A 144,179-nucleotide genomic window follows, 5' to 3' on the forward strand; every position below is an offset into this window, starting at 1 on the left:
TATGAAATATTCCCAATTTTGTGTATTTTTTGTTTGTTTCTTACAAAAAATCTGTAACTTAACATTTTGACAATAAATTTATTAGATATCAAGATACAAGTTTTTAAAAAAGTATTGCTAAATGGAGAAGATTTGACACATTTTCTACTTAAAAGCTTTTTCGTTATCAGTTCGCCCTTATGTCCACGTAAGCTACCCTTACCACAGAAATATATATTCGAAAAATGTCCATTACATAATTTGTTTTGGGTCTGTATTTGTATTTTTTTATATTCATTCAAGCATGATTATTTTAACCGAAATATGTATAAGTAAATATAGATATAATCGTATTTTAACAATATTTATTGCCACATCAGATTAAAACGAATTTATATTTAGTTTCTATAATTTCGAATATTTGGCCAAATGAGATTTAGGTCATTCCGGAGCGTCATGCTATGGAAACGATAATTAGAAAAATACAATACATTTTAGGAATCGAACAACTTGTTGAACAATGTAAAAACCCTTTTAGTCATCCTTATCATGTAATTAGTAGGCGTTTTACGACGACAGTTTCGTACTAGATTAATGAAACAGGTTGAATAATTTCTTTAATCTAGTACGAAACTGTCGTTGTCGTAAAACGACTACGCCTTACATGATAAGGCTGAGTATGTACTTTTTTAAAAATTAAACATAATTAATAGGCTAAAATATGTATATTTAAACTTAAATATATTTCTTTAAAAAAGAAACGTTTTAAATTAAATTATAAAATATTCATTAATTTATTTCCAATTTTAATTGGGTTAATTTTTCATTTAGTACCGTGTCTTCCTGGTCCTCAGCTTTGAACATTTCCTATGTAAAAAGTTATAATAATATAGTATTATAATCATAAAAATCAATAGCACAGTTAAACACATGATGTACTTACTGGATCATAAATAACTTTTACGATTAAAGAACAACTGGGACAGATAGCTACTTCTTCGCCTTCTATTAGCTCTTCCTAAATTTATTACAATAGAATTATTAATAATAAACAATTCATGTTTTTGAAGTTCATTTTATATGTAGTACATACTTTGGAAATCTGAAACCTGTCGCCGCATGGGCACGGATAGTAATACATCTCCTCTTCCTCGTCATATTCAAAGTCTTCAATTTCAACTTCGTCGTGATATACACTCATTTTATATAATCATGATATTATAAACTAAGATCTACTATTATTTATTACATTAATTAGTGTAATGTTCTTAAAATATATAAAGTATATAAATCAAAACAATATTGTAAACACGTTGTTCTTGCAGAATGATAATCAAAACAAAACATGAATCACAACTATCAAAACATAAAATACAATTAAGGCGACTGGCTGCTTGCTAAACAGTCGATAAAAGTATATTTTATTTTTTAGTTTTTGTTGTAAAAATTAAAAAAAAATCCTTTTTCTTAACAATAAATCTATCAAAACAATATTATATATTTTTTACAAAATAGCAAAAGTTGACTATTCAAAAATTTTGCAATTCTTCTGGCTTGTAGCTTGTCGCTACAATTGCAATTTCAAAACATTCTCTTTTTGACGTTTACTTTTGCTTATTTTCTTAAAAAATATGTTTTTGTATAATATCGTTTACAGAGCATAAGACCAAATTTTGGTACCTACAAATAGTACCAGTTTCTAATGAATTATTTCTTTAATTAATTTTTCAACCATGTGATTTAATCCACTTAATATGTATATGAAATTAAATACATACAAGACATAGTTTTTTAACTGCAATAAAAAAGGTTTGGGTATTTTATGAACATTTTGTGACATTAACATTTCATTTGGTACTTTACGATTGTTCATCACAGTTTAATGTTGAAAACCCATCACTGTGGATTCTATAAGAACTGTCAAAACTATCAAACGAGTACTTGCGTTCAAAGAAAACAGTACAAACAAATATAAAAATAAACAAATAAATAAACAGAAATAAAAAGATATGACATCTAAAAAATATAGCGATGTAAACTTTTATGCTATTTTGGGTGTAGAAATTGAAGCTGATGAAACTGCTATTAGAAAAGCGTACCGCAAGAAGGCTTTGGAGTGCCATCCTGATAAAAATCCCGATAATCCTAAAGCAGCAGAATTGTTCCATGAGCTTTCTAAGGCTTTGGAAATACTTACGGATAAGGCGGCGAGAACCGCATATGATAATGTTTGGAAAGCAAAGAAGGCCGCTGAACTACGCAATAAGCAATTGGACAGCAAGCGACAAAAACTTAAAGCGGATTTGGAAAAGAGAGAACGAGAAGTTCAAAATACCTTACAACAAACAGGTAGAACATTCAGAACAGTTTATAAATCCGATGAGGATGTATTGCAAGAACAGATTGAAAGGATAAGAAGAGAAGGATCACGCCTTTTGGAGGAAGAACAGGCGATGCTAAGAGAACAATTACAAAAAACATTAGTTGAGCATATGAATCAGCAAACAAGAAATGATTCAACATATCGTCTGAAAATTAAGTGGAAAGCTGAAAAAAAGGATCCATTGAATGGGGGATATAACAATGAAAATCTCATAACATATTTAAAAAAATATGGAGATATTGTGGCTTTAGTGATGAGTAAGAAATGTGGCAGTGCTCTGGTTGAGTTTAAAACAGTAGAATCTGCAGAGATGGCTCTCTCTTACGAAAAGGGTTTAGTGGAAAACCCATTAAATTTTGAATGGATTGTACCACCATCTGACACAACAAATCAAAGAAAGGCTACGGTTACCTCAACGGATTATGAGGACTTGGTTATGCGAAAATTAAGACAAGCTGAAGAACGCAAAAAATTAATAGAACAATTACAAAAGGAAGATTTATAAAGTATTACTACTTACAATAATTTTTTTTAATAAATTTACAAATTGCTATCTAGTTCAAATACGAAATATAAACTGGGTGTTATAGTGTTGTTGGATTCATAAAGAAAATCTTTCGAATCAAATTACACAATAACCACTCGATTTCAAAATTTGTTTGTTGTACATTATACATATGTAGGTATATTTATTCATTTATTTCTGTAATATTAAGCCTAAATGGCCAAAATAACAATATTACATATTAATAACACCTGAGGTGAAACAATAATATAAAAGTATATTACAATTCATGACAATACAAATTAATTGTAAAATATTATTTAAATATAAATTAATATATGTATATTTACCCCTATTTTCTCAATATCTGGTTATTTTTTATCGTGACGATAAACTGAACAGTTCTTATACAAAAAAAATGTTAATTGGAGGTTTATCGTTACGAAAAACGATAACCAGATATTGAGAATAATGTAATGTATAAAATTTTAATGTATAAAATTAAAGATTTCTGGCTCATATAAATTGGAAAATCAAAATAATCCTAAATAGGTCTCATCTAGAGTATCCAAAACCGAACCGAAAACCGGCAAACCGGATTTTTCATCTTTGTAAACTCCACCGGTTTCGGTTTTTTGACAAACAGGTTTTTGTAAGACGGTTAACCGGTTTTAATGCAATATATTTTCTAAAGCTCATTCAAACATATTTATGAAAAACTTTGTACCATTTTTAAAAATATTGTTTTATTTTATAGAAAATTGTAGCCATAGGGTAACATAGAGACGAGACGGAGTTGTCAAAAACCTAAGTCTGTTGTCAAAAACCTATCTCTTGCAACAACAAAATACATGCTAGACAATGTATTTTGTTGTTGTATCAGAAATATTATTTGTCGTATTTTTGTTTGACAAATCGGAGTGTCTCGTCTCTATGTATAATTCTCTATGATTGTAGCATTTGACACCATTTCGGTTAAACCGGAAACCGGTTTTTTAAATTTGGCGGTTTTTTGGACACTAGTCTCATCAGTGGTAAACTGTCAGTGTACTTAAAATAGCGAGTAAATCACCAATGAGTATATATGGTATATGGACTCTGTAATCAAAAATAATTTTGTATCACATGTGAACCTGTTAATATTTTAATGAAAATATTTCAAATTTCTTAAAGTTTATGTATTGTATGAATTGCAGTAATTTCCGAGATATAGGCACAAATATTTTCATATAGGAAGGCCCAAAAAACAAAAAAGAACTGACGATTTTATAACATTGATTAACATATAGCATTTAAATAAGAAATTCACCATGGAATAAATACATAAGGTGATGTACAAGGCGACTTCATACAAAGTGGTGGCAAAAACAACAATTGGTCTTAACAAATGCCAGAAAACAAATATGTATTAAAACTTAATTATACCCTTCACCATCGTGAGAAGGGTATATATAAGTTTGTCATTCCGTTTGTAATTTCTACATTTTTCATTTCCGACCCTATAAAGTATATATATTCTGGATCCTTATAGATAGTGGAGTCGATTAAGCCATGTCCGTCTGTCTGTTGAAATCAATTTTCTGAAGACCCCAGATATCTTCGGGATGCAAATCTTCAATAATTCTGTCAGACATGCTTTCGAGAAGTTTGCTATTTAAAATCATCAAAATCGGTCCATAAATAACGGAGATATGAGCAAAAAACCGGGACAACCTCGATTTTTGACCTATTTTTGATCTATATCTGATTACTAACTCATTAATAGAGACAATATGGATATCTAATGATAGATATTTCAAAGTCCATTGCAACGATGTAGATAAGGCTATAGTAAGTTGGACCTACAATGATTAAAAATCCGGAAAAATATTTTTTAACCCGAATTTTTTTTCATCAACAAATTTTTTTGTCATACATTTTTTTTCCAAAAAAAAAAATTGCAAAAAAATTTTTTAAAAAAAATTAAAAAATTAAATTTTGTTTACCTAAAAATATTAAAAAAAAATTAATTTTAAAGTATAATTTGGTGAAGGGTATATAAGATTCGGCACAGCCGAATATAGCTCTCTTACTTGTTTAGTGTAGATAATTGAATAGTGGGGGCTTTACTTATTTATGTAAAAAATAAATATTTTGTTAATAAGATTAGAATATGTAGATATTTAACTATAAAAACAAGCTTTGACAAGTGTTAGAACCAAAAAGCAAAAAAAAGTAATCAGCTGTTTGACTGACTCCACCTTGTATAAACTCGCCTTGGTGTAGGTTATACAAAAACAAAAACTGGCATTAGCAAATGTCAGAAAACAGCAGATTGGTTTTAAAAAATTAAAGAAAAGTGTTTTAATACACTTTTAAAAGTTATTTATGTAAAAATTAAGTAGTTTGTTTAAAAGCATAGAATATGGTGTTTAGAGATTTTATTATTATTTACTTAGTTTTAATATATAGTATATAAATAAATAAAATACATACTAAAATATTATTTGACAGCAGCTAGGGCCAAACAACCGAAAAAAGTTGTTTGGTTAATTCCACCCAAGGCGAATTTATACAAGGTGGAGTCAGTCAAACAGCTGATAATTTTTTTTTTCGCTTTTTATACCCTTCAGCTTCGTGAGAAGGGTATATATAAGTTTGTCATTCCGTTTGTAATTTCTACATTTTTCATTTCCGACCCTATAAAGTATATATATTCTGGATCCTTATAGATAGCGGAGTCGATTAAGCCATGTCCGTCCGTCTGTCTGTCTGTCTGTCTGTCTGTCTGTCTGTCTGTCTGTCTGTCTGTCTGTCTGTCTGTCTGTCTGTCTGTCTGTCTGTCTGTCTGTCTGTCTGTCTGTCTGTCTGTCTGTCTGTCTGTCTGTCTGTCTGTCTGTCTGTCTGTCTGTCTGTCTGTATGTCTGTCTGTCTGTCTGTCTGTCCGTCTGTCTGTCTGTCTGTCTGTTGAAATCAATTTTCTGAAGGCCCCAGATATCTCCGGGATCCAAATCTTCAACAATTCTGTCAGACATACTTTCGAGAATTTTGCTATTTAAAATCAGCAAAATCCGTCCATAAATAACGGAGATATGAGCAAAAATCCGAGACAACCTCTGAAAATTTGACAAAAAAGCAACAAAACGTATGGTTGGATGTGCAGCTTTTCGTATTTTGTTTTTTTTTGTGTTTTGTTTCTTTTGGCGTTGTTGTTGTTTTTTATACAACTAAACTTTTGTTTGGTTGTGTGTTGGTTTTTTTGACAAAAAATCAACAAATCGTATGTTTGAATGTGCATGCTTTGCGTATTTTGTTTTTCTTTTGGCGTTGTTGTTGTTTTTTTTTCAATTAAACGTATGTCAAAGTAAATTAATAAAGTAGACTCAGTAGAACAGCTGACTATTTTTTTTACTTTGGTCTGAACCAAAGTAAATTAATAAAGTAGCGACAGTACTACAACAAATACAACATTTACAAAAACCACAAGCAATTTTGTTTTTGGTTTAAGGTCTGAGCTGTCAAAGTTGCCTGTTGTTGTTTTTGCTGTTGGGCTTGTTGTATTTTTCGCCACAACAACCACAAGTAAATTGACAGTTCAGACCAAAGTAAAAAAAATAGTCAGCTGTTCTACTGAGTCTACTTTATTAATTTACTTTGGTCTGAACTGTCAATTCACTTGTGGTTGTTGTGGCGAAAAATACAACAAGCCCAAAAGCAAAAACAACAACAGGCAACTTTGACAGCTCAGACCTTAAACCAAAAACAAAATTGCTTGTGGTTATTGTAAATGTTGTATTTGTTGTAGTACTGTCGCTACTTTATTAATTTACTTTGACGTATGTCTTGCTTATTTTGTTTTTTCTTTCGGTGTTCTGTTTCGTTTGCCGTTGTTGTTGTTTTTTGTGTTCTTGATAAATTTAGGATGCTGTACGCTGAAAGTGGGCAATGTACATACATAACTATATACTAATTATAAAAAATAATGCATCCACAACAAAGGTGAAGGGTATATAAGATTCGGCATAGCCGAATATAGCACTCTTACTTGTTGGTTCTAACAACTGTCATAGCTTGTTTTTATATTTAAATATCTACATATTCTAAGCTTATTAACAAAATATTTATTGTTTACATAAATAAGTAAAGCCCTCACTATTGAATTATCTACACTATATTAAGTTAAAATACTTATTTGTTTAATTTTTCATTTTGGTTTTTTGACATTTGTTAAGACCAATCGTTGTTTTTGTAGAACTGACACCACCTTGTATGAATTCGCCTTGATTCCACCTTATATGAATCCTCCATGATATGGTTATAATAAATGTGTGTTGGGGTGTGTATTTAATTGAGAAAAAATCAATTTTAATTATCTGTCATTTTGCTTGCATTTTTTCTTAAGTAATGATGCCAGGTTACACGAACTTTTATTTAACATTGGTACAATGGAATTTAACTACTACATTAACAGAGTATTGAGAATATGCAATCTTTAAAAATAAAATATTAATTTCTGATTCAAATAATTGATATAAAGCGCGATTTTGCATGATTTGTTGTATTTTTTCTTTAAAATATAACTGAATTAATGATATAAATTAAGAACAGCTTGTATGTATTTAATAATTTTTTTATATTAAAAATTGTATACAGTAAATAGCTCTTTAAGCTATAATTATTTTTGCTTGCTCCCATAAGTTAAGAAGTTATGTGACTTTAACTTTAATATCGTTATCTTAATATAGAAAGGCCCTAACTAGTGTTTCTTCTTTGTAAGTGCTGACCATTTATCGTTTATTTCGATAAATGGTCAGCTCATATATCATATTTAGCCAAAAAATCTAAACACGAGTTAGAGCCTTTCTATATGTATAATATATATATATATATATATATATATATATATATATATATATATATATATATATATATATATATATATATATATATATATAAAGTAATAAATGATTATTGGAAAAATATAAACTGTTTCGAGGATCTCGAGGATCTTGATTTGTTTCCTGATCCGAAATTATAGTGAACTATTTAAAGTATAAAATTAATAAATATAACATTACAAATTTAAAGACACAGTTGTTGTTAAAAATATCCATCTAAACAATTACCTAAACAATCGGTGGAAATTCAACCACAATTGAAAAAATGAGCAATTGAATGCAGTAAGTTCCAAATCTGTTTAAATTTGACAGATGTTAATCATACCAATATGGCAGCACATTTTTTCTATTTCTTTTTGTTAATTTTTTCTGTATGAATTTTCAACTCATAAAAGTTGACAGTTTTTTCATTGTAATTTTTTTTTCTTCGCTGTTTGTGTGAAAATCCGTAAAAATAGTTTTTGTTGTTCGTAGATTTATTAAATTAATCAAATATTTCTTAATAAAATATTGGAAGAACAATTCTGGTTTAGAATTACAAAATAAATTCCTACGTGTACTAATTGATAATTTAAAGATTTTTAATAATAACTATAAACTATTTTGTATATGTATGTAGTGGATAGTGAGTAAAAAACATTGTAATGAAAAAGTGGATATTGTGGAAATATTTGTTAAAGTAGCCTCTGCATACATATACATTACTGGACAAATAAATGTGCATAAAATTAAATTTACTGATTAGCAGAGTCTCAATAGGGTAAACGCCCCAAAAAACATGAATGGTGATTTGATGCAGCAATTGTAAATTTGTATGTATATTTATTTTGCTTTAATTATGAAAAACTTTTATAAGTTATTTCCAATTATGTCACTAGAAAAATATATGATAATGTAGCATGTATGTACTTATAGTAGTTAACATAATAAAGCAGTGAAAAAATAGTTCCTATTATGGCAGTTGCGTGCAATTGTGGATGTTATATCATTTCTGTTTAAGTCTAGAGGTCAAATTTATCGCGAACGTAAGCGCAATTAATTAACTTGTTTTATCAAAATCTCTTTTTTTTTGTTTTTGACGATGGCTAGCAATGAAAAAATTGATTGACGCCGGGCTAATTTTCTGTATACATACAAACAAAATTGATTTAAAAGAATTTAATAATGCAGTGGCGAATCGAAGAAATATCAACAAAGGGTTTCCCTAAAAATATTGATAAGCTGCTTAAGATAAATTTTATTTATTTTTCTTTTAATTTTTAGAGAGAGCTAGGTTTTATTATCGTGCAGAGTTGCCACTGTATCAAAATTAATGCTACACAATTTTCGTCAAGAATACATAGATTTGAAATAAATACTAAAATCTACAATATATTATTGGACTTTTACGGATTCTGCCAAAAACCAGTATTCGGTCAAAATTTGGCGGAATACAAATATGTAGAACTAAAATTAAAATAATTTTTAAAAAAGTTTCGGTTTAGGAGGAAGAAATTTTATTTGTCCGAACATTAGGTTTTGTTTCGGCCTAAAAAAATAGTTTCGGTCGGACTCTAAAATCTAAATTTGTATATGAATGAATTTTTATAGTATACAGTAAGTAGCTCAATTCTATGTAATATGAATTTTTGTATGGCCTTTTTGGCTCTGTATTACATGAGTGAATAATTAAATATATAATTAAATTTCTTTCATTGAATTCTGTATTTGTAAGTTAGAAGTAATAAAATATATTTGTTATAAAAATAAATTCTTACTAAAAAAAAAATTATATTATTTAAGTCGGGTTTAGCAACATTACCTATCATGTCCAAAATTTCGCTGTTATTAGAATTATTGATTCTTATTCAAATAACTTAAATTTTAAAAGCCCCGCCCACCCAAAAGTAGGCGTGACCGATAATAAATTGTTCGTTATTATATTAGGAAACATACAATTATTAACTCGCTCAAAGCTCATAAATTATAGAGGAGTTCCCAGCTGTTAGCCTTGGACTCTTTAAATAACAATCAAATTGTTTTAAAAATATAATTGTTTTTCTAAGAAAACGAGGCATATAATACTCACATAAACATCATGTGACAGATTAGAAAATCATCGAAATATTGAAGTAGAAAGTAGAATCCAATAAAATATTTTCAAATTATGTCGAAAGAAGTTAGTAGTTCGTCAAAAACCGTATAATAAAAAAATAATAATTTTATTAAAAATTTTATAACAAATATTTGCCATTTTACAGCAAACTGTGTGATTCGGATAAATAATTTGTCTACATCCCTAATTTATAATTTCGTTTGCAATTTCGACAAATTTTTGTTTGCGACTACATTAAGTATGTATTGTGGATCCTTATAGATAACGAATATAAATGATACATAAATATACCTGGTATAGTAATAAATCGGTATATGAAATTAAAAAAACAAAACAAATGTAGAACATGTTTAAAAAATATGCCAAATTGGTAATATTTCATAATTTTTTTATCAACACAAATCGTTCTCTATATAAGGTAGTTAATGTTATTATGTTACTTCTTATTGAAATGAAATAAAAATTTTATAAGCGGATTTTCGTTATACCGGCCTTTTACATACTATATACCATATTTCACCCGGTGATCTGGCATTTAATTATAATTTTACATACAACAGCACCTTTATTATTATAACCTTTAAAATTAAATTTTATATTTACAAACAAATGAGTTATAGATTTAAAAAATTACAAAATGTCGTTAATTTAAATTAATGTGCAACAGTCGTTTCATAAATGTAATTAGCACTCTTAATACAGATTTCATATGTGTAGTACATACATACAACAAGATTTGTATGAACGATAGCAATTATAAAAACTAAACTGTTGGATGATGTCGACTATATAAAATAATAAAATTATTTTGTTAAATGAAATGCTTGTGAATGAATGGTTCAGGTACCTTTTCAAAGGAAAAACCAATAATATACCAATCTAATCCAATTTATATGTTTAATTTCAGAATGAGAAAAACGAAATTTGAATTAATTTCATAAAATCCTTAAATAATTTATCTTACAATTCTCAATTAAATTTATTTAATGAATTCTCACACAAATACATATTACAAATTTTTCAGATTATTTACTATTTACTTTTAACTATACATATATATATTTACTATATTTAACAAGATATAAATCTAAAATTTAATCGCATGTGCGTGTAATCAGGTAATGTGGTGGTAGTGAGTAGTTAAATTGAATGCAACTAAACCAATCCCATAACATAAGTAAAAATTAAATAGCAAAAATAAATATATTCAAATATGATTTATTCTGTGTCGAATATGTACTATATGCCGACCCAGAATATCCATAAGTATCCATTTGCAGGGGATATATACATACGTTTTTTTTTATTTAGCAGCAACATAAATAAAATTTAACTCAAGCTGCCATCCACATTATCCTAATACTAGTACTTAATCAAACATGTATAGAAGAAGAAAAAAACAATCACCATATTATAAAGTTTAAATATGAATATAATGTTTAAAATATAGAGTGCATTATACGATTAAAATGAAACAATACTCACTGCTGCCACCTTATCCAGTTCACAAGCGCTTTTCGCTACATTGAGAGAAGTAATCGCAACATTTTTTCTTCTTTCTTTTTTACTTTGCCATAGACTAGTAAAACTATACATACATTGAACATGTCTTCAGAGAATCTTGAATTAGCGGCTGCTCTCATAGCCGAAATGCCAGAAATGCAAAAGGAAATTCAAGCAGAACTGGGATCTATTTCACCTGATGACGATGATGGTTCATCTAAGAAAATCGATTTAAACGAGTTGAAAAACTTTCGTATACAACGTAAACGAGAACATGAGGAGGAACAAACTGAAGATAATGTTGAACTCATATCTAACTTACCAAAACAAGTTCGTTTGGAAACGCAGACAACCGAAAGGAAATCCATCATTGAAATTCACATTGCTAATACGGATGCTAAGAAAAAAATTGACAACTTAAAAGAAGAAACTTTAAGCCAGTTAAAAGATAATACCCAAGAAAAACTAGCGGAAGTCTTAGATGAAAATATCAAAGAAATAAATATTATTATCCGCAGTGAAAGTCTTGATAGATTAAATAGTTCAGTTTCTATATCAGATCAAAAATCTGAAATACAAGTAGATGATGAAAATATAAAGAGGAATGAAAATATTTCTGACATTGAAACACCACAAGTCGACATTATTGTGGAACAATTGAATAAGGATTCCATCAATGCAACTGTAAGCAAGGTACCGACTACTGGAAATCATGATGAAATAAGTAATAATTCTCAAAATGACGAAGATGTTCCACAAAATTTGGAAAAACTTACACCAGAGGAAGAAGAAAAAGATAAAGAATATCGTAAAAGTTGCAAACCATTTCTACAACATTTGCCATGTTTCAAGTTACAATGTAACACTTTATCCGCTGTTGCTTCAGACACCAATGCGGCGACAAATGTAAACGCCACGAAAATACACAAATGCAGAGAATGCCGAAGACGAACACCGCAACAGGGATCAAATGATGTTTATTGTCGTTTCTATGAGTTTCGTTGTCTTCAATATACTGACAATGGTCAGCTCCTAATTGCCGGTTTCCCTAATCCATATATTGATCCCACTCAGGAAGAGATAAACATATGGAGGCCAGACGAGACAACTGAGCCAACAGCTGGTAACATGGATATACAAGTGTGTCGTTATATATTGTTGCATGTGGGAGATCAGTTTTGTTACCTTTGGCGTCAGGAAGCTGAGGCATTGAAACTTCACGAAAACACTAATAGTACGATCGCATGGAAGAAAGTAGTTCAGGGCATACGAGAGATCTGTGACGTTTGCGATACTACACTCTTTAACTTTCATTGGACTTGTGAAAAGTGCGGATTTGGTGTTTGTTTAGACTGCTTCAAAGATCGCAAAGGAAACAAGACAGTTCGCAAAATGCAAGCCGGCGAAAAACCGCCAAAAGGAAGAGATGATTTCTATTGGTTATTGTGTTCTGGAGGTGTAACACATCATGCGAAAGAGCTAATTTTGACTCAAATCATAGCTGGAGATTCCCTGAATATTTTAGGTAGGCTTTTACATGATGTCAGAACCCTTTGGGAAATTCCCCAACTTTGCGGTTGTTTATTGAGCAAACAAAAAATGCCAAATGGTGATTTGAAGAATCTAATACAGGACATGATTAAAGAATCTCAATTAAAGCAGCAGACGAGTGCTTCCTCTCTGGCCACACAAGAAACTCTAAGGAAGCAAGCACGTTTGGAGCAAATTCATTCTAAAGCTCTGGAATTTGCTCGTGCTAAAGGTATTGATTACGTGCCGGGCCGAATATTTACCAAACAAACATTAGGCAAAGACCCCATCACAACGGCATTCGATAATTTTAAACACATTAATTTCCTTCGCAAAGGTCTGGCAGGGTATAGACGATTTTTGCCACCAAGAGCAATGATATTGACAAATTCAACTTTGATAGCGCCAGGTGTTCCGCATGAATGGCTGTGCGATGGAAAACTTTTACGTTTAACAAATGCAAATCACCCTGATAATCGCATACTTTTCCAAGAAGTTTGGAAATGCGGTCAACCGGTTATGATATCGGAGGTAGCTAAATCTTTAAATTTAGACCTTTGGCGACCAGAAGCTTTTTTAAAGGATTTTGGCGAGAAGCCTAACGATCTTATCAATTGTCTTAATGGAAATCTCGTACCCAACCAGCCAATGCGTCATTTTTGGGAGGGATTTCAATGTATGAAAAAAAGACTTCTAGATTCTAATGGGAAACCGATGTTACTTAAACTGAAGGATTGGCCGCCAGGCGATGATTTTGCCGAAATACTACCAACAAGATATAAGGACCTAATGAAAGGCCTTCCCATGCCAGAATACACACTACGCACTGGAAATCTTAATATAGCCAGTTGTTTGCCGAAACGGTTTGTTCCTCCAGATCTGGGGCCAAAGATGTACAATGCCTACGGTTCGGCTTTCCATCCCGATAAGGGAACAACAAATTTACATTTAGATATATCTGACGCAGTCAATATAATGGTCTATGTTGGAATACCAGAAGACTCTGACAGCAAGTCTCAAATATCGGCATCCTGTAAAGCGATTGCAATGGGTGGCTGCGAATTTTTAACTAGAGCAAGAGTTCAAAAGAAAAATGTTTTACCTGGAGCATTATGGCACATTTTTCCAGCTAGAGATGCCGATAAAATACGTGATCTATTAAACAGGGTCACACTGGAAAAAGGTTTCCGTCTAGAACCTGATCATGATCCTATACACGATCAAAATTGGTATTTGGATGACAAATTGCGAGCTAGGCTTTTCAACGAATATGGCGTAGAAGGTTATCCCATTGTACAGTGTCTGGGTGATGCCGTTTTCATTCCGGCTGGCGCTCCACATCAAGTGCAAAACCTTCACAACTGCATAAAGGTGGCTGAGGATTTTGTCTCGCCCGAAAATATCACACACTGTTTCCATTTGACCCATGAGTTTCGACGTCTCTCGCATTCTCACACAAATCATGAAGACAAATTGCAAATAAAGAACATAGTCTACCATGCCATCAAAGACTGTTGCACCATCTTAACCAGAGCCTTAGAAAGACGTCTCGATCAGGAAGTTGAACGCGCAGAGGAGATTAAAGCTAAACTGCAAATGAGAGCTGATGACTCTGCCTAGTATTCATTTATTTTTATTTTTTTATAATTTCAATCTTTTATTGTTCTTAAACTTACAAAATACATATAAATTATTTGAGAAAATAATATGAACGGCTTATTATTTTATGGAATTATTAAGGTGTAAGTAATAAATTACAACATATTTATTAAACAAAATTTAATTTAATTTTCAAATATTTTCTTCATTTGCGTCACAGAACCTTCATAATTAGCAACAAATTATTTCCGTGTAAAATGGCTTGAAATATTTTAAGCCATGATAGCGCGGCTTTGTGGGCAGTTAATAATGCTATATTTTTAAATACCCCCATTAAAAACTAGACTTACACAAACACAACTTGCAAACATTCGGTGCATTTTATTGTAGAGTGTTGAGCTTGTCTAAAAATTTCACTGGTTCACTTACAACTCTAAGACGAACCAAATTTTCAAACTTTTTTCTACGTAATTTGATAGAAGAGATGTAAAATAGTTTTTGATGGAGCAAACTTTTAAATGATATAGAGAATTGATGCAAATAAACACTATTTTTGATCTTCTAAAAAGTTAAAAAAACACATATGTATCTGTTTTTGTATGTTAAATTATAAGATTTTCGTGATGTAGTTATGTAATTCAAACACCTTTCCAACGGCGTATAAACGCCATCAAAATTCGAACCGAGAATGGGTCAAAACGGGAAAAATATTTTTTAACTCGAATTTTTTACACCAACAAAATTAGTTTTCATTCTTTATCTTAAAGCAGGGAAGCGCAAAAATAGAAATTGTGTTTTGTGTGCATGTATGGGTTAAAAATAAAAAATCTGCAACAACATCAAGCAACAGAATGAAATATTTGTATTTTTACGCTTTAGTGTTTGCAACTAAATGATTTATTTGTATTTTTTACGCTCTTGCTGTGTGTTTTGTTTACTTTCAATATGAACGCCTACCAATGTCTTAAAGTATAATTTGGTGAAGAGTATATACGATTTGGCACAGTATAATATAGCTCTCTTACTTGTTAGAATCTATATTACAAAACCGTTAAATAAATTAAATTATTTAGTTTTTATAAATATTTTTATTTGTCTCCATCACGACAATCAACAATAGCTTATCCGACACAGTGCGGCCGATCGGAAGAAAAGTTTAATAAATCTGTATATTCTAAAATATTGGTGCGTTAGATTTAGAATTAAAATAAACAAGTAAGAGTGCTACATTCGGCTGTGCCGAATCTTATATACCCTTCACCAAATTATACTTAAAAATTTTAAGTATTTTTAGGTAAACAAAATTTAATTTTTTGGAAAAAAAAAATTTTCGATTGTTATTTTAAATTTTTTTTTTTTTAAATTTTAAAAAAAAATGTTCCATTTTTTTTAATTTCTTGGAAAAAAAATATTTTCGATTGTTATTTAAAATTTTTTTTTTTTAAATTTAAAATTTTTTTTTTTTAAATTTTAAAAAAAAAATATTTTTTTTAAGTTTTAAAAATTTTTTTTTTGTTTTTTAAATTTTTTTTTTTGAAAAAAAATTCGGGTTAAAAATTTGTTTCCCTATTTTGACCCATTGTAGGTCCAACTTACTATGGTCTTATATACGTCGTTGCAAATGTCTTTGAAATATCTATCATTAGATATCCATATTGTCTATATTAATGTCTTAGTAATCCAGATATAGGTAAAAAATAGGTCAAAAATCGAGGTTGTCTTGGTTTTTTCCTCATATCTCAGCCATTTGTGGACCGATTTTGCTGATTTTAAATAGCAAAATTCTCGAAAGCATGTCTGACAGAATTATTGAAGATTTGGATCCCGAAGATATCTGGGGTCTTCAGAAAACTGATTTCAACAGACAGACAGACAGACGGACAGACAGACAGACGGACATGGCTTAATCGACTCCGCTATCTATAAGGATCCAGAATATATATACTTTATAGGGTCGGAAATGAAAATTGTAGAAATTACAAACGGAATGACAAACTTATATATACCCTTCTCACGAAGGTGAAGGGTATAAAAATGGCTAGAAATAGCTAAAACCGAAAATAACTGAATACAAAATTCATAAAATTGACTTTTTATTTAGTGAGATCGACTTCGAAAATATTACATTTCTTTCACATAATTTCTGGGCACTTATAAACAAAATTGGATTCATTAAAGAATGTCAAAATTGATTTCTGAATATGTCTGACGTGTTTGTTAGCTCTGGAAACAATTGTGCAGACTGTTTTCATAAAAAAATAATATTCCCATAAAATCATCTACAGGCGAATAGATAAGAAATTTTTGATAAAAAATATTGTTTCATTTTTAAAAAATTCCAAAAATGTCCAAGAAAAGTTTAAAATAAAATAGGCTAGGACAAAATAAAATGGCTAGATCCCCCTGGCTAGATGAAATCTATCCATTTTTAAGGCTAAATGAAAATAAAATCGCTAGATCTCGCCGGAAAATGGCTAAATTTGCAACATTGAGGAGGACATAAGCTTTCATTTTGAAAAAATTAAACTTATTTTTTTTTAAATTTTCTCAAAGATTAAAAAAAATGTAATATTGATAAAAACCAGAGACATAACTGTTATAAGAAATATCTAAAAAAAATTTAGCCATAACTGTTATATTGTAGAAATAAATTTTTGTTTCTTTAAATAATAGTTATTCTCAATGAAAATAAGTTTTGCTTTTCAATAAGTGTTATTCATAATAAATATTTTTTTTCGTTGCTCATAACTTTTATTTTTGATTTTTATGTTTTTACGTTGCCTTATAAGAGTTATTCATAATAAATATTTTTTTACGTTACTCATAACTTTTATTTTCGATTTATATTTTTTACGTTGCCTAATAAGAGTTATTAATAAATATTTTTTTTCGTTACTCATAACTTTTATTTTCGATTTAACTTCACCTGAAGTATCTACACTTCAACCAATATCCGATTTTCTGATTGACGAATCGACGAATCTAAATACGTCATCGTTGTTCGGAACATCAATTAGAGAACTTGAAGTGGATTTATCTTCAGAAGATGACAAAGGCAATACATCGCGAGAGTTATTAGCAGCTATAGCTGAAATAGAGAGCTTTAAACCTATGAGACTGGACGTAGAAGCCGATTTGTTGCAATATTAGGAAGAGAAAAAGGATACTTTTGCAATTTTTAAATAAATTGGTTCATATTGTCTATGCACTGCCGGCTAAACGGTTTTCTGTTGAAAGAGCATTTTCTGCTTTGCGTATTTTGTTGACTGCGAAAAGGTGCAACTTGGCGGACAATGCGTTTGCTAAAACATTGATTGTGAAACAAAATTCTTCATAATTAAAAAACACACAATAAAAAACATCAATCTCATACCAAGCTTATTTTTTGCGACTTTAAAGGTTAAATTCAATGTATGTACTAATAAAATGCAACCAAGGTGGCGAAAGAAACTTCTTTTGAGTTAGGAGCAACGAAAAAAATATATTCTTTAGAATACCTCTTATTAGGCAACTTAAAAACATACAAATTGAAAAAAAAGCAACGTAAAAAAATATAAATCGAAAATAAAAGTTATGAGCAACGTAAAAATATATGAATAACACTTATTAGGCAACGTAAAAAAATATAAATCGAACATAAAAGTTATGAGCAACGAAAAAAAATATTTATTATGAATAACTCTTATTTGAAAACGTAAAAATTATTCATTTATTTATGCCTAACTTTGGCAATCTCAAAAAATTTAATAACAGTTATTTTTGGTCTCTGATAAAAACCAGTTAAAAAAATTAATATTTATAAAATCGATATAAACGTGCATCATAATTTAGGTAATGTTTAACACAAAACAAATGTAGCATCGATTGTTTGAAGTTTGTTCACATATTTTAATAAATACTGTTACGAATTTGCAATAGCTATTTGAATTTAACAGTTTGTAGCGACTGTCTGCAACATTCATCTTGTTTATATACATGTCCATCAGTAGAAGCTTCTACTTATCATCAATGTTGATAGCAAGGGGTTGATTAGCATTGTTTTAAGTATGGCTACACTATATGTTTAAGCTGCTTACATTAACATCGAAAGCTCTAGAATTCGAATATACTAGTTTTGACCGTTAAGAACAATCTAGTCTACTCAGATGCAGATGGCAGAGTGTATTAATAGTGCGTGCAGTTGCAGTAGTGAGGTTATTATAGGCGCGGTTAGAGTTAACATCAACTGTCTTCTTTGTGCATTATAAGTGTGCGTGTGTGTATAAAAACACTGAGTGGCATTTAAATTGTTGTTGTGTAAAGTTAAATTAATAAAAAGTTGTTACAATTTTAAACTACTAAACTGCTTTTATTTGCAATAAAAAGTATCCGGTTTTTTTTAAGGAAATAAACTACGTTTTTAAAAGGTAAAAAACGTGACAATACATTTATTGGGATAGTTCTGTCATTTAGCAGTGGATCAGATTTTGTAAAAATAATAAAATTGTTAGTAGCATTTTATTCAAATGCATAAAAATTATATTATATATCTTTTTTTAAATTTCAAAAATATGAGCTTTCAAACACAAACAATAAATGAGGGTAGATAAAAAATAAATCATATTTTTCTTAAAATTGTGACGTACTTTAGTACCTAGCCTATCTTAAAAAGTTATGTTTCATATATACCGTGTTTTAGCGATAACGGCATTTGCGTCTGTTTTATTATATTATTGTAGTAAAAGTTACAATAATTTAAAATAAGTTGACAAAGGGTGTTTTATTATTATTACATGTGTACTTCTGCAGATTACAATAAACTCAATTACTGAAAATATGTGTTCTTTCATAATTTAGAATTATAGTAGAATGGTAATAAACCTTGGTTTAAACACAACTAATACTGTAAATTTCTATAACTTTTTAGAATTTTATAATCATTTTGATTTTTTTTTTTTTTGTTTAATTTAAGATTAAAAATGAAAGTCAAGTTCTTACTAAATAAAGTCAATTATAATTTTTGATTGGATATCATCAACATTTTCAAACGAGTTCTGACACTGAAGATAAATAACGAAATATTTCAAAATGACTGTCGATTTTAACGATTATTTTTGGGTTTGTATATTTCCTGATTTATTTGGATTGTTTGCACAAGATTTTTATGAAAAACTAATTTACTTTTAGGGGGAGAAAAACAATGGCTTTGATGTTTTATATCACAATATGAAATTTGGTTTACAAGCCAGCAAAGAACTTTCGGAATTTTTTCGAGAGAAATCGAGCATTGAGGAGCAAAATTCGAAATTAATGTCAAAACTGGCTCACAAAGCCAGCACTGGAACATTAAATAGCACATTCTCTCCAGTATGGACTATTCTAAGGAATTCGGCCGAAAAATTGTCGACTCTACACATGCAAATGGTGCAAAAACTTACAGAATTGGTTAAGGATGTAACAAAATACACGGATGAATTGCATAAAAAGCACAAGACTGTCAAAGAAGATGAGGCACAAACGTTGGAGTGTGTGAAAGCGGTACAAACATCTACAGCGGATGTTCAAAAAGCGCGTGATATGTATAGCAGTAAAGCACAAGAATTAGAAAAACTTCGAAAAGACAATTCATCCCAAAAAGATATAGATAAATTGGAAACGAAATTGCGCAAACTGCAAGACGACTATAAAGTATTATTGGATAAACACAACCCTATTAAGAACGAATTTGAACGTCGTATGACACAGACATGCAAGGTACGTGTTGATATTGATATTTATTCCCAATATATAATAACATTGTATCTATGTTACGAAATATCTTTGTTTTTCTTATAGCGTTTTCAAGAAATTGAGGAAATGCATTTGCGTCAAATGAAAGAATTTCTTTCTACGTATTTGGAATTGTTGCAAAATAACCATGACATGGTTGGACAGGTAATATTAGTTTATAGACGATCACATTTAAATTAATTATAGACAATCACATCTTATATATAAATAGGCCACACGTTTTTTTGTGGTACACTTTTAAGTATGTTATTGTCCACCAATATTGATGAAACATATATAGTTTAAATGGTTTTTTTTTCTCTAGATGTGCACAATATAAAAAAAAATATTTAAAAATTCTTTCTATAAAAGTGGTAAAAAGCATTTTAAAAGTGATAGAATTTTGGCCACCAGGCGATCCTAGTTTAAATTAATAGATGTATTGTATTGTAGATATTAATAGTTTCATTTTCGTAATGAAACTATTTTTATCTAATAATTTAATTCATCTTTTCACTAATTTTTCACAAATTATAAGTTTAAAACGACGTTGTTTCGAAAACTAAGAGAGAAAGGACGAAATAGAACAAATTCGGATCACAGGCTCTTTGGGTCCAATTTTTTAACCTAAAAAATTAAAAAAAACTTGGCTTATTTTCGAATAAAAATATTTTTTTTTTTGAAAACTGGGTAACTCCATTTTTTCGTAAAAAACGGGTAAATTAACGTGTTGAGTCAAATTGTTAATTTTTTTTTTACAAATGATTACTAAAGTTGCCTTAATTACGTAAAATATAAAAATAAATTGAAAAAAAAAGTTTTTTTGGATAAAATAGGTTACTCCATTTTTCGAAAAAACAAGGATAACAATGAGTTCAATGGAACTATGCGCATGCATATTAACATAAATTCATATTAAATAATTAGTTTAAATTGTTTAAAATGTTAAGTGTGCTTTTCTCTTGTTATCAAAAAACGGAGTTACCTAGTTTTTCCAAACGACCACATGTTTTAAAAAAAGATTTTTTTTGTCGCTCAGAGAAAATAATACTGTAACTTAAATAAATAACTTATAAAGAAATTCAAGATATTTTCTCGCAAATTTAAAAAAAAAAAATATTCGCTGGAAATTTTTCCCGATTAGGAATCCTACAAGGATGTATTAAATCAAAATAAACTGCAAAGTGACCCATCATTCAATTGCACTTCAGGATTGTATAATAAATATAAAAAAAAAAATAATATGAAATGTGTATTATCTAAAATATCATGTAAATATATTTTTAGGTACATTCCGATTTTAAGCGACAATTTTTAGACATGACTGTTGACAAATTGCTGGAACAATTTGTATTAAATAAGTATACAGGCTTGGAGAAACCAGGTAATAATCATTAACTTTTGGTTTTAAAATTAAGTTTTTTACTTATTATTTTTATTATTGTATCCACATTTCAGAAATGCCAGAACTTGAATTCATTCCATTATCTATAAATCAACAAATATCAGCAACTTCAAATATTCGATTGAATCAACCTTCAGTTGCTTCAAATTCAAATTCTGCCACTAGTATCAATCGTGGTGGGAACGTTTCGATGGATTTACGCGGCACCGAAGCTGTATCAGTTGGTAGTGTTGCAAGTGGCAGTGGTAGTATTATAAATGCTGACGATTCTGCTTTGGATGTTAATAGCACAAAAACTACCACATCACGGCCCACATCGCCTGAAATAACAGCTATACCAAATGCAACAGCAACCACCAGCACCGTCAAAAGTAATTTCCGCAGTTGGTTCTCGTCAAATAATCCCAGCAAACAACCGTTACAACAACAAAATACCGGAATATCTACATCTGCCACTAGCGGTAGTGGAAATTTCGGTATGGATAGTAATTGTATCACAAGTTCACTATCAGTCAATATAAATGCTACAAATAACACTACTAGTACCACCACCACCTCTGGCACAACTACCACAACCATCAACAAAAATTCCCTTAACTCTGAGCTTCAATCACTACAGGATAACAACCAAGGTTCATTTTTGACAACTGCTTAAACACTATTTCTCTATCTTCTCTCTCTCTCTCTCCCGTCCTTCTAACGCCTTAAAGACCACTTATAAGAACAATTACTGTTTATATCTTTCCTTCTCTTTTCTTCTACTACTACATACGTACTATAAATTGTTAAATTCTATTAAAAAAATTTAAAATATAGTTTTGAAATAAAACCCATATTATACGAAATATTGTAGATTTACCAACGACAACAGATTGACAGAAAAATCTGCTAGCTTTTATTAAATCCATTCTAAAAATCCGTTAAATAAATATGTACTTATTATGTAAATGCATCCAAGACAACATTTAATATAGTTTTAAATGTATGGAATTGTTTGTTCTCCTTTCAAAATTGTGTGGATGAACGAAAATGGATATGAAAATGAAAATCTGGCAGATTGATTACATGTAGTAAATGCCTATGAAACTAGAAGTTTATTGCTTATATACATAATTAATACCTATAATTTTTTTTTGTTTATATCTATATTCGTAGTAAATACTTACTTACTTACACACTCAAAACACCAACTTTATGTAACAAATTTATATTTATTTTTTATTTGTACATTTCTTTTGTCAATTTAAATGCTACATACATGCAAATTGTTATTTCTGTAATATTTATCTGTTTTTTGGTTTCAAATGGTATATTGGCACAAATCTAATTATAAATTCCAAAACTACACGTTATTCACACAAACCAAAAAAAGAAAAAAAAACTCATGAAAATATTCACACTACTTTTTCGTAACTAATAATTGTATCAATAATAATTCGATTAAACAACTTACTTTCATCCGTACTTGTGAATAGCACTGAACTCACAAATAGACCGTGATATTTTAACAACAAACCTTAGAGACACCATTACGGCCACATCACCAAATATATCAGCTCCCGTGTTAAGCACTAAAAAGTTCTCAGATCGTTCAGGAACTTCTACTACTACAAATCATCATCAACTTTTCTCACCACAAAATACAACAAACAACAATTCTTATTCATCAACACCTGCCACGACATTGGGAACAAGTCAGAGACGCACTACATCCCTATTAAATATTTTCTCTTCAAATTCTCAGGGTATGATCTTGTGTTGATTGAAACTCAGTTAATTAATGTATTGAAATGAAACGGTTAAAACATGGAACTTCTTTTTGGTGCTTTAATTTTGAAAAAAAAAAAATACATTTCTTCTTATTTTTTCCCCTTAATATCGTAGAAAACTTATTTTTTATTTTCAATTCGAAGTAGTATGTATTTATAGGATTCTGTATTTTGAGTTGGTGTTTGAGTTTCAACTATGTACATATATATTATTTAATATCTCTAATTATGCATTTATTATTTAACTAAGTTAAGTTTAAGTATATTTGAACTAACTTTTGGAGAAATTAGTTTTTAACAGCTAAAACAATATTATTTGAATTATCTCTATAGTGTCGGGCATATTGAGAAGTCGGCGTGACAAAACGAAAACTAAGAAATCAAAGAAAAAGAAAGATGGTGAAATGGCGGATAATATTAAGGAAGAACGCACTCAAAGGTGAGTTTTAGTATTGTTAAATATTAAAAAAACAAAAAACCGTAAAATTTTGGCCGAAATTCGAAACTTATTAAGGAGAAACATAGATAGGTCGGACTTTAGTAATTATAAATTATCACAATAAATATTTAAAAACTTGTCCTTTTTAGTGTCGACAGAGGAGGTAATAGCTCTATGGAATTAGATGATCAAGGCAAAATAAAACAACAAAATTCGAGTACAACCAATTCTGGATTATTAGCCATAACTTCAAAACTGGTAGGAACTGGAGCGGATGCAGGTGGCGCCTCTTCTTCCGGGGTGTCAATACCTGATGCGTCTGCGACATCAGGCTTAGTTGATAGTAATACCAGTGGAACCGGTGACTCAAATCATACGAATAAAAACAGTAACGCAACCTCAACAGCTGGACAACAGTTTAGTACTAATGAAGTTGACGAAGATGGCTATAGTCTCCAGCCACCCAAAGAGGTTGCTTGGGATGAGAGCAAAGAAAATGGTAAATGGTTGTTGGAATGCCTGTAAAAGTATTAGGTTTTTATTTATTTTATTATTTTTTCAGCTGGTAGTTTCTATTCTGATTCTGACTCGGATTCAGATAATGATAGACCTGAGAAACGAATACATGTTAAAATAAAACCATTGAATAATGGCCAGGCGCCCATGTCAGCTAGTGTGGATGAATTAAGGGCCACTGTTGAAAACATTTCATTATCACCAACAGGAGTATTTTCGGTATGTGTTTATTCTATCTCATATAAATTCGAAAATCTTCTTATTCAATATGGATTTAAATTATTAAATTAATTTTATAATACAATTTATTCATTAATTGCTTTTAAAGCAGCACAGTCAGCAGTTGCAACAACAGTCCAGGCTAACATCACGTCAACAATCACCGGAAATTTCAAATGCTTCCACGCCAACGGCAGCAGTGCATCCATATGCACCTTTACAAAGTCCCACATTGTCTATGACGAATAATTCAAGGTATAATTAAAACGTACAGTATACAACATGATTTAGACTATGTCTTTATATATACCTCGGTTTTTTGTATAGATATGCTGATCTAGGTGATATATTTTCTGAATTGGGCGACGTTAGCTCATCAGCTCCTGCCTCAGCCAATCTTACAAAGAGTCAAGGCCGACAAATACCAACACCAACATCGGGAACAGGTAGTAGTATTGCCATACCAAGACCGCCTTCAAGGCGATCCGAAATGTTGGCTGGTGCTAGAGGTCGTATAAGTCCGGCACCGATTAATACTATTAATCGAGCCGATAGTATAGGATCATTGGAATTCCGAACAGCTATCGGTGGTATTAGCTCTTCTAGAGGGCCTTCTCCCTTAACCATTGGAATCTCCGACACCATACCGCTGGCGGTAGCATTTCATGAAATTATTCATGCTTATTTCAGGTGAGAACAAAATTTGTTGAATTGATAAAAACTGTATTGGCTAATGTCATAATTTGTACATCATTAGAGGCAGCGATGAATCGCGTTGTCAAGTAAAAATATCTGGAGATATGATGTTATCATTCCCTGCCGGGATTGCTGGTCTACTGGCCAATAATCCAAATCCAGCTAAATTGGGCTTTCGCATTAAAAATGTACAAAATTTAGAACATTTTATACCAAATAGTAAATTAGTGCAAACGTAAGTACATATAATAATCTTTCATTATCATACTATGTTACATCAAAAATATGCAGGGGTTCTCATATAGCAATTATTATTTTCTCAGTCTCTGGTTATCGTTTTTCGTAACGATATACTTCCAATTAATATAATTTTTGTATGAGAACTGTCAGTATATTGTTACGATAAAAAATAACCAGATATTGAGAAAAGGGAATGTAAATTCCTGAGTAATATTGTACTTAAACAAATTTTTTACCAAATTTTTTTTCCAAACTATGAAATTTACAAAATTTACATACACAGAACCATAGGGTAACATAGAGACTAGACGGAATTCAGAAATATTCACCCTTATCGTGGTTGGCGTTAACGTCATACGCCTACGACAGTTTCGTACTAGATTAAAGAAACAGTTTGCATTTTATCTTTAATCTAGTACGAAACAGTCGTAAGACTTTTACGCCAACCACGATAAGGGTGATTATTTTTTTTTATATATTTATTTATTTTCAACAACATAGCCCCTTATTGGCTATGCACAGAACGTTTTAAGCTCTACTGAAAAATGTAATTTTAGACGATACGCTGGTATTTAGATATAGATACCATAATCGAATGTTGACACCTGGTATAATGAAACTATTTGTACTTTTTTAGGGATAAAAATCAATCCAGTTCATTTAGTACTATGCTAGAATTTAATATGCCAGCGTTAACTGCATTGTTAAGACGTCAGGCGGAGCAGAATCCCACAGCATCATATTTCAACGTAGATATTCTAAAATATCAAGTACGCACCAAACCCGGGGCTAGTTCGTGTCCGTTTCAACTGGTTAGTTATTGGAAATGTGAACCCACCTTTACAGCTCTCAAGGTTGATTACAAATATAACAATCATGCTATGAGTGCGGCATGTCCACTTTTGAACGTAACACTGCTCGTGCCAGTAAATGGTTCAGTTCGAAATGTACAATCTAAACCTCACTCGGCGTGGTAAGATTTAAATGGAAATATATTTACGTACTTATTAGAAAATTAGGATTAATTTCGCAATTCCTTCAGGTTGGGTGAATCGAACCGCTTGGTGTGGAACTTTACCGATATATCCCAAAATTCACAAGACGGCGGAGTAGGTACGCTGAGAGCTCGTTTGGAGTTAAGTGATGGACCTTCAACGCCAGCTTTATTAACGACACAATTCAATTGTGAAGGTACCACATTGTCTGGCATAGAATTTGAATTGCATGGTCATGGCTATCGAGTGTCATTGGTAAAGAAGAGATTTGTATCAGGTAAGAATTATAAATTGAAAAAATTACATGAATTAGAAACTTTACTAAAACAATAAATATATTATTCAAAGGTAAATACGTCTGTGAAGGAGATGGGGTACGTAGTGCTGCCACACCAACACCACCCTCTGTCGGTTCATCTAGTCCATTTTCGGGAAAATCAAACTGAAATAATTTTTTAAAAAAATATTAACTAGAAACGGATGCCTCAATTAATTGTTTGTTACTAAATATAATAATAAAAAAGAACAAAACCTTTTTTATATATATAAAAAAACCAACATACAAATCATACAAATTCGAATTACTCCAAGGTTTTTCTACAATTTTTACTGACTTGTGAATTATGCATATAAAAATGTAATTCACACAACAATAACAAGATCGACCATATTTCTTTTTTCTTATTACTATTATATTTTTATTTAATGCTGTTTCATGTTATTATTAAAGATATTATTAATCTATATACTTATATACATATTTATATACATACATATATATTATTGTTACACACATTCATACATACATATATTAGTTTTTCTTTATTTGCAAATAACACAATCGAAAATGTGTAAATTATAATTTTTTTTTTTAAATATACATACAATATACACAGTTCAAAAGAAAAATAAAAAAATATCAATATTCAAAAATATTTTATCTTTATCACCTCCCTTAAATAATTTCGGCTATCTATCTTATCAACACCTACCCGTACCAATGTTCTTCAATAATTACGCTATAGCTAAATCAGCATAATCGGTCCACAAATGTCTGAGATTTAAGCAAAAAAAAACACACCTAGATTTTTTACATATTTTCCACAAAGTGTTTACATCACATAAAACTGGATTTCAATATCAAAGTATACTCTGGTGATTGATATATAAGATTCGGCAAGAGATTATTCCAACCTTATCGGCTTAATTAATATAGAATTTAATAAATAAATGTTTGTAATTAAATTTTCCGTCCCATAGACATTTTAATAAATACAATTTTTAGTAATTCATACAGGTGTATGTATGCTTTTAAAACCCTAAAGCAAAATAACAACTTTTAATGCATAATATCGACTTAAGCAACAACATAACAAGCCTATACTTATAATGAAATGTTTAAAAACAAAATTTGGCTCGAAATTTTACTGTGAAGTCATGCCAGGTACTCTATAAAGAAACTCCCCATCGTCATCATAGTAACAATCATTTGCACGGTATGTAGCTCCTTTCTTCCACAACTTTCGTGGTATATGAATACGTCTTAAAAGAGAAAATAAAATTGAAGCAATGAATGTTTACAGGAGTTAAAATAACTATTTCCATAGTTCAAATGTGATTTACTAAATACTAATGCCTATGAATTATTTTATGCTTACTCTTTTGTTGCACACATTCCATAACGCTTTTTATCAACTTCGCTAATAACAACTTCGTTCGATACAAATTTTTCAGTATAGTCTATAGCAGCAATTGCATTGGACGGGCATTTATTCTTTTCTCGAACAATTCCGGTACCACTAATATTTGTGAGTTTTTGTGCTGCCAGTTGATCCAATGATTTATTTATATTCGCCGAATTTTCAGAATTGTCTTCCCCGTGTTTTGCCTTTACCTCATGAATTGTCATTGGCTTTTTATTTTTAATTTCACCTAGGAGGTATGTGTCATTGTCAGCATTATTGGTACCTACTGATTTTTCCTTTGGTTTACCATCCGACAATGTTGTCATATTTCTGGTGTCATTGGTTTTTGGGCGTAACGACGATATAATTGATGAAAATTCATTGCTCTTTGGCTTCTGCCATTGTTTTCTTTGGAACGTTTGTGTGGGATCTTGTAAGATATTTATATCTTTCGTGTCTCTATCAAAAAACTTCTTTAAATGTTCGTACAATTCTGTACTTATTTTTGCGCTATATTCTCCATTTTTAAATCGTTGCCAATTTCTTAAGACACCGGCATCATGAGAAAGTATTCTTTTGGGAGACATTGGATTCCAATGTGCCTTTAAAATTTTACATATTGTTTCAGCGCTGGCTGGAAAACTTTCTGCAAGTTTTTCAACCGTCCATTCTTCATTGTCACTCGAGTGCAAAAATTTGATTTGCTCCTTTTCAGCGTATGTCAGTAGGTTTGGAAGCGGATCCTTGTTAAAATATTTCCTTTTTATTATATATTGCCTTAATTTTTCTTTTTGATGCTGCAAATTCAATTCGTGTTGTTTGTGAGATTTGTGCGCATTGAATAAATCACTCTCCAAACCTTCGAAACCTTCTGGGTCACTTTGCATAACTTTGGCCGCATCTTCTATAGCAGTTATTTGATAACCCAAACCTGGATTTGACCGTTTAGCCAAACGTCTTAGCATTAAAAACGATGTGGTGCAAAATTTTCTGGATATTTGTAATGAAAATGCCATTTTTTTTTTAAATTTTGTATTTATTTATTATAAAAGTAGAGCACTGAACCAAAAATACATGTACACTGAAAGAAAATTGAAGTAAACTCGTATGATAAATGTGCAAAAAAAATTAAAAATGATAAAAAGAATAAAAATATCAGAGCTGGGTTTGGGAGTTTGATTGATAGCTAAAGATTTTCCCCCATATGCATAAACAGTTTATAAATTTATCAAAGGTTTATAAAACAAAATTTCCATACAAAATCTGTTTCATAAACCTTTGATAAATTTATAAACTGTTTAAGGTATTTATAGACGGCAATACTGAGTATTAATATTTGTCAAAAATTCAAGTATCATAATAAAATTTCATCGTCTAAACAAAAATTGTATTGATTTTCAAAAAATGAATTACAGTCGGTATTCCAAAATGTATTAAAACAATTCAAAAACTTTTTATTTTCATATGTATCTGGTATGTATTTATAAATACAAATAAGGAAAACAAAAATGTGAAGAAAATATAAAATACAAATAAAGTTAGCAGAAAAGTATCAATCAACAAACAAATAAAATATTTGTAATACTATCGTGTATCCAAGAATTGTATTTTTCGAAACGATTTTATGAAATACCGAATGATTTCAATAATATTTTAAATTTGAAAAGTGTTAATACTCAGTATTGACGTCTATTAATACCTTTATGCATATGGGGGTTTATTATTACTAGTATGCATTTATTTAATCATTTATTATTACTAGTATGCATTTAATCAGTTTTGTTTTTTTAATTTTAGAAATTCTGGATTAAATAATTATACTTATATTATTTTTTCTAAGTGTAAGGATTACAGCTATTGAGCCAAGGTGCATTTAATAAGGTGCCATCGGCAGCACAGCTGATTATAGAAATAGCACGCACAAATGTCAAACTACATATATACAAAATATGCATTAAACACATTCAAGACAGCAGGCTACCAACTTCAATCTGTCAAAAATAAAATGCACACGTTTATATGGAGACGATTATATTAACGACAGCACAGCTACACGGCCACACGATTGCTTTTGCCGCTGTAGCCGAATTAAACTAATTTCTATTTCTGTCAACTACAAAGCAGAAATAGTGTTGCTAATATAATAAAAAATGTAAATCAAATGAGTGCTTAAAAAAAATATATTTTTTTTACTTAATTAAGAGAAGTTTTTGATAACCATATTGATGTAAATTAATAACAGGTACATAATTATTTATAACCATATATATATTTTTACTCAAAATAATTGTTTCAATCTTAATTACTTTGGAATTTTGTACGGTTATTTTTTTATTAAACTGGCACCACTGAATTATAAATCAGCTGTTTTCTTTGTAGCTGTCGTCTTTAAAATAATTCAGTAGCTGCCACACGACTACAACTGTAACCAGCAGAATTTGTGTTCGTGTAGTCGTGTAGCCTGCTGTCTTGAATGTGTTTAATGCAATATTCGCCCGTATTTCAAACTCTATATCAAGGTGCATTTAATAAGGTGCCATCGGCAGCACAGCTGATTATAGAATTAGCACGCACAAATGTCAAACTACATATATAAAAAATATTCGCCCGTACGTCCGTATATCAAACTCTATATACGGGCGAATATTTTTTATATATGAAGTTTGACATTTGTGCGTGCTATTTCTATAATCAGCTGTGCTGCCGATGGCACCTTATTAAATGCACCTTGGTTTGACATTTACAAAATGTAAACCAAGGTGCATTTAATTCGCCACTGCTGTCACCTTGTTAAATACGCCTTGATGTAAACAAAGTTTGACATTGATTCTGCACCACGGCGAAAAATGAACATATGGAGTTTGACATAATGGCATTCCGGCGAATATTTTTTATATATGTACTTTGACATTATCGCGTGCTAGGTCTGTAATCAGCTGTGCTCCCGATGGCACCTTATTAAATGCATCTTGGCTCAGCTGTTAAGTTTCAAATTTTTTTTTGTGTTTTTGTTATTATTCATCATACATATTGTATATCAATTAGTTTAAACTAATTATGTGGCAATAATAAAAAATATATAAATATCCTAAAAATGGAAAGAAGAACTGATTTAGAATCGGTAATTAATTCGCAGAAGGAGCAACTTTCTCGCTATGAAAAAAGGTTGAAAGGTAAGTTAGGAATCTAACATCTTTGTATGCTTTCATATACTTTACAGATTAATTTTATTTATTTCCAATTAAGACATTATAACAGCTTACAAGGGGCTACTTAAAGAAAAAGAAGCGCTCGAAGCCAGCTTAACAGCCATACTAAACAAAAAAGATGATAAAAATCTGGAGCCATTGTCATCTGGCAATTCAAGAGATGCCACTGAAGGGCAAACTAAAAGTTCAGAGGCCTCAAAAACAGATGTCGACTTAGAATCTGATGATCAATTTTCCCTGCAGGGCCAAATAGCGACACTTATGAATTCTTTGGCCACTTTGTCTGCTGAAAAATCTCGGATGGAAGCGTCGTTTCAAGCCGACAAAAAAGTATTGCGTGCCCATCTTCAACAAAAGGAACAAACGATAAATGAATTGCAGGCTACAATAATGAAAAATGAAGAGATGGCAAGAGCTGATGTCGATGAATTCAAGGCCAAGTTAATAATTGAGCGACAGGAACGAGAAAAAGAAACCAACAACCAAATGCTAATGATACGAGAGCTTCAAAAGCTGTATGCCGATGAGAGACATCTTAAGGAGAGCATAGAGATGCAGTTGAACAACTTTAAAATGCAATTTGCTAGCAATGAAGCTGAAAATAAGCGAATAACAGAACTACAATCCCAATTGAAAGAAGCTAGAACCCAACTCAAACAGTTGAATGACCAGAAAAGTGGCGTAGACCATTCTTCATCAGTCAGCCAAAACAGTTCAGTATTATTGAAACAACTTCAAAGGGAAATGCAACAATTGAAAGAACATCATGCAATTGCAATTAAAAACGAACAACACCGAGTTCAACTGGCAGAAGAACAATCACGAAAACTTGCTGTCTTACACGAGAACCGTGTAGCGAATCTTGAGTCTAGATTGGCGGAATTAAGTACATCCGTAGGAACATACGATCGCTTAAGACAACAGGACCAAGAATCTATACAACTATTGAAGACGCAAATACACGATTTAGAAAAGATGACTTCTGAACATTCCAACAAGACACAATTAGAAGGACCGCCCTATGAAATTTATTACAACGATAAAAGACTCAAAAGAGCAAAACCGACTAATAACGATATAGCAAACATAGTTGAAAATATTATGCATTTGAAGAAAATCCTCTTACAGGCGAATAGCCACTCAACAAATCCGATTGATTTGACAAACATTTTCTCGGTTGGCACCGACCATTCTCAATGCGAAGAGGAAATTGCAAGAGCTTCACAACAACTCGAAGCTTCAAAAATTCAAGTCTCCGAATTTGAAAAGAAATTGAAGCAGCAAAAAGACCATATAACCACATTGCAGGAAAAGGTCAAGGACTTAAATCGCAACATAGACGAACAAGATTTAGAGTTGAAAAATTATAACGAGAAATTACGAGTGGCAGTAAAAGAAGAGCGTACCAAATGGCAAACCTTACATGCTGACACGGAAAATGATTATCGTTGCAAGCTGAACGACTTGGAGCAGCAGTTGCAAAAACAAAGGCAACGCTCTCTACAACTACTCGATGAAAAGGAGCAGGAGATTAAAGCTTTACAAACATCTTTCGAAATCTTCCATTCCAGCAGCCAGCCCAATATCAGCACGGCTACGTCGAATGTCTCTAAAAACGATACCAACAACGCGACATCATCTGATGGAGAAACATTTGATGATGTAGTGCAAGACCACCAAACAACTTACAAAAAATCATCAAACATCAAGGCCAAAAAACTATCAGTGGGCGATAGTTGTCATATGTTACATTATGCCAATGAAATCGCACGCAAAGACATTGAGATAGCAAATTTAAGAAAATCTAAATATCAAGCAGAAACTTCGATGCGTAAAGCTATACATGAAAAAGTCACCGCCCAAGAAGAACTTAACAATAAAATTGAAATACTTGAAGAGCAAGTCGATAGGTAAGATTAATGTAATTTTTTTTTTAATTCTACTCAATTTAAAATGTTTTATCTACTAGACTTGAGCGATGTAAGTCACGGGAAGGTGCGAATTTGGAGTATTTGAAAAATGTTATTATCAGTTACATTGTGTCCAAAGACACTGATGGAAAACGGCATATGATGAATGCTATAAGTGCTGTACTACAGTTTACACCCCAAGAGACAAAAATCATCAACGAAGCGTTTAACAAGAAATAACATTAATTATTTAATTTCATCGATTTTTAAAATCTTATTGTAAAATAAATTTAAATGTATCTAATACACACATGTAAGATTCTGACTACTGGAAACCATTTACAGGAAACTTTTGTAAGTGATCTTTTAATACAGCCGGAAACATGGAGAAGAATTTAAATCTGGATCCCATCTTCTCTGGTTGTGTGAGCATCTCGTATGCTGACTTAATTGTAGTTTGATTTTCAGGCAAAGCATTTTTCAATAGGCGCTAAATTAAAAAATATATATTTAATATAACTATTATCAGTAATATGTATGTAAATACCTCTAGGCGCACTTCTCCCTCCATACGTTGCAGAAAAAGTCCTTGTTCAACAGGCCCGAGACATAAAACCTTATTATCTCTTTCAGCAACTCGCTTCATTTGCCTAAAGTCGACGTCGACTGTTATATCGGCTGTACCTGGTGATTTCAAGGGATTAAATAGTTCGTGCCTTTTAAAAGCCTGGAAACATTAAATATGTTAATGAATGTTTGTATATGGTGAAGAATTGAATTAGCTTTACTCTTAATGTATCCGATTTTTCACCAAAATGACCATAATCAATTATCAATCCAATGCCACCATTTGCTTCGAAACGACCAGCCAATAAACTTATTAAGCGATCCGATTCTATTGAATATTCAAGGCATTGTCTTGTCTCTCCGGCTATAGGTTCAAATATTTTTGAAATAGGCGTTTGATTCTTTGACAGAACAAATCTAAAATCTGTTTCATCAGTCTGCTTGTCGGCTATATCTACTAGTACTTCCTTCCATAATCCATCCTCCATTTGAAGTTTATGTACTGGCAAAGCATCAAAGAACTCATGAGCCAATACAATGGAAAATCCGGCAGGTACATCCTCCAGTCGAGAATACCAATAAACTTGTATGCCTGAGGCAGTCACTCCTTTCTGGTAATAACCTTCCGTATTGCTGTCGGCTGCTTCGTGTTTATAGCACAAAAGTTGAGCTTGTAACGTGCTTAGATGTGGACTTATCTCAACCAGATGCATAGAAAAGTTGCTTCCAAGTTTGAATTGAGACAACACTTTCAGGACATCACGTGCCAGAGTACCCCTTCCCGGACCAAGTTCCACTAGCTGAAATGGGGGTCCGCCTATTTTTTGCCATTCACTTAAAACCCAAATAGCAACAAGCTTACAAATAGTTATTTCAATACAAGAACTTTTTTACCATCTCTTTCACTTACTTCTCCAAAAATTTGCGATATTTCCGGTGAGGTTATGAAATCTCCCTCGCGACCAAAAACGTCCCGGTTCATATAATAACCCGACTGTGGATTTATTAAAACTTCTTGCATATATTCAGCGATAGTTATCGGCCCAGTTGCTAAAATTTTGGCTTGCAGTTGTTTTGTAAGATCTACATTTTCCTTAGGTCGGACTTCCTTGCCAACTGGATGCGACACAACTTTCGATATTGCCGTGAAGTCAGGACGCTTAACGGATTTATAGCTATAATATCTGCAGGCCTTTTGGAATAACTGTTCGAAAATTGATCTTTGCATGTCGATGCAGTTTCAAAAAATAAATTTAACCAACTATTACACAATGCTACGAGAAATCTTCAATCCGGAATAATTTAACGAAATTCGTATTTGCCAAAACAAGAAGTAAACAAATAACATATGCCAAAAACAGTGCTTGCAAAGAATAAAATCATGAATTTAATTCCGGCGATTTATATTCAACGTTTAAAAAGTCGCCTGGGTTAATAATATTGTTAAAAATAATTACAAACGTAATACAGTGTATTAGTACTTTTCAAATTTAACATATTAATAACTCCATAAATACATATCTTGTTTACAAGGTAGTATTCGAAATATTTTTATATCCACCACCAAAAAGATGGTGCTTTGTCCCTCCGTCTGCCTGTTGAAGGCATAATACGGCCTACAGGGAAAGACTTAGGGGTTGACAATTTCCCAAATATTCTATGGTGATCAGAAATGTCAAGTAAAACCAGAGTTATGGACCAACATGTAAGACAAATTACAAAAAAGTTGATATTTTTCAAAACTTGTTTGCAATTTTTTTTAATATATAAGAATCAATTATCTTCCCGGAATATGCCTCTATGATACATAAATGTCTATAGAATGACCATAGGCAAAATCTGATAAAAATAAATATTTTTATACATATGTACATAAAACCTTATTTATATTTTTTAAGTTTTAAAACATTTATAAATACCTACTAAGTTTTTGACAAATATTAATACAATACTGCGTTGTTTGTAAATATATTTGATATATATGATCGATCAAGTTTTTCTTGATAGTCTTTTACATATACTGTTTGTCAAAATTTATAAAAATTGAAAGCGGTGACGTAGGCAGCACGCAACTTGAAAACAATTTTAGTACAAATTGGACATAAAAATGTAATCAGCTGTTTTCTTGAATGAAAAATTGAACACCAACTTGAATGTGAAATTGAATGCAAGTTCGTTTCAATTCTTAAAAGTGTGAGTGAAAGGCAAAGCTTGATCGTGTAACCCCCAAGTTAATATATATTAGTATTCAAACATTATTTTGAGTTCAAAAATGCTCCGGAGAATAAAATAACGTAGTCATCACTGTTTTCTGCAGAGAAAAGAATTGTGTTATCATTTCATAGATGTATTAATTTACCTTTTATTAGTAGAAGAAGCATTAAAGTTTTGCGAAATTTTTGGTTTATTTTATTTACATTAAAAATGTCTTTCCATTTGAGCACAAAGGAGCGTTTGCTTCTTTTAATAGATGACATGGAGTTAATATCAAAGTATGTAAGCGGTAAAATATAAAATGTCCCAACAATAATAATATTAGCATATTTTTCTATTTAGGGAACTAATAGATAATCTATCGCCAAAACATCAAAAAATGTCAACTGCTGAGCATACCGCATTGGTTGACCTTTTAGTAGCAAAGGATGAAGAGTTTCGCAAAATGTTAGATTTGGCTGATGAGCAGGCAAAATTGGAACAAAAAATGGATGACTTGAAAGCAAAAGTAGATGTGCAGGTTAGACAATTAAAATTTACTGAATGTTGGTCAAAAATTCTAATGACAACACATAATTTGCAGGATCGTGAAATACAAAAATTGCAAAAGTCTCTCAAAGAGGCTGAACATATTTTATCCACAGCAATATTTCAAGCCCGTCGGAAACTAGCCAGTATTAATCAAGCCAATAAAAGACCTGTATCGTCAGAGGAGTTGATCAAGTATGCACACCGTATAAGTTCGGCAAATGCGGTTAGCGCACCTTTGACATGGTGTATCGGCGATGTTCGTCGTCCGTATCCAACAGATATTGAGATGCGAAATGGATTCCTGGGAAAATCGGATCTTAATATCAATGGAGGCGGTGTCGCGCATCAGAATAGCATGACTGATAATCAACGTAATATGAATGAAGTACCAAATGCTTTTCAAAATCAATTCAATTGGACAAATATGGGTGAATTACACATGTCCATGGGTTCTTCGGGTAATTCGGTCGCATTAGAAACGCGATCACATAAAGAGGCCTCACAAGATGATGTAGAAGTCATGTCTACGGACAGTTCTAGTTCAAGTTCTAGTGATTCTCAGTAATTTTAAGAAAATATATTATTATAATACAATTTATTGAATTTAATTAACTTTTATATTAAAGACCTACAAACAATTAAAATCATACCGTTTTAAATTGATTTAAATAGTAACTGCTATTTATATTCAGGTAAAATGGAACATGAGATTATATGTATTAATGGAATGCATCGTTCAGGAGCAAAATATGTGGACAACGCTAAACGAAAAGTGGCGTTGATATAAATCATATGAACATTAATTACTTTTATGTATTTTTAGCAGGCATTCAGCCGATCGCAGTTACTTTCTACAGTGGGTTTTGTCGAACACCAGCTTCGCCCAATAAACCTTTTCTGGATATCAACAGTCTTTCAAGTCCATACTTATATAGAAAATTACACTTTAAAGAGACAAAGCTCTTACATTAAGAGGGAGCACGTAAAAATTTTAAATTTAAAAAATGGTGAAAAAATATCGAAAAAAGTATTTAAAATCCAGATAATCGTGGTTTTTAGCTTATATCTCAACCATTTATGGTCCGATTTTCTCGATATTAAAAACCTAAGTTCGACTATAGCGGAAACATTGATGTATCAAGTGTACATAATCTTGATTTAAGAGGTCCATATTTAATAATAAAATACAATTAACCGAGCGATAATTGTAAAATAACAAATCGAATGCAATCGAAAATCTTAAAAATATTCTAGAATCTTAAATACAGGTTGAATTACGGAAACAAATTTTTGTTAATGTTCTTCGGTTTGGGAACAACATGTGTTTTAATTTTTTTGAAGTGGCGGTCTTTTTGTATTAAAATTACACTTGATGTTAGACAAAATTGTGTGAACAATTGTTCGGACAACGTTGTTCGAAGAAGAACATAACATCGACATGAGTTGTCCACATGAGATAAATTCATGCGCGGAAAATAACACGATCGCTGTGTGAGCAAATTAATGTCTTGTCTTATGACGGGGGTTACTACATGATACTATAATTGAAAAATTTTGACTTTTTTCGATTTCTAAAAAGATTAGACTATTCGAACAATTGACTTGTGAACCCTACAAGATAAATATTTTTGAAAAAAGAATGTAAATACCTAATTTACTCCTGCATTTATACTTGTATACTACTTGTAATAATTTGTATTTATAGTAGTCTTTAAATAATTTGTAAATTTAATTTTTTATTTTCAAATTCAGTCTGTTCAATAAATTTTTCACAAGGCGAATTCATACAAGGTGGTGTCAGTTCTACAAAAACAACGATTGTTCTTAACAAATGTCAAAAAACCAAAATGAAAAATTAAACAAATAAGTATTTAAACTTAATATGGTGAAGATAATTTAATAGTGATGGCTTTACTTATTTATGTAAACCATAAATATTTTGTTAATAAGCATAGAATATGTAGATATTTAAATATAAAAACATGCCTTGACAGTTGTTAGACCCAAAAAGAGAAAAAAATCATCAGCTGTTCGACTGATTCCACCTTGTATAAATTCGCCTAGACTGTGTCTGACAAGAAAAAAACGAACCATTCAGAGTGAGTGAATTTTACTTTTTTTTGGGTAAAACAAATTTGGCGCGTGTAAACAAAAGTTGTGAAGCTAATTGGAAAAAGTAAAAATTATGTTTAATAAGGTGCATATTTTATCTGTGGGATATTCACGAAGTGATCCATTGGATTCAAATGTTATGCTTGCAAATTGTACCTCGACTTTAATCAAAACACGTTGCGGAAAAAATATAATTGTTGATACGATGACTGCTTGGGATGGCGAGGTTATTGTAAAGGCCCTAAAACAACATTCCCTGGAACCTAAAGATATAAATTACGTTGTTTGCACTCATGGCCACTCAGATCATATTGGATGTAATTATCTTTTTACAAATGCCGACTTGCATTTTGTGGCTTCGTGTATGTCTTACCGGGATAAGTATCCCAACTACGACTGGGTGCAACCATATTCGTTGATTGTTGGTGAAGTCGAAATAATTCGTACTCCAGGCCATACTTCAGATTGTGTTAGTTTGCTAGTTAACAACACCGATCTGGGTGGCACTGTTGGTGTATGTGGCGATTTATTTGAAAATGGCCAAGATGTATGGGATTCTCAAATATGGACAAATGCTGGATCGGAAAACCAAAAACTGCAGAAAGAAAATCGTTTAATGTTGGCTAAATTATGTTCATATATAATTCCGGGACATGGAAATGGTTTTATTGTTACAGATGATATTAGAAATAAGCTTCAACAAGATTTCAATGAAATTTAAATCAAAATAAAGAACATACAAGAATTCCATAATGAGGTAAGTTCAGATTTTGTTTTAATTTTTATTTTCTATACCGACTTAGAATCGGCATAAGGTTTTTACATTTGCGAACTTTTGCATAAACAACAATTAGTATTATAAAAGTATGTCAGGTTTGAAAATTGTTACGTGAATACATTTAGCAAATGAAGTCTGAAAATTAATTAATTTTTTTTTTATTTTATTTATTTATTTCATTAGTAATACATGTGGCCTATTGGCCAATAAAAATAATATTACCATATGAAAAACTTAAAATATTTGTTCACATATCAAAAAGAGATCAATATAATAACATCTAAAACATTTTAACGACTCCAATACACATATGAAAATATAATCCAAATAAGACAAATTAAAATATTGTCCAATTAATTATTGACTACAGTACATATTGTAAAATTGAAAAAATCAGTAAGTCTTCGCTTAAACGTTGCCAAAGACATAGCAAAAGAACGTAAACTTATTGGAAAGCAATTCCACAATCGTGCGGCGCGTACAACAAGAGAATGTTAATATGGTATGTTATGAATACGATATATTATCTAAGGATTTCTGAGTGATTTAGTAAAGGATATCATCTGCATAAAATGCAGAGGCCTTTGATATTTAACAATATTAAATAGGTAAATTAATAAACGAAACTTTAAAAAATCCTCAAATGCAAGGTTAAAAACATCTTTTAAGTGATTAGAAACGTGGGCCCTTAGGCTAAGTCCATAAACAAATCTCACAATTTTATGAACAATAGCCTTGATTTTTTTTCTGTTTCCTGCGTTGCAACCCGAATAAACCTCAATACAATAGTTTATTTGTGACATTAGCAACGCATGAGACAAAGATTTTTTAACATGCAAAGGCGGAAACATGTTTAGATGATACAATCTAATCAGGTAGCCTCTCGGCAACATGATTTTCAATGTCAAAATCAGGTATTTCACATCAAAGAATAACTTTCATCTGAAAAATTTAAAAAAACATACAAACACTGTTGTTATTTTGGTCATACATTGGTTTTTCACAAGATTAAATCTCACAGCTAATCACCCGAATTTATTTATGTATTTTACTTGGCAAAATTATTTGTTCAAAACTAAATTTGGTAAAATTTTGAGTTTTTTTTAATGACAACAAAAAATATACCCTTATGTAGAGTTTTACGACTAATGATCGGTTTTTATCTGACGACTGAACGACTGAAGTCCAGCTTTTTTAAAAAAGCATCGACATAAAATTCATAACCTTTTTGATACATATTTTTTCATTCTACGCTAATTTATTTGGAATTTCTAGGACTTCTCTTACAATTTTACACCTTAATATTTCATCAAACTTTAATGGACATCCTGTTCGTAACAAACTTTCATATCTCTCTAGATTTTGACAAACTAACGATTTCCCCCACATTTGCCGTAAATTTTCCTTTATTTGACAACTTGACAACTAATGTTCCGAAGTCGGCGGTTATTTCCTCTATTTTCGCCATTTTGAGATTCATTGTATTACAATTAATAAAAAATTAGCACCAAATCTCACACACGCAGCTACTATAAATTTAAATCAACTGATCAATTGTGAAATTAACGGCTTTATCATAACAATGTTGTATAGAAGTAAAAGACGTATGTAGACTTTTGCAAAGCTTCATATGTTGAATATTGCAACAATTTCAATATTAACAAACAGTGAGCATAGTTTTTTTTTGATAAAATTTATTGCAGTGATGTAAAATGTACCCTGATAAATATTTACAAGTGGTAATTTTTAAAGATTAAACTTTAAATATAAAATTATTAAACCCTTATCGTGGTTGGCGTAGTCGCCAATCTAGTACAATTTGTACTAGATTAAATAAACAGGTTACATTTTATCTTAAATCTAGTAGGAAACTGTCGTAAGCGTAAAACACATAAATATGTTCGCTGGAGAAATACTCACAGACTGCACAAGGTTACTTAAAAAGCATATATACCATTCGAAATACCTCAGTCTCATCTTTCGCAAATGAAAAATGTGGAAAATGCAAACGGAATGGCGCCATTAAATGCAGTGTACTCGAATTAAGTTTAACCCTTGTTGTAAATTTTTGTTTATCAAAACAAAAGCTTCTGAATCAAGCTCAGTTAATAATTGTTGCAAATAAAAATCAGTTTTTTTTTTAATTTTTTAAAACACTTGTTTTTCATTATTTTTTATTTGTTTTTTTTCTTCTTTAATAACTTTGTTTTACTTTTTGTTCTTTTGAAACATTTTTAGTTGTTATTTTTTTTTCATAAATAAAAATAAAATACCTTGGAAAATATTTACAATGATTTGCACTTAAATCAAAATTAAATTAAGAAATCCTTTTAAAAGAAGTTCTTTGTTTTTCTAATAAAATTCATATTTTCTTAAATTAATAACAATATCTTAGATTGCAGCTAACGATAGATTTTGGAAATTCTTAAATTAGTTTAATATTAATTACAAGTATTTACAAAATGTTTAGACAAATTTACTAGTTGTATGCAGTACAGTAAAAATAGGAATTAAATAGATTGAATGTCAATGATTATTTATTAATTTTTTGTAATAAAAGCTTTGTATTTTGTCGAAAATTTAATTTATAGTAAATGTAAAATGTTAATGTTCCTTATGGACCACTTACACCCACAAATACTCTTAAATACAAATATTAGATTTATATAAAATGTAAAATTGATTAAATTTAAAAAAATTGATTTGCGAATTGCCAGTGTTCCGAAATAAAGCTTTTAAAACTTGATTTCTGGATTAATGATCATTGACTTCCATAGGTAGCATTTCTATATAAAAAATTCTAACGGTTAGAGAAAAAAATGTGTTCACAACCTGAGCAATTTACTTTTGAAGAGAGAAATAACTAAAATGTGTAATAAAAAACGTAAACTTAGATGGTAACTTAAGGATTTAAAGTGGCATTTTAAAGCTGGATAAGCTTCAACTTAAATGTTTAGAAATACTTTTTGTGGACGAGGAGGTGGTGGCCTGCTTGCAACATAATAAAACGAGTTGTAGAGGAGTTGCTTACAACTGATACTAACTGCCGACCATTATATGTGCAGGTTGTTCAAGTTCATTATCGTAACGAGTCACAGTTACGGGTGTTAGACTGTTTTTGAATCCGAAATCATCTGCAGAGAGTTTGCAGCTAGGAGCCAGTTCCGTAAATTCGGTCCCCAATCCGAATTCCATGTCTAGAAATCCATATTCCCAAGTCGACGCAGCTGATGTTAAATTGGAACTCATGCTGCTGACATAGGAGGAGGTGAGTGAATGCGTTGCAGACGAGATGGTCGATAATGTTGTAAAGGTGGCGGTGGTTGTGGCAGATGGGGGAATTGTGGACGTGTTGCATAAACTGCTTGTCGCAGCTGGTGAGGACGCAGATGACGACTGAACGGTTGTAAAGGTACCACTGATTGCCACAGCCATGGATGAGGAGGACGATGATGATGTTTCGCTGCCATTTGTTGTTGAGGAGGATGAAGGTATGGATACGGGTACGGCAGTAGCTGGATTCGCAGGTGGTAGTATTGAAAATAGATCGTTATTATTGAGCGGATCTAAGGCTGATTGCGATGAGAGACTTAGCACGGAGCTCCAGTTAATTGAACGAGTTGAGTCATCATCCGCATAACCGGAATCTGTATCGGATGTTATTGAGGAGGCGGTCGAGACTGCTGTGGTATTTGTTGCGGGAGATGTCACAGATGATTGCACTTGAGACGAAGATGATGGTGATGCAGAGGCAGAAACAGGTGGTAATGATATCACAGGTTGGCTTGGGTAAGGAGTGGCACGACCCGAATGTGTTTCCCGAAAGGGATAATGGTCATATGGATGCAGAGTTGTTGTCACGGATCCCGTACAATTATTGGAACTTTGATGATTATTTAGAAACTGACTTGTGGGGGCGGGTTTTTGCAAAGAATTTTGGAATGGAGACGATTCCATACGTTCATTTTGATAGTGATGCTGATGAAAGTTTTGTTGGGCCGCAGACTGTTGTTGTTGTTGCTGTTGATGATTCTGGTACTCAACATTACCACCAAGACGACCGCAATTGGGAACTGGCATATAATCCTGATGTTGAGGGTGTAGCATGGGCTGTTGGGAATGATGTTGTTGTTGTTGAGGCAGCTGATGATGATGTCCGTTGTTGCTGTTGTTATGCGATGGCAATGGCGACTGTATCTGCATGTGCGAATGCAGATGATGATGGTACTGCGACTGAGGTTGATGGTGAGCAGTGGTAGTGCTGTGATTAAGGTGGTTATGATGTTGCTGTGCAACATGTGCAGCTGCCTGGTGTAATTCTTTTGCCTCTGCTTCAATTTCTCTGTCGATTCTTTTTAGTGTATTACAAATTAATACTGATCTGTACAATGACTGTTCGGACACTTGACGGAAACGTGATAGTTTGAACATGGATAAATTTCGAATTTTTAGACGAATGTCTTTGTAGCAGGTCTTATTAGAGCCGCACCAAGAGCCGCGACCGTCACAGCAACGTTTCAATGGTAGTCTGGCTTCATGAGCAGCGGGCGCGGCAACATGCAGACCAACGAATGGCGTGGGTGATGGTGCGGGTACTGTGTTATTCGTAACATTCGGTACAGGACTAGTGCAGCCTAATTCCAAATAGGATTTACCATTTTCCGCACATCTAATAGTTTGTTGCTGAACTTGAGGTTGATGTTGTTGTTGAGACGCAGCATGTTGTTGTTGCTGCGGAGACGTGTAGGCAGATTCTGGGGAAGCATAAAAACTGCTATTGTTGCCGTTTGGCCAAGTAAATCCATTACCCACACGCAAATGTTGGGGGCTACCAGTACGCGAGCAATTTTGCTGGGGAAATGGTTCAGAGTAATAGTTAGGCCTAGATCCATAACTCTGAGAAGTAGTAAAACTACCTCCCATACGCTGATTTTGATGGTTCGGCGATGGTGATGCTGATGATGATGATGATGGTGAATTCGCCGATGGGAATGTATGGTATCTCAAGGGGCAATATGTGGGAATAATACTTTCTTCTTCTTCATAGTCATCTTCAAAGTCATCATCATCGTCATCTAATTCATCAGCACTAAGCAATGTAGTGGCCAGAGTCGAACGTGTCGAGATGCTGCCCCAAGGATCACTAGGCACGGCCACTGCTTGTAATTTCGATATACAATCGACTGGTTCCGGTGCCGAGGTCCAAGGTACACTTGCTACAACCTCTAGTTTTGCTATACTATCCTCCGGCACGAGTGTCGACGAGGTGGGCGGCAAGGGTGTGGTAGCATCAACTTCACCAGCAACTGGTATATTAGCGACAATGGCGTTTAATACGGGCTTTACCGATGTCACTTTAGTTCTTAGAACTTCTTTGCCATTTCTTAAGTTATACGAAATAGTGCCACACGACATGTCACACCTTTTGTTTTCGTTATTGTTGTTGTTGTTATTATTATTGCTGTTGTTTGTCTTAATACCATTAACGGCTGCAAGTTTTTGCTCTCCGACAGCATCGATGTAATTATTATTATTCAACGACCATTTACTGGTCTTTATTGGCGGCGGACAATTTGTGTAGGTGTTTGTGTCCTTGCTATCAAATGTAAGATCATGTTTCCGCTTTGTAGCGGTTGTGGCTTGTAGACCCATGGCTGAGTTAACCTAGAAGAAGAAATAGAAAAAAAATAAGTTGTTAGAACTATTGTTTAAACTTTTCAGGGCAAATAAAGTAATTTTAATAATTTGTAACGATCGAGCGATCTATGACTTCTAAAGGATCTAACAGAGTTGAACCATTACAACACCCTACCTACTGTGGCCTAATCTATTACAAGCAGTGTGTTTTTCCATCTCTACATGGTATAAATATTTCAATACTAAGCAGAAAAAAGAAATCCTTAAAATAGAGAGTTTACATTGAATAAGTCTGATGACGCAGTTGTTTTTCTTACAAATGCTAAGCACAACAACAACATCATTATTATCATCCTCCTCCTTAGTGAAATACAGAGAAACATACAAACAAATAAGTGTATTTATAAAAATAACTAGTACGTAAGGAGAATTACATTACAGACGTCGTATTCAAACATTTCAGAATATACAACACACACACACGCACGCACACAATTCACAGAAAATAACAAAAACGAAAAAGAAAAAAAAATAATGAAAATGTTTCCATTGTGTTTATGAGTTGCCATATGCCGTTGCCCTGCTGCTGTTTGTTGTATTTCATTTCATTTCATATTATTTTATATAGAATTTAGGTTTTTCTCCATTCTTGGTTGTACGTTGTTCATTAAAGGGATTTCTATATATTTTTTAAGATACAGATACGGCGGTCTAAACGCAAGCAAGCAACCAAGTAGGCAGGCAGGCAGAAATACATTTTACGGGGTGAGTTTCGAATCGATTCAGTTTTAGTTATTCTACATTTACTGCTGCCACAGCTACGGCTTAGCCGTCATGGCACGGCATGTGTTATTTTCCTTGACGTGCCTTTTTCATTTTCCTACTTCCTTTCATTCTTCATGCTTATTTAGGTTTTATTTTAGTTGCCTGCTGATGGCTGAGTTGGTGGTGGTAGTACTAGTTGTAATGATGATGGTAAAATCGAATTTCACTTCATCCCTTACTTTTCGTACAAAACGAAAGAGGGCAAATTTTATTATTGTACCTTTCAGTACGTTCGATAGTAGTCGGCTTATAAAAAACCGAAACTACGTTCGAAAGTATAATGTACCATGTTGGCTGCTTATTGTATTCCCTTCTTTTGTAAATATCATTATTTTACTGCAGTTCTTATTTAATTTTTTTTGGTGTATTTTTAGAAATTTCTCATTTTCCTGTCACCATTTGGGACTTGTTTGACTTTGTTTATGTGTGCCTGAGTGCTAAAGTTTGGAAACAATAAGTTTTCCTATGAAATACAAAAAAAAAAGATCAGAAGGGTTGTACTCAAAGCTGTTGGTCTACATTCGTTATTGGCTTTTAGTGGTTGAATGAGAATTATCAGTTGCGCATGCTCAATCTTCTGTAATTTGTTAAATTTGAATATTCTTAAGGATTACAAGATTTAATTATTCTTTCTTCATTCTAACTAATAGTAGATATTGTTTTTAGTTTTCAATAAACCTAATAATCTCATGTTGATGGTCATCATTATCAACCAAGTACTGTAATGATTGTTTTAAAATAAAACAACAACTGCAATCATCATCATAATTAACTCTATGAGAGTGATTGTGCCTGTTATTGTAATACGCAATATGTGAACATCCGTTCCAAAGCATGAATATTCCAAATCCAAAGCAACGAAAAACCTTTTATATGAGCTACTCATTCACATACAGCTAAAATCTTATAAGCACGTTTAGTGGACGGTCTATTGGTCACTCGGTAGTTTTAGATTTTTTATGTAAGCGCTTTGCTATCTAACCAACCAAGTAAACGAAAAATACAAAAACATACTTTAACAGCAGCAGCTCTATAATAAACTGAAAATCATCATCCTCATCGTCGACATCGTCTTCTTCACAACATCAACTTCTTCTACATCATCGCAACCATCAACATCATCAAGCCAGTGAAACAGCTTTAGTTTCAAATCTACCCAACAACCAACCGTGGTGGTTGGTGGTGGTGAAACCAGCTTTCGAACTTAAACAATATCTTTTGAAAAATGTTTCTGTTTTGCCAAGCCTGTTGGCGGCGGCTGAACTTAACAAGTAAAAGCCAGAAATAAGACGACGTATTCGAGTTGAGGACCGACTGTGTGTATTTACAGACTATGAAATGTTTATTATGTTTATGAACGATGTTAGCCAACGCTACGCTATTAACTTAACAAAGAGTATTTTCGAACCGTTCATACACTGTAAAAAATATATAACTGGTTTTAAAAGACATCGCACACATATCAACCAACCAACCAAAAAAAAAGAAAAAAAACAAGCTACGTACATAATACATGCACGCATACCACAAGACAAACCTGATTTCTTAAGCACCAGCATATTTTGGAACGACAAAACACACAACTACCACGATATCGATATTGACGATACGATATTTCGAGAAATATGTAAAGCTTAGCAATCATATGCTGTGTGTTTTGAGTCTTCAACTCTCTGCCTAGCAGCACTACTTACTCATCACAAACTCTCGAGTATTAGGCCATAATGAAACTTTATAGTTTGACTTTACGACTTTACGCGATCGATGAAGATTAGGGTTGGCAATTATTTGAGTTTAATTTTGATCGATTAAATATTAAGGATATTTTTATTAATCGAGTGATCGATTATTCGAACGAAGAATGTGTAAAAATATTATTCGAATAACTTAATCAAATATATGTACATATTTAAAATCAGATTCAATTCGAAATCGAAAGAACAAATTTTCTATTGCAAATATTGTAATATTGGGAATTAATGGTATTGTTTCTTTGAGATATTTACCTCAAATCTTGGAAATTAATTTGATCGAATATATATTCGACAGTTATTGATTAAATCTAAATTGAAAATGTTTATTCATTCGAATAAAATCTTTATTTTCCTCGATTATTCGAATAATTTGTATTCGAATGACAACCCTATCGATTTACTTCTATCATCGCCATCATCTTGAGGATCGTTATTATCATTAAATATAAATGTACAGTGAAATCCTGTAGTAAATTACTGTTAGTTCTAAAAAAATTATTGTAATTGTTCAAATAACTAATTAAAATTCATCAAAATATTATTGGAATAAATTTGGAAAAAAATATTTGGCTACAATTGAATATTGAGGGATTTCACAGCTACTCACATTTTATGTAGAATTCCCATCCTATTTGTAATTACTTTAAACAGGTAGTCAGTGAAATGCAATATACCATGTACCTGACTAACGAAAATTACCTGTGTACAAGATTAGGAGTTTACCTAAATTCCTGGCATTCCATAATCATCACTCTCAACGAAAATTATTTGTTGTTAAGTGTTTTTAAATGATGGATTAGTCCTAGACGAATTAAGATAAACAAATTTACCTACATACATCATAGTAGGTATTTATCTAGTTAAGAACCAACCGCTTTGGAAAGATCAAGGAAATCTCCATAATAACATTGTGTGAGAATAAAAGTAACAGAGTTAACATTGAAGAATTGCCATCCATTCGTATGTACATACTACATACATGGTATCTGTAGTGTTTTAAGAAGCATAAATTTAGTAAATGTGGGCAATATCTTCCCATGACTGTAGACATACCTACATACATACATACATAGCTGTGAAACAATTTCACAAAAGAAAAACACAAATTTTCAACTATGTATTGCCACCTCCAACATCATCTAGGCATCTAGGTATGGAAATGTGTACAAGTATATCACTGTGTATAAGAGACTATATCTCATCCAAACACATTTAGTTGGCGACGTCGGACCATCAAAACATTAAACGTCAGTCATGTTATAATAACACATGAACTAAGTTTATTTCTGCTTTAAACAAAGCAACGACGCATCAACTCGATGCAAAGCAAAGGCATTGGGAAAATATAAAAATGAAAATATTTTCACATTTTTTTTGTTGTTCATTCCCAATGTATTAAAGCGAACAATATCAACATCAGCAGTCAACCATACAATACATACATATACAAATATATATATATATGTATGCATATGTATGTATGTACAGATACTGGCAACCAGCAATCCAACTAAGCAAACAACCAACCGACCCGACCGTCTGTCGAAACAACCAACAGTGGAATGAATACAGTATAAATGTACACTGAACAAAAAAAGGTATATGAATGAGCTAAAATACTATGTATATTAATAGGGAGAAAGAACAACATTCAAAATGTTGGAAATTTTTCAAGTGTATTGAAAAAAGCAACCCAACAAACGTAAAAACGCATCTCACTAAACAATAAAACAAAATGTTAGTGTGCGGGTCCGTTGTGCCGACAAAACGACGTTATACGTCGCCATTGCTGCCGCCATGTCAGCTATCATGGCATTCACTTGGCTCTACTGCTCAATTCCCCCCGTATACCTCCTCTGCTTTTTCCGCAACCCTCAATAAAACAAAAAAATAAAATAAACACACACTCACACAATCAGTGTATCTATGTGTGTATGAATGTATCTACGTTGCTGTTGTTATTATTATTATTGTTGTTGCTGGTTGCGTTGTTTATTCGATCGACCGTCCAAACCGAGTGTATGGCAAACAAACAACAAAAATTTAAAAAAAAAATCTACTTGAAAATATACTAAATACATACATATTTATATAAAAAATACAAAACAAAAAAAAAACTTGAATATACACAATGTATGTATTTCCACATCCAATGTTGCTGACTCGTATTAAAAACTGAACCAACACACAATAGCCAGCCAGCCAGCACTGACAGCCAACCAACTAACCAAGCAACCAACCAACCAGCCAGCCAACAAGCACCAGTTCGGAATGTTGGTTATATTATAGCTCTGAACTCATATAACGAGCACAATGAACGAACAAACGAACGAACGTACGGTGTGTATATTCTTCATACAGACGTACAAATAAATGTACGAACAAGACATATAGAAACTGAAAAACAAGTAAGATGCCGTCCGTTTCGTATAAAAAAAAACTAAAATACTCATCGTATGAATACCCGAAGTACAGTCTCTGTGTTAAAAATAAAACATGGATGTATGCAGAGCGGCACGAAGCAAAGGGGATTTTTTTAATACAAAAGCTACAAAATAAGAAAGATGATGTAGAGTTGCTTTTAAAACGTTCGAAAACAACTCATAAACAGGGATGCCAGAAGACTAAAAAAAATTACAATTTAAAGTAATATACTACTTATAAACTTATAAATTGGATAAGAAATGGACATTACATGTCTTTAATTAAGTTAGAGAGAATTTTAGACAAATCTTTCCGATATGGGCATTTCCAGTGTTTTGAAAGAGATATCGTCGCATTCGAAGTAAAAAAAATAAATTTGAATCTAGAAAAATGCAAAAATCGGTGATTTGGAGCATAATAGCTATCATAAATTTCAATAAACTTCGTGTGTAGCATTTTTCATATATGATATTTTAATAACTTTAAATTATATGTAATTAAATAAGCTATTAACATAAAAACAAATTATTAAAATACAAACTGTTGACATGATATTGATATATCACGAACGAATTAAAATTTTCAGCTATTTATTTTCAGCTCTAATAATATTATTTTACTGTGAAATATGCTAAAACATGCTGTTTCGAGTTAAATATGAAAATTGTTGTCAAAACTTTCAAACATATTTTGGTTGCCCTGCTAATAACTACAGCAATTGTATGGAAAATTATCATTTGGGCAAAATCTTTGCTGAACAACTACATAATTCCTATCTTCCCTATTTATATTTTCAATGCTGTAGAGTATAACAGAATTACATACATACATATGCACACACATATAATACTGCATTTACCGTTAACAAAATCAACCCAATATCTATTTTGAATGTGGATGTGTATGTGTGTGTGTGTTTGAGAGAGTTGAGTGAATGCTTTGTTGTTGTTATAATATTATTTTCTGTTATAATTTTATAAAATGTTCATACATACATCCATGCATATATATCTAAGTAGATCTTCCTTTACCATGCACACATAGATGCGAATCCTTCGTTTTAAAAGTGTTTGTGTGTTTGCGTGTGAGTGTCGTAGTAGTGTTTTTCTCGTACGTATACAATATACCATTATCCTCCCTTGAGGTGTTTGGTTTGGGTTTTTTTATTTTACTTTTACATTTGTTTGTTTGTTACAGTTGTATTATACATAGTTTAAACATTATCGTTGTAAAATTGAGGATATTTTTCTATACATACATGTGGGTATATGTGTATATAGAGAAAAGGGCAGAGAATTTTAGGGCAGATGACATTTTGTATGTACGTTTAGCTATTTTGGGCTGCATGGATGTGTATGATGTTGAGTGGGAGATGTTCGTTCGTCCTGATGGTGGTTGTACGTTGGGTGTTATTTCCGTTTGGATGTTTCAAAAGAGCGTTTTAAACATGTAGCTACATACACAAGTATTGGAAGAATGCAGTGCGCAAATGCCAAAAACAACCTTTGTCAGGACTGACTGACTGAACGGCTGACAAAGTATATTTTTTTTTGGGAATAGTGTAGTTTTTTAGTCAGAAATAGTGGGCAACAATAGGAATTAACCTGGATGAATATTATTCCTACAAAAATGTTTTAATATTTAAACATTTGTTTAATGTTTTATTTGCAATGAGTTGAAAAACTCAACATTTTAATATTCAATTCCATAGAAATCATAAGTTACTTGTACTTAATAGAATAGTGATCAGATATATTGTACATATGTATAATAATATACCTATGAAATCTTTACGCTAAACATCATTAATATTTGTATAAAATCAACAGGTATTTTTATTTTTGCTTAATTATTTAGTTGCACAATTAATGGCCACCATATCAGCTGGTGTTGTTGTTGTTTGTTTCGTTTTGAAGAAATCGTAACGTCACAAAAATTCGTTCACAATAAATAAAACCATCACTAACAACTTAATAATCACCACCCCTTCCGTTATACATTATTACATTGAATCCTGCTGTTATATTCTATACACTTCAGTTGAGTTTATGGCATTGTAGGAAGGCCGTTTTTGTTATCAAGAAGAACAAAAAAAGTAGAGAACATAAAAAGGACCAAGGAAAAACATATAAACAAATCCATAAAATTGATGTTGTACGTAAGAGTATGTATTGAGAAAAAAAAATCGTATTTTCTTCTACCATTCATGAATATTTTACGCTTCAATGTTATTCCAACAATCAGCCCATTAACCACCCATAATACACAACCATGTGCTTTAGAGGTGCCACAAGCTGTCTGTATAATACGTTGGTATGTACTGCTGCAATATAATCGTTGTACGGAGGAACCTCTAACAAAGAATTGTATCCGTCGTGCAAAGCAAACGCAACCTGACTATTGCGATGCGAATGCAGCAATAGCTTTAAATTTCGGTAATCTCAAGACTAAATGAATGAATGACTGACTGACTACCTTGAAATTTGTATGCTTTCAAATACAAACAACCAAACAAAAATAAAAAAACTCTTCTCTTCTACCATAAGGAAGTGCTGGCTGGCTGTCTGTCTGGTTTGGTTGGTGGTGTTATCGTGCGTATTCTGGTGCGTATGAGCAATTTTGTGCCGCCAATAAGTTATTTATTGTATATACGCACGTACGTATGTACCTCTGCTACTTGTATGAGTTTTTATTATAAAATTAAAATTGTTAATGATGTTGCCAATTAAGACTGTGTGATGATGATAGATTTCCAATAACCATTTTTATTCATTTTTAATAAAGCAGCGTTACCAATTAGCTGGTGATTTTTCTGTTCCTGTTAACATCGTTAAGTTTAAAAGACTTTAAAACTTAGCGGTTTTTGCCATTGTTGGTGTGATGCACAACACTGTTGTTAGCAGGAAAGTCAAATTGAAACTAAACTAAACTGAATTACACAAATACCGCAAATCAAATTAACCAAAATTCAAGTCGTTTTTATTCCAAACAAAACAAACTAAACAAAAAAAACAAATAATCGTTTTAACAACAGCAGCAGCAGCAGTCGTTAAAATCTTTGTTAGACAACGAAAAGCGAACTGTTGCACAGATGTAATCGAGATGCTTTTGTGGAAATGTGGAAATAAGGTAGTAAGTGAGTGAAAGAGTTGTTTGACTGCTGTGTAGTATAGTGGCTGGATTTTAGCTGATAACGCAAGACAACCCTTAAGGGTGCTGCTTGCTGTTGGCTTTACTTGGCTGGCTGTTTCAATGAATGAATGTTTTGGTTATTACATATTATTATTATTATTGTTATTATTATTATTGCCACTAAGAAAAAGAGCAAGAGTAGTAGACATGACAAGTGTTATATGCAGTGCTGCAGCAAGTAGCAAGTAGCAAATAAGCAATAACAACTGCCACCACTATCACCACCATCAATATATGTGCTCGTAAAGGAAGTTAAGATGTGCTTTTGCAAGCAATGCAATTTATAGTTTGTTTGTTGGTTCGCTGGCTGGCTGGTTGGCTTACTGGTTGGTTGGTTTGTTGTTCTTACGTTCTCGTTGGCGAGAACAAAACAAAAGTACAAGGCGCAAAAAATAAATAATAATAAATACACGTTAAGTAATGAAAACAAAAGAAGAACGAACAAACTATGTTGGTTGTATACAATTTTCAATAACCACGTGCTGTTTGGCATTTGCATTTGCATATGCACTGTCTGATGACAAATACAAATACTATAAAATACTACATTTGCTCATACTTGCTACATTCACTCGACTCTACTTTAAGATTGTAATTAATAAATCTTGGGATATCCATTCTCTGCTTATTTACACATGTTCTTTCGTTGAACGAGCATTTATTAGTGAATCAGTCGATATTTTTGCAAAACAAATATGATATGCGATAATTTTTAACATAGAGTGCAGGAAAAAACTAAAGCATACAAAATAAAAATTAGATAAATTAAAGTATTGGAACCTATTTCCATAACGATAATATTTACATGAAAAAAAACCTAACCGTTTCTAAATTTAGAATGAACTAACCTAAGCATACAACTTTCAATTAGGCCTTAATTGTCAAAAGCTTTTTGGGATTTAATATTTGCAAATAAATGTAAAAGAAATAATTAGTTTTTCGTTTAATACTTAAAATACAAATAAGCCTTGTTGTGCAACATATTTGAACAATAAATGTTTTCTATTATGACATAAAGCCATCTTATAGTAAGGAAACCTCTGATTTCTAAGGCGGTTACTGAAGGAAAAATTCAACACAACAACAGTTTTCAACTTGCCAAATTCTGTAAATTTCTAAATTATCCTTATATCATAAGTTAAAAGTGTATAACAACTTTTGTAAGTTAATTTATGGAAAATGGATTTCGTATCCAAACATTTATCTCATCCCTAAAAAATATGCTTTAGATCTCTGGAAAATATACAACTAGGCACTAGCGAAATGGTGAATAAGTGAATCAAATAGCCATAACTGACAGTGTCCTACATGGATTTTAAGCTCTAACATTAAATCAATAAAGTAGATGAAGATCTTCGGGCAGAGATTTGGATAAGTTAGAAGGCTAAAGCTACAACTATTACAAAAAGTAGTTGATTTAGGTAGATTGTTAGACATCAAAACATAGCTTTCAAAGTTCATGTAAAACTAATTGATCAAGTTTGAAGAATTTTCTGTAACTTGTCTTGTATTATCGATATACATAGATAAATATGTATTTATTATTGAAGCTAGAGAGCCAAAGATCAATTTTAATAATCTAAGATCTTGATATGATTCGATACTAATGAATTAAGGTTTTTCCACATAATAAACTGATTGTTTGGAAATTGGAATAGAGTATGTATTTCAGTTTTTATAAAATATTTATATATGCATAAGTGTAGTAATGGACTCCTGGTTAGGATTAATATAAATACTTCGCCGGTTGTGACTTACCTCTGTGCACATTGTTTTGTTAAACCTTATGAATAAATCCACAATACTATCGTGTAGGCTTTGTGGTGTTGCAAAGTGGAAAGATCCCTCCAATGTTACGTTGTCCACTTTTAATATTTTTAATGGCAAACTTTGATTGTAGTAGTAGAGTTTTGTTTCTGTTTTTTATTTTTATTTTTGTTTAGCTGTTTGGCTCTGTGTGTTTTTGGTGTTTTGGTTAATTACAACAAAAAACATAGATTCATATTTAAACAACAACAGCACAGTCTTTGACAGTTAATTTTGGACATCTTTCTTTTTCTCAAATTTGTCTTTTCTTTTGTTGTGTTGATCTTTATTTTTTTTTTATTTATCCACTTTAATGTTTTTTGTTTTTGTTTTCTGTATCTTCTTATCTGTTCACATACATTATCATCAACTTTCAGTGTTTAATTTAGTTTCTTTATTCTGTTTCTTTTTGATCTCAATCATTAGATTAGTGAGTGAGCAGAGATGGATGAAGAATGAATGAGTGCATGCACAAAAAATTGGTTGTTGATCAATGGATCTTATATGAATTATTTGCTGCTTTTTTTCTTCTTGTTGTAGTTGTTATTATTGTGTTTGATTGAATGGCTGGTTATGTATGGTTTGTTTTGATTATGTCTTTCTTGTGCGCGAAAATTCACTGTTTTATTGTTTTCATTTATGTTTTTCTTTTTGCACAAATTTTATTATTATTATTATCTTTATTCTCTTAATTAAAAATGTCAACAAACAAAATACTTTGCCAGTAGTTTAACTGTTTAATGTAAACAATTGTAGTTAAATTAATATGACTGTTTATGTTTCTATTTCTGTTTATTTTTTGTTTTGCAATATGTAATAATTTTTCTTATTTAAAAAATCACAATTTTGTTCGCAAACTTTGTAAATTAATTTTTATATTTTTGTATGCAATTCGTTAGTCGATTTGTTTAATTTAGTTTTTTATTAATCCCAGCTTTAAAATCTAGGAACTTATTTGTTTAACGTTTTTTTTTTTTTAAATATTTCACACAAAATTACAAAAAATACGCGCTTTTTAAATGTACGACTACGACAAAATGTTTATGTGCGACCAGCGAGCGAGCGAACGAACGTGTACTTAGTCTACCATAGTAAAATCAGAAATAACCAGTCGTTTTGAAAGATATGTGCACCAGAGTCTTGAAGCGGCATACAGACCTCTAGTTGTTGTGTTGTTTCCCTTCTTTCTACCTCCCTTCCTTCCCTCGTACCCAGCGACTGAATAATGTGTTTGCCTGTGTTTGTGGGTATCTGTGTGTGTGCACGATGATGGCTCTGCTATATAGAGACGACTACACACAAAGGAAGTTAAAGCAATGCCGAGCGCTAGAATGCGACGGCATTATGGTGTGCGAACGAAAGGGAATGATGTCATACACTCAGTAAATGGTTTTTGTTTTTTCTTTTGTTGTTGTTTGTGCTTCATTCCTACATAATACATGAGTACAGCAAAAATTGTGTTTCAACAAAAACTTACATAAAGCAAATGCACAGAGAAGAGCTACAAAATAATAAAAACGAGAGATTTCATATAAAATTTGCTATTTTACGAGAGTGTGAGTAATGGCCGTGAGTTGCCAGACTGTGATATTTGTCGTTGTGTTCAATGTTGAAATGACAAATGAAATCGAACGTACCTACATAAAATTTTAATGAGGGGGAGTTTGAGGCTACTCAGTCAGCTTACTATACAAATGATAAAGTGGTTGTAAACGTTTTTTATTTTTATTTTTGTAATTTTAATTTATTTAGTTCAAATACAGTCACTCAGAATCTATGGGGGGAATTGAAAGAGTCTCTACATTTTCTTTATCCGAAATATAATGCCAAATATCCAAAATATAAGGCGGCGATTCGTCTAAAACATACTAATCAGTGATACTGAATCAAGAAATACTTTGATAGATATACAGAAGAATCTCGAAAAAAAGTAAAAGTTAATCGCTCGGCTAAGTTTACCGAATTTCAGCGTCAACGTGCCGCTCTAAAAAGTTAACCTTTCTGAGCGTCAGACGACACACTTCGAGAAGTTCATTTGTTGATGTCGCAGGAAGATAAAGATGATTTCCAAGTACATATTCGATAATGATACCGAGCAAGATAGTGAACAACCAAAAATTAGCTTCTCGAATACTGTTGAAAGCATCAATATCAGAACTTGTCAATATGCGCAGATGAAAACAAGTCATTAAAATAAATTTAGTGTTTTAATTATCAATTTTGAAAATCACTTGAAAAAGTTAAAAATTTTGAGTGATGTTATTCCACTATGTGAGTAAAAATTATATGAATATGAATATGTAACGTGAGGACATGAATGTAAACATTCTATTTATATCAATTTTGCAAGCTGTTTAACTTTAGTTCACTAACGAGATGCGATAGTAGAATGTTGGAGAACACACAACTAGTAATGGTCTTACATGTGAAAATGGATAAGTGTCATCGAAAATAATTTGAGGTTGTATATTCTTGATCTTTGAACCTGGAAGAACGAAAATGCTGAGCTTACTAATTCTAGACTGCTAATATGAAATATGTTAACGTAAACATCTTTAAAATCATATAAGTGACCGAGAATATAACAATAAAATACAGTGCACTCGCGATAGTATGAACTAATTAAAACCAGGCCAGTTCACTTTTGCAAGATTGTTCATATTTGCAAATGGCATCTAATTCCCATCTACAGCTAGGGAAGTCCAAAAATTATTAAGTAGTTGAATTAGAATTAATCCACTACCCTGTTGATTTAGATTTCAACTCTGTGTAGATAAATAAAATACGTTAAACAAACAAAAATAAGCTGTTCATATTTTAAAAAGCTCTTAAATATGAACAGTTTAGTTCACTAAGTTCATATTTTAGAGTACCCTATGGAAGTAAAACGTGTTCATATTTTGGGTGTTCATATTATCGCGAGTGCACTGTAAATATATTATTCAACAGTTTCTCTGCTTCGGAAATCTTCTGTTAATAATATAATGCTCAAAACTCAAGTGTTTATTATAACTGCCAAATTTTAGAATTGAAATCAAATACCATATGACAGGAGTTGTCGTTTTACGACATCGATATTTTCGTACTACATTAAAGAAACAATTTGTATATTATCTTTAATCTAGTACGAAACTCTCGATGTCGTAAAATGTCAACGCCTTATACAATAATCGAAATTGTTCCAAGTCTGCTATGAATATTCTTAGAGAACAAACCACAACAGAAAGGTTATGAATTATATGGTTGGGGACTTAATGATATCTATAAGAGGGGAACTGCAAGTAATACCAGTATTTATCTTATACAGAGGTCCCAATCAAAAATTCTTACGATTATGACGGACGCTCCATGGTGCATAAGAAATGAGAACATCCACATAGATCTAGAAGTACCATTGATAAAGGATGAGTTCAAAAAAGTCCGTGAGAAATACAATAAAAAGTTACAAAGCCGCTTGCTAGACTTCTAGCACAGTCGAGGCTTCGTTGAACTGATTAGCAAATTGCTAATTAATGCTCTCGTGAGAGAGTAATTATATTTAATTTTAGTTATTAGATATGAATATTTATTGTTAGGCCTAAGGAAATTGCGCTTGAATGTTTATAAATATGCTAAATATGCTCATATCGTGACTAAATTCAGCACAAGTCAGCTAAAAGCCTGATATTAGAAATCACTGTACAAAATTAATAAATTAACCATTATTGACCCTCTTTCTAAAATTCACTTTATTGCTCATGAATCTGTTATTCATTTAGTTATTGTAATCAAATTTCATAAAGTCATAAATCCATCTAACAAATTTAGTGGGGGTAGTCTTTCTAATCTTTCTATTATAAATAAGTTTGTTTACTAAATTTTGTGTGTCCAAAATTGGACTCCTGCTTCCGGAAATTACTGTAACAATTGTTATTGATAAAAAGTTCTCCACAAATAGGTTTATAATAAGTCCATTTTACTGAATTTTAAAGGATTAGTCTATGAGTCCATTTAGCTTCCATATAAAGCATTCTCCACGTCATGCTCGACCACATGATACCCTACACCAGCTAGGTGTATATTGTAATTATTTATTTATAGAAATTCTTATTTAAAATTAATTTATAATATTTTTAAACTGACATCGTTGAATTTGTTCCAGTAATTGATTTTAATACGAAAACATTATCGATATAAACTTCAACCAGCAACAGATGTTTATGTTCATATTGTTTCTTGCGGAAGTTCGGCTTTAATATTGTATTCAGGAGCTACGTGCACTTATGGACTAATACTTCAAAATTCACTTAAATTTACTTATGCATGCTGAATTTTTTATCAATTTCCGGAGATTGACTTATATTAGAGCTCTTACCAAGTTTGGAACCTCAACATTTTTTTAGGCACTCTGAAATAGGCCCTTGCACTTGTTCTATTTTGGATATTAATGGTTAAAAAATTTTGATCGAAATTAAGTTTGTCATTCCGTTTGTAATTTCTGCATTTTTCATTTGCTACCCCACAAAGTACATATGTATATTACGGATCGCTATAGATAGCGAAGTCGATATAGCCATGTCCGTCTGTATGTTGATATCAACTTTCCGTATCCACCAAATAACTTACAAATATGATTGATACATCAAAATATCGGGAATTCTCCCGGCTCGGTTGCTATTTAAAATCGACAAAATCGGCTATATGGAAAAATCCGAGACAATCCCGATTTTTGGCCTATTTTTTACTTATATCCGGATTACTAAGTCATTAATATAGACAATATGGATATCTAATGATAGATATTTTAAAGTCCATTGCAACGATGCATATAACTCTATAGTAATTTGGACCTGCAATGGGTCAAAATCGGGAAAAATATTTTTTAACCCGATTTTTTTTACCAAAAAAAATTTTTTCACTAACAAATTTAAAAAAAAAAATTAAAAATTTATATTATAAAAAAAAAAATTTATTAAAAAATTAAAATTATAAAAAAATTACGTATTTAAAAAATTAAATTTTTTTAAAAAAAAAAATAAAAATATAAAATTTTTTTTTTACTAAAAATTTTTAAAATTTTTATTTTAAAGTATAATTTGGTGAAGGGTATATAAGATTCGGCACAGCCGAAAATCGCTCTCTTAGAGTCAAAGTTGTTCAAGAATTGTTAATTCGACGTGATATGTTGTTGTCTTTTCACGTGTTTCGGGACTAGTATGGTCGTAAACAATTGACACAAGTTTTTCGCAGTTGGTTCAACAGATATACACTTGACGAGTGTATTCAAAACTTTTCTTATTAAAGCCTAGTTTACATTGTCCCACAAGTACATAATATGATCTGTAAAATTTTTCGAATGGGATCGTCTAAACGTTATTTGTAATGAAATCATTTGACATTGAGAGAAAATTTGATCAGATTTTTTGACATACAATTGAATTTTAGTTTTATTTTCGTAAAGGCTCATTAACCGAGTATAAAGATTTAAAATAGAAGTAAAAATGTAGTTAAATTAAAACTTTATTCATGCAACCCTATTAATGGGACGCTCCTGATGTTTTCATATCAAAAATATTAAAGCAAATGGCAACCCAAAGTTAAGTTGTGTTTTTCAACATGCGATGTACTCGAATGTACATATGTATGTGTGTATCTATGTGTGTGGATGGACGGATGGATGGATGGTTAGGATTGTACTGTATTGTATTTAGTCAGTGTGTTTGGTGACGGGGGGAACTATTGGGGATTTGTATCTGAGTGTGTGTGTGTGTGTGATGTAGTAGTGTTGTTAGTTTTATTATTTGGATTCATTTATGTATGTATGGATGTATATGTGATTGTTTCCAAAGAGTGGGGTTTTTATATTTCATACACACACACACACTCTTACTCATACTCATACACTTGCACACGTGTGTGGAATGTTGTCAGTTGGGATTTTTTGTTCGTCTTTCTTGTATTTTATTTTATATTTTCTGTATGCTGATGTTCGTTCGTTCATATCGTCGCATAAAAATCCATACATATTCGTACAAACTAAGTATCTGTACGTACATACATATGTATGTATGTACGTACATTTGTATGTATAGATAGATGTACATATATTTTATTATGTTGTATGTTGTTGTTGTTGTCGTCGGTTTTTAGCCATACTATAAGATGACTACTTCTACTAAAGCGTTGATATGGTGGGATGGATAGATGGATGGATGGATGGTTGGTTGGTTGGTTGGATGGATCGTATGAGTTACTTTGCTGGCTGTGTGCTGTGTTTTGTGCCTTTTAGTATAGAAAACAAAAAATAAAGCGAACAAATTCGAATTCATTTCTTTAAAAGTCTAATGATGAAGTAACTTGTGTGCTAAGGCAAGATACTCGTACTCGAATGTTGATTGTATGAATGTGTATATAAAATATGTATGTGACTAAAGTTAAGTCAAGAGAACCAGCCAGCTAGCCATCAAGCAACACAACTACGAGTAAAAACTACTTGGCCAAAAAATCGGCACCAACAATTATCGACACAAGTTGTTGGTTTGTTGGTACTGCTGCTGCTGTTGTTAGTTGAAGGCGACACCGATTGTTGTGTGCCGTGCTTTGCTTTGCTTTGCTAAGCCGTATCGTGCGATTTTTTGTACTGTATTGACAACGACCAAGACTAAAACGGCTGACGAATATTGTAGTTTGTTGGCTGGCTGGCTGGCTGGCTGGTTGTTTGTTTGTTTGATTATTATTTCGTTGGTCTGTGTTGTATGACGCAGTCTTAAGTGAATTTTGCCTTGAAACATTTTTTGAACTTATTTATGTTTTCAATTCATTTTGAAAATGGCTACAAATACTTTAAATGAATGCTAACCAAAAATAATATAAAATAAAATTCTCGTATCTCAACTGGTTGTAGGATGGATGGTTGGTTGGTTGCTTGCTTGGTTTGTATGTTGTTGGCTCGATTGTTGTTTGTTAGTTCGAGAGCCGATTGCTCAATGGCGAAAAAAGAAAAACTAATCTTTATGTTGTTTGACCATTGTCGAAATCTTTAGAGGGTTTTTCTTTGATGATCGTTCGTTTAAATTATGATCACTGTTCATGTCGCATCCGAAAAATTCTAAAGACATTTTTATTTCCATCAGCTGATGATGATGTTTTGTTGTTGAGGGAATGGCCGGTCATTCGCTAACAACTAAACTTGAGATTAGTTCCGTTTCTCATTCATATTGTTTATTATAGAGGATAGAGGGTTGTCTGTCGTTTTATTTTGTAAATACAATTGCCAGCCTGCTTGCCTGCCATTCAGCCGAAAGAAAGTCAGTCAGTCCACTTTACAATGTCGTTGCTAATGATGATAATGATGATGACGTTGGCGTGTTGGAGACTTTTATCAGTGCTACTATTAACTTAACAGTTTAGATGTTGGCGGCGTAGGTATTGTGTGAGATGGATGGATGGATGATGTTGTTGGTGCTGTTATTGAAAAAAAGGGTTTTGTTTCCTTCCTTCCTTCTTTCGTTTGACTTTTGTACTTTATGAGTGCAGTGCGCCTCAACTGAAAGTCAACTCAGCCAGTATCGCGGAAAATTATAAAATATTTGAGATTGAGAATACCCGTGCATGTTTGCGAGAGAACAAACTAACTGTTATTTAAAGCACACGAACAAACGCCAACGTAATATGTGTGAATAAAACAGCCAGGACAATTTTGTTTTCCTATGCTGATGTTGATGCTGATGTTGGTGTCTCGTCTGAATATAGAATTGTAAGCATATGTGAGGGTGAATTGATTGTTGAAATTTTACAACATGTGCGAATGCTGCCGTCTTTCTAAATGCATGAAAGTAAAATGATTCTTTTATATTTGATGCTCTTAGATGATTACTTCCACACAACCTCCCACTCCCACTCCCAGTTGCGTGTGTGTGCGTATTTGTATCTATGTATGAATGTATGAATGTACATTCATATGTAAATGTATATCTTTGTATGTTAGGCATGCATTTTGGTGAGCAATTTTGAAAAGCAAATGGTGCTTCAAGCTTAGAGAACCAATTTTTAAACTGTTGCTTTTCGGCGCTGACTGAGTTTGGGTTTGTTTCGGTGGTGTTAAAATATCCGTTGTTCTATGAAACTTTGTTTGGTTCGTTTCTTGAGTTGTGATGATAACTTGTCACTTGACATGCCATCTGCACAGTGTATGTTGCAATGAACATTTCTCGGGGTTTGTTTCCCTACATAAATGTTTGAATAAGTAAAGACTTGTCAGCTAAATATTAATCTGTTTACCACTTTAATTCAATATACATATACATATGTATGTATGTGTGCCTAGGGTTTCGAATAACCTTGACTGCGTACTCAGTTTTTCTTCATCGGGTCAGATGTTAAAGGACTTTAAATGGACTTTTAAATTTCAAAGGATTAACTGTTTTAAACAATGGACTAATTGTAAAAAACAACGGTAAAGAAATCACATATTAAAATAAAATATTTTTTTAATAAAAAATAAAAAGATGAGCCTCTAAAAATTTAATCCTTTTACGCGTTTCTATTATTTTTTCCAGTAAAAATATTGACTCTTTACCTTGTTAGTCATATAATGTATTAAAATATAAATGAAAATAGGAATGATTATGTTTTTTCATATGTTGTATTCTGATAAACTAAACTGCATACATATACATATGTAAATTTTTGTTAACTAAACTAAAAAAAAAAATAAAAAAGCAAAGCAATATTAGTTTTCCCAACACTGTATTTAAATAAAATTGCAACAAAAAAAATATAAAAAAAATGTATAAGGACCTAGAATGAATTTTTCGATGTGTTGCGAATGGAATGACAAAATCAGTATAGCCCCGTTATTTGTGCCTGGTATAAAAATAATAGTACGTCTTTATTTTTGAATCAAGGACTGATCTGAGCTTTTGTGTGCTACCCATTTTGGGATCAAATATTTTATATATCACTCATTTGCTGCAACAACGTCATAACTCAAAATCCGGGTGTTTTGAACTGAGAAACTGAGAGTGTTTTTCTGTTGTAAACGTCAAAATGAAAATTCATGTTTTCTCGTATATTTGACAAGTACAAATTTGGGTTAAATACAGATTTTGAGAAGGAGTTCCACTTACATATAAAGTCAATCAAGTTCTGCAAAGCCTTTTACACTGCGCGGCAAAAAAATATATGGGAAGCGTTACGATTCTTTGTGCACTTGTAAGCCTGTAACTTGGTTGAATATAAACTGATTTTAAGTTTATCAGCGGATTTAGAAAGAAGAAACATAGGCCTTTCGAACAGTATATACTATGTATGATATTTAAGTAACATTCAGCAAACATTTTGTTAAGTAGTTTTACGGGAATAGAGAATTAATATTATAGTAAGAATTGTGCTAACTTTCCCAATTATTGATAAATTCACTGAAATTTATTGTTGGGGGATAAGCTAGTTCCTATGCGCATTTCACTGGTTGCTTAGAGTGAATGAGAATTACAGACACTCAAGCTTTATTTGTAAAAATATCAAAGCTTAAACAAAACACCAACAATAAACAGTGGCCCATAATCATACTCAAAAATAAAGTACATTTTAAGAGAATTAAACTCGACTTTACTTAAGAGTGGACTTTAGGTCTATCATAGACAAGTTAAAGTATACTTCTGACGCTGAAGTCGACTTTAAATATAAAACTAGCTGAAGTTGTTTTTAACTCGTTTAACAACAGCATCATGTGTTCTTCGCCGAGTAAAAAAGTTCGTCACAAAGTAAAAAATATTTAAGTTACAAGATATTGGTAGAGATTTTGCAATTATTGAACAGTTAAGCTGAGTACTCTGTTCATTTATTTGCGAAAAATTATGGTTTTTTCATGCGAAAAATTTTACATGCTGTTTGACAGCTAGCTGTTCGTGCGAAAGAAGTGCAGCGTATGTTATTTCGTGTGGAAAAATAAGGTTGCCAGATGTATTTCACATGTTTTCCACAATAAAAACAGAGTACAACTTTTGCGAAATTATTTCGCATATATTTCATTCCAACTATTTTATAAGTAGTTTGACAGCATTTCGCACGAAATTTTGAACAGAGTACCTAGCTTTATCAATAAAATTAGTACCAAAATATCGTAATTATGATATTAATCTTATCTTTTCCATTTTTCCACAACAACCAACTTTCTTTCTTTAAATGTCCCGGTTACTTTTATTGTTTACGTTTTTTGCATTTTTTTTTTTTAATTTTGTATGTCAGCTGTTCAGCGTTGCCACTTGTCTGTTTTTTGTTGTATATTGTATGAAAAAATTGTCTACATTTGCGGTGGCACCCAGTTAAAGTCGGTTCAATTTAAAACATACTTTAATTTTGACTATGATTGCAAATTAATAAAAAGCAGGTTTTTATTTTAAAGTTGTTTTTAAAAAGAACCGACTTTAGTGTTTGACTATGATTATGGGCCAGTGAGTTTATCTTTTCTTACATTTTTTTACATTTTGTGTAAAAAATCTCCAAATTCGGAAAATGTTGAAAATATAAAATAACAGAACAGCATTGTCCATTATGTCAGTTTCTGGGATTTTGAAGCCTACTGTCATAAATATTTGGTTTGTTTTAAAATAACTGCAAATGGCTTGCCATACGAGAAAGTTCTTTTTAAATCTTTTGTTTTTTTGGACCCCAACATTACTTCAGAATTCAAAGGCAAAAAAAAAAAAAACACTTTACTTTAGTGTTACCACCGTTTTTTGCTTCACGTACCAATTTCTACAGTCACATTTAGGTTTTTGAAGATCATTAAAAATCAAAAAAATATATTTATTATTTCAAAGTGTTGGTAAGTTTATATTATTCTGGATTATTATAGATATCGGATTCCATATTGCCATGTCCGTCTGTCTGTTGAAATCAACTTTCCGAACGATTTATATCGGATATAGTCCTGGTTAGGTTGCTATTTAAAATAGGTAATATCGACCCAAATATGGCTGAGATATATTTTTTTTTCAACAAAATTTTTTTCATAGTAACTTTTTTCAATCTGTAACTATATTTCAATACACTTTATACATATGTATGTATATAGACTTGGGTATTCATTCGAGTCATTCCTTCGAATTTCTTACGAATAATTATTCGAACAATTTAAAAATTACCATTTTCTAATAACAAATAATTCTAACAATTTTATGTAGACTAATTGAATAAAACGAATAAATGTACATATAATATATTATATTTAAATTTATTACATCAAAACTTTATTCTTTACTTTTTTTAAAAAATTTAAATTATACGAATATGTAATTCGATTAATTTTAAAACGTGCGATCGAATTATTCGAACAAGTTTAAATCTCTTATTCGAATTATTCGAACAAGAGAAAAGTCGAATAATTTGAATACCCTAATATAGACACCTGAACAGAAACTGATCGTTGGAAAGGTCTTTGAAATATCTATCATTATATATCCATATTGTCTATATTAATGACTTAGCTAAAAAATTGGTAAAATATCGAGGTAGTCTTGGTTTTCTAGCTTATATCTCAGCCATTTGTGGGCCGATTATCTCGAATTTAATTAGCAACCGAAGCGGGACTACCTATAGCGGATATATTGATGCATGAATAATGTAAGTAAGTTTTTTTGGGGGCTTCGGAAAGTTGATTTCAACATACGGACATTACTATACCGACTCCGAAATCTATAACGATCCAGATTATATACACTTTGTGACTGACAAATTGAATTAGGACAATTCAATTTGTCTGTCATATCAAGTTAAAGCAATATTTACTATATTTTCCAATATGAAAAATGTACATCTACATATAATCTAGTAATTCTCGGACAAGCAGTGAATATTAACTTGATCGGATTGCAAATATAATAAATATGTCTTCTTCATTGTACAGTAAAGAAATTGAATACAAAATTGCGTTTGTATTTTCTTATTGAGTATTACGTCAAACAAATTCCCAACTAGAGTAAGAATGTCGTAAACAATAAGCAATAATTGTTGTTGTTGTTAGTTGGCATTCCATTAGTCATCTCTGATTGTTTCGATAAGAACTGATAACAACAAAAGGGCCTCTCACACAACACAAAAAACAAACTTTATGAAGTGAGAATACCTAAGAGCAAGAATAAAATATATTATCGGCGTATACCGACCAACAACTTCATTATCATTGTCGTTATCGGCTTTGATTTTGTCAGCAACAATACGAACAATATTTTTATCATCATCATTATCATCATGAACATCATCACATCATCACATCATACATATACTTGTGGAGTAGTTGCCTTTTTTAAAGACTTATTGTCGTGACGTAAAGTCCAAAAATGTTTTATTTATTTTTTGTGTGCTGTATTCTTTTGCAATCCACCTGTGCAATTGGATTCTAGGGAATACAACCGAGCGTTGCTTTTATAATGCTAAATATCCGCAATAATGTGAAACGAACGAACGAACAAAAAAGAACAATATCAACGACCCTGATAAAATACATTAAATGAGAGTGATGAAGAAGATTACGATGTTGCACCTGAAACATTATTTTTTTGTTTTCGGCAAAAGAAAATCACAAGAACAGTGCAAAAAAAAAAAATAAATAATAAACGAAAACATAAAGAACTAAATAGAAAACTAAAACGAAAAGATCATTATGACTGACTGACTGAAAGAATGCACTCGTATCCACAGCAATAACAATAACGACGACAACGAAAGCAACAAAAATATTTATAAATTTAACAGTATGAATGTTGGGAATTTTCACATAAAACGAGTAGGATCTGTGTATCTCTTCTCAATGTTAATATCATTTCCGCTTTAGAAACAGAAACAAAAATAAAAATAAGACAATAACAGCAAAAAACTGTAATATACATTTGTTTGTTTGTTTGTATGTATGAATTTTAAGGTTCCTGCTCTCGTAAGTTTTTCATAAAAATAACAACATCTACAGCAACAGTAACTAACAGCAGCAGCACCAGCACCACCAGAGAAAGAAGAAGAAAAAAGAAAACATGTTTACTTTTAAATAGATAAATGATTGTTGCTGATTGTTCAATATTGTTCAACAAAAACTGTTTTTTTTTTATTACTCATTTCCTTAAACTACTCTCTATCTCTCCCTTTGGCTAAGACATTCATTCATTTATTCGTTCTCTTTATTGCAATAATTGCTCTTTTTCTTTCTTTCTGTTGCTATAGTTGTTGTTTTTAAATCGATCACCTTGAATATTTTTTGTATGCGATTTCGTATCGTTCGTTTACACATACATAAATACATTTATACAAATGTATTTATACATAGATACACTCACACAACACAGTGTTTTGTATTGCGATAATATGTTCTCAATATTGAATTTAAATAAAATTAACAACAATAACAGACTCAGAACAATTCACAGCACTGAAATAGCGTTTAATTTCTTGTTGCTTTGCTTGTATTGTTTATGTTGCCAATGCTATTACTATCGCTAATGTTGCTGTTGATGATGCTGCTGCTGCTGCTGTGTTTATTTCGTTACATTCGGCTTAAATGCACAGTTTTCAATGGAATAATATGAAAATTATGCTTTTGCTTAATTAGCCTCGTTGAGTTGAGTTGCAACCAAAAGAAAAATAAAACCTGATGATAAAGAAAGGAAGAAAAGCATAAAAAACATAAAACCAAACAATAATTTTCATTCAAATTGTTGAAATCATACATATGTATGGATGTATGGATGTAGCATTATAATACGATGAGAGTTGTAAATGAAATTAAAAAAGAAAAACACACTCACACACAAAGACAAAACTGAAATAAAGAAACAACAACAGCAGCCACAGCAACATAAAAAGTCATAACAACACATCATCAGTAATATCAGCAGCGGTTTGAACAACAACTTTAGAAACAACAGCCAGCAACTACAACAACAACAAAAACAACATTAAAAAAATAATAATAATGAAAAAGTATATTAAACCAGTTGAGTTGAATTTAAGTTCAGTTCACTATTCATTCGTTTCATACATTTCGTACAATCGCCTGGCTGCCTGCCTGTCAGCCAACCAGCCAGCCAGTTCGTTTCGTTCGTTCGCTCGTTCATTAATTCGAAATTTTCATTTGAAACTTATTTTTTTGTTTGTATTTTTCTTCATTTTTTTTATTTTGTTCTCATTACAGTCTGTGAAAAAATTAAGTTTTTTTTTTATATTTTCAATTTGTTTATGTTATTTTTGTTGTAGTTTCAGTATGATGTACTGTTTTGTGCTGTGCTGCATGAAGTGAAAATATCACAATCTACCACCTCATACACACACACACACCAACAAGAGATCTATGTGTGTGTGAGTTTTATGTATGTATACATAAATGTTAAAATGTTTAGCTACAGCAACAGTCATAAACTTAGTAGTGGCTCACTTAAACCATATAATAATCTGGGACTTAATCTTTCTGATGTCATAGCAAGTTGAACACGATATTCCTCTTACAGATTGAAGATCATCATACTCTCACAAAAATGGTCACAGAACTCGTGAACATAACATGTGTGATCATTTATTTACCAACCGAATCAGAAGTTGCGATGAAAAGATTTCTATAGCCTTCTATCAAGAGTCAAGAGACGGTAGCTGTTTTATTTTATTGGTGGTGATTTTAATGCTCGAATATCATTATCGAAAGAGTCACGAGGAAACATTGGAAACTTGGAAGAATGTACGGTGCTCATTAAATGTTCGTAATAAGTTCGGCAACAATTAAATAGTAAAACGCAATGGATCTCAAAATATTCATGGAATCTTATATCCAAGAAAATTGATATAAAGTGAAAGCAATGCCACAAACCCCTTAGATCTTCAAACGAAGAACAAATTGCATCTAAGAAAGACCAAATGAATAAAGATTATTTATCTATGCTCGCTAGATAAATCGATATAAGATTAAACTTTTGAATGTAGTTATTACAATGTTTATGATGCACTGGCCGGCAGTATTTATGTTATGAATAAAGAAACCTTGTTAGCTACATCTAAAACAATTGGCCAGTCAGTCAACTATTCAGTGCTGCTGTTCTGATCGTTACCGGCTGCCTATAGGTGTCCTCAAAACACCATCTTCATGAGGGAACAAAAGTATTATCCCTCAAGGAACACAACGACATGAGTTCCTTTTGGGATACCAATTTAAAAATAACAGAGTGGGACTCTCCTCCTAGGAATGTCCGAAAATATATTCGTCTCATGTATGAAAACTACGTACCTATGTACGTAATGATCCGCTGGATCACAAATCGTAATTGGCAGTTTTGAACGATATTCAAAACCATAAAGATAGTACTTTGAAACCGTTCACCACTTACTGCAGAAGTCAAACAAACTCTGCCATAGAAAACAAGAGTAGGTATGACACCACTTAGTTCCGGATGGAGCAATAGACTTAATGTTTACTGTTCTCGCAGAGACCTCATATTGAATGTGCCCTCACACTCAGCCATTACAACCTCAAGATCTAGGAACACACCCAGTTGAGGTTGGCCTTGATATTAACGATGCAGAACACTAGCTGAACAAATAAAACGATGATTTTCCATTGACCTAAAAGAACTCGTTTTTAATATTCCCAAAATAAGAAAAACTAAAGAGTAATTGCCATTATCAATACGACAAACAATATTCTATCACTATAAGCATAGATTTTGTCATTTGGTAAATTACTAAACAGTCCATCATGTGGGATCTCGGCTTTAATGGGTTACATATCGCACTGGTTCCTCTAAAGAGCGTCAACTCAAAATTTTTCAATTTTCACTTTTTCCAAGAAATCGATGTGCAGTGGTCATATCTACCCACTGTAAACATCTGCTATAATTTTCTCTTCTCTTTCGCCAAAAAATACAGTTGTATCCGTACAGTAGTTTTATTGTAATATATTGAAAAAAAAATATTTTTTTGGCTTCTGAGAGGAACTAGTGCGATTTATTGTTGTATGTAATATATTGATTAGTTTGTTAAAATGTCGCTCTCTTGGAAAAGGCAGTGTGTCATCACCAATTCTCGAATATACAGATACAACACATAACAATAATTATGGTCCCGTGGATAAGGAAGCAGCTACAGCATGACAATGAATTCTCAGATCTTATGGACGCTTTTGTTGTCTTGGTTGGATTATGCAATCAGCATAATATCCCTTCATAATGGTTGTGAATCGTGAAATGTTGCCCAAGATGATTTAAATTCTTCACAAGTCTTTATAAATCGTTTGCTTTTGAGAATAGGCGACACAATGCTATCATAAGAAGTGGAAGACTTAATAATATATTTTAAAACCCATGGGCGGTAACACAAACATGAAAAGAAACCTCAAGAAAGTCATAGAAGGCAGATCATCGTTAAATAGCGATTGATTTAACGAATTTAAAATCCTTGTATCGAACAATTCGGAAGTTAATGTAGTTGTTATGACCCTATGATCCTCGTGGAAATGACGACAATCTATAATAAAATTCTAGTGGATCATAAATGTATGGCAGTGATGGGAATATATGTATGTATATTGATATAAAATTATAATTGGGAGCAATACATTTTTGGAAGACCCATAACTGTGTCATATCCTGATATACTAGTTCTGCTTAACTCTTGGAAATTTTCCGTAGTTGAAGTTTGGAGATTCAACTACTTAACGGAGATATTAATTAAACTTGGATCGTAAACACTACCATTTAAATGATCGTAACTGTTTGGATTTATAAATATGAATGCATGTGTATGTGTGTGTATAAAACACACGTACAAACCACTCTGTTACATTCAACCAAACATTTGTAATACTCATATCTCATACATAAGGCAACACACATTCAAACAAATAAATGCACACATGTATCTCTAACGAGTCAGTTTTTGCTATCTATACACACACACACAAATCCATACAAACATATTATGTATCTATGTACGAACATTTCAACAGATATACGAGTATGTACATTTTACACATACAGTACCGAACAAAATTTAAAACATAACAATATGAACAGAAATATTTCAATTATTTTGAAATTTTGTTCGAATATTCGAATAAAAGTTATTACCAAGCAAGATCAATGACAAATGAAATAAAATGTGGGAATAAATCATGAAATTTGGACACATCAGGTTTAAAAATTTGACTTCTCGAATATTACTTATTACTTGTAAATATACACAGAGCATGTCTTAAAAATTGGAGCAAATGTGCTTTGATCTTCATCCATCCATTGTATGTTTCAAACGATTATAAATATGAAATTGTGTTATCAGTGTGGCTAATGGTAGATTAGCTACGAACATAAATACATATATTAATTCGGTTAAAATAGGTTCCCAGTAGTGGGATATAAAATGTGTTTATGATATAAAAAAGGGTCCCCACTACTGGCATGCACTGTAAGCTTTAACAGAGCTGTTTTTCTTGCTCGGTTGCTACTTTTATTATTGTAACATTCCAAACCAAAGAGTTCTCTTTTTGTCTGCCTGTCAGTATGACTGACTAAATAACATAAAACCGACAGACAGATAGTCAGTTTAACGAACGAACGAACGTAAAAACAAATATTCAAACAGTTTCACCGAACAACAGTCATTTAATCATTATTTTGTAGAAGCTCTGTTCGGTTTTAATTTTTCTACTATTCATACATATTCACACACACACACACTCACCCAAGCTGTTTCTATACAGCTCTGATATGACGAACTAACTAACGAATGAACGAACGTACGTACGAACGATGTGAAATGAAATGAGTATGTACGCCTCATTTTGAAACTCTGTTATATACACATAACCTACAAAAATGTTTTTTTTTTTTTTATATTTGTATGAATGTATGTGGATCTGTGTGTATGTACATTTCTGTATTGTTGTATTTTATATACTGTATGGTTGTTGTCGTTGTTGTACATGGTGCTTCAACTCAACTCGATTCGATTCAACACAGCACAGTACAAAAAATACTAAAAATTTTGTACAACGAACGAACGAACATTGACGATGCACAGTGGTGTATTTGAAGAGAATGCGATTTAAAATCCTTAGATTTTATACTGAGTATATACCTACTAAATTTGTTCAAGTCTGCTGAATGTGAAATGTATGAATGGATAAGAACCAAATATGCTTTAAAATATGCTCTTATGAAAAAATATGCTCTTTAGAGTTAAATTTTTTGTTGGGAAGGGCAAAATATTTATAAAAGTTTTTTTTTTAAAAATGTAACAAAATGGCATAGCATTATTATTGTATAACAAACTAATATTTTGTATAATTTACAATGGAAAAATTTCCAAATATTCAATTAATGTGTCTCAGTTAGAGTTTTTCACGGGATTTCCCGAGATGAGAAATCACGGAAATTCCGCAAAATTTTCAATCCCGAAATCCCGGGAAATTGTGCGAGAATTCCCGGGAATTATTTTCCTTAGTTTTATGTGATTTTTTTGAACTTTATTTTCTCTAAAAGAAGCTTAAAGTTTCAAAATAAATGTAGAGATTCATACAAGAAAAAAGATTCAACCCAAATAGACCATTAACAAGTTAATTATTCAAAATATTCCAAAAACTCATGAATGTTCATGGCTGTCACAGAATTCTATCCGATCGAAAGTGTAGTGGCAATACAAATGACAAATGGTGACAAGTTTGTATATAACCAAAATTAGAAATCGTGTCAGATTATGTCTTTATATAAATTTTTTATTGGATTGTTTTATTTGTATCTAATTACATTTTAAAACCAAAGACATTTTTTAGATTTTTAACGAAGTCTACATTATTAAAACAAAATAATTTGTTCTAGGCGGGAATTCCCGGGATCCCGGGAAATTTCAAAATGAATCCCGATTTCTCGGGAAATGAAAAAGTGCAGGAAAAGAAGAACTCTAATCTCAATAAAAAAACTACTTAAGAAATTAGTATTTTTAGTATGTATTTCATTAATATATGGTAAAAAATACTTTTATTTTAAAATCTATGAAACCGTTCTTAATTGGTCTATATTTCATAAGAATTTATAATTTTGACAAAATGTAACGTGTTAATGACACTACTATAGTCATTAGTTAGTATTTTATTTACCACAAGTTTCCACATTTGTATTTAGAATTGTATAAACATGCAGGATTGCAGATATGTACGGGCAATATTGTTATATCTATCCGTTATTAATCAACCACCATCCGGTAACAATTTATAAAATGTTTAATTTTGAAGCCAACATTTTGATGATTTTTATAAAAACAGATAGAATTAGCGTAAATTCTTTAAAAAGGAATGTATGTATTTCTCGAGGCTCTACCACATGACTATATAGAATAATCTGGTTTATTGCGTGAATTGAGTTTTTGTTTGACATGGGATTGAGATTTGTCGATTGGCTGAATGTTCCTCATTGGATTGAAAACACTCGGTTGCAACCCTAAAGGTGTGTTTAGGATCATTGTCGTGCTGGAATCTCCAAACTAGGAATCTCTGTATTCGATTCCAGTTATACAGGCCTGTCACAGATCAAAAGTGGAATTAATTCCACTTAATTTAGCTTCTTCAGAAAAAGTAAAACGGAAATTTCTTTCGGAATGAAACCACTTTCAGTTCTCAAAGTGGAATTGATATTTCGTTATAATTATTTATTTTTCTAGAATGTTTAATAAATTTCTGTACCAGAAAAGAAACTTCACTTTTTATACCCTTCACCTTCGTGAGAAGGGTATATATATGTAAGTTTGTCATTCCGTTTGTAATTTCCACAATATAATTTTCCGACCCTATAAAGTATATATATTCTGGATCCTTATAGATAGCGGAGTCGATTAAGCCATGTGCGTCCGTCTGTCTGTCTGTTGAAATCAACTTTCCGAAGCCCCCAAATAACTTACATACACGATTCATACATCAATATCTCCGGCTCGGTTGCTATTTAAAATCGAGAAAATCGGTCCACAAATGCCTGAGATATAAGGAACCAGGACAACCTAGATTTTTGATCTATGTTTGGATTACTAAGTCATTAATATAGACAATATGGATATCTAATGATAGATATTTGAAAGACCTTTGCACGACGTATATAAGACCATAGTAAGTTGGGCCTACAATGGGTCAAAATCGGGAAAAATATTTTTTAACCCGAATTTTTTTCACCAAAAGTTTTTTTCGCTAAAAATTTTTAAATTTAAAAAAAAAAATTAAAAAACAATTCGAACATTTTTTTCCAAAAAATTAAAAAAACAACTTTGGAAAAAAATAAAATTTTGTTTACTTAAAAATATTTAAAATTTTTATTTTGAAATATAATTTGGTGAAGGATATAAAAGATTCGACACAGCCGAATATAGCTCTCTTACTTGTTTAATATACAAAACGCTATCAAATTAAAATCAGAAATGCAGAATTTTCAAATATTTTTGTAATTAATAAATTACACAGAATCTTAAGAACCTAAAATGAAATCGATCGGAATAAAAACTACGAAATTGAAACCATTCCGAACAAAATGTGTGATAGGCCTGATAGTATCTTTAATGATAGGATAATATTGCCACCGCCAAACTTGACAGTCTTATTTGTGTACTTGAGATCCAGTATATTTGTTCTCCCATCACTGTTTCTTAAATTGTATTTGGATTCATCCTAAAAGGGAACAGGTCTTTGGCAAATTACATACCAGCGATATCACGTTTTCTTACATATTATTTAAAAGTTTCCATTGTTTTTCCAGTGCTATGAATTATAATTACATTCTATAAATGTAACAATATTTAAAAACACTGAAATATACTATATTTTAATAGAAAACCTAGTAAATTTTAATTAATCGTAGTAATATTAGTAAAAGGCCGATTTTCAATTGGACTTAGTTTTTGAAAATCAATGAAATGTTATAATTTTATAATATATCGAATAACCTAGTACAAGCAGAAGTACATAAATATTTTTGGCTGCAAAATAGTAAAATGTGTCACAGTGCAACGGTTTGTTTTTATTGCTACATATGTTATTGTTGTTGTTTTAGTCGGAGCTACAGCAGCAATAGCAGGCCAAGCAACCAAATCAACAGAACAGAAAAATAAGCAAGAAATCTATATTCGGTTTAGCTGAATCTTATCACCAAAATGTACCAACTGAACATTTATGCTCAAATGTTCCGAGATATTGTAATTGTTGACCCATAACATTTCTGTTAAATGAATGTTCTAAGCATTAAACAATATTGTTGCTAAATAATGTTAAGCCAGTTAGATGGGTAGAACAGACACTTTCGAAAACTGTTGAACCGATTTTGAGCTTTGATGTCTGATATCGAAAATATTGGTGATATATAAAAAATGCTCTTATTTCAAAAAAAAAAAAAAAGTCTTTTTATTTAAGCTATATAGTGCTTTCAACAGATATGTGGATCGTTTTAAATAATATTACACCAACGGGCTGGGCTACTTAATGGGGTTTGTGAGCAATATTTAAGTGTGTTACAAACGGAATGACAAAATCAATATAACCCCCATATTTACGGTGGTGGGTATTATAAAAGTAGAAAACAGTTTGTCGGTCCGTCCGTCGGTCGGTCGGTCTATCGTTTTGTTTGCTAGTTAAACATATTATTCGTATAGTCGTCGTACAACAGCTCTGACTGACGGCCTGGCTGGTTCTGTGTGTACTCTGCTGCTCTGAGTATAACTTGTGTAAATGCTACGAAATGTGGGAATGAAATTCAACAACGGCAACAAAAACAACTCGACAAAACAAAAAACCCAAACTAATGAATGTTCAGAAATAAAATGGGAAAAAATACAGATTTCTGTTGTATTAAAACCATGGGTAGATGATATTTTTTGCTGTTGCTATATTTGTTGTTTTTGTTGTTGCTGCTGTCGTTCGTTCGTTTGAATGGTTTGGGTTTTTATACTTAGTCAGGGTATATTGTCGTATTTCTACTAAATACATAAACGTATGTACGTTGTTGTTGCGTTGTGTTGAATTTCGAAAAAGAGAAAGACTTGTGGGTTGAAATATAACAAAAAAAAAAAGATAAAAACTCACACAAACACACGCACACACACATACGAATATTCAACAACGTCAACAACAAAAATAATAATAATAAAAATAAAAATCCAACAAAACGTACTTTTCTTTGTAGTTTACAAAATTTAAGACTTTAACATTTCGAAGTAGCATAATCTTTACCTTGTCTGTTTGTACCTCCCTCCCTCTGTCCGTCCGTCCATCCGTCTAAGTGTCTGTCTGTCTGTACTCACTCAACGGAGTGAGTACTAGTATGATTCAGTAAAATTCTTTAAACAGAAAATTGGCCGTTGTTTTATTCAGTTTTGAGAAAACTAAACTTTTATAAATTGCAGTCAGTAAGTATTTGTTTCGTTCGGTTTATTATTTCGAAAAAGACAAAAAATAAATAAAAATAAATGAAAAATGAAAAACGAAAAATTCTGTTAGCATTGCCAATGGGAAATTAACGTGAGATGTGACTGCACTCATGTTGTTAAATGCGAACGCATAAACAACATGCCATGCCAGTCAATTTTGGTGGCATTGGAGCTCAAAGTTAGAGAAGAGCACAGCACGGTGGTGAGAAAGACTTGATGATAATTTCTCTTTTTTTTTGCCATGCTCTCTTTGTTTACTTTAATTTCTGGTTGCAATTGAAAGTCATTCGCGAGTTGCAATTGCAATTGGATCATTATGACCAATTGCTGGTAATTAGATAATTTGTTAATGTTGCATAGTTATTAGATGATTTCTCTTTGTATTGCATTGCATATTGGTTGTTGGCACAATTTTTACTAGTCCTGAACTGGTGTTGAATTAGTTACTAGAAAAAGTATTTTTTGACGAGTTTACAATAGAAAAATGTTCGACGATTGTTCGAATATTTCTTTCCTGAGTTCGAAATCCTGTAAACGTTTTCCAGTTTGAAAGGGTTTTATATTTTTAATATTCTGCCCAGTTATGAATTAAAATTCCCCCGGAGTTTTTTCCCATTTTTTCTTTTCAAATTCAATGGGAAAATATTTCCGGGGAACAAACTCCCTGGGAATTTTTTATTCATAACTGGGCTATTTATGTTACTTTAGAAAAATATGTTACTGGGATAATTCGACTAAATCCATAAAATATTGTTCCGGAAAGTTAATAATCCATTGGTTTCATTGGCATCTGCTTTTTCCGATCATTATCGACAAAAATCATTCTTAATTCTAAATAAAATAATGTTTCATCCTGAGTACAATGTTTGAATAAGTACTCCAATCAATGCAGAGTATAAGCTTCAAGTAGGGTGACACTCCTCCAGCGCCAGTTTCTTCTCCTTCCTATATTCACATTTTTTTGGATAATCAATGCCAAATATACCCGATCATTTGGCCATAAAAGTTGGAGTAACTCAAGGTACCTAATACAAAATATTGAAGCTATGTTTTTATTAAGTAAATCTAATATATACACAGAGAAAACAGATTCGTGATAGCATGATTCGAATGATTCTATCTTAGAGACCGAATTTTACAGTTGTGGCTACAATATTTTGGAAAGGGTAGCTAAAGTTTGGTTGCCTCAACTGAAATTCTTCTTTATCAACTGACTTTCTGTTGTTAGAACTGAAAAATTCTATGTGTGCAACCGAAGCATTCGAATAAATTCGGTTGCTATCACGAATCTGTTTTCTCTGTGTAAGCAAAAGACATTACACTATTTTTAAAAGGCTTTCCATGACATTTCAATCGAATCAAAAACTTGCAATATATGATTGATATGTTAGGCAGTCTATCGTTCGTCCCTAGATACGATCTTGGATAATGTTTGGTTTCAGCAGGATCTTTTGCGCACTAAGTTCGGTAATAATGTTATCAGCAATGTGACCCCTTTAGAATTTCAGGCTTAAGGCTAATATCGTCCAAGCCATTCGTGAGATAGAACCTGAAACAATGCCTTGGAAAATTGGAGGATAAGCTATCAGTTAATATACATACAGTCGCGGCAATCAGAACTCTGCAAAATGCCATAATATGGACAATTCTAGAGAACTTAAGGGTGGTTTATAAATCTATTAGCAAGCAGTAGTATTCCTATAAAATATATCAAGAATAATGTCACATACATCACATAGTCTGGTATCTACCTAGAATCAAGGTGTATAAAGAATTGAAAGAATCGTTCATTGAAAAATATTGGTTTAATTACCGTATTGAAGATGAAAATGATCCCATTAAGCCAACACTCATGTAGCACAATAATATTAGCCTTGATTTCAAGCAATATTTCAATGATTCTGAGGATATCGCAACATCTTCCGAATATGCTATCCTCTTAATCCTCATGTGTTATTAATTATGTTTTACAATAGGCAAGATAAAACTGCCTCTTCAGGAGAGTATCCAGTGAATCTGATCATTGAAGATCACTTCTGACTTGCTGAGTATAAAGAAATTTCGGGCATCTATTTTCGGTGTATGAATATCGTTCAGTGGTGATTCCTTTAAAGGATATTAAGTCGTATAATTGTATGACCGTCTAATGGATATGGAGCAAAAATGTTGTTAAAGACTTTTTTAAAATCTATCTATCTAAATAACTATGAGTCGTGTTGACATTCTGAAATTATTTTATGATATTTTCCTTAATTTAAAGATCATTTCGGATATATTGCCAGCGAATCATTTATCATTTACCGTTGCAAAGCATATACAAGGCCTAATCGGTGTAAAAGATCTTTGACAAGCGCGAAGTCTAAAGATCTCTTTTTTAAGTGGAAGAAGAAAAAAAAAGATGAAAATAAATAAAAACAATCTCATGTGCTAAAAAAAACCACCATCCATACCTGACAAACAAAAAGTTCATGGATTTCTGTACTGTGTCGTAACTTTTCTGTCCATAAAATATTTGTAAGCCAGTGAACAGAACTGAATTGAGCCGAACAGAACTGAACTAAACTAAACAGAAGTGCCAGCTAAACAGGCAAGCAAGCAATTGTAGCTTGTTTGTACCTTCGAGGTTGCTGTTTGCCTAGTTTTTTTACTTTTAACTAAAGTTAACATACAGTCAGTCAGTGTAGTGTGGTGGTTGCTAAATTCTCAAATATTGTTGAGTTTAGTTCAATCTGAATACTGTATGTTGGTTTTTTGCTGAAAAAATTGAATGTAAACCTCAATAAACTTACACACACAATCACAATCTACTTGTATTCCAAAGTACGAGTACATTTAACATTCTATTCACCTCCATGACCACCCCCCCCCAAAACACACTCCCTCCTGTTTCGAAATTTATATTTCTAATTCTACCACCGTCGCCGCCACCACCACCACCATCTACTTCTTTACCCACCACTATCATCGCACAGTTATTTGCTTCACGTGCTACTTTGGATTTCAAATATTGTGGGATGGATGACTGTGATGAATATTTTCTTCAATTTACTCATTCAGTTACTTACGCACACTGTTAAATTTAAAATATAAATTTAAACCAAAGTATAGAGCTCAACCAACAATGAACGTCGTTGTAGTCGTCGTCATCCTCATCATCATCATGAACAACATCTGAAATGAACGAACGAACTGAAATACACAAATACATACCCAGGTTCTTTAAAAATAAAGTATAATAACAATAATATAAAACTAAATTGAAAAAAAAGCTGAAAACAAAAAATACTTTTTATAAAATAAAACGAAATCTCCTTCATACACAACATTTTCAAAGCCGCCTGCACTTAGTTTAGCTGCTTTTAACGAAACGAAAAAAACCAAACATCGAACGAACGTTGGAACGAAAGACCGCAGGCAATGGGACAGTCAGTAGACACAGGCTGATAGAAGATACTCAGGGTAACCGGAAAAACCATAGTAGAAACTCTTAACACACTTTAACTGAATCAATTTAGCGATCAATTTTATATTTCATAAGTTTTTAAAGATCTATAATCACACGATATTACGAATTAATTCGATGTCTATTCTAAATCTACTATGAATGTACCCTGGTGTTAGATTAATACGAGTAATTGTTCAAATAATTGCTTTCTACTACTTTCAGCATCGCGTATATCAGCAAGAAATGTAGGATTTCGTAGTGTTTCCAAATAAGTTATGGGACTTTACTGATTATTAATTTCTTTTCTGTGGGCTTAATAATAAAAATAGTAAAACAATATATCTAAAGGTGTAATTATATCTCAATAAACTTTAAAGTTAAAAAATAAATTTCTAAAAAAAAATTGTTTTTTGGGTTACCCTGATGATACAACAAGACAAGAGGGTTGGTTCGTTTCTCCCTCTTTACTTAGGAACAGAAATATGTACATCACATTAAAAGAATACATTCGTCAACTAAAACAGATATTATATAAAAAAATCCACAAAAAACTAAACAATTTGTATTTTAGTTGGTAATACTAATCATAAAAATATGTTCCAAATTGATATTAAAACTATAAACGCCCGCCTTAGCTGATGATGCTGTCTACCCGAATTGGTCAGCATTATCATGCCACCAATCCGAATGGATTTCACATGAAGAATTAAAATTTAATCAGTATGAGTGCGACCTGTATTCGCCGAATCTTATATCCTTCTCAGTCCCAAGGAAAAAACAAGCGTCGGAAATCTTCAAAAATATTTTTTTATGCTTCTGGAAGAAACAAGAATAAAAAATTTGTTCAAGGACATAAATGACGAGAGGATTCTGAGATATTGTAGGTGCAGCCAGCTGGACATTCGTAACCAAATGAAATAAAATACTTATTTATTTAGACATTTTTCTTTTAAAATTCACGAAAATAATTATACTTTTGGATGAACACTACCGATCACTTATAATGCATACACAGAGAAAACAGATTCGTGATAGCAACCGAATTTGCTACCAATCGAATGGATCTATCTTAGCGATCGTATTTTAACAGGTAACAAAATGTTGGCTGCTTCAACCGAAATTCTTCTTTGTCAACTGACTTTCTGTTGTTAGAACCGAAAAATTCTATGTGTGCAACCGAATCATTCGATTGACAACAAATTCGGTTGCTATCACGAATCTTTCCAATAATTCGTCAGCTATTTCCTCTTCAAATGCCAAATAGGTTTGTTCCACCTAATTTTCTTCATCACCATGAGCAGGTCAACAATCTGTTGCTTCTGTAAATTTACTTGACAGCGGACTGGACATGCAAAAAAATTCTAAAATAAGGGGGAGCAATAAATTTAATGAACATTTATGTGCCTTACCGTGATCATTGAATTGTTAACAATAAAATTATATAATTCTTTTTGTTTTTATACTTCACAACTTTAAACAAATTAATTGTAACGGTGGTTAAGTGCTCAAGAAACCGCGTTCTACGAACAACTGATCACAAAATTAATTAAACATATTTTAGTGTGGACTGCTTGAAAAAAATTCCGGTCTTACGACAAATTATTTTCTTAAGCAGGTCTGCAGACGTTTGACAAATGTCCACTAGGCTGCACGCTAGGACTGAGGAGGATATACCATTCACCAAATAATACTTTAAAATAAATTTTTTTTATTATTTTTTGGTAACCAAATTTAATTTTTTTTAAATAGTTTTTAAAATTTCTTTTTGGATTTTTGAAAAAAATTTTTTAAATATATTAGTGAAAACAATTTTATGACGAAAATTTCCCGATTTTTACCCATTGTAGGTTCAACTTACTATTGCGTTATATACGTTTTTGGAAAGGTCTTTAAAATATTTATCACTCGATATCCACATTGTCTATATATTGGCATAAAGTGTTCGACTGAACTGCTCAAATAGCAAGATAAAAACCTTAATAGTATGATGATATTAAAAATGTTACAAATTCATTTCCTTATGATAGCAATTGTTTTTAGGGATTACTGCTAAGTTGTTAGGAACTTATTTAGCCAGTTAAGGTCACAATTCTGGTGAAATTTGTATAAATCCCTCATATAAAGTTATTTTAAAAGGCGTTATGGGGGAAATAGCCATTCCTATTAGTTTATTTTATGTTTCTTTACAAAACAATTTTAGACCTTCTGTACACTATAAATGACCGACTTTAGAATTTATTTTATTCACCATATATAATGTTTTTATCTTAAAGGTCACGATTTGAAATTTCAAATTATTCTTCGATACTACTTTTTGCAAATGTTTTATCAGAAACATTTGCATGTAATACTGGCCTAAGTTCGTTTTAAAATTTTGGAGATGATAGATGTGTTTTGTGCAGGTCTTCTCCTAAGATTTATCTTTACTTGAGCGTTGACAGTAGCTTTGAACGACCTTGTCGCAACAAATTTTCAATACATTTTCGTTCTAGTTTATATTGCTGAAGAATATTAATTAAACACTAGGATCGCCTGGTGGTCAAAATTCGACCACTAATAACGAAATTATACAGTTACTTTTGTTTATACGCAAAAATATATTTCACGTTTGTGTACAAATGTATTTAGATGTGCATAAACATGTTGTTGTTGTTTTTCAAGCTAATTTAAAATGCTTTTTACCACTTTTATGGAAAGAATTTTTTAAAAAATTTATATTGTGCACATCTAGAGAAAATAACCTTTTAAACCATATACATAAGTTCCATCAAAATTGGTGGACAATAACATACTTAAAAGTGTACCACAAAAAAACGTGTGGCCTATTTATATATAAGATTTCTAAAACATAAATAATTCATGAATCGAATTTTAGTTTGAGGATATAAAATATGGGCCTTATTATTTATCAAAGGTTGATAAAACAGATTTTGGGTGGAAATTTTATTTTATAAGCCTTTTATAAATGTTTCTTTGATTTGTCTGTAGAAATTTATAAAATTTTTCCTGTATACTAAGAATAAACAATAAAATTGTGAAATTTTCACTAAATATTGTCTAACTACTCCCATTCAAACTAAAGCACGTGCTCACTTGTTAAACGAAAATTTAAACAAAACATAATCGTACCTATTCTTTTGTGAGGTACCTGAAATGACCTTTTATGGGTATTTTTAAATTAAAAAGCAATAAAATGTTATTCCTAGAATTTAAAAATTCCTTTTGTAACTGTGTATTGTAAGATCATAAAATAATTAGCGAAATTAACCAGTTAAAATCTTTAATTTGGACATTTTTCGGCCAATGCTCGCTTCAAATGAATCAGTTGCGTTCGGTACAGGTTTGCTGTGATGTCCTGGTTAGATTACAGCAGCTCATAATAGATAGGACAGAGATTTTCCTTAGCGCCATAGATATTTGGCTTTGGTGTCGATTCGGTTGGTTGGCCGGGCTTCATTTAGATCTCTTAAGCATCGGGTTATCGTAATTAATCCATTTTCCATTGTAAGTAATGATGTAAAAATTATTTTCTTTTTTTCGATATGCAAAATCGTTTTTCAGATGTCTGGCTTCAATTCGTATGGTACCTAATTTCCCTGCTTTTGGATGAATTCTTCAACACTCGTAAACGTTTAGAAATTGCTGATTGAGTTGCTCCCAATGATTTTGCAAGCTCTTGTTGGAGACTTTTGCTCCCACTAAATACCTTACCGCCATGGATATTTGGCTTTGGTGTCGCTTCGGCTGGTTGGACAGACAGGCTTAACGTACGATATCTTACGCTTTGGGTTATCGTAATGGATCATTTGTTATCGCAATGATTCCGTGCAAAAATGATTTTCTTTTATAGCGTTAAACCATCATTTCGGACATGCAAAATCGTCTATGGTACTCAATTACCCAGCTTTTGGATGAATCCTGCTGCTCGCAAACGTTTTGAAATTGCTGCTTAAGTAGCTCCCAATAGCTCTTGTTGAGTTTTCTGACAATCTTCATTTACCACTTATGAAACTCACAAACCATCTCTCTCACCTTAAAATCGATGGAACACAATCACCATAAGCTTTTATTAGCAATAGGTGTGCTTCATCGGCAGTTTTTTTTTTCAAATTATAGAGTTAAAGCAAAACTTTCCGCATATGACGATTTGTTGGCACAAAATTTGACATTTTCGAAGCAATAAAAACTTGGTTGTTTAATCTTCAATAACTAATTTAGAATAAATGACAGATATATACCCATCAAAATGACATATAAGTTATTAAAAACAAAAACCGCGTTCAAAAGATACGTCATCTATTGTAAATCCCGCAGTCATACACCTAATTGATAAGTACAATAGTATTAAATTTTCAATCCCTGTTAGAAACCTAATAGATTTATTGATAGAATTGGATGTATTACGATTCCAATTAACTGTGTTAATTGCAAAAACTGGGTTATCTATCAAAAAACTAAAAGTCAAAATATCCCGAAAACGAACTGAATGATTTGTGCTGTGATTACCAAAATTTCTGATACTCATACTTCTGTCAATATAAATAAACACCCAATATTGAATTCATTCTATAAAACTCTGTTCGTACTGTACGAGTATGACACAAAAGAATGTGAAGCCAGCCACCAGTATAGAGGCAAAATGTTCAGAAAACAAAAATGTATAAGTATAAAAACCAACATGCCGTGCCAGCATTATCGCAACGCTCTATCACTGACATATTTCGTCTTTAGTAAAAAAAATCGAATAAATGAAAAAAGAAAACAACAAAAAAATATAAAAAAAAATACAACAGAGGCATAAATACGACTATACACATAAATACTTTAGATATGTATGAATGTGTGTGTGTGTGAGTTTGAACATTGAATACACACAGATACTCATTTTCGAAATGTAGAAAAAAATACATGTTCGTTGTTTATATTGTATAGTACGTAAATGTATAAGAAAACAAAAAATATATGAACAAAAAAAACAAGAAATAAAACTAAATGTCGAAAGCAACCAAAACCAAGGAGTTCATACCAAATAACATTCGAACAAAAGATGCTAACGAGCGTAGTCTCAAAGAGGGTCGTCTATATTAACCTTGAGTTTTAACAATAATTTCTAATAGTTTCTCATGAAATGTATTTCGTAACGTTTAAAATTGTTTTTAGAGGTTAAAAATGGAAAACGGCTTGTATCTTTCTTAAAATAGCACAGAGTTCCTTCATATTCAGGCTCGATTTGGAATCATTAACTTAATACAAGCATTCCTTCTTTTTTTGCTCACTCTACCATAAATATTTAAAATATATCAAAATATCTCGACTACCTTGAGTTATTGACATGTAACCGATAAATAGGCTGTTCTGTATAGACATTCAAAGATTTCTGACGTATACCACTTTAATCGTCCATTTCGATTACCATTAAGGGCCATTATTATAACTTGCCTTTAAGTTCCTAATAGTAAATATTAACTTTAAGCAATAGAAAAAGGTACCCTTAAAGTTAACTTTTACTATTACGAACTTAAAAGCAAGTTGTAATAACGGCCGTAAATCTTGCAACTTTATCTTGAATGGAGAACAGAAAACTATATACATATGTATGTTTCCATACAGGTTATTCTTTCAAAATTAAGTTTCATTCTCTTTAAAAGTTTCCGAACTGTAAATCTGTGCATAAGCTGATTCAGAAAAGCTGAGTAGCTTATAACTGATAATGAAATGTACAATCAAAATGTCTTGATATTCGTCTGTGCCGAATCTTATGTAACCTTCAAAAAATTAATCTTTAAAATAAAAATTTTAAATATTTTTATGTAAACTATGTTAAGAATTAATTAAGAATCCAGCCAGATCATCAGGAAACCTTTTCCCAAAAGGCTTTAGAAAAACTAAAGAAATTATACAAATAAAACACTAGAGTAAATGAGAATTACAGACACTCAAGCTTTATTTGTAAAAATATCAAAGCTTAAACAAAACACCAACAATAAACAGTGTTTTTATCTTTTCTTAAATTCCGTACTACAAATTCAAAATTTTTTGTTCGAAATTTTTCAAATATTTTTTTTAATTTTTAAAAAAAAATTTTAAATTTATTATTAAAAAAATTTGGGCTAAATTTGGATTTTGACCCATTGTAGGTCCAAATTACTATATACATACATCGTTGGAATGCACTTTGAAATACAGGCAAATCCCGGTATAACGAACGATATGTTGTCAGGCCCATTCGTTAAATTGAAAAATTCGTTATATCGAGATGTTTTAATAAATCCTTCATTGTAAGGAATTTCGATTCTGAAAGTGATCCAACCTGTAGAAAATTAAACTCAGGGACAAACATTAAAAAAAAAAACGATTTTGAAGGTTCCAGATTCCACTTAATTTGTGTAAAGATAATTGACAGGAAAAACTTAGTCACTATAAAATGTTTGTTTTTATCATTTTGAAGAAGATAAAAACAAACACATGTTGAGAATTTTGTTATTCCATATTTCATTCATCTAAATTTTTAGTTCTTCGTTCAATGAAATTCTAAGCAGAAGAAATCTGATTTTTAGCAGATTAAAAGCACTATACAAAAAATTACAGCACCTATTATTAAAGAAAGTAACCATCGAAAACGGTACTGTAACGACTTATTTTCTTATTTTTACATTCTTTACTACTTTTGTTTTTTATACTTTCTGTCCGTTATATTGAGCGTACAATTTTCGAAATATTAAAATGTCAATGTTAAAAATTTGGTCGTTTGTTTTTTCTCATCATTCGTTATATCGAGCATACAATTTTTTAAACGTTCGTTATATAAGGTGGTCAATGTTACGAATCTGACCGTGCGTTAAACCGGATTTTCGTTAAAGTGAGATTCGTTATACCGGAATTTGTCTGTATCTATCATTAGATATCAGTATTGTCGATTTTAAGTAGCAACCGAGCCGGGAGAATTCCCGATATATTCATGTATCAATCATGTTTGTAAGTTATATGGTTGCTACGAAAAGTTGATTTCAACATACAGACGGACATGGCTGTATCGACTCCTCTATCTATAACGATCCAGAATAAAAGTACTTTGTGGGGTCGCAAATGAAAAATGTAGAAAACATGGTGAAGGGTATAAAAAACTTTAACAACTTTGTTTAATATTTAAATCAGATAAATCCCTTCTATTGCTACGCTCATGAGATATGGTTGATATTGTTGTTGTTTTTTCGTTTATGATTGTATTTTTTTTTTATATATATTTTTTGTTTTGTTGTAGATGAAATAACATTTGCGTCGTCGTTTCATTTTCTTCGTTCACACAGTTCACAAACAAGTATTAGACTCAGCCAACAACTGAACTAACTAACGACCGTACGAACGAACGAACGATAGAAAGATAGATACATAGATATATGTCTGCTTTTTGTTTTTGTTTCTTCTGTTATTGTATTTGTGTTCGTATTCAGTATCTGTGTGTACATTGTACACATTGTGCTCTTCTTTTTTTTTCTTCTATATTTCATTTTAGTTTTTCTATGGTGTGGCTTTCATGCTCTTACCCCTACTTCCTTCTTTTACCATCAATACTTTGCTATCTGTTGGTGTATACATAGTTGTTGTTGCTTTAATTTTGTTTTGCTGTATTTTTAGCAGTATCTAACGAAACGAACAAAAAAGTTGAAAAGAAGTGTAGAAAAAGACAAGAAATAAAAAAAAGAACGTAATTTTATTTAAGAAGCAGTTGTGTTGGAAACCCAAAATAATATTACGACCCTCTTTAAATAACTTCCTTTTGGGTTGGTTGCTGTTTTTGTTGTATGTATGTAGTTCCTTTTGATGTACGGAAAAATTAAGATTGAGAAGCATCCGCCGTTGGTGTAGCGATGATACTGGTGCTGCTGCTTTGCTGCATTCATGTGCTCACCACTCGAAGGATGAATTGCGATTGAGGCAAATAATGGACTTTGACAGTCCTGTTTTTTTGTTGTCTCTGTTTGTATTTTTTGTTATTATTATTATTTTATTTGCATGTGTGAACGAACGTATGTACGTGTTCTCGTATGCATGTAGTATAAATAAGTTTTCCTACCACTATATTATTTACAATATTTCTATGCCAATTTGTTGTCGTTCCCGATGATGTTGTTGTAGTTGTTGTTTTTATTGCTATTTTCCAAATTACTTATTTGCTTAAGCTTTGTCGCTGTTGTAGCTGGATGTGCTCTCGTTTTTTTCTTCTTTTAATATTTGGTTGCATTTCAACTTCACTTCTATGCAATAAAGTTGGTTTTCAATATTTTTTAAATTTATTAAAATTATAATCGCTGCATTCTTTATGTTGTGCAGTTTTTCTCTTTCTATTGCGCTCAAAAAATGAAAATTTATTTTAGTTTTATTTCTCAGATTTTGGTTGTTGTGGAAATCTGTGTTTAATTCCTTCTACACAATTGGCTGGTGCATCCATTCGGTTTTGCATCATCCGTCCATGGTGAATACATTCACTGCTCTAGAACGTTTTAGTTTTAGTTGTTGTCGGCATTTTGGCTTGATTTTTATTATTATTTTTAAATGCTTCCGATTCAGTTCTATTTCGCCTGCATTTTGCGCTTTTGTTTGGTCTTTTAAGGTTTTCTTTGGACTTAAATTGTTGTTCTATTTTTTTTTTTGCACAAACACTCTTATTTACATTTAACTTGTTTATAAGTAAATGTCAGATGTTTGTTTGTGAGAGAGATTTAAATTTGTTGTTCTTTTGCAAAAAGTCTGAATTTATATTGTGGTTCTTCATGTTGTTGCACTTGCAGCCGTTGAGTCCAACAAACAGATAGGCAAGCAGGCAGGCAGGCGAACAAACAACATAAATGCATCCGTTTTCGCTGTCGTCGACATCATCTTTATTGCCTGTTGTCGAGATGAAAAGACGATGATGTTGATGATGATTCAGGTTTTTCTTGCAAATTCTCTGTTACTTAACAGCAGCCAGCAATCAGCCTTTATCGAAATTGTTCAAGTCGTTTTCGACATCTAGGATTTCTCACCGTTTACACTTGTTCATTTTGTTATTGCTTGGTTAACCTTCTTGTTGTTACTGTCTTGATACCAGTGCTGATCATCTCACAAACAGTTAGTTTTTTAATGGCACCACAATTAGCTATGTGGCCATTAATGGCTCCGACGGCTTTGATATTTGTGAATATATTTTTATGATTTTTTCACATTGCTAAGAGTATTTTGACTAAATATGACTGAACTACACACTTGCTTTTGACCAATAAATTTTACATTAGTCCGGGATAGACCTTCACGGATTTCTAACGAAATATAGAACTAAATACGTAACAAATGTTATCTAGAACTTTACTTGTATGTACGAAGTCATTTCATTTGTCCTTTCATTCCATATGTCGGAAAAAACATACATATGCATAGATACTTTTCAAAGATGTAGAAATAATTTTAGTATTTAGCTAAAATGTATTTGTACATTTGTTTATGATAAATATTAATTGGCATTGCTACTTCATTGGCATTAGCTGGTAACAATACCAATGTTAAAAAGACCAATTACCATTTAATGTTAATGAATTCTATTATTTTTTGTAGGAAATCTTAGCTTTTATGAAAATTTAAAAGGATTTTTACATACAAATATCAAACTTTCCAAAATACAGCAGTGCAAAAACATAAAACATAAAATTACCTTTATTGTATGATTTACAATACATATTGGTTGTATGACTTAAAAATGCAGGATTTAGAATAGATGGCGTATCTTTTGGATTTTGTTTTTAATAACAAATAACAAAGAGTAGATAGATATCTGCTATTTATTCTTACATAGTTATTGAACAAAGTTTTTTTTGCTTCGATATGCTTAAAGTGAATGTGTTCTATCTACACGGAATACAAAGATCGCCCAGGCCAGCCAAAAAAGTTTGAAGACAAAGAATTGGAGGCACTACTGCATGAAGATTTTCGTAATACTCAACTAGAGAAATCATTGGGAACTACTCCAGCAGCTATTTCAAAACGTTTGCAAGCAGTAGGATTCATCCAAAAGCAGAGAAATTGGGTAAAATATGAATTGAAGCCGAGAGACCTTAAAAGACGATTCTGCATGTCTGAAATGACGCTTGAACGCTATAAAAGAAAATAAGTTTTTCACCGAATCATTACTTGCGATGTAAAATAGATCCATTACGATAACCCGAAGCGTAAGAAGCCCGTCCAACCAGCCAAATTTCCATGGCGCTAAGGTAATTCTCTGTATTTGTGGGAGCAAAAGGGTCCCATATATTATAAGCTGCGGCAATTTGTACCGAACGCTTGGATCATTGGTCGAAAAACGCCAGGCATGACATCGTAATATTCCATCTTGTCAACGCTAGGCCACATGTTGCAATACCTATTTAAAATGAACTGCTTGGGAATTCCGACTTGGACTCAAAATATGAATCTTTTGTAAAAAAAAAATTTTTTAAATTTAAAAAAAAATTTTGTTCGAAATTGTTTTTTTTTTTCAAAAATATTTTAAATTAGTGAAAAAATTTTTTTGTTAAAAAAAATTCGGATTTAAAAATATTTTTGCAGATTTTGACCCATTGTTGGTCAAAATTTCTATATCCTTATATACATCGTTGCAATGGACTACTATATTAATGACTTAGTAATACATATATAGATAAAAGATAGGCCAAAAATCGAGGTTGTCCCGGCCATTTGTGAGCCGATTTTAAATAGAAATCGAGCCGGGAGAATTCACGATATATTCATGTATCAATCATGTTTGTAAGTTATATGGTTGCTACGGAAAGTTGATTTCAACATACAGACGGACATGGTTATATCGATTTCGCTATATATAACGATCCAGAATATACATATATACTTCCTGGGGTCGCAAATGAAAAATGTAGAAATCGTGGTGAAGGGTATAAAAACTTTTTTTAAATGTAATACATATTTATTTGGAATTTTATACATGCATAATATTTTTCAGTATCAAATTATATCAAAAAAATTTTATATTAAAACATCAAAATCAAATTCATCCAAAATTCGAAATTTCAAGTGAAATCTGCAAACCTCATCCGATTTTCATATTGTTTTTCACGGGATTAAGTTTCTGGAAGGTTTGGTTTTTTTCCTAGCCTTTTATGCAAATTGAAAAAAATATATTTTTTTTCATAAAAAGAATAGGTACATTTTTGCAAAAAAAATTAAATTTTTTGACCTAGAATTATTTTTTTTTTTTTAAATATAGGCATTTGTATTTAGTATGTTTTAATTTCTCATTAAAATAGTAGGTATTATAGAAAATAGTTTTCTGTTAGCAATATCTATTATAACTACATATGTACATAAATTATACCTACTATAGGTATAATCAAAAACAAAATAATTTTTTAATTTAAAAAAGCCGGTTATTAAAGTCAAACAATTGACCCGTGCATTAACTAATCACCTCCCTGGCAAGTACATCGAAATGTACTCTTCAAAAATGTAAACAAACACTAAAAAAAATTAGCAATAATAAAAACAAAACAAACTCAATCCATAAAAATGTGAGTAAGAATAAAAAAATAAAAACAAAAAATAAACGACCTTTAACGCATTTTTTACGTCATTAAAATAAATACAAAAACACACATACATACATATACATTTCCCATCATCTTCATCATCATTAATAACAAAAAAAATACAAATAGTAAAACGGAACTACAGCACAAACAAAACAAACAAATTAAAAGAAAAGAGAAAATGCCGTATTAAAACAACAACAACAACAATATCACCACCAATAACAGCAACAATAAGTGTAATAGCTTAAAACAATTACATACATACCTACCTACATTGTTAAAATAAACCACAAAGGAGTCAAAAGAGAGAGAATTTAAAAATAAAAAAAAACTCTTTAAACATTTGTATGTAAATTTAAAACCCAAATTCAATTACTTTGACCACCACTGTCAACTAGTTCTAGAGCTGCCAAACGGGAAATTGAAATCCCGGTATTTAGATATTTTTCAAGTACCAAAAATGTTCTGCTTTTTTCAACAGCAACAACTACTACTCATAATATATGAAGAATATAGCGTAATTTTTTTTTATATATTTAAGGCCTTATTCATAATCAAATTCGAAATTTATAAAAGCTTTTATAAACCTAGGTTTATAAAACAGATTTTGTATGGATATTTTAAACTATAATAAATAAAAAAAAATTAAAAATACGAAAATTTTCTCAAAGTGATTTACAAAATAATGAGGCGTATTTAGTGTCATTGTACATACATACATATGTATGTTATAATATCAATGGATAAAATGTGATAAGCAGGGAAACCAAAATATGCAAATGCATGTTTTTTCTGGTGAGTCTAATGAGCACATGGATAAGATATTTAAACGTTTCAGAACTATTTAAGAATTTTGGCATCGATTTGTTAGTGCATATTTTTGCATATTTTACCCTTAAATGCATATTTTTGCATATATTTGTTTTAAGAGCATATTTATGTCATATTTTTGCGTTTTTAGAGCATATTTTACTGTTTAATAGGATATTTTGACTTTATCAAACAAATTTTGTCTTACTTATTTTTCGGTATTGTGTTACAGGTTTTTACTTGCTTTGTTAAAAATTCAAAATTGAAAAATAGACAAAATATTTTTTTTTTAAATTTTAAAAAAACAATTCGAACATTTTTTTTTCCAAAAAATGAAAAAACTGAAAAAAAAATTTTGTTCAGCTAAAAATATTTAAATTTTTTATTTTGAAGAATAATTTGGTGAAGGGTATATAAGATTGGCACAGCCGAATATAGCTCTCTTACTTGTTTTAATATAAAACAAGCACTATTTTAATAATAGCGCCATCTAAATATCAAATATTAGTTCTAATTCAAACTTAACCGTTCTAAGTGTTAAAGAAATATTGTCTTTTAAATTTGCTCCTATAACATCAGTTGATGTCGAAAGAACATTTTCTATGTATAAAAATGTTTTCAGATCCAATAGACATCGATTTATGTTACTTTATTGTGCTCTTTTACTACATTGCCAGGCCAAGTACTCTACATTGTGAATACCGCTATTGATTTTTTTTAAATAAAAGTATAATTTTTGGTTAAAAATTATATAAAAGTTTGTATTTTTAAGAGCATATTTTTTAAATTTTAAGAGCATATTTTAGAGTTTTTACTGCATATTTAAAGCGCTTAAAACCCTTTTTTAGAGCATATTTCTGGTTTCCCTGGTGATAAGTCATAACTTTTAGTTTGGTACCAATTGCATAAGTATAAAAAATTGTCAGTATGTATGTACTATACATATGTATGTATATTTTTTTATAACCATATTGTTAAATTCTATAATAATTCGACTTATAGGAATAGGCAACTCCTCTTAGATTGTGGTGTCATAGAACTTTAAATTGGTTAAACATTTCTTTAGAAACATCACCAAATGGATTTCTTCCTGAGATGGTAAGAGACCCATATAAGTTGGTGAATTTGTAATAACTTTAATATTTTCTAATTGATTTTTATAAAATTTGTATACAAATATTTGTTTGCAACAACTGAAAAAATCAATTGTTACATACGTTGATAAAAACACACATAGCTCACAAACTCTGCTGTCATATACCTAACTCAGTTACCAAAAACCTATGTGGTAAGAATGTATTAGTAAAAAAAAACTATGTGAAAACAAAAACAACACTCGTATGTGTGATTATTTTGAGTAATGTTTTTTCTGCAGTTTTTTTCTAGTTTCCGCTCTATGTGTATTTCTCTATGGTTACACACATAAGCGTGACATGTTTTAACAATAAAAAGTTTAAGAGTTTTCAGCAGGACAATGGTCAGAAGCACTCCTCAAAATTGGCAAAAGTCTGGTTAGCTGTCAACAAAGTACCTCTTATGGAATGACCTTCGTAGTCACCGGACCTTAATCCAATGGAACACCTTTGGGGAGTGCTAAAGATGAAGCTAGAGGGTTTCAGTCCGAAAAATAAGGACGAATTATAGGAACAAATCCAGGAAGGATTGACAAGGACGTTTGCATTGAAATTTATTGATTCCATGAGCCGCAGATGCAATGAAGTTGTGAAAAACAAAGCAAGAGCAACAGAATATTAATATAAGATAGTTTTTTAACAAAAGAATATAAAGATGTGTCTCCAAAAGTTGAATCCTTTTACGCGTTTCTATTATTTTTTCCAGTAAAAATATTGACACTTTACTTTGTTAGTCATATACCTAATGTATTAAAATATAAATGAAAATAGGAATGATGATGTTTTTTTTATGCTGTATGTCTGATAAACAAAACTGCATATAAATTTTTTTTAACAAAACTTACTTATATACATATATAGAAAATCACAATTCCTAATTTCCAAATGTTTTTCCAAAAAAATCGTTTCTTTCCCCGGGATACTAGATAATTCAATACATAATTCAAATGTATTTAATTTCTTTAAGAAATCATTATAGAATAAAATCCTAAAATATGGATTCAAATCTAAAAATGGTTGTTACAAATTAGCTTTAGACAATTTTTAGATTTTCGTAGTACCTAGAATCAAAAAGTTTCGCTTAATTTTATGGTGGAATAGTAGTTCCGGTTTCCGTCGGATTTGAACACAAATGCTTAATTCTAAAATGCTTAGAGTCAAAATAGTTTTATTGTAGCAGTAGTACAAAATAAACACTTTTTAGCAGATGCTGATACAGATCGAAACCCTTCTACTGCAAATACAACATTGAAAAAGTTTAAGCCAGATGAAGAAATACCTAGATTCTACACTAACATACAGAAATAAGTTGCATCTAAACTTGATCCATAATACCTATGTAGGTACCTATCTCAGTTACTCAACCTATAAATAATAAAATAATATTATTCTACTATGTAGGTAGGTATTTTAATGAAAATTATTCAATAACTAATGAGCAAAAGATTAGTCAACTGTTAATCATAATAGAAATAGAAATAAACGTCATAAAATATTAATCGTCACAGTAATTTAAAAATAGCACGTTTATTTTTGTAAACAAACAATAAATCAAACATTTTACGATCTTCATCAGTGTATTTTTTTTTTCAAAAACACACGAGACATTTATTCTACACACCTAATTAAACACTTGACCGCCAATCATTCATAAATAATGAGAACAATAAAAACAAAATAAACTACAACAACAATAACAAAGAATTAAAAAATAATAATAAAAACGCCAGGCCAATACCACTCACTACTAACAGCAAGCAAGCACCACTTTGCCGGCGACGACAGCTGATGAAAACCCAAACAGATGAAATCAGCAAATCCCGACCTACGACTACATGCGATGGCGCGTGCCAAACTAATAAAAAATAAATAAATGAAATAACAAAAAAAGTAAAAACAACAATGAACAAATTAAACCATAATATGTAGGTACATACATAAATACATATTTATTTATAAATACAATTATGTACATATGTATCTATCTTTGCACCTAGTGTGTGTTATTATGTAGTATGTCTGCATGTGTATTAAATAAAATTAAATGACAACAAATAAAAAACGATTAAATTAAGACACAAATACCCCCATCAAACAGCAGAGCAGTAGCAGCAACAAGCTACAACTAACAAACAATCTATAGCACAATTTAATTTTTATTACATGCTGTTGCTGCTGCTGCTACGAGAGTTAGCGGCAAAGATATGAGAACGCATTAAAATTGGAACGCATTATTAAATACATACTACCAAAAAAACAATAAGAAAAAAGAGGCAAATTTAAAATCCTAACTGCGCTCTCCGCGGTAGGCAGAGTGAAACAACAAAAAAAGTGCTGTTTAAAAAGCTCAATATTAAAACATTATTTTTATTAACAAAACAAACCCTTTTTTCGGTGTTTGTTTTGCTTTGCATTTTCTAATCAACAACAACAACAACTTCTACATCATTATTAGGCTTTTCTAAATAAAAATAATCCATAAATACAAAAGCAAGTCACTAATAAATATGCTTAATACAAACATGCAAACATAAACATAATAAAAAAGAAATGAGTAAAAAAAACACGAATGCCAAGAATAATTTTATTTATTTATTTCTTTGATACATTGCGTATCAAAAAAAAAATATAAAAATTCCAATAAACAACAACTACAACAACAAAGACGACAAGTGAAAAATTGATTTATATCAGCATGTCTGTCTGCCTATTTCGATATGAATGAATGTAAGAAAACCACTTGTGTCACCGGTAATAAAATTATAACAGCAACAGAGAAATATAAAAAAAAACATAAACAAAGCTGCAGCAACAACAACACCAACAACAGCAGCAAGAAAGTAATAAACAAAAAGTAAAATAAAATAAAAACCAAAAACAGCACGACCTCACTTAACCCCCTTTTGAAAATAAATATTTTCGACATACAATCACCATTATCATCATCATCATCGCATTTTATAGTAAAAATTGTGAATGAAAAACCAAAAAAAAAAAAATATATAAAAAATAAATGTAAACAAGAGAACAAGTACTCAGCTACTCTTTTTTTATTATTACTTTTCATGTTGTTGTTGCTGCTGCTGCTACTATTGAGAGTACAGAATACAATTTTTATTTATATATTTATTTATTTATGTATTTATTTCGATTTTAATATGCAAGCATGTATTATTATAATTCTTCTCGTACTCGATAGTACTAATCCAACAAAGCCTTACATGTGGACACTTCTTGAAACCAAATGAAAAAATCAAAACAAATCGCAACAAGAAAAACAAAATTTTAAATACCGTGTTGTTGTTGTTTTGTTTGTTTTGTTTTTTGCTCAAATGTTAAATGAATGAAAATTGGCCTTATAAAAATGCTATTGTTGTTGTTGTTTGTTTACCATTGCACTCACACCACTTTAGTTTTTTTTTTTAACAGAAAACGCAGGCCAAACTGTAAAGAAAATTCCAATTCGATACAAAATTCGATATTTAATCGATAGTACATACGTACGACCAACAACGAGTATAAAATTTAAAGTTTGATAGAGAGTACAGGAAGAAAATAAAGGAAGGAGTCAGTCTTCTGGCTTGTTGGGTCTATAAATATGTATGTTTGTAATAAATATTGGTTGTTGTTGCAACTTATATTGGTGTGTGTGTGTTGCAACTCTATATATTCGTGACCCACTTATAAAAGGTGCAAACGATTGGTCGTTTAAACAAATGAGTAGCAAAAACAAACAAAAAAAAAGAACTGAAGTGAAGTGAATGTTATTGAAGTCTACATAGCTGGGGTCACTTCTGTTGGTAATTTTCATAGTTACTTTTGCAAATGTTGCAAAGCCAGTCAAGGATGTCTATTTTTGTTTTTTAGTTTTCTCAACTATTTAGGCGAATTATTATTTAGTTGAGTTTTTTTTGTTAGTCTAGATTGCAAGATTGAACCGAAATTATATTAACCATTTCTTTATACTCTAGTTCAAAAATGTTCAAGATAAGGATTTAATATTTAATATTATAACCAATAATCAATGTATTGATACTATTTTGTTAAGGAAATAAACAACCAGCGCAGTTATGAAAAAAAATTCCCCAGGAGTTTTTTCCCTTTTCCTTTTTTTAACATAGAATTTGAATAGGAAAAATGAGAAAAAACTCCCGTGGAATTTTTTTTCATAATTGGTCTGAATATTTTTATGAAATTTGTTACTTGTGCATTCTTCGCTCCAAGAACAATTGAAAATGTTTGAAATCGGTTCAGGCCAGCATACAAAATGTCATCCTGGAATTGCCACACTTATAAACATGTTAAATGCTCCTATCTATCGTGACTATATTCAGCACAAGTCAGATCAAAGCTTTTAAATTTTCAGGAAATCAGTTTACAGTTGGCTCTAACTACCATATAAGGATATAATTTTAAGAATCATACATCTCGTGTTTGAAAGCTACTGAATATCACTTTTACACTCATAAATATTTTATTAAAGTTGGTGTCGACATAAAATCCCTCGATCAAATTAATGTCCTTAATTGGCCTTAGGCTCTATGTAAGGTCCCCTTCAGATAATCTCTTTTAATGTTAAATTCAGCGTATCATCACTTTAAGAAATTCTGTGTGAACCGGTCTTTAATTTCTAATTTTGGGGAGTTCCTTTATATAGCTAGTCTTCTCGACTATAACTTCAATACTCATGAATCATTTATTCATGATGTGCTAGTAACAAAATAAGTTACATAAAAACATAAATCACTATAAAATTATGTGAGGATAGTCTGGAACAAATTTCTATTATAAATATTCAAATATGTGTATTTACCAAATACACAGTGCAGTACTAGTGCCAGTGCTTCGCTATATGTAAGGCCTCTCTCCGAATCTATATTAGAACTAAAGAGTGAGCTAGAAAAAACGTATACTAGTATTAAGTTAAATAAAACTTAAACCTTTCAATATAAAAATTTTCCAAAATAAGTAAATTTGTTCAAATATTGTACAAATTAATTAAATATTAAAATTTTGGCATATTACTCAGTATTTATAAATTAAAGATTTAAAGTTTTTTGTTGCTTCTGTTGTCATCTTTAATTCTTTTTCACAAGAGCCCAATACCTTTCCACAGGCCGAATTTCTAGACATTTTTAGGTGGATTTGTATCCCATGGTACAAAATTGACTTCATTAATTGAATTTATGGATTTTTTTCCATAGTGGCATGATGCCAAATCGGGCCAGAAATATGAAGGCACTCTATGCTGTTTTAAGAAAGATAAAATCCGTTTTTGTAGACACTCCGTAATATATATTTCTGTGTTTATCGTGAAATATATATGATTGGCTTCTTTTACCACAATTGCAAATATCATGCCACACAAGAAACTTGGGGAATTTTTTTTTGTTTTTTTTTGTCCAGTATTGTTCTTGAACATTACCTCGTGCAACAGCCACATCAAAATCTTTACCCGGAAGTTGTAAAAAGTCTGCCAGTGCATAAGTTTCATCATCCATCACACAACAGGTGTATTTTTTATAAAATTTTACCTTAATTTTGTCGCTCGTTATTTTGTTTCTAAGTTCTTTACCGCATTGCGATCTTTATACGACTTCAAGTCAGCGTTAGCATATTGGATTTTGTTGAAAAGTTTTTGACGTATTTTTTTTTTTGCTATTCATTTTGACCGAAATAACAGTTGAAAATTAATGATATAGAAATGATAATATCTGACATATTTTTAATAGCTAACGTTATTAAAAAAAATAATAATTTGTTGGACCAAGGATAAGTTTTGACTGGAATAGTGTGTATAATTCATTCTTTATTACTATCGATATAAAATTTTAATGTAAATTGAAACCATTCTACTGAATTTTAATGAATGAGTCTAAAAGTCCCAATGCTCCATATAACCCATTGTCCCAAAAATAATTTGAAAGCTAAACTTCCGCAAGTGATTAACAGTATCGAGATAAACTTGTAACACTAATAAGTTTCATATTAAAATACATCACTTGACCAAATTTGTTTAACAAATATTTCAGAATATTATGACTTAGATCAACATAAAATACATACCAATTTTGAAAATCTTATTTGAGTAGTATTTTTCCACTAAGCTCAAAAGAAACCAAAAATGTATTCTATTAAGTAACAAATTAAAGAATTCAAACCATAAACGGAATTTATTGTGGCACACCATAAATAAATCATTTTATAAAATGACCAACTGAGAATGTAGATTTTTCACAAATTATTAAAACAGCTGTTTACAAAAGCCTTCTCCTGCCATTCATTCATTTGTTCATTCCTTCTCATTCTCATTCATTCAATTCACATTTATTCATTTAAGTAGTTAACGTATTCAGTCCATAAACGAGCAAGTGAGTCTGAATCTGTCTACCTTTTGTCTACCAAGTGTCTGATGGGTAAATTTAAAATGTCTTAATTACTCGGCATCAGTCGGTGCATTAAAAAAAAAAAGATACATCCAAATCAACGAAAACACAAAGAAAGATGCAGACAGACTTGGAACACACACTCAATCGTACATACTTTACAATTGATATGAACAAACGAACGAACGAATGTACATATTTTATGGAAAGAACGTATGTCTGTATGTACTTTCATTCATACATACGTTATTTTCTTTTCGCTTTATTTTTTTTTTGTTTGTTTCATATTTATGTGACAACATGTCATCACCTATTATTTTACACAAAAGTAGTCAGTCAGTCATTCAGTCATTCACTTAGTTATTTGTTATATATGGTTGTTGTCGGTGGCTGTTGCTGTTGCTGTTTTTTTTTTTTGTTTTTGCTGGTGGCTGGTTGCATGCCGCACAGTATGTTGTCGTATCCAAATGTTTTTGTTTTTTTTTTGTTATTATTTCTTATCTTGTACTTGTTCTCAGAAACTTTGTAGTAGTGCATAAAGTACATCAATGCTTACACTCTTACAAATGATAATAAGTACATATGTATTTTAATATTTAATTTTAACTACAATGAGATACTGAACTCAGAACCAGTCACGTGACAATACTATACGCAAAGAAAAAACATGGCTGTGGTGACCATAATTAAATTCTATTATGATTCCTATATCTTCTAGGCAACGACAGATGGCAGCCCCATTATCCTAGACCAACCGATTAACCTTCGCTTTACCAAAGGTTTTTTATGTACATGATTTACCAATACCCACCCGGGTGACACTACACTTTTATAAATATATGCGACGAATGAAATTTTAAAAAATTTAAAAAACCTTATAAAAAGTTTAAAATGTTTCTATTAAATTCTATAGAACCTTAAGATTTGTTCAGTGAGTATAAATTTCATTTAAATCGGAACAAAATTAAAAAAAATATTAAACCAATAAAAACGACGTGGTCACCCTGGTGGGTATTGGTAAAGCGAAGGTTAACGAAACTGACACAAGGCAATAATAACAGTAGATTGGATCCTTATGGCAACATCATACATGTATCCGACGACCCGCTACAGCAGATCAAATCAGCTACTTAGCTGGGACAACAACCGTTTATACTGATACAAAAACAAACAAAAAAACATAACAATGGATCTAATGGCAACATGGAGACACACGATACTCCAATAACTAGGACAGTGCAAGCTACATGGGAAATACGCGAAAAACAACTGCAACAATTCGTAAAAGATGGAGATGCTTTGTCGAAGCCAAATGCCCCCAAGTGGGGTAATGGAGAAAAAAAAATAAATGAAATTAGGTCGTAGTTTATATCTATATGAAAGTTATTTATGTGTACACCAACATTTTTATCAGATTTATGAACGTTAAAGGGATTTACTGAAGCGGGTCTTAAAGGGGAACAATGACTAATTACACTATACAACAAAATGAAATATTTTCCAAAATTACAAGGTCCGACCAATAAATTTTGATAGAGGAGACAAACAAAAAGACACGTGTATCAGCGTTTTGAAAGTTTACATCTGAATTTCATTTGATGGCGGGTTAAAGTTTCTCAACTCTGGCACATTCTTATTGTTAATCGTCATAAGAAACCATGTGATCCTTACATTTTAGGTATAAAATATCTTCAGCAAAGTTATGTAAAATGTTACGGAGAATTTAATGACTTATAGTAAAATTTTACGGATAATATTTTTGCAGAACATTTAACCTCTTAAATCCCTGTTGTAATGGTGTTTTTTGCACATTTTTAAAAGAAGGACAAAAAAGACCCATGCCTTGAGGATTTAGAGGGTTAACTTAATCTACAAAAATATTCTCCGTAACATTTTACATAACTTTGCTGAAGATATTTTATACCTAAAATGTAAGGATCACATGGTTTCTTATGACGATTAACAATAAGAATGTGCCAGAGTTGGGAAAATTTAACCCCCCCTCAAATGAAATTCAGATGTAAACTTTCAAAACGCCGATACACGTGTCTTTTTTTTTGTCTCCTCTATAAAAATTTATTGGTCGGACCTCGTAATTTTTTTTGGTGTTGTATAGTGTTATGTGACATGAATTGTGTATATAAAACTTATTTGGAGCGAAACTTGTGTAGATATCTACATAAATTAAACATTTATGACCGATAAAGTCAAATTTCGGAGGGGGGCTAGGTGAAATAATTGACCGATTTCGGCCAGTTTCAATAGGCTTTGTCATTGGGCCGAAAAAATTATATTTACCAAATTATATCGAAATATCTTCAATAAAACACGATGATTATCAACATTTCTATCCGGTTGACTAATCGTAGGAAATGCCCATATACAAGACATTTTTTCCTATTTGAGAAAGAATAGGAAGACGTTTATGATTAAAAACGTAAAAAATTAGGATTCGTGTAACTTTTTATTTAAAATTTTAACAGAAATATAACTGATATTTTTAAAAAAAATGTTCGACCCTGAGTACGTACCTCGTATAAAAAAACACAAAAAAATCGGACAAACATTTAAAAAAAAATTGTTCAACATAAATATCTCTTGAACTTAATTTAATGTATTGCGTGTTGTGGATATCTTCAAGTACATTCGGAAAAGAGCTGCATTTTTGGTGAATTTTTAAATATTTAGTAGGCCGCCCACTAGCCCCCATTCCAACTACGAACCCATCTAAATACAAATCAACTCAAAAACACTGAAAAATACTGGCCACAAACCTGATCAAGAATGTATGAAATATTTCCACTTATTTACAAAATCTAGCAGAGGGACGGTCATAGCTAGATCGTCTTAAGCCGTGTGTCCACTACCAAGTTTTCTTGTGGAAGTTGCTTCCAGAAGATTTTGTAGTGTAAACACTAGGGTATTCAATTAATCGGGTTTCTGGTTTAATCGGTTAATCGAGCAAATAATTAACCGAGGTTTATATTTATTCGGTTAATAATCGGTTAATTTAAAATTATTCGATTAACCGAATAATTTCTATTTTCATTTTAAATTGAAAATACAACAACGAATTTTGTGTACAAAAACATAAAAAACAGCAAATAAGGTATTTGAGATAATTTTTTTAAACATATCGCCTATTTGCTGCAACAACGTCATAACTTAAAATCCGTGTTTTATGAACTGTTCTATAATCTTTCATATAGTTTCATCAGTTTTCAAAAAAGTCAATTATTTTTTGTGTGAGAGTGCTCTTTTTTTTGTAAACATCAACATTAAAATTCATGTTTTCTCGTATATTTGATAAGTAAAAATTTGGGTTTAATACAGATTAGAAAGATATTAACATCTACTATTTATATTTCTGAAATCGCAAGATTTGTATAATTTAAACGATTTTTTTCTTTAGATTTAATAAAACTTTTCTTGGGAAAAAACTCTCTCGCTGATTGTATATGTTGGAGAAATCAAGAGCATGATAAGGAATATTCATTTTTGAATTGTTTTAGATTTTGATCAATTTAATAGTTTCGTTTAGTTATGATAAAAGACTCATTTCAAAAAAAGTTTCGTCCATACATGTAAATACAAACAAAGTTTCAAATACATGTAAATTAAATATGTCAGTTGTTATACATGTTTATTGGATGTTCAAAAATATCTAATTTTAATTTGAAATTTGTCTTTGAATTGAAATGGAAAAATAAATACAAAAAAATTGTTTAAAGTGCAAAAAAAAGGAATTTCGGTTAATCGGTTAATCGAAACAAATTAATCGGTTTATTTGTTATTTGAAAATCGGCAATTTCAAATTATTCGAACAGTTAACCGTCCAAAATTAATCGGTTAACCGATTAACGGTTAATCGATTGAATACCCTAGTAAACACTTATTAGAAGTCGAGTTCCATAAGTCACGACTTGCAGAAGTTACTTTCAGCAATTATGTGGAAACACAGAAGTTACTTGCTGAAAGTAACTTGAACGACTTGCTGTGACTGTTGAGAAGTGTTGCTGCATAAAATGTTGATGAAATTTTAAAGATTTTCCATCACATATTCTTAAGATAAATTATTGTGTACTTATAACCATGAGCAGATGTATAGAAAGTATTCATATCTCGTTGAGTAGACTCAATGAAAAACACTTAAAGTGCAAGTAGTTTTTTTTATTTTATTTTGTTTGATTGTTGTTTTACTCGTATGTGCGAAGTGCATTGTTGTACAAAATTGGTTACTCATTCATTACTTTATGACATCATAATCTGGCAGCTACCGCAAATACATATACGTAAATATGTATGTATGTAGATAGGTATGTGTGTGTATTTGTATCCGTGTGTTTATAGATGAACATTCAATAATGATTCAATTAGTACTCGTATGGAATATAGATCAAGACAGCGTTAAGAACACTAACATTGAATGTGCAACTTCATCTTTGGGTATGTGTAGTATGCCAACTCGTCAATATTCGTACATACATACATCCATACAGACATACAAAGTTACGTACTTGCCTTACAATCGTGCAACAAATTGTGCGATTCAGTCAGCACGTGCGTTTTATGTTTGCTGGTGGGAAGAAGTGCATTGTGCAAGAGGAGGCTGAATCATTTTACTTAAGTCAAACTTATCTTTTATTTATGAACGACTGAGTGACGGACAGACAGACTGACTGACTCAATGAATGATGCTGAGGTGAATGTTGCCTGTCCATTTATTTTGTAAACATTTGTGACATTTTCGTACAAAAGACTCTGATTCAATGATGGTCAGTTGTTAATTCAGTGAAATTTTGTACGTGTTTTTCATTGTTCACATTAGACGAGAGAAAGAAAAACATTGAAATAAAAAAAAGAAAAGTGAAATTGCTCAGAATCTATCTAAAAGTTTCTGCAACAGGCTTTAGAAGATTTTTCGAATTCTAGACAATTTTCAAATATATGGTTTATTTCGCTACTAGTCAGATTTCAAATTCATCCAGGTATTGCTATAAACAATTAATTGTTTAAGATGTGAAAAACGTAGTTTGGAAACTATTTATAAATTTATTATTTTTTTTTTATATTTATTTGATATTTCACCACTATTGTAATTTTGACTTTGCTCAATAAAGCGTAACCACTTGTTTCAGCACAAATTTGTTTGACGTGTTTACTCTTACAATTGTTTTGTAAGATCAAACAGCATCAAATAAAATAAAACTAAGTAAATTAAGATTTTGAAATAAATAAAAGAATTCAAATATATTGTATTTAGGGTTACGTCTTTTTCGTCAAATATTTGTCATGTGTGACCCTACCTTAATTCTTTTAATTTACGGAATATAGTAAGGACCTTTTAATAAAACATAAACTTATATAATGTTTAGACAATTTTCCATAATAGTAGAATGTCTCTAAGTACAAGGTGGCGCAAAAGTAATCCTGCTATCAGAAAATGCTATAAATTTTGCGATTGGCCCCTAATGTCAGTTCTGTTTTGACATTTGTGTAGTAAACACATGCGAAATACACGTTAATAAACAATGTTATGCTACACTGCTCCAGAACGCGGAATATTGCTGACTATTTATTTGACCAATAATCGGTCGGTAACTTTGGCACAATGTGAATTTCGTAGCAGATTTCCCGGGCGTCCAACGCGTACGTAAATAAGCAAAATTTACGCTTCTGGGGCACTGAAAATCCGCGTGTAACCCACGAAGAGCCATTACACCCGCTCAAAGTCACTGTATGGTGTGCTGTTTTCGCTGGAGGAGTCATCGGACCTTTTTTCTTCGCAGACGTCGCGGGCCAAACGGTTACTGTGAATGGTGAGCGCTACAGAGCAATGATCAACGAGTTCTTTTTGCCGCAACTTGATGAATTGGGATTGGAAAACATGTGGTTCCAACAGGAAGGTGCAACGGCACACACTGCACGTCCCACAACCGATATGATACAGGATGCATTTCCCGGGCACCTAATCTCCCGTTTTGGCGATTTGCCCTGGCCAGCAAGATCGCCTGATTTGACCGCTCCAGACTTCTTTTTGTGGGGCTTTTTGAAGTCGCGGGTTCATGTCAACAAGCCTCAGGCTCTTGCAGCTCTTAAAGACAATATCCGTCAAGAATGTGAGGACCTATCGCCGGAAGTTTTGGCCAAAGTGATGGAAATTGCCATAAAAATGGCTCAAATGACAATCAACTGTGGCGGCGGCCATTTACATGACATCATATTCTCGACTTGATGTAAAAAAAATTAAAAGACCAAATAAAAATAATCCACAAGAAGAATCAAAGTTTTTCATTTTTTTTAATTACAGCCAAAAAACATCGGAAGTTTACTTTTGCGCCATCTTGTACTTTCATGAGAAATATTTATCTAAGTAATTACACTACATCCTAAAAAATTCATATATCAAATAGACTATTGAAAAATGTTTAGAAAAAAATTTATTAGAAATTCCTTAACATCTAGAGACAATTTTAACACTGTTCGTACATATGCTTTTTATGAGCAACTATGGTCTGTTGTTCAATTTCGAACGAAAACCTAATTCCTTTAAATCGAAAACATTTTCAAATTTTCGCTTAGAAATTGAATTTGATAAAATGTCTTAATGCTTTATAATTGAAATGTTAATTAAATAAATAATTCAGTGAAAATAAAATACAAAATGCTTGTTGTCTATGGAAAATAAAACTTTATTTCATTTTAACGATTTTGTAGATTTTTTCTGGGGAGCTTTTTTCGAAGTTAGGGATGAAAGTTTGTGTTTGGGATTTGATGGGGATACGATATATACTACTTTATTCATGTTATCATTTTTTTTAATTAGAAAAGTTTCAAGTTAGGGTTCTAACGTTGAAGCAGAAAGTCGACCTTTCGACTGTTTTCGACTTTTCGAATTTTCGACTTTTTACAATATCTTAGTGTATTGATGCACCTTTTGCAATGTTTAGCAATAAAAATTAAATGTATCAAGGCGATAATGTATTAACCCCTTGTGAGCTTCAAATCGTTCAAAAAGTTTGTGGAGGACCTGCAAGGAACCGAAAGGGACCTGGTACTGTTGGGTCAGCATCGACCAAAAGATAAAAAAAAACTCACAGATTATTGTTTAAATTTTATTAACCCTTTGTCGACAGACGGTACTTACAAGTACCATAACAATAATAAGCTTACAAAATGAAATCAAAACATATTTTGACCCTTTTTGCCCAAAATTACTTTGAAGTACACTATCATCCTTGTAATAATTTTTTTTTTTGCCTATTGGCAAACTCGCTTACTCAGAATAACGGTGAATTATTTCATGTTATCATTGTGATGTTCATTTATGTTGTAATGGTAAAATATACTGTTTCGTAAAATACCATAAAATCGACTTTTATTTTCTCTTTTCAGGATCATTTTTTCTACAAGAGATTTACCGTCGGCAAATGCCTGCATTTTTGGTGTTGCAAACATACGTTTTTCAGTTGGTAAACCGTTTATACAATAATGATGTTTTCATATAAAACGGTAAGTTTAGAAAAGAATTTTCTTTGTTTATAAACATAATTGTTATAACAGTTTAAAGTTTTGCTATTGACAATTAAAATACACCACCCGAGACTTCAATACAACTTAATGGTGAACAGGAACATTCTATTCATTTATTAAGTTTAATTCTAATATGTACCTCTTGTGTTGTTGCATACATACATATTTAAGTTTTAGATAGATGATGATACCTTAGATACAAAAGCGTAAGAGTATTAGTGAGTAAAGTTGGCGTGTGTGTCAGTGTTGGTGAGTGTATGTATGGATGTGTGTTAAAATAACATTTCCGGCTTTTTTGCATGGCTTTGAAATACTTGAAAATATTTAAGAAATTTATAACCCAAACAAACAAATTCGTGTTGTTGTTGTTTACTGCTTACTACCTTATGCTCAAAATTCTTGGCAACATTAACAACGCCAGCCAACAGGCAGCAGCAACGCCAACATCGCAATAATATAATTTAACTCACCACGGATATAAAAATAAAAGGAACTTGTATCGCCAGCGCCAACATTTTGCAAACATTTGACATAATTTAGTTAAATACTCGTACATTTGTGAGTGCATGCATGTGTGTTTTTCAATTCTTTTTTTTTGTTTTTAAATTTTATTTATTATGTATGAAAAAGTATGCTGCTTGTGAGGATAGGTGGGTAAGTAGGTAGGTAGGTGGTGGCGATGGTGGTGTTGCTGGTATTAGTACATATTTATACATAATAATATTTTATTTATATTTTTTGAATTTCTCTTGGTTTGGTTTGATTCTGTTATTGTAGCTGTTGTTGTCGTTTTTTACTAGATGTCTGTCCGTACGTACGTCCGTCTGGGTGTTTAATGGATGCATGATGATGATGGTAGTTGCTGTTTTTTCGCGTTTTGTTTTGATTACTGATTCTTGTTGGTCTCTTAGGGGTCCATCTGTCTGTCTGTCTGTATCTATGTAATGTCTGCATGTGTGTATGTTGTGATGTTATTATTGCTTTTTAATTGTTTAACAAGAGATTTGAAAATTCGATTTCATTTTTAGTTGGGATGATGATGATGATGACGAAGACGACAACGATAATGATGATGGGCTGAATGGAATGAAATTGTATGAATGAATAAATGTTTCGTTGTTGTATGTTGTTGGCTGTTTGGGCGTTCGGTATGTTTGAATTTCTATGGCAACAGCCAACCAACCAACCATCCAACTAACTAACTAACTAGAAGCAATAAAACCACCAAACACCACAACCAATTGCACGAATTGTAAATTGTCGTTCACGATGTGTTTAGGAATTTCAATTTATTTTAGGTTGTTGATTACATACATCCACAGATACATACATATATAACAACTTGAGTTTGAGTTTGTGTGAGTACGTATTTTGAAGATATGTGAATGTATGTAAGTTTAAGTGTGTGTGTTTGTGACTAAAAAGAAAAACGATGCTAAATAACGAGAATCAAAACAAACTATAGAAAAATGTGCCGCTATTTAGAAAATGCATTTTTTATTTGCTTCTTCTGCTTCTCACATACCCACATACCACTTTAAAATACTTATTATTTGCATGTCTCGCTCTCTTCTCAGCATAAAATAATATTTTTATCTTAAACTAAATATATTTTGTATGCTTTATTTTTCTTTAGTTATTAGCCCAAATTGTTTAAAGTCATAATATATATATTATATCTTGGGTACTTACTTTTGGTCCAGTCAACATTTTTAAACAGAATGGTTTGGTTTCTTTTCTTTTTTTTTAAATAATTCTTAAATTTTTGTTTTATTTTAGTTTGTATCGTAGGCAAAATCGGTCTCTACTAGTGTCTATATTTGGAAAATTCTATATTCAATTGTAATTGCAGTCAATCATCTTTCACTCACTAAACATTCTTAATTAAATTATTTTGAAAAAATAGTCTTCTTCATTAGTAATTCTTATTTTTGCATCATTTCATTAAATTTAAAATGTATTACATTTTAGTCTCAATAGCTGTCAACGGAAAAATGTAACAACTTTGTTTATTTCTTGGAAATGTTTACGCATTTTACGTATTTTATTGCTTAGAATACTCGTACTGAAGCTTAAAAAATGATTTTGCGCTAAAGCGCTGAATTTCATGTTGTATCTTGAAGTGCAGAGTTCACACTGGATTTTTTTTGCACAACTAAAAATCAAAACAAAGAAAAAAAACACAGAAATTTATATATACATACATATACATAAATATACAATATTTTTCATGCCTTAGTCGCTTTTTGCTGTTAGAGTGTGGCAGAAGTAGTAGTTGGGTGTATGAACGAACGAACGTTTTTCGTTTCATAACGTACCGTAGCGTACGAGAAAGAAGCATTTAATGATTGTGTATATTTGTGCATGTTGTATATACAACTACTAACTACTAGGCCACTACGAGTAGACCTCGATAAATTGTATTGTCAATAATATGACCGAGAATGAAACCACACCTAATTTGGAATATTTTTCTGTGTAAATTTGTGAATTTTGTCCGGAACTGCTTCCCACTTGATATTTATTCATATTTAAATGTTTTATTTTCAAAGTTTAATAACAAATTTTTAATGAAAATTTTGGAAATTTCATTATTTCATACTTAAATTGGAAATGCAACATATATTTTGTTTAACAAATTATACTACACAACAACAAAAACGTGCTCCTCGTGAAAAACATGCGCTGATCTCAACTACATATGTAATCAGTTTTCGAAATATATCCAATTTTAGGTTTTCACTAAAAACTTTGGACCAAGATATCCCACCAAATAGGTCTTAAAGGAAAAGACCTAAGCTTTCTTTTGAGCAAAAAATATTTTTTAAAAAAGGTCCATTTTGAAAAAAAGTTAGATTTTGCAAAAAAAAAAGTAAAAAATTGTATGTCTTGAGTTACAAAATATTTATTTTGATAGATATCCCACTAAGATTGAAGAAAGTTCTGTCTTAAATATTTGGGACACATTGGGTGAATTCCAAAATGTATGTATGCAATGCAGTCATATATTTATCAAGACAAAGCATGCAAACGCGTAGCTAAAATTTTAAAAAAACTTATCATACTGCCTGTTTTTACTTTTTCATACATTTTGCGATATGAAACATTATCAAAGTTTACACGGTTGCGTTAAGAATCGCTCGACTTTTTAAGGTTGCATTGCATACATACATTTTGGAATTCAGCCATTTTGATGAGAACAATAGGTAATTAGTTACATGGATAATAAAAAAACCTGCTTGGCCAAAACGTTAAATTTTGACCCCCTCTAACTCAGAGAGTTCTCAACCGATCTTGTTGAAAAATTGAAGACATCGATTTCAAAAGTTGGTTCACTTGACATGAAATGCCCCATATATATTAAAAACTGTTTATGATTTTAAAATCTATGAGAGTTATGCTCTTAATTTACTACTATTTGTTGTTTTAATATTTAACGATGTTTGTACTGCCAGTATTTTTTAGTTCGTGTTTTTTTTTTCTAATCTTTTTATTTCATATTATTCTTCACACCCCTATCGCGAACCAATATTGCACATTTTTGTTGGGTATCAAGCTTAATTTGAAAGCATATAGGTTAGAGTATTTTTGAGATTTTTCGGAAGAGGTTTAGAGGTCGCTAATTGATCTTTCAAACTGCATTGTTAGTTTTTTTCATTTTCATAAAAATTTTAAAAGTTATAAAGCCTTATTTACAAAATTTATGGAAAAATTGTAATGTATTGCACTTTAATGAGCCAATTCATTACAAAAACTAAAAATGTTTGCACACAAAAATAAAGCATGGACATTTTTCTTTTAAACTGTGTCCTCAAAAGTAATGAAAATAGTGGGTCTTGACAAAGTTATGAAGAAAACTCAAAAAGGCCGACAAACCCAATTTTTGGCAAAAACTCGACTTGGACGAACCTCTTTCGAAAAATCTGAAAAAAATCTCAAAAATACTCTACCCTATAAGCTTTCAAATTATGCTTGAGCATCCATGAAAATAAGAAAAAAAACTTTTTTTGAGACACTCTAATGTTCCCTTTTCCCATTTCCGTTCATCAACTTTGTTTATGTGAAAAAATTCCCCATGTTGTGAAATTTTTAGATGGAATATTGTAAACAATAAACAGCTGTTAAATACAAAATCACATATTGTGAATGAAAAGTTCATGGGAATATCACGATAGCAATTTTCCCTTCACGGGAACATAAATTTCACATGTTATTGCTGAATGTTTAAATATGTATTCGGCTTGAATTCTGTTACATCATCTATTAGGAATATTTCCCTCTGGTAAGGTATTTATTATTCATTGGTGTCTAGTTGTATTATCATTTACTAGCAATTTTCATGTTTTTGAAAGAGTTTTAATATTAATTTGCCTCTGTAAGAATGTTCACCCTACTATACTGAAATGAAATAACATCCCTGAAAGAAACCTGTGGACACGCATCTCCAAGTCACCTTTATTGTCCACCTTTTTGTTGTCTTTTTGGCGACATTGTCAACGAAGCGTCTACTTTTTATATTTGTCTTTGATGAGAAAAAAACATTTTGTCAACAACATTTCGTAATTTTTTTAATAAAACGTCAAATGTTAACATGTTTCATTTTCGACATCTACTTCAGAAAAGTACCAAAAGTGTTGACTAGAATTACTCAATTGTATTAGTGAGTGTCTGGTTCCAATGTCCTAAAATAAGTACCTAGTCAATACTTCTAATGTCAATAGTAGGAAGCACATGTTAAATGTATATAGTAAATAGCATTGTCTAGTAAATAACATTGTCAATAGTAAATCAGTACAGGTTCACCATTGACATTTCCTTCAGGAATATTATTAGAGGTTTTAGCAAATGGACTCAAAATTCTGTTGAAAATAATTACAATTTTTTTTTTGATGAAATTATTCCAAGAATGTCCAAACAATAGTTTTAAAAATATTTGATTTTAATCCAAAGTACAATTGACGAAACATGGTAACTGTATCATATGGCGATTTAAAGATTTTTTCAGTGAATCGATTAGAACATATGGATTTATCACTATCCGTCGTTGGAAAATTCTTTCATTTGATATCCAAACGCGATAATTGATGAATCAATCCTGTCGGTAAGTTAATGGGGAAAAGACAGACGGACATAACTATATAGACTTCGCTTTCTATAAGGATATAAATACTTAATGGGGTTACGAATGAAAAATGTAAAAATTAACAACGCAGGGACAAACATTGATATTACCAAACGACATAACAAATTGCAGTTCGATTCCAAAATCTGTTAATTGATGTCTTAAAAAAACTACTCATAATCCTAGACAGTTTTGTTGAGGCAACCAAATTTGTTGAGAACTGATGTGTTGTATAAGTAAGTAGCGTTGTAACTAGAGCAAAGTGGCCTATTTTAATATGTTTTATTGTGTAATATTTTTTTTTATCGACAGTTCACTGTAGTTTTATAACAATTTTGTTGTTATGGTTTGTTTTACAACTACAATATATACCCTACTCTAAGTATTACATATTACAATGTATGGAAAAGAAGATTTTTCCAAAAGAATTTAAATTACAATTAAAGAATATCTAATTAAAATAAAAACAAATTAATCACCTTTTTATATGGACATTAGCTTTTTTTTTTTAAAGATTAAAAGTATTGCAGTTTGAACAGAATATTTTTTTAAAGATTCGATATAAATATAAGGACCTACATATGTAAATCTGGAACTATCCATGTTATATTAAGGTGTTTTCCAAATCAACATCACCGAGGTAAATCATTATAAAAGTAGATATGTATATCCATCTAAATATATGTTTATGTGAGTTTTATATACAGATCCATACCTTTTTGTATGTGTATGTATGTATCTATGGACGTAAGTTTATGTATACATATGTATGTATGTATGGATGTACATACTCGTATATTTATAATACAAGTTGAAAATGAATGTTTGAATAAATACATATACAGACGCACACACACACACATACAAACATACTTACTTATATTTGCTTAATCCTCCTCTTGGTAGTCATTGTCAAACTGAATTGTCATACCCGAACAACAAGACGACCAAACGACCGACCGACTTACCGAACGACGGATCAACCGTCGAAATGTCAAATCTCCGTTTGGAGTTCGCTTTATTTTGTACATGCGCTCATTTTGGAAAATACATTCTGTTTCGCCTTCCCCCAGTCTCCTTCCAATTACTTTTCAAAGTATTTACTAACAAACAATGGCAACATATAATGACGACGACAACAGCAGCAACAACAACGAAAACTACAATGCTGAGGATGGTTGGAGGAAGAGGAGGATGGTGCCATGACATGGCATGGTGACGAAGTTTTTCCAGCCAAATTACACCCAGCAGGAAAAAGATTCAGTAAGGAGGCCATCCTAAAGGCCTTATTTTGCAGCTAGCCACTTTGCCAAAATTGTTTCAATTCACGCAGAGAATGGTTACTGTAACCATTTCAATATTGTTTCAATATTGGATATCATAATCTGATATCCATAGGACGAGAACATATTATGATAAAATTATTCATCATATAGTAAATGGTTGTCACAAACATATACTTGTTTACTGTAAACATATATATGATTGATACAATCATGTGAATTGCAAATTAACCATATTATGGTTACCACAATCATGTAAATGGTTACTGTGACTATAATATTATTAAAAAACTTGTAACACTATTTAAATGGTTACAGTAACCATGGACAACTATATTTTTTCTCTGCGTGTGTGTCATTGAGAGTTAATGATTTTTAAAATCCTGGGGATCGGGATTTAGTAAAGAATTTTCGGGAAAATTAAAATCCCGAAAATTATAAGAAAGAAACGTACATAATTATGTCTTTACAAGTGAAAGTAAATCGAAATATTAAAATTTTGTTCGAGATCCTCATCTGAGATAAAATCCATTTCGTTTGAAGAGCATTTAAATTGAGTTTTGTTAGATAACTTAACTTAGATAACTGTGAAGCATTGATTTTCCAGAGCCCCACTCTAGGAAAACCAAAAATACCGCTTTCTTTATTAACTCACTTTGCGATGTTCGGGAATGTAGAATGTCAAAATGCATAAAAAAGGCACACAAAAATGACAATTTCCCCTATTTATTTATGAAAAACGGGATTTTGAAAATCCCGAAAATCTCCGGATTTAAAATTAAAAAATCCCTGGATTTTCGGGAACGGGATTCCCCGTTTGGCATCTCTAATTTGGATATTCGCTTCTTTTGGAAGGCTTATAGAAAGTATATTAGGTCTTCCGTTGAAGGCCTGCAAGGAAATCATCCTACGTAATGTCTTCATAGAAAATTCTATTAAAAGGACGGAAAATGAATGTCTAAGAAAACCATTAAAATGGGTTGTCCGGGAAAATATTTTTAATGAATTCAACATAAATCCTAAATATATAAAGAGAAAACTGATTCGTAATAGCAACCGAATTTGTTGCCAATCGAATGATTCGGTTGCACATATATAAATTTTCGGTTCTATCAACAGAAAGTCAGTTGATAAAGAAGAATTTCGGTTGAAGCAACCAAACTTTTGTAGCCACAATTCTAAAATTCGATCACTAAGGCGGAAGGAATCATTCGATTGGCAACAAGTTCGGTTCGGTTGCTATCAGGAATCTGTTTTCTCTGTGTATATATAAAAAACTTTTTCTGCAAGGAGTTAGAGTAGATTAAGGCCTACAAAGTGAAGACCTAGCTTTTTTTGCTTTTTTGGGCAGCAACAGAGCAAAGTAAAGCCAAAGCTTAATGTATGTATGAGTACGAGCACTGGTATGAGCATGTATTAGTGTTGGTGTATGTATATGTGTGTGTGAGTAAGTAGGCAACCGAACAGGCAACCGAAACTACATAGAGTACTTGGCATTCGAAGTCCTCAGTCTGACTACTGAAGCAAAATTGTGAGCATACTCTGATATTACAATAAACAAACAGTAAAACAACAAAAACAACAACGAAAAAACTGCAAAATATCCACAACGACAGAAAAATTTAATGAACGACCGACCGACTGACTGAATGAATGACTACATGACGATAGAAACGTCAAATCGACCCACAAACAAACTACAATGACTACGTACTCGTATGTTGTCAGTATATGCTGCGTTGTTCATTCCACATCGAAATCTTCTTGCCACTGCCACTGTTGTTTACTACATACAGTTTGCGTGGTATGTAGCAGCCTACAAATATTATATCTGTGTATGGGTGTGTGTGTGAGTGAGTGTGGTATGATTATATACAATACATACATATGTACGTCTGTCCCTCTGTATCTGTGGATATATAGATAGATACAAATGAATATATATTTTTGTATGTATTTTATCTGTTTTTGTTTGAGTTTGCCAGTATTTCTTTTATAGGTACGAATTACCAAACAAATTTTCAGAAATTTCTATGGTACTGGTACAAATACTGTTGGACACTACTTTATAATTCGAAGTTTAGACATCGAGATCTTAGACCCCAAAAATTGCATAATTACACTATTATGAAAAAACGTATACACAATATTCCAGCAAAAAGTTATCTGTGGCCCAACAAATTATTATTTTTTTAATCACGTTAGACTTTTTAAAATATGTCAGATATTATCTTTTCTAAATCATTAATTTTCTACTGTTATTTCGGTTAAAAGCGAAAAAAAGTACCTGAAAATAATCCAATATGGACTTTAAAAAAAATAAAAGATCTGAAGGTTTACCTGGATCAAGAAGAAAAAAGGTATAACTGATGTTGGTAAGGCAAAAGACGTCGAACAACTCTTTTGAAGATCACCGAACCTTTCTATCAGAAAAGCAGATCGCACAGTGGGGCAGAATCAAAATTTTTTGGAAATAAATCTGGCATTTCTAAACGGCTGGTCCGATCAGTATAAAATGTGGGCATAGTCAATGAGCATTTGAGTTTAAGTTATTAAAATGGGCCCTATAAATGATCCAGGGGCGGCGCTATGGGGGCTCAAACTAGGGTACCTTCGACATGTAAAATTTTTAAACATCTCCAATTTTTTTGTTTCCCATCCGATTTCGAAGATTTAAGTTATACAAGTTATACACCCAATATAACTTGGATTGGCGAAAACTTCATTACAGTGATAAAGAATGATGACAAATTTAACCAATAACGTCAAAATGCAAAACTATTTTTTAACAAAAAAATGTTTAAGATATTCAGTAAATTGAAAAGTTTGATTTATTTTAACTATTAGATTGAAATAATAATTCATAACTATTAGGAAGGTTTAATATTTTTAATAATAAAAAAATATGTATATAAAATCTACTAAAGAGTTTGTAATTTTTCTAACAAATATCCAAACATTGTAATTTTTCTTTCATTTGTGGAAAATTCCATAGAAATTTTATTGATGCAAATTGTAGCGTACATTTGTGGTTCTTTAATACATGTGATATTTCTTTGTCGTTGTTTGCAATCCTACTAAGTATATGGCGTTGTTGTTATTTTGTGCGCAAAACTGTTATTTTTCCTCAGCCCCACATACACACACACACCCATTTACATGTTTAAATTCATACGTTTACACATACAAATATCCTTTTATTGTTATTGTTGTCACTGTGGTTGTTGTTGTTGTTGTTAAATAGACGTCGAGCTGCGTCATACACCACAAATTTCACTCTCTCATTATCCGTTAGAATGAATCGTTGTTAGTTGTTCGTTCTATGGCAACCTGCATCATTGTCGGGCATCCAGTAAAAGCAGCAACAACATTAAAATACACCTTTGGATGTTGGCAATGGAAACAAACGATGATGCTGCAAATAATGATCGGGCTTTACTCCGATATACACCAGTTACGAGTAGTTTTGTACAAACTTTATTTAACATTAACTATTTACAAATTTTTTAATTAATTTTTTTTTTTTATGGTTTTAGAATGGCAAAAAGCTAACTTTGTTTCGAAATGTGAGCGATCGAAAATAAATATAATTTGTACAATATATGTATGTGATATGTAGCCATTAAAGTTACTTACTTCTAATATCTTACATTTAGTTTATTTATAATTGAAAATGTTTGAAAACTTAAATATTTTGTCATACAACACTATCAGTATGTTGTGGTAGGAAAAATATAGATTCCTACGCACCGGAACACCGGCCAACAAAATATCAAAAATTTGTTTTGGTTTTCAAAACAATTTTTTGAAATTTTTGATATTTTGTTTTCCATAGATAACTATCATTTGGAACCGGTATTTAGAAAATAAGGCCGAAATTATGCAAATGTTCCTAAAATTTTACCTTTTATCAAAGCCTCTAAAATTTTATAGATCAATTCGTATTGTGGCTCCAATTAATATTTAAAAATATCATTCATACTACATGTGGTCCAGTTAAAAATTTAAATTGTTGTACACACGATAATTGGTACATATCGCCACAAGAAAGGGTTCAAATAAATCACCCACATATCGGATTGTATACTTGCGAATAATGCTAATTCATATTTTACAAAAAAAAAATACTCATTAAACTCATAAACCACATTTTGAATTAAAAAAAATCCCCATTTTGTGTTACGGGTGGTATGAGTGATTTTTAATTAAGGCACATTCTGCGAGTATACGATCTGATATACGCAAAATTGTTTATTTTAAAAAAATCACTTTATATTGTTTGCAAAAAATCGAAAAAATTAAACATCGAACGGTTTTAGTTTATAAAACATTTTGATATTATATAAACATGAAATAGTTTTAATATATTGTCTGTTCACATGAACAAATCGATATATGTATATGTACGTGAAAGTAGATATCATACATAGTTTCACTGAGCACTCAGTTGTTCTTCATCGAGTCAGATTAGAGTTGCTTTTAAATAAACTCTAAAATTTCAAGGGATAAACAATTTTCAGTGTTTTAATATTTTTAGTGTTTTTCATATACAATTTTAAAAATAATTTTCGTTCATATTTTTCAATTATTGGGTGTACGACTTAAAAATGCGATTTTTTTTTTTTAAATTTGTAGCATTTATTTAGAAACATTAGTACCATATAAATTTATGCAAAGTATTGGCCATTGTTTGCTATGAACTTTTCCTATCTTTCTGGCCACATATGGATTCCGGGCCAAAAGAAATGTGGATGGTATTAGATCCAGTCTGTAGCCGTGATATATGTCAATAAGTTATTAAGTGTAGACCCAGATAACCCACCAAGATTGGTTAGTAATCCCGGACATTCTCAGAGAAAGTGGAAAATAATTGTCGGGTTTCGGTTTCAAAAAAAAACCGAACATGAAACCCGAAAACAAATTAATACATCAAGTACTCGTAAATTACGAGTGGTATGAGTAATATTTTTATCGATGCATTTTGGTTACAAAAAAACATTAATGTTTTCCCATGAGTGGGAAGGGTACATATAAGTTTGTTATTCCGTTTGTAATTTCTACATTTTTCATTTGCGACCCCACAAAGTATATATATTCTGGATCGTTATAGATAGTGAAGTCGATATAGCCATGTCCGTCCGTCTGTATATTGAAATCAACTTTCCGTAGCCCCTGACTAAATCCGCCCGGAAAAAACCGGGACAATCTCGATTTTTTGCGTATTTTTTGTCTATATCTGGATTACTAAGTCATAGATATTTCAAAATCCATTGCAACGATATATATATGGTTATAGTAAGTTGGACCTATAATGGGTCAAAATCGGGAAACATTTTTTAAACCCGAATTTTGTTTTCATTAAAAATTTTTTTGTCATAAATTCTTTTGATAAAAAAAATTTTAAAAATTAAAAAAAAAAATTTAAATTTTAAAAAAAAAATTTTGTTTACCTAAAAATATTTATTTTAAAGTTTAACTTTTCGTTATATTCCCCAATGATTTTTTACTATTTAAACATATTTATACATATTTCAGTTCTATAGGGTGATTCATTTATTAGCTTTATTTTTAGTTTTAAATAAAACACTTACAATAGAATTGGATGTCGGAATCTTTACCCCTTGTCTATACTTGACAAATATTTCTCATAACAATTAATAATGTTTGTTGTCAAGACAAAGTTTTCCGAGCAAAAGCAATAACAATTTTGTCATAACGAAGCAATAATACCAATAAATGGAGACTATACCTAATCATTTTTTATCTTGACAACCATTTTGAAGTTTATCATGATAAAAACTTATCAGGTATAGACAGGGGGTTTTTAAAAACCGAAACAACAATCTCTGAAATATTCTTGTACTTTAGAAATAATATTGTTTCCATTAAAAAGCCCTTGAAAAATTATATAAATTATGGAATATCACAATAGGCCAAGATTAAACTTGCCGTATATACCGTTGGATGCGGCTTAGAGAGTAAAAATATGTCTCTCCAAAGCGAGACGTTCTAAAGTACTGGGACAATTTGAAAACACTATTACTGTTTGAATGAAGTATATTTGTTAAAAAGCCTTTTATTATATATTCCATAAGACTAGATACATTTTGTATATTTTTTTGCAAATTTCCTTCCAAAAAATTGGTTTTCTCAAAGTCCTCAAAATAAGCGTTTCTCTCGCTGATGACTTCTTTATTCGATCTGAATCTCTTATCGCAGAGACATTTCTAAAAGAAACAGGGAATAATGGATAGGATAGAAACAGGGAATAATTAGTTAATGTTTAATTAACTAAGAGGAAAGTTCAAAAAGTCTTTTTTTTTCCATTACCCCACTTGGGGGCATTTGGCTTCCACAAAGCATCTCCATCTTATACGAATTGTTGAAGTAGTTTTTTTTTGAGGCGGTGATCTTACATTTTTATAACTTGGTAATTTAAAAAATTATTTTTAAATTTAGAATTTACGGTAGTTTATAAATAATAAAAGACCAAGGAAATATCAGATCAATACAAAAACAAAAACAGACACTTTGTGTAAAACTATACTGAGAATGTCATAAACAGCTGATTAAAATACTAAGCCAAACATACATATCAAGGCGAATTCACGAGCTGTCAATGTAAAAGCAACAAAAACAACAGCCAGACTTTGACAGCTCGAGCGAACATAAACAAAAATTTTGGCAAAAAATACGATCACCTGATTATTTGCACAGACCTTGTTAATAGACCTTAATAGTATTTATGCAAAATATCCGTTATATTCCAAAAATAATCAAATGTCGTAAAACTAAAAATCAAACAAAAGAGTGAGTTGATTTACAGAGAGGAATCCTCATGGTATGATTTTTAAGTAAATGCAGTTTTCTATTGCATTAGAATGGTGTGGTTTGGAAACAGGTTGCTTATTTTATTTTACTCTGTATACATAATCATACATACACATGTGCATTAGAGTGTCCGTAGGACAACATTTTGACGAAATTTCAAACAAAATGTTTTTTTTGGAAAATTCTACTGATCATGATTTTTAGAATACCGAATTAGACGGATTAGACAAAAATCAGCCTAACCAGTATTCGCGCAAAATTTGTTTGAATATCTGAATCGAATCTTTTATAAAGAAAAAAATAGATTATGGAATTTTAAAGAAAAACAAAAACTTATTTTATTGTTAAATGTAGTTCCCTCAAAAAACAATTTTCTGTTCAAGATGAAACAATAAAATTAATGGAAAAAATGAAATGAAACAGCTTTAAAAATGAGACATTTAAATTTGTTCGAAAATTTATAGTTTAGCTTTGTTTCCGATTAGACCAAATAAAGTTTTTTTTTTTGGTCAAATATTAGGTTTGGTTTCAGTCAGAATTTATTGATTTCAAAACTCTGGTAAGGAAATTCTGTTTTTCTAAATTTTTTCTTACACTACGCATCGCTACAGTTTTATTCCTACAACAGACTCAAAAAAAGCCGTTCCTCGGGACACTCTAATGTACATACACATACATAAATACATTAGATTTATACTCATACTTTCATACTCGTATAATTTAATGTATTTGAGTATAATGTACACGAGAACAAATTGCTGTTTCTCAGTATTTGCAAAAGTAATACAATCCTAATCTGTACTGAATCAGAAAATAAAAGCTATGATGAAACACAACAATAGACAAGTGGGTTTGTTCTCAACATACCGAAATCATATCTTCTGTAAGAGAGAGAGGAGTGAGAGTGTAAGCGTTAAAACTATATAATTTGCGGAAGTTATAGAGCAAACATAGTGCTCGCCTTACAGAAGAATTGATTTTTTAATGGTGAATTTATACATGGAAGTAGGCTTCTGTGTTCACGCTTAATATTGACCATCTGCTTCCTTACCCTACTGAATCTATGAAGCGACTTTTACATAAATCAAATGCTTTCTTTTCTCAAGTGATCTAAAAAGAAGCAAACTTTTCTACTGAGATGCTTTTAATAGCTTTCTGATATTGGTAAAAGTTTCGGTTAGTTTTGACTTAGGACGAATATTATTGTATGGCTGGTTCGACATTAAAAGCTTCGGCTTCTGTCTAACTCGAATTAAAGTCCACCTTTCAATGTTTCAGTTAGTTTTGGATTAGGGCGAATAATATTTGTTTGTCGAAATATTAGGTTCAGTTCGGTTCCGGCCATAAACAATCGGTTTCGATTTAACTCTAATTAATATCCATCTCTCCATATTGATCGTGTTGAAAGCATAATAAAATTGGATTTTATGTTTATTTTTAAAAGTGTATAAACAGTTATCTGACGAAATATGTTGTACTATACTCGTATTTGTGAGTACGTCTAAAATCCAACAAATACATAAACACATTTTCATACAGATTAAACATACCCAGCAGTTAAGGAAGTAGTCAATGTATCCCTTATAACCATTAATTGTCACTAATGTCTGATTACTTCGCTAACTCCAAGTGATATGTTTTGGGTCAGTTGGCATGTATGTTTTTAGACTGGTTTTATTCAAATTGTATTGATAAAATTCTCATACAGTTTATTTTATTTTTGCTTAAGTATATTGACATTCCGTGTAACTAAGCGTGAAGTCAATTGTCACTTTAGTATCTCTAAGTAACCTAGAGTGTAGCCACTTTAAACGTTTATTTTGTACTGTATTTTAGAAAGTAGTTATTTTACCCGCTAGAAGTAATCTATTGGAGAGTTGTCGGAGGATGGTTTATTTATGATATATGTATATTTTAACTGTCTATATCATGAGGTGTTGTTGTTGTAGCAGCATGAACAATTTAACAATAATCAATCTGGATGTTCTGGGGGTTCTACATGTTGTTCAAGTACAAGAAATTGTGCTACTTCAACAGGATGAGTCCATAAATCCATAGGACTGCGTGAAGTAGGGTTGGCTGAGCAGTTAAATATGTGGTGGGTGTCATGGGGACCCTGACCACATGCTGGACATAAGTTAAGGACGTCATGGTCTATGCAGGACCAAAAGGCAGTAAGTCTGTTGCTCCATCCTGATCTAAGTTGTGCCAGAACGACTATTGTTCGGTGTTGGGTGACCTCCAAGTACGACATTCATACGGTATCCTGCTACCGCGGAATTGATGGCGTCTCTGTGAATGTCGTTCAAAGCTGTCATATACGAGCGGCGATCAAATGGATCCTGCACATACCTCTGTATGCTCTCCTCGTATTTCCGTAGGTCCTGTCTGACATGCCTCGGGGAAGACTCCAACTGTGTGATGTTAAAGTTTGGATGACTCCTCCGGTGACATCCCAGAACTGTTGCGTCAACATGACGTTGTGTTCCTTGACCGGTAGAAACTTGGTTTCCTCGTGAAGACAGCCTGTGACGGTTCTTAAGGCTGCGTTTTGACAGCTTTGAATATTTCTCCACTGGAGCAGCATAGTTGACCACTGAGCGACCAATCATCGTGTAGGTAGCTAGCAATATTTCTTTGTCCATACCCCAAGTACTGCCGGTTAGTGCTTTGAGGACCTTGTTCCTATTTCGCAGTTTATGCGTGATTGCAGTGGCGTGTGCTGAGGAGGTAAAAAGGCTATCTATTTGAGGTCAATTACTTCGAATCAGTTAGTTGACAGTGTATTTTTAATCTATGTAGGGCCAATTGGACCCCCTAATTAGGACACGGACATGTTAAAATAACTGCACACTTAGCTATTTATGAAACTAGTTGTCACACTAAATGTCACACAAGATGGGAACCATAGAGAAAACACAGAGCGGAAACTCTCCTGTCAAAGACCTAACTCAGTTGTCAAAAACCTAAGTGGTGAGAATGTATTAGTAAAAAAAACTATGTGAAAATAAATACAACACTCGTATGTGTAACTTTTTTGAGTAATTTTTTTGTTTGAGTTTCTCTCGAGTTTCCGCTCTATGTTCTCTATGATCGGAACAGTCTCCTAGAACTGCTGGGTATATACAACACACATTCAAACAAATCTATGTAGATAGATATGTATTAGTGTGTATTTTTACGAGTACTCGTATAACTAGAAGAACATTTTATCCATGCATTTGGTTGAAAGATATTTTGAAAACAAAAAATCCAAACTTAAGTGTATAAGAAAAATACAAAAACAAAAAGACTTAAATAATAATACAGAGACGTTCAATAGCAGAAGGGTATAGCAAACAAAAGATAACTTACATTTAAAAATCTTTAAGAAATTAAAAATTATTCTTTCTACAATAAAATTTTACTATTCATTATTGCTTTAAAACGAATCAACTTCTTTGGTAGCATTGTCGACGTCTCTGGCTGGTATATGGTAAAAGGAAAAAATTAAACCTGTTTAAATGTTGTTGGATTCTATTTTTGTATAGTTTTCCTTGGTAGATGAGTATTGGATAGTACATATGTATGTATCTATGTATCTGTATGTAAGTATGTATGGTGGTGGCACTATTATTATCTTTTTACACATATGTCATCTACGTATGTATGTTTGTGTGATGTATTCCTACATACATATATGGGGACTGTTCTGGCGCAGGCGTCAAACATGTACTTACAAAGTTGCAGTAATACATTGTTGATGTTGATGCTTTAATTTGAGTTACTACCACATTTCTGTACGATCATATGAAAGCATTTTGTTGTGTGCAAAGTTTTTTTGTGTGTTTTTTTTTTGTGTTCATTCTTCTTTTGATTTAACTTTAACTTATTATCAACATCATTATCCTTGTTTAATACAAAATACAAAATCCAATATTCATGTTTAATCCACACTAGTTATGAATTTACGGTCGCATGCAAAGTTTCACCCAGAACAAAATTATGTATTTAATTTGAAAGTTCATACAATTTATCCAACAACATTTAATTGAAATTTGCTGGTACCTACTGCACATTTTATATATTGGATGTGTTAGATCAATTGAAGTTTGATTTTTGTTTCTATTGTTCATCTAACAACCTAAAGTGTTATTAATTTAATTTGTTTGCAATAATTGATACCTAATATGATATTTAAATTCTAAATCTTGACCATTTATTACTATGCATCCGGTTGATGCATTCGCTTTAAACCGGATGTTCTAAGATGTTTTTTATTTCTTAAATTTTTTTTTTATTTTTGCATGTACTGGAACACAGGAACAGCATTTTAATTAAAGCTAATTATAAAGACGTTCCAACGTTTCAAGAGCTTGTTGTAATGCCAATATTTTTGTTTTCATTTTCAATATTCATATCGTCACCTAAAATACAAAAAACTAAATCAAATGTAAAGTGTTGTGGTTACAAATATGATTTTCTTTCTTTAATAAAGTCGTTACTTTTAAAAATAGAAACGTGTGCCTTGATGCGCTGTACCAATATCCATTAAAAACGCAATTTTGAATTTTTTGGTTGTTATGCACTTTTTGCATTTCAGGTGACGATGTAGCTAAAATGTACTTTTTTTCATAAAGGTTTTATTAATTTATTAACAAAAGATTTACGTTTAGCCTCAGCGTCTTATGATATTATTGAGGCGAGTTGGCATAATAATTATAAAATAAATTAAATAAATGAATTAAATAATATTGTATTGTTTAATTATGCAAAATAAAATGTAAATTATATTACATTAAGACCAATTATTTAACAAAAATGAAATTTCAACATTTAAACATAATCTAATGTTTAAATGTTGAAATTTCGTTAATCTCTTTTAAACTTTGCGGTAAAATACTATATTCCACACAACCGAATATATTGGTTGTGTGGAATATAATTCTTTGCTTAGTTGTTTCAAGTTACTTACTTCTTAAGTAAATTAAATGTCTCATTTCAATACTCAATCGAGTTGCGTCTCTATTTCTATTCAACTGTTTTTATAGGGATATTTAAACTCTATTCTTTCTTGTATCTACATTTGACATTATATTTTATCGACTATATTTTAGTGCATGCTGTAACAATATATTGTTGTCTTACACAAATAATTGTTATTTTAATTTAATCTCAAGAATATTTTCGTTACAATTATAATTTTGAGTATGGTTCACTAAAACTTAATCATTTTTCAAACAACTAAATAATGATAACTATGCAAACATATTATAAATGTTAAGTTTCTATAAAAAAAATAAAATGTTTCCAGCTATTGGCTAATACAAAACTATTGCAAAAATTGTAAATCAAAAACATTTGAAATAAACAATTCAGACTTCGGAAAATGTATTCAAAAGATATTCATTACTATTTTGAAATTAATTTTCAACTTTATTAAACGATTTTGATAATTCTCAAACGAAATTATTTAAACATGTGTTTTATTAAAAAAAAATTTGTAACGTATTCAATGCAAGTTGAAAAATTAAAATAAAATTCAAGCATTTATATACACACAGCCTCAAAAGTGAGTAAACAACACCACCGAACCTAATATTCGGTCTAGTCTACAACAAATCGAGATTTTTAAATGTTAATTGATGGATCGATTTTATGATTTTCATTATCTTGAAAAAATCAATTAATTCACTGGTGTTTAATCACTTTTGAGGCTGTGTGTATATAACTATATTTTTAAAATTTTTAGCTTCTATTAGCCCTTGTAAGCTATGACACTTTTCCTATATTTCTGGCAACATAAGAACTGCTAAAAGAACTGCTCATCTTTTGAGGCCAAGAACTAATCAAGTTAATTTCGGATACTCTGTTTTTTTTCAAATTAAAGAAGTAAAGCGTTTATATTGGCTCATAATCAATATTAGAACTACGACTTACTTTTCCACAAATATGGTTTACGGAACATTTTCGGGTGTTTAAAGCCATATATCAAAAATTTCGTAGTTCGTGGTCTTATCACTCAATATTTCTTTTTTTATACCCTTCACCTTCGTGAGAAGGGTATACTATATAAGTTTGTCATTCCGTTTTTAATTTCTACATTTTTCATTTCCGACCCATTTCTGGATCCTTATAGATAGCGGAGGCGATTAAGCCATGTCCGTCTGTCCGTCCGTCTGCCTGTCTGTTGAAATCAATTTTCTGAAGACCCCAGATATCTTCGGGATCCAAATCTTCAATAATTCTGTCAGACATGCTTTCGAGAAGTTTGCTATTTAAAATCAGCAAAATCGGTCCATAAATAACGGAGATATGAGCCAAAAATCGGGACAACCTCGATTTTTGACCTATTTTTGATATATATATGGATTACTAAGTCATTAATATAGACAATATGGATATCTAATGATAGATATTTCAAAGTCCATTGCAACGATGTAGATAAGGCTATAGTAAGTTGGACCTACAATGGGTCAAAATCGGGAAAAATATTTTTTAACCCGAATTTTTTTTCATCACAAAAATTGTTTGTTATAATTTTTTTTTTAAAAATTAAAAACTAAAAAAAAAAAATTAAAAAACAATTTCGAAAAAAAAAATTTGAAAAACAATAAAAAAAAATTTAATTTTGTTTACCTAAAAATATTTAAAAAAATTTATTTTAAAGTATAATTTTATTTTAAAGCCGAATATAGATATCTTACTTGTTTTTAATCGGTTTATCGATTATAGAATTTAGTTTATTTTTTTTCCTAACTTAATGAAATTGCACTAAAATAATTTTCAAGGCTCTTAAAATAAATTCTCAAGTTATTAACAGCGAATAAGATCAGCTTCAAAACAAAAAAAGAATAATTAAAAATTTCCATTCCAATAAAAAGTTACACGCTTTTAAAAATGAGCAATTTCATGTATGTAGGTGTTTTTGTTCTTTTTAATTCACTCAAAAATATTCAAGTTTAACCCTCTAATGCCCAAGCTTACCCAAGGCACTCATCACAAAAATGCCAATAAATGCAAATATAACTGATTTAGCACTTAAATTATTTTAAAAAGATTTCAAAGTTTTTGAAATGAAATATCAGTTATATTTGCATTAATTGGCATTTTTAGATGAGTGCCTTGAGGCATGCTTAAGCATTAGAGGTTAAAGTACCGTTATATTGTTATTTTTGACAATTTAGGCAAAGTTTTTGCATTTTCTTATTTTATAACAAGTGCTCTTTCAGATTTGATAAAAATATTTACTCAAATTTAAACTCAAAAAAACGACTTTTATCCAGCTAGATTAGCAAAATCTTACACTGTGCAATGCATTGTAAGAAATGAAAAGACAAACCCTATTGGTTTTATTTCAAATCTTTTGAAAAATTTATAATGGATTTTGAATTCGTTAAGTGCGCGTAACTACCTACAAACAAACATTATTGGGTATGCAAGATTGTAGGGCATATTAAAAGTTTAAAAATTCATGATTTGTTAAATATAAACTAAAGTTAGTGGTAATTATGAATCATTATTTCTAATAAAATTTTATTTAAATCAAGCAGTAATTATACACGTTTAAAGAAATTCAAATCAAAATACACATCAACGATTTAAATGATGATTAGTTATAAATAACACACATTCATTCAACATGAATTGATAAATTTTAGAGAAGAAAAGGAATTAAATTAAACAACCTTTAAAACCACTTGTTAGTATTTTACCCTTATAATAACAAAAACAATAAAAACAACAATAATATTAGCAGCAAAAACAATAACAACAACGATAATAATAATGAATGACAAGTTTTTTTTTTATCCAAAAGGAAAACAAAACAAACAAACCAAAAAAAAAACCAAGTGCTAATGAAAAATGGTTTCTGTGAAGTGGTAGAAAACGAATGTGTTTTTTTGTATGTTTGTAATAGAAGCAGCAGCAGCGGAGTATTGTTCTCCAGTTCTTCACTAAACTTAACATTCATTGTACTCGTACATAAATTTACTTAATACGGCTCAAACGCAACTCATTGACTAATGATGAATGCTCGTTTTGGCTGGCTGAATGGTGGCATACTTTCAAACATAAAACGAACCAAACAGAAAAAAACAAAACAAAAATAAATAAAAAAAAATTAAACGAAACGTAAAAATCATCACATTAAACAAAACAAAAAAAAAAGTCAAGGTCGTCAATTGTCTGCTGCTGCTACGGCTGCTAACACAGGCTATTACCGTCATTGCTTTAATATAGAAAAAAATGGAAAAAAATGCAAAATAAATGAATGAACCAACTACAGCAAAAGCAATAACAAAAACAACAACAACATTAAGTAGCAGTAGCAGCAGCAGCAGTAACAAACATTGCGTTCTTAACTTGTATCTCAGTATCCTAACACACACTCAAACATACATACACTTTAGCTGTCTGTCTGTACGTCCGTCCGTTTTTCTGCCTGTCGATACATTGATACATGTTGTAATAAAAAACAAAAAAAAAATGGCAAGAAAGGATTTAATAGCTGGTGGCAAAAAGAAAGGAAAGTGAGGCATGCAAAAAGATTTATAAAAGTTCATTTTATTTTTGTTGTAGTTGCTACGAGTCTACATAAAACATAAACAAAACTGAAAATCATGACAAATTCTGTGACAAGTCATACAGACAGACATATGTTCATACAAACAACCGTACGAATACAATGGATGAAAATCATGATGATGTTGTTGATAATAATGATGATGCCGATGATGTCATAACTTACAAGAGCTTAGAATTTCCTTTTGAAATTTTGCATACGAATATTCTTTAATTTTTTTTATTTTCGCAGTTTTGCGCTTGTGTTCAAAATTTTGTTTATCAAATTAAACACGTATACGACATGTTGTCCATGTGTCTGCGAGCTACGTAGACAATGTACACTGTAGAATGTACCTGCAGACAGACAGAATACGTTAGGGCGTTCCGTAATGTTTAATTTGGTCCTTGAAAATTAAGCGTTAATTTCCAAATAGCCCAAAAAATACGACCTGTATTCTAACTATCGTTACTTCTAAAATTAAGGCCACCTTCATAAACGCAGTAATGCAAAGCAATTACTAGGCAAAGCAATACTTTGTGACATTCATGAACGCATAAATGTTTTGTAAAGAATCATAAATAAAAACAGTTCAAAAATTTGACAGATGCTGCGGCTGGACAAGCATTGCCATACAATAATGAACTTGCGACATTGCCAAAACAAAATCGATTGCGTTTATGAACACTATGCATTGCAGTGTTGCTTTGCAAAATGCGTTTATGAAGTCAGCCAAAATTTCAGAAATCTGCTCCAATCATTTTCAAGTGCTGGTTCAAAAATGTTCTATAACCAAATTTTGCCCGAATACCGAATACTGGTATTAGGCCCAATTTTGACCGAATCCGAAAATTAAATTTTGTAGAGATAAAACATAGATTATGGAATTATGGAAGGAGTAATAAATGGTCCGCTCATATATCATAATTATTTATGTCTTTGTATATTAAGGTAACGATACATAAAACACAAACATTTTTCCCGATATGTAGGTCCTCTAATAAAGGTTTTTTAGCAATTTTAAAGGGGTAAAAATTGTTTAAAACGGGTAAAATAGGTATCTATACATCTCCGGAAGTAATAAAGCTAACACCAAAAATCAAAGTTAATCTGCATTTATGCCAAAAATTGGTGGACAGGGGTTTTTGTACTTTTTTGGGGATAAAACTGGTGAAAACCGAGTTTTGGTACTTTTTTTATCCCAAAATTTATTTTAAATGGAATTGTAGTCCTAAAAAATTTCAAATGGATATTATTGGCACTTTTTTTCAATAATATGGTCAAAAAAGTAAAGAATTATGAAATAAGTTTTGTTTTCTACAGAGGGACAAAAAATTTGACCCGATTTGGCAAATTTTTTGTCCCTCTTAAAATGAATATCCCATGATACAGCTAACCACTAACAACAAAGCAAATCGTTTGTTATTAGGTAACAGATAAATAATTACAAATTGCATGGGATTCATTTGATTCAAAGTATTTTATGAATAATCAATATTCCACCTAACAATTAAAATAACCCAGTAAATTTTAAGGTGAAGAAAAAGTGATATCAACTTCGCCTTTACGAAGAGCGATACAATTATTCACACATGCATTAATATACCTGCAAATACGCGATGATCCGACTTCACGTGAAATATCTTTTCCGCCAAACTTTTGCCAACAGCTGTCATTCATTCAAAATCTTGGGCAGAAAGTAAAACTATATCCGCAACAACAGCGGCAAATGTACGAATATCGTGAATTCCAATGATATCAACTTCTTTGCTTCACTTCGGCACAGGACTTTCCGCTAACACCTGGAGGAGACAAATCAAAACTGATTTTAGCGGGTCTGCCTCCCCTTCTACTGCCTTGGGGGTTCCATTCAATTGCCATCTTGGCTACGTTGTAATTGGTGCGTCAGAGAAAATGGCCAATCCAGCTCCATTTACGATTGATGATCTGGATACGTATTGGTGATTCAACTGCTTTTTCCTATAGGTCTCTGTTTGAGATAACATTCGGTCAAAATATCTAGATCAGTTTTCGTAACGAGCGATTAATAAATACCTGCAAGGATTGCAAGTCTCTACCTGTGGTGCTGCAGGATTTATAGCCATACAACAGGACGGAACGCACGTTAGATGAAAAGAGGTTTCAATTTGATTTGCAGTGCTTCAAATGTTTTTTTGATGCGATTTGTAATATCGTCTCCCGCGCCGCCTGATGCTGATATGATACTACTCAGATATATAAACGATTGGACATCTTCAAGATTTATTTTGTCTATTTGGAACTTTTGGGAGTTGGTGGTATTTAAACGCAAGATCTTGGTATTTGCTATGTTAACATGTAAACCAGCATCACTAGCAGTAGTCAGTAGTTCCTCTAGTTTAGGAGATATTCCAGGCATCCAGTTAGGCCCCTAGTGATGCCTCTTCCATTGGTTGTTGCCTTAACCATTATAACATCAAGTACTACATTGAACATTAACGGAAATTGAACACAGTCTTGTCTTACACATTCGTTAACTCAAAAGGGTCTTCCCAGATTGCGTTCAATTAATTCATGTGGAACTCCTTTGCACTCTAGCGCTTGCCAAATAGCCCGTTGGTGGTGGGTATCGAATTCTTTAGTAAAGTCTATAAATATGCAATATATACATATATATTTCAGTAATACGTAAGAACAAATAATTTTCTACACAGAGAAAACAGAATCGTGATAGCAACAGAATTTGTAGCCAATCGAATGATTCTGTCTTAGTGAACGAATTTTACAGTTGAGAGTACACAGTTTTAGAAGGGGTAACAAAAATTTTCTTTTGATAGAACCGAAAAATTCTACGTGTGCTATGGTTGCTGCTACGAATCAGTTTTCTCTGAGTATGATTAATTAAAGCGAATGTGAAACTTCTGAAGATATTTAAATTTAGCAATGTGTATGAAGAACATGTATATCAAATATCATCCAAATCACAAGTTTTTTGTTTTGACCCTATAATAAAATGTTCCATTATCGCGATGGTTCTGTGAATCAAGTGATTTCGAAAACGAGAGATTTTCAACAACCAATAATTGATGTTATGTAAATCACACAATTTTGCACATTGAATCTAGTTTGTTGACTCGAAAGCAGAGATCGAAAATAACTCGTCCATATACTAAAAAACCCAAATTGTGATTTATATTTTTGTGATAAAAATAAATCACTGAAAATAACAGTTATAAAATGATTTTTAATTAAATGGTTTGTTATGACCTTTATTCGTTTTTGTTGTTTTTTAATGGTTTGATGTGAGATAAACAATTAATTTTTCATTCATTCATTACTTGTTCTTAATAACTGTTACTTTCTCTTTTATTTACATACAATAACATATTATTAGTAATTTTTAACAAATTATGGAATTAATATGATAAGTATGAAACAATGAAGTCTGAGTAACAGAAATGAGATTTTTTTTAAAATTGTAATTGAAAAATTTAAAATCTGCTCGAAAGTAATTTTGAATTTTTTTAAAAAGTGAATACTTTTCTAGGATTCATCTGGGATCTCAATTACTAATGATATTTAAATTTCTTTAGGGTCCACCCTAATTTCCATTCATAACTTTTACGTTGTTCTTTTATCTTAAAATCTCTTCATTTTTTTTGTGTCACATTTCGCCCAAAAATTTAATGGCTGCAAGGAAAAAATCGAAAACACTTTCACTGTTAAAATCATTTAAGGTGCGTAGACGACGCTCAAATGTTCTATGGTGGGCACAAGCAAAGAGTTTTGTTAGGCAATATAAAGGATCTCCTCGTACGGTCTGCTATTTTCTTCCTTTTTTTTAGGCCAAATAATGCAGGCAGCATTCAAGCAGGCCGCCTACAACAACAACAACAGTAACAGCTACACGTACTAATTTAAATAGTACGAGTACATTTATATATTTGTATGGATGGATGTATGTATGGATGTATGTATGGATGAATGTATCTACATGCATGTCTACTGACTGGCTGGTTGAATGGATGGTTGGCTGGCTGGTTGGTTGGTTGGTTGGATCGTTGAATGGCTGACTGCTGTCTATATTTGTTTAACATGTTACGTTCGACAGGCTAAATGTTATTGTAGAGTAGTTGCTGCTGCTGCTGTTCGCATATTCGTATGTCAGCCAGCATCAACATCATCAGCATCAGCATAAAGGAGTGTAGTAGGAGCACTAAAATATTCTCAGACTTAAAATGTGCACACCGATATACAAACAAACACTAAGACGTGTATTCGTGAATTTATACTTATGCAAGTCGATGTTTTAAAGTATGAGTGTGTGTCTGTGTGTGCTTGTTAGTGTCTGGCTGTGCGTTCATATTTGTAACAACAATTGCACACACACACACACACATGCAGCCATTCATATTATTTTCACATAGATACATACATTTGTATGGATGTATGTATGAATGTGTGTTTGTTGAAATGTTTACATGTTAAGAATTTGCTGCGTGCTCCGTTCATATTTGACTGATGGTAGTGGCGTTTTTGTTTTTGCTACTGCTGTTGTTGTTGTCGTTACTAGTGTTGTATCTACGCTTATTTGAAGGATATTGCAAATCCTTGAGTCTGAACTTAAATAGGTCACTGAGCTAAAAACTTTCAATACAAGTACGAGTAATACAATAAACCAAACAAACAAATAGTCAACCAACCAACCAAACTTTACTCGCACTCGTACAATGTTTGTTTATTTAAAATCGTACACAGATACACAGATACATATGTAGTATGTTCATATCCTTTCATACAAACAAACAAACAAACACATGATGAATCTTCACTAAATAAAGCATGTTGCACTTAAATGCTATAAAATGTCATCATTTCACGTATAAATAAATAAATAAAATTCCACAAAAATCAAACAACGAATACGATTTGAAACGAAACGAGCTGTTGCATTTCATCGCTTTCTTGGTTATTTCTAAAGGGAAAGTTCATTTTATTTGTACTTATTTGTATTTACAAGTTGTATTGCCAATGTACTCCTACTCATATGCATATTCTAACCAAATATGTGAATAAATAGTAAATATATATTTATGTTGATTTATTTGTACTTGATGAGTGTTTTTCACTGCCATTTTGAGTGATTTTTTTTTCTTTTTGTTATGAAATTTTCATATTATTGTTTTGCTTAAAACTCTGGAGGCTTGTTTGAAAATTAGGATTTTAATTAAAGTTTTTTTGTTTTAGATGAAAGTGAAATTGGGTTAAATTTTTATATAAAAGAAAGGAAATAAAGGCAAATAAAAAGGACATTCAATTTGTTTCGTTTAAAGATACCATTACATTTTTTTGTTTTGTATCAAGAAATAAAAAGTTTCTTTTTTTATTTACAATTTTATAACATAAACATTTTGCATTATATTAATATTTTTAGCTTTGGGATTTGACAAACACAATGTTACGGTGCTCAAATCAAAACTGAGGTCAAGTCCCTGAAAAATAATTTTCCACATATTTCACGACTTAAAATAGAAAATTTTGAATTTGGACTGAAAGGGAAATTCAAATATTATGGTAACAAAAATATAAATTAAATTTAAAAAACATCTTGACCTATTAACAATTTTAAGTTCTAAGGGGAACAAATTATATTTTGTTGGTACTTTTCTACATAAGTACATAATTTTAGACCCCCACCGAAAACATTTTTAAGGCCGAATACAAACTCTAAATTTTAGAGGATGTTTCAGCACATTTTTCAGGTGTCCAGCCCAGCGTCAACACTTTCACTTAATTTTCATTAAACTGAGGAAATATTTCTTCTGGATGGTTTTCAAATATATGTATATTGGTTTGCATAGATATTTTGCAATAAATTACAAGTCCTTAGGTTTGTCTTATTATTTTCAAAAGTTTCTCTATCAACATTTTTCTTTTTGGTATTCGTCCAAATTTTGCTGGAGTATCGAATACATACCAAAACCAACTTCGAAATAAATGTTTTATACAATACATCTTATTTAAACTCCCAATACGATAAATATTTCCGTTACTTTCTGAAAGACAAAACAATCATTCTAAATTAATGATTTAGATAGAATTTGAAGCAGTAGAAAATTTTGGATCTTTTTCTAACTTCATTTTTCCGATGAAAATTCGCATTGAATTGTAGTCATATCTGTGTGATATTCGATTTCGAATTAGGCGAAAAATCGTTCTAATGACAGTACGAAACTTTTTTAAATTGAAACTTGAACAAGTTTTGAATATAAGAAATTTATGGGTCGATTGTGGATGGCAACTAGGGTTTTTAATTTCCCGACCTTTTTTGATTCCCAGGAATCGGGAATTTTTTTTCTACATTCCCTGGTACCCGGCTATTCCCGAAGTATATAATGATACAGTAAATTAGGAATATTATAGCCAAATTTCATATAAAAACTTAGTGTTATAATTATTAAATATCAGAGCTTCGAATTAATTAATAAAATTTGAACTTAATTCACTAAAATCTTAATCCGTAATTAAAAAATGTCAGCCTTTCATTCCATAAATCCATTCCTAATATTTAATTTTTTAGATTCATTCCAAAGTCTTTGTTTAAACTGAATTAATTTAAAATTAATTAATAATAGAATTTATTCAAACTTTGAATGATTAAATTTTTGTTAAATCAAATCATTTACAAAATTAATGAAAAAATTGTCTTAAACCTTTTTGTACTAGATTTTAATTGAAGAAAAATTTAATCATTTAATAAATTTTTCAAGCTATTTTGTTATGGATTTGAAGAAGAAATTTAAAGAAATTAGAATGATTCAATCAGAAATAAATTCTATAAATACGAAAAACCCCAAATAAATAATAATACTAAGCGGTCTATTATTGCCAAGATATAAGCAAAAAACTGTAAAAAACTTTTCACTGTTTTTTGGTGAAAAACTATGTATTTTCGTCAGTTTTTAATTCCCGGGATTCCCGATTAAAAATCCCGGGAATCGGGTAGTGAAAAATTGGCAAAATTCCCGGGAAATTTGTACCGGGATGTCCCGGGATAAAAACCCTAATGGCAACAGTTGCGTATAGCTTAAAAGAAAAAAATATTTTTGGTGAAAAAAAAAACAATCGAGTTGGAAAGTTCCATTCTATTGATTATAGACATTATTATGTCTACACAGAGAAAACTGATTCGTGATAGCAACCGAATTTGTTGCCAATCGAATGATTCTATCTTAGTGACCGAATTTTACAGTTGTGGTTACAATATTTTGGAAGTGATAACTAAAGTTTGGTTGCCTCAACTGAAATTCTTCTTTATCAACTGACTTTCTGTTGTTAGAACTGAAAAATTCTATGTGTGCAACCGAATCATTCGATTGGCAACAAATTCGGTTGCTATCACGAATCTGTTTTCTCTGTGTATGTATAGAAAATAGTATTTGAGATATATCCAAAAATATTTCTAAAAATCTTCGTGGTCGTGGTTTTTTTTTGGTCATTTCTCAGCCATTTATGAAGCGATTTTGCTGATTCTCAATTCTAAAATTATTGAAATTATTGTCACAAGATTTAGTTTCGTAAGATAACAGGGGCCTTTGGAATGTCGATTTCAACCGACAGACGGACTTGGTAATTATCAACTTCCGTATCAATGCGGATCCAGAATATATAACATTATTGGTTCTTAAATTAATATTGTAGAAATTACAAACGTAATGACAAACTTATACAATGATAAAGATCAATCATTCATGTACATTTTTTATTTAAAAGATATTAGCTTTGAACGAACTTATTTTGATACACTTAACAAGCATTGCTATATTGATTTTCGTAATCCCCATAATAAAAAATAATTCCAGAACTGTTTTTGCAACAACAACTGCATTAGAGCCTATCGATGGTTAGTTACATGTTAGTAACTCGTAACTGACAATTCTTTTCATTATGAAATTATTATATCAAATATTTCTCTATCATAATGATATTAATTGCAATTATTAGCTCATTATCAGTTACGAGGTGTCAATATGTAACCGTTAATATAAAGAGCACAAGTTACAAAGTCTTGAATAACAAGTAAGAGCATTATATTCGGCTGTGCCGAATTTTTTATACCCACCATCAATATGTAACAATAAAATATTTTTCTGGTATAGGCGCTGTAGAGGGGTATGGTCAATAGAGTGTCCCAATTTTTTTTTTTTGGAATTTTGGAACGCATACCCTCTATTTTGTTTATATATATAAAACTATAGTTAAATATGAAATTTTTGTATCATGATTGCAATCCGTGCCGACTTGCGGTTTAGTTTTGAGGTTTTTTTTGCCTTTAAATAATTACTTTTGCAATTTAATTTAAAATAATCGAAATATGTACGTAATCGTCTTTTTATTAAGATAAAATCGGCGAAAAAATATATAACATTTCGCTATTTTTCCATGAGAAATTCCAAATATTGAAAAATTTGACCTTTTACCTTCTCGATTTAAGGGTTGGCGTTTTGCGATTTTAGTAGAACTTTCAGACTATATTTAAAATTTCATGGACTATAATATTCTGAATAGGTTTTACTTAAAGTTTATAACAGTAAGGAAATTCGGTTTATTCGCCAAAATATGGCCAAAAAATTAGTTTTTCTCGAAAATCGCAAAATTTAAATCGCAGGTATGGAAAAACTATAGGAGGTATTGTCGTACTTTTTCATATTTTTATTCCCTATTATATTTTCAATAAATCCCAATGTGATCATTAAAAAATTTAGAAATTTGTTTAACAAAAAATTTTAAAAATTTGAAAATGGAGTTTTGAAACTGCTGTTAAAAAATTAATTTTTTTTTTGATATCCTGATAAGACAAAAACTCATATACAAGTAAATATGAATATATTTTAATATTTCTCAAATATGTTAGTTTTGTTCCTACATTTCTTGTTCTAGTGGCCTGAGACACGTTAATGGCCTGGCGATTTTTTAATAACTTGACATTTTTTAACCAAATTTTGTGTTATATCTCATTAGAACGATAATTATGTACAAATTTCGATTCTTTTAAATTAAATTGCAAAAGTTATTATTTAATTGGAAAATTTTTACAAAAACTGAAAAAATTGCAAAACTAAATCGCAAGTCGGGCACGGGTTGCAATCATGATAGAAAGACAAAATTACATATTTAACTATAGTTTTATATATATAAAAATAATAGAGGGTATGCGTTCCAAAATTCCAAAAACAAAAAAAATGGTACACCCTAATGTTCAGCTATGGACCTATTGTCACAAAAGTTGGTAGAAATATTTATTCATCACGATATTAATTATTATAAGACAATTGTGAATGTTCAAGTCATTTTCTGAGTGGCTCCTTGTATGGGGATGTTGCCCGATTTTCGAATTAATTTGTGCAAAATTTTATCAGGATTGCCGCATAATCAACAGTATTCCGGTGTGACATTTGTAATTGGGCTAAGTGAAATCATCGACCGATATTGCCCATTTTCAATACTAAATAAACCTTATCAACATAGAGTATTTTTCAACAGACAGACAGATGGACGGACGTAGCTAGATCGTCTAAGAATTTTATGAGGATCCATAATATAGTATATACTAATGTGGGTCTGTGACAAATATTTCGATATGTTACAAACGGAATAACAATATCAATATACCCCCTTCTCTTTTTTGATGATGGATATAAAAAGTATTACTATCCATTTACTAATTCAAACACAATTTAAAATACCCATACATTTATGAATAAGTTTTCGCATTTTCATTCATTAAGCCCAATATTTAACTTTGAAAACTATTAGTAACTGCTTTATACATTTATTTAAATTGTTTAAATTTCTAACGTACTTTTTTTTAAAGATCTTTTGTATGCTCCGTTGTGTTTCATTTCATTCCTAATACCGAGTACAGAAACAAATAAAAACAGGAGGAAAGAAAGAAGAAATGAACGAAAGAAAAAATTACAGTAAAATAATAAAACATCTCTGACGAACATCCTTAACAAATACATACATACATATACATCCTTCTATAGTTAGGAGTGTTGAGTGTTCATTAGATCAGCCCCTCAAAACAGAATATGTTGTTTGCACTTGGAAAAGTGGAATTTAGAAATGCAATATTGTTTTTAGATCTTATGTTGTCAGTTATTCTTGCATTTATTCGATTCAAGTTGAAGAAGAAAGTTTCTTCAAGAAACCATTGTGAAAATGGATCACAAAATTATGGTGAGGTCTTATGGTGTTCATATTAAATATCTTGTCGTTTGATTTTTTTTCATGTTCCTCGCATCCAACAGAACTCCTTGTACACTCTCGTAATTTTGTTCCTTATTGGATGTATTTTTTCTTTTTATTTGTATGTGTGTTTGTGTGTGTGTGATGTTTTTTCCCTCGTATATTGTACTTTCTTTTACGATGTTTACATTTGTCCAACAGACTTGTGTAGACGTACGAGCATTAGAACACACAGATGATAAGAGGATACATGGAATAGAATAGAAAAGATATTCTTCCATTTTCATCAATTTCTGTGTAGCATCGTGCAAGAAATTTAATCAACAATGCCTCCGCTACATCCCAGTCTCTCACTATGCTTCTTGCTATATCCTTCGTATATCTGACAGTTCAAGTTTTCGCATTATGCTCATCTTTGCATGTATTCACTGAATTCGTGCTACACCACTATTGCGATGCTAGAGATGGTTTATAAAAGTTCCCTTAGAGGACGCTACAGCTGGTATTGATGGTTGCTTAAAACGATGGAGATAATTAAGTTAACTTTTGGTAAGATCTACTGCGATCTTGCGATTTATTCTCGCAGTCTCAAAAAATAAGAAAAAGAATATAATTGTCATAAATATAACATTTTTTTATTGTTTTAACTAACTAATTTATATGACAGAACCTAAAGCTATTCGGATACAAAGTTATTTAGTTCAGGATTCCTTAGCTAAAAGGTGTCTAAGTTCTTTAAACAAAATCCCTGCGTAAGGTGCATACAATTCGTACAAGGCTGTTAAGGGGGTAGAGATGAGCCAAACCTCTTAGAGAAAAATCTTTAAAAGAATCAATTGTTTGTTAAATATTTTTTGGACAAATTTTCTACATGTTTATTTAATGAAAGTTGTGTATGCTTAATATACATATACAATGATCTATGTAAGATTTTCATTCCAGTTGTAGTTTTCACATTTTTCATTTGCGTCCTTATAAAATCGATATAGCCATGTCTGTCTTTCTGTTGAAATCAATACATTAGATATGGTCCTGGTTCGTTTGCTATCGAAAATCGGAAAAGTCAGCCCACTTATGACTGAGATATAGGCTAAAAACCAAATCGTACTGACAATGGGTCAATTTCGGTAACATTATTTGTTAACCGGAATTATTTGTTTAAGTTATGTCCGTGACTTTTTGAATGAAACACAGGTTTTGGGATAACAAATTATTTTATTTTTCAACATAGTCTCCTTTGAGCTCTATGCACATTGTCCAACCTTTCTCAAATTTGTATATCCCTTCCAAAAAATAAAATTTGTGAGGTTATCAAAATATGTATTTTTTGTGAGATTTTTTCATCGTTAGAGTCAAATCTCTTTCCGCCGAGACATATCTTCAGGTTTGAAAACAAGAGATAGTCACTCGGGGTCAAAGTCGGAGAATAGGGCGGATGAGGGAGCATTCCGTAGCCTAATTCTTGAATTTTTGCCTTAGAAACTGCACATGTGTGTACCCTTTCATGCACCCAATTGTGAGCAAACGCATCTTGCGGAAAGCTTTCTCATACCCAAGTGATCATTCAAAATTGAAACCACTGAGCCATTTGAGATTCCTATGGCTTCCACAATCTCTCGCACTTTCAATCTCCGATCGGCCAACACCATATCATGAAATTGATGGTGCAGAGTTCCCATAGTATATTTATCAAGTTTAGCCTTTATTTGATTTTTTCCGCAAAAAATAAAGCTTAATGAGCAGATGAAATTCATTTTTTTTTCAATTTCTCCTCAAGTCACGAGGTGGTCTGCTATCAAACACAAACTAAATGACGCAGCTTGTTAAAATTTTGACAGGAGTCAACTGACTGTTGACAGGAGCAGTGTTGCCCTTTCAGTTAAGAGCCGGGGTATTGGTTGTCATTTAATTCGCAGCTAAGAGGAGTATGTATACTTTGAATTTAAATAAAATCGGATATTTTAAAAATCCAACTGTATAATGAAAAAATAATGTAGAATTACGTTATATTGTAAAGATCCCTTGTGGACCAACAAGGATGTATCATCTTCGAAAGGGTAAAAGTCATATGGAAATGTATGTAAGTGATGCAAACTAATGCTATACATTACTTATGATGTCCCTGTTATGTGCATAGCGAACTCAGAGAGGAAACTATGCTCTCGAAATGCGAGACCGACCAGCTAAACGAATCTAATTTTATGTTTTTAAGAAATCTCTAAAACTTTATGATCTTGGAGAATATTTTTGAAAATTTCTTCAGAATTATTTAAGCTCGATTAGGATTTTCTTTTCGATTTTATTGGAATATTAGGTAATCAAAGATATTTTTTTCCTCTATAAAAAATCTTTTAAAATCTCAACGGATCAACTAAATAGAAAATATATAAAAAATTGTATAGTTTTAGCTGTTTCGACAACAATAACTATATATGTATAGCTAAAGTGTTCAATTCGCCTGAATAAAGAAACAAGAAAATTCTTTAAAACTCATACTTTGTGGGCTCTGGTCCTAAATGTATAAATTTCTATGTGTATGAGTGTGTGTTTATATTTTATGTATATTGTAACGAAAAGATATCGAATGTTCATCCTTAGAAAGTCGTTTGGGGGGTTGGAGGCGATTTCGTTGATGATGACTAGAAAGGTTGGTTGGTTGAGTTCAGTTGTGCTGTGCTGTGCTGTTAGTTGGCTGACAGTGAATTGGATGGAGTGGGTTGAATTTTTGGGCGCCTTTTATCCTAGTTATATTGTCATCGTCATTTTTCCTGCAAAATGCTTAGATGGAAAAATACGTGAAGAACAAAAAAAAATAAATAAAAGAGGAAGAAACAGCATCAGAAGGAGATTGAGATTCTACGAGTAGAATATACAACGTAGTAGTAGTAAGTATTAAATAGTCTACACTGTAGAATGTGTATTTTACTGATGAATAAATATCTTCAGTTTTTGTATTTTTCGTTTAACGAGTCCTTGCTGCTGATGCCGTAAATACATACACACATACAAACATTTGTATCTGTGTCTGTTTGTATGTATTTACAAATGTATGAGTGTGTGTGTGTGTGGGTAAGCTTGATGTTGGTTTATTATATGATGTGGATGCTGAAGTTGCTGTTGTTGCCCTTGTTGTATATCTGCAGTCGCATCTGTATCCTTCGGTGAGTGAGTCACAGCCATTTGCGACCTCCTCACATATACACACATACTAACACTCACACAACACACTCTCAAACACACACATAGAAAACAAAGTGAATACATTCATATCTCTTATATTCAGTTTTGTATGGTTTTTGGTTTCGGTTAGTCAGTCGTTGTTTCGTCATGACGGCCCGACCGACAGACAGACAGACCACCCGTCCTTTCGTACAACACTCACTTTGCCTGTAGTGAGATGGGTGGGTGGTTGTTAGGTAGTGGGTTGATTTTCGGTTCGATGAATTCGCCTGTAAATGTTGCCTTTGTTCTGTGTGCCAGTGTATAGTAAGTAGATGTGAGTGTGTGTGTATCTGTGTGTCAGAGTGTGAGTGGATGTGTGTTTGTATTTTATTTACCTTCCGATGGTGAATAGGTTAACTTCGCCGACTCGACTCATAGTCGTAATCATCATTTTTTATAAGTGTGTGTAGTTCGTATGGCAGTTGCCGATGGTGGGTTTATGGGTGTTGGGATGGCTGAATGGCTGGGTGATTGGGTGGTTGGTTGGTTGCTTCAATGTTTATTTCATTTGGATGAAAGTCGA

General features: G+C 31.3%; 9 protein-coding genes across 15 annotated transcripts; 5 read left to right on the forward strand and 4 right to left on the reverse strand.

Annotated features, from left to right (window-relative positions):
- Positions 1-689: 689 nt before the first annotated feature.
- Dph3 (Diphthamide biosynthesis 3) lies at positions 690-1,290 on the reverse strand. Its single transcript, XM_065515809.1, has 3 exons — positions 1,073-1,290; positions 923-997; positions 690-846 (listed from the first exon to the last, which is right to left on the reverse strand). The coding sequence occupies exons 1-3, from the start codon at positions 1,178-1,180 to the stop codon at positions 769-771; spliced, it is 261 nt and encodes an 86-aa protein (XP_065371881.1). The 5' UTR covers positions 1,181-1,290; the 3' UTR covers positions 690-768.
- Positions 1,291-1,889: 599 nt separating this feature from the next.
- LOC135963417 (dnaJ homolog subfamily C member 17) lies at positions 1,890-3,032 on the forward strand. Its single transcript, XM_065515258.1, has one exon. The coding sequence runs from the start codon at positions 1,989-1,991 to the stop codon at positions 2,865-2,867; it is 879 nt and encodes a 292-aa protein (XP_065371330.1). The 5' UTR covers positions 1,890-1,988; the 3' UTR covers positions 2,868-3,032.
- Positions 3,033-8,167: 5,135 nt separating this feature from the next.
- On the forward strand, positions 8,168-27,431 carry LOC135949226 (F-BAR domain only protein 2). 6 transcript variants are annotated; one of them, XM_065498720.1, is made up of 16 exons: positions 8,168-8,556; positions 19,423-19,568; positions 19,638-20,204; positions 20,286-20,384; positions 21,507-21,603; positions 21,678-22,256; positions 23,100-23,369; positions 23,727-23,832; positions 23,982-24,331; positions 24,395-24,567; positions 24,677-24,822; positions 24,895-25,257; positions 25,325-25,498; positions 26,141-26,476; positions 26,546-26,775; positions 26,847-27,431. In XM_065498720.1, exons 2-16 carry the CDS (start codon positions 19,539-19,541, stop codon positions 26,942-26,944), a joined length of 3,618 nt encoding a protein of 1,205 aa, XP_065354792.1. In that variant the 5' UTR covers positions 8,168-8,556; positions 19,423-19,538; the 3' UTR covers positions 26,945-27,431. The 6 variants fall into 6 exon arrangements, with proteins under 6 accessions (XP_065354792.1, XP_065354793.1, XP_065354794.1 ...); XM_065498721.1 differs by having other exon boundaries at positions 24,680-24,822; XM_065498722.1 differs by having other exon boundaries at positions 21,678-22,100.
- On the reverse strand, positions 27,169-29,252 carry LOC135949227 (uncharacterized). The gene is made up of 2 exons (XM_065498726.1): positions 28,157-29,252; positions 27,169-28,040 (listed from the first exon to the last, which is right to left on the reverse strand). Exons 1-2 carry the CDS (start codon positions 29,197-29,199, stop codon positions 27,923-27,925), a joined length of 1,161 nt encoding a protein of 386 aa, XP_065354798.1. The 5' UTR covers positions 29,200-29,252; the 3' UTR covers positions 27,169-27,922.
- Positions 29,253-31,196: 1,944 nt separating this feature from the next.
- On the forward strand, positions 31,197-33,619 carry GCC88 (GRIP and coiled-coil domain containing 88 kDa). The gene is made up of 3 exons (XM_065498727.1): positions 31,197-31,356; positions 31,430-33,302; positions 33,362-33,619. Exons 1-3 carry the CDS (start codon positions 31,278-31,280, stop codon positions 33,540-33,542), a joined length of 2,133 nt encoding a protein of 710 aa, XP_065354799.1. The 5' UTR covers positions 31,197-31,277; the 3' UTR covers positions 33,543-33,619.
- Positions 33,528-35,155, reverse strand: LOC135949229 (protein arginine methyltransferase NDUFAF7 homolog, mitochondrial). Its single transcript, XM_065498728.1, has 4 exons — positions 34,780-35,155; positions 34,091-34,726; positions 33,850-34,029; positions 33,528-33,792 (listed from the first exon to the last, which is right to left on the reverse strand). Exons 1-4 carry the CDS (start codon positions 35,095-35,097, stop codon positions 33,628-33,630), a joined length of 1,299 nt encoding a protein of 432 aa, XP_065354800.1. The 5' UTR covers positions 35,098-35,155; the 3' UTR covers positions 33,528-33,627.
- A 1,079-nt stretch (positions 35,156-36,234) lies between these two features.
- On the forward strand, positions 36,235-37,258 carry MED4 (mediator complex subunit 4). Its single transcript, XM_065515265.1, has 3 exons — positions 36,235-36,361; positions 36,426-36,603; positions 36,667-37,258. The coding sequence occupies exons 1-3, from the start codon at positions 36,294-36,296 to the stop codon at positions 37,177-37,179; spliced, it is 759 nt and encodes a 252-aa protein (XP_065371337.1). The 5' UTR covers positions 36,235-36,293; the 3' UTR covers positions 37,180-37,258.
- Positions 37,259-38,728: 1,470 nt separating this feature from the next.
- LOC135963427 (metallo-beta-lactamase domain-containing protein 1) lies at positions 38,729-39,487 on the forward strand. The gene has a single exon (XM_065515268.1). It carries the CDS (start codon positions 38,800-38,802, stop codon positions 39,445-39,447), a length of 648 nt encoding a protein of 215 aa, XP_065371340.1. The 5' UTR covers positions 38,729-38,799; the 3' UTR covers positions 39,448-39,487.
- Positions 39,488-41,671: 2,184 nt separating this feature from the next.
- On the reverse strand, positions 41,672-110,151 carry tara (taranis). Of its 2 annotated transcripts, none has more exons than XM_065498733.1 (2): positions 110,116-110,151; positions 41,672-45,168 (listed from the first exon to the last, which is right to left on the reverse strand). In XM_065498733.1, exons 1-2 carry the CDS (start codon positions 110,131-110,133, stop codon positions 42,544-42,546), a joined length of 2,643 nt encoding a protein of 880 aa, XP_065354805.1. In that variant the 5' UTR covers positions 110,134-110,151; the 3' UTR covers positions 41,672-42,543. The 2 variants fall into 2 exon arrangements, with proteins under 2 accessions (XP_065354805.1, XP_065354806.1); XM_065498734.1 differs by lacking the exon at positions 110,116-110,151 and adding an exon at positions 55,095-56,553.
- Positions 110,152-144,179: the final 34,028 nt, after the last annotated feature.

The sequence above is a fragment of the Calliphora vicina genome, chromosome 1 (genome assembly GCF_958450345.1).
Source record: "Calliphora vicina chromosome 1, idCalVici1.1, whole genome shotgun sequence".
Taxonomy (NCBI): Eukaryota; Metazoa; Arthropoda; class Insecta; order Diptera; family Calliphoridae; genus Calliphora; species Calliphora vicina.

Bases quoted from the DNA above. Each gene is read 5' to 3' on its own strand.
- LOC135949229 (XM_065498728.1), bottom strand. From the start codon at position 35,097: ATGCAAAGATCAATTTTCGAACAGTTATTCCAAAAGGCCTGCAGATAT. The intron at 34,727-34,779 runs GTAAGTGAAAGA...ACTATTTGTAAG, and splicing joins TATCGCAAATTTTTGGAGAA to CTTGTTGCTATTTGGGTTTT. The intron at 33,793-33,849 runs GTATTTACATAC...TTTTTAATTTAG, and splicing joins AGGGAGAAGTGCGCCTAGAG to CGCCTATTGAAAAATGCTTT.
- GCC88 (XM_065498727.1), top strand. From the start codon at position 31,278: ATGGAAAGAAGAACTGATTTAGAATCGGTAATTAATTCGCAGAAGGAG. The intron at 31,357-31,429 runs GTAAGTTAGGAA...TTTCCAATTAAG, and splicing joins CTATGAAAAAAGGTTGAAAG to ACATTATAACAGCTTACAAG. The intron at 33,303-33,361 runs GTAAGATTAATG...TTTATCTACTAG, and splicing joins CTTGAAGAGCAAGTCGATAG to ACTTGAGCGATGTAAGTCAC.
- LOC135949226 (XM_065498720.1), top strand. From the start codon at position 19,539: ATGACTGTCGATTTTAACGATTATTTTTGG. The intron at 24,332-24,394 runs GTAAATGGTTGT...TTATTTTTTCAG, and splicing joins GGATGAGAGCAAAGAAAATG to CTGGTAGTTTCTATTCTGAT. The intron at 25,258-25,324 runs GTGAGAACAAAA...GTACATCATTAG, and splicing joins ATTATTCATGCTTATTTCAG to AGGCAGCGATGAATCGCGTT.
- LOC135949227 (XM_065498726.1), bottom strand. From the start codon at position 29,199: ATGGCATTTTCATTACAAATATCCAGAAAATTTTGCACCACATCGTTT. The intron at 28,041-28,156 runs GTAAGCATAAAA...TTCTCTTTTAAG, and splicing joins GGAATGTGTGCAACAAAAGA to ACGTATTCATATACCACGAA.
- MED4 (XM_065515265.1), top strand. From the start codon at position 36,294: ATGTCTTTCCATTTGAGCACAAAGGAGCGTTTGCTTCTTTTAATAGAT. The intron at 36,362-36,425 runs GTATGTAAGCGG...TTTTCTATTTAG, and splicing joins GACATGGAGTTAATATCAAA to GGAACTAATAGATAATCTAT. The intron at 36,604-36,666 runs GTTAGACAATTA...CATAATTTGCAG, and splicing joins AAGCAAAAGTAGATGTGCAG to GATCGTGAAATACAAAAATT.
- LOC135963427 (XM_065515268.1), top strand. From the start codon at position 38,800: ATGTTTAATAAGGTGCATATTTTATCTGTGGGATATTCACGAAGTGAT.
- Dph3 (XM_065515809.1), bottom strand. From the start codon at position 1,180: ATGAGTGTATATCACGACGAAGTTGAAATTGAAGACTTTGAATATGAC. The intron at 998-1,072 runs GTATGTACTACA...TAATAAATTTAG, and splicing joins ACAGGTTTCAGATTTCCAAA to GAAGAGCTAATAGAAGGCGA. The intron at 847-922 runs GTAAGTACATCA...CTTTTTACATAG, and splicing joins TAAAAGTTATTTATGATCCA to GAAATGTTCAAAGCTGAGGA.
- LOC135963417 (XM_065515258.1), top strand. From the start codon at position 1,989: ATGACATCTAAAAAATATAGCGATGTAAACTTTTATGCTATTTTGGGT.